The sequence below is a fragment of the Camponotus floridanus genome, unplaced genomic scaffold (genome assembly GCF_003227725.1).
Source record: "Camponotus floridanus strain SB8 unplaced genomic scaffold, Cflo_v7.5 scaffold2, whole genome shotgun sequence".
Classification (NCBI taxonomy): domain Eukaryota; kingdom Metazoa; phylum Arthropoda; class Insecta; order Hymenoptera; family Formicidae; genus Camponotus; species Camponotus floridanus.
In genome coordinates, this window is record NW_020229325.1 from 6,847,389 (window position 1) to 6,991,567 (window position 144,179).

Sequence of the window (144,179 nt, forward strand, 5' to 3'; positions counted from 1 at the left end):
TTTACAAGAGACTAGATAGATACGCTACTGTGTTGTATCGGCTTTCTTCAATTTTCAATCAAGTCGTATACGTGCACTGTCTGAAACTTTTGAATCAGAAAATAATATGTGAATGATGTGCGTGTGTGCGTGCGTGCGTGTGTGTGTGTGTGTGTGTGTATGATGACACGTAAGCTATAATAACGATTTATCAAAACTATCGCTGTACGCAATGTACATACAATAGATGGAGAAAATAAACGAGTCATTGTGAACATTTGTCATCACGAATTACAGTACTGATGTAATTTCATATTTCCTTAATGCAACGTGCGAATTTTCATCCTCGGATTCATGTTAACATATTACAAGGGATCGCAAAAAATCAGAATTATAAAAATACGATTCGGATAATGCGACGATGGTGTAAGAGAGAGTGAAAGGGGAAAAAAATCAAGCCATCGCATTTCAGGAAATTTTTATAGTAGTCGACATTTCGTTCGCCGATATATATAGATATATGTGAAGTGCGGGCAGCGCGCGTGCATTGTCTGGACGAGGTTAAGAGGGTTAGACCGAGTTAGGGGATGTCATGGGGAGGGGTTGAGGAGGTAGGTGGGTATCGGTGTAATGAAGAGCGACAGTGGCGCCCCCAACCATCGCTAATTTGCCGCTAAGTGCCCGGCTTTGTTTCCGTACGCTGATCCCATCGTTCGCAATATCCTGGATCCAAGGCGACGTTCCACGGTGTTTAAGAGAGAAAGCCAAATAACCTGCGGTATTACCCGGCAATCCAGTATAGATCGGGCTCGGATGGAAAAGAGACGACAAATCGACGAAGCAAACATTCGAGAGAGAGAAAGAGAGAGAGAGAGAGAGAGAGAGAGAGAGAGAGAGAAAATATAAAAAACAAAAAAAACTATACTTTTTTTAATATAAACTCGATAGTACAGTTGCTAAGAAATGTCATTTAAAATGTAATTATATTCTAGATGCTTTAATTCAACGGTCTTTAATGAAGAAATAGACAACTAATCAATGGAGATATATATATATATATATATATATATATATATATATATATATATACATTATTTGATACTATCCAAGACTATTGTGTGTGTTTCAATAGATCACACGTAGTAATCAGCACTTCGTAAGATTACATTAATCGAAATTCTTGGAATTGATAAACGCGTATTGTTTTCATTTTAAAATTATTCTTATATTATTATAGGTATATCACAATTGTTATTATACAAGAAAAACAAATACACACTATGCGGTGTGTGATTAATAAGATTATTAAGTTATATTAAGTTGTACATTTATTATTTCTACTTCTTACATGCTTTCCGTCCGAATTTTAAAAACAATTATGTTATTTAATATGACTGTAACACAATTTATTCGCGTCCAGTATATAAAAATAGGAATTGCTAGTAGCTCAAGCATTTCATCTATGCACGCGCGATTCAACGATCAACACAATCGGCATGATTCATCAAAACGTTTCGCCATCATGGATACTTGCATACTGTTGTCAATTTTAAATATTATCGCTATTTATTATTACTTCATTAAAAATTTAAATTTCTTAAAAAAACATGAGATTCTACGTATGACCGTGGCCTGTCATGGGCATTTAAGTTTCTTCGTCAATTATCGATAGCCGAACTTATTCAAAAAATCTACTAGGTGAATCCAGATATCAAATATGTCGATTTCTTCGACAGCATGAATCCAGTAGTGATGATTCGTGATCCAGATCTCATTTATCGCTGTTAAGAATTTTGATTCGTTTACTGATTACCACGGTTTTATCGATGAGGTTAATAATCCTTTACTTGGTAAGAATTTATTTTCGCTTCATGGTGAAAAATGGCGAGATATATATGTGAAAAATTTATTAAATCTCGCTTTTACGTCTAGTAAAATGAAAGCTGTGTTTAAGCTAATGTCCGATTGTGCTGCCAATTTTACCGAGTTTCTTTCCAAGTTGTCTCTTCCGACAAAAGTGTTATGGAAATGAAAGATTGCTTCAGCAGGTACACGAATGACGTAATCTGCGCCTTCGGGATTAGCATTTATTCTATGAGAAATCCTACCAACGAATTTTACGTTTATGGAAAAGATGCTACAACCTTTATCACTTTACGCACTATAAAATTTTATTTAGTCAAAAGTATGTCTACTATCACCAAAATGTTGGGTATTAAATTCATTGGTAATCGAACAGGTTTTTCAGGGATTTCGTGAGAAACACATAGATAGAAGAGACGAACAGAATATCGTACGACCAGATATGTTGCAACTGATGATGGAAAGCAAAGGAAAAAGAGAGGAAAAGAATTAATTATTGAAGATATGACTGCGCAGGCTTTTTTTTTCGCGGCTTCGATATCGTTTTCAGCTTAATATGTTTCACTGTTCACGAAATTGCCATTAATCCATTCGGATAAAACTACGCAACGAGATAGATGAGGTTCTGAAGGAAACAAATGGGGAATTGACCTATGAAGCTTTGAACGGAATGCAATATCTGGATGCTATCATTAATGAGGCTCTTAGGTTCTGGCCTGTGGCGATTTTTCAAGACAGATTATGTGTGCAAATTTTCGAATTACTGTTTCACTTTCTGGAGATAAGCCCTTTGTCGTGAAAAAAGGATCCGCCGTTTGGTTTTCTGTTTATGATCTTCATCGAGATTCCAAGTATTTCGAGAAACCGAATGAATTCTATTCCAAAACATTTTCTGGACGAGAAGAAATTAAATATTAACGCATATTTATCGTTCGAAATCGGTTCGAGGATAGGCAATAGATTTGCATTATTAGAAATTAAGCTTATGGTATTCTATTTATTAGCTTGTTCGCTTGTGCGCGAAGACTTTTCATCCTTCACAATTGAGCAAACGAAATTCACCATGACGGCAGAAGGGGAGGGGGGGGGAGGGTGTGATTGAATATTCAAGCGAAAACTGATGTTCATACTATTCAGCGTGTTATTCAATAAGCGTTGCTACTGTGACTAATAATAGTCATATTTAAATCCACATGCTAACAAAATGTATGAATATAAAATGTCTGATTCGATTCTATTTATAATTACTTAAGAGAAACGATTTGAAATATTGATGTATGTAATGAAAATGTAATGAAAATGTGTAACATAATTTTATTATTCTTTTTTACTCTTCAGATGGCTGTAAAATAATAATGCTTGCTTATAATAATTTATTATAAGAAACATAAATTGAGATATACAACATATAACACGTTCCAGTCTGTTGCTTTCTCCTTTCTATCTCTTTTTTTTCTCTTTCTCTCTTTTTATTCACATGTGGTAATTATTCATAAATAATAAAACTAGAAAAGTAATGAGAGAATTAATAGGAAAATTCATTTTTTTTCTATATTCATACATTCAACGAAATTTTGAGATATTAAAATGTAAAAAATAAGATAAATAAGATAAATTTTAAACTTAAGATATTACTAGAAATATAAAAATATAAGCAACAGATACACATATTCTGAAATTGAAATAAACTGATGTATAAAAGTAACTATTGTTTTCAATTTGCGAGAAGTGCATTATTAAATTATCGAATTAAATGAATGACGTTAGAGTGATGTAATCAACTCTACAGTATGATGTAAGCCAAAGATAAAATAATTATATCGAAAGGTTAAAAAAAATTACACAATAAACAAAATGCATTTAAGGTATTTAAAAAAAAAGTATATTGCGAAATCATCGCGTTATTACTAATAGCAAAAATAAAATGAAGTACTAATAGTAACAGTATAAGTACATGTGCTTATTAATAACATATAATATTGTAATGACAAAAATATTATTAAGAGATAACACTTAGCAATTCAATTTTGTTTCCATTTTGAGGAAACAGACAAAGAGAGAAAGAGAGAGAGAGAGAGAAAATATAAATACCGAAAAGACGAAGTATACCTTTTTAAATACAGGGTGTCCATTTTAATGCCCACCCAAATAACTTTCTTATTTTTAATTTTAGAAAAAGATGTTTCAGACAAAAGTTGTATGGTTTCGAGGGGACATAAGATGGTACCATTAATTTGATCTTGAAGAGTCACATGAAGGTTACGTGAAGATCATTTTCAATTTCTTAAATGGAACACCTAATATTTTGATATTCTGTAGCTTTCTCGAAGCTTTCCAAAACATATAATAAACATTTTTTCATCAATTTTTCGGTATGAGTTGAAATCATTCTTAATTTTACATAAACCATAAATATCTTGAAAATATTCATTTTGATTATTATTAATATTTATATAATAATAATGAGAGAAATCAATTGGTGTAAAGAAAACATACAGTTGTTTTTAAGAAAAAAATATGGAATTGTTAATTGCAAATTATGTCATTTATTATATCTATTTTGCACATTCGTTTTCCATTAGAATTGAAGCAATCATGATATTTTATTTAATATGACTGTAACGCAATCTATTCGCGTCCAGTATATAAAGAGAGGAATTGCTAGCAGCTCAAGCAGTTATCTGAGCACGCGCGACTCAACGACATCGGCAATCGGCGTGATATATTAAACGCTTCGCCATCATGGATACTTGGATATTGTTGTCAATTTTGACAAGTACCATCGCTGTTTATTATTATTTCTTTAAAAATTTAAACTTCTTCAAAAAACATGGGATTCTGCATATACCACCATGGCCTGTCTTGGGTAACATGGCACCAGTGTTCCTTCGTCAATTATCGGTAGCCGAACTTATTCTGAAAATTTACAAGCTAAATCCAGATGCCAAATATGTCGGATTCTTCGACAGCATGAGTCCAGTAGTGGTAATTCGTGATCCAGAGCTCATCAAGTCTATCGCTATCAAAAACTTCGATTCGTTTACTGATCATCGCGGTTTTATCGATGAAGTTAGCGATCCTCTATTTGGCAAAAATTTGGTTTCGCTTCGTGGTGAAAAATGGCGAGATGTGAGAAATTTATTAAGTCCCGCTTTTACATCTAGCAAAATGAAAGCTATGTTCAAGCTAATGTCCGATTGTGCTGCCAATTTTACCGAGTTCCTTTCCAAGTTACCTTCTGATAAAAGTGTTATGGAAATGAAAGACTGCTTCACCAGGTACACGAATGACGTAATCGCAACCTGCGCCTTTGGAATTAGCGTTGACTCTATGAGAAATCCTACCAACGAATTCTATGTTTATGGAAAAGTTGCTACAACTTTTGACACTTTACGCACTATAAAATTTTATCTCATCAGAAGTATGCCCCGTATCAGCAAAATGTTGGGAATTAAACTCATTGATAATCGAATCGGACAGTTTTTCAAGGATCTCGTGAGAAATACGATAGACGCGAGAGACAAGCAGAATATCGTACGGCCAGATATGCTGCAATTGATGATGGAAAGCAGAGGAAAAAGAGGGCCCGGCAAAGAATTAACTATCGAGGATATGACAGCGCAGGCATTTATTTTCTTTTTCGGCGGCTTTGATACTGTTTCCACATTGATGTGCTTCGCTGTGCATGAAATTGCCGTTAATCCAACTATTCAGACAAAATTACGCAACGAGGTAGACGACGTTTTGAAGAAAACGAACGGGGAATTGACCTATGAAGCTTTGAATGGAATGGAATATTTGGACGCTGTCATTAACGAGGCTCTTAGGTTCTGGCCTGTGGCATTTTTTCAAGACAGATTGTGTGTGCAAGATTTCGAATTACCACCAGCACTTCCCGGAGATAAGCCTTTTATTGTGAAAAAAGGATCACTCGTTTGGTTTCCTGTTTATGGTCTTCATCGGGATTCTAAGTATTTCGAGAAACCGGACGAGTTCTATCCCGAACGTTTTCTGGACGAGAATAAGAAAAATTTAAATGTTAATGCATATTTACCGTTCGGATTCGGACCGAGAATGTGCATAGGTAACAGATTTGCATTATTAGAAGCTAAGGTCGTGATATTCTACTTATTAGCTCGTTGCGAATTAAAACCATGTGCGAAGACTTGCCATCCTTTACGATTGAGCAAAAAAAATTTCGCCTTGCTAGCAGAGGGAGGGTTTTGGCTGCAGGTTCAAGCGAGAAACGATGTTCATACTAGCGTATTAACAAGCGTTAATGGTACTGCGACTAATGGCCATATTTAAATTCACATAATTGCTAACAATGTATGAATAAATGTCTGGTTCGATTATATTTATATGACTTTATTATGACTTAAGAGAAACGATTTGAAATATGTAATGAAAATGTGCGCGTGTAAAATAATTTTCTTGTTCTTTTGTATTCTTTAGATAACTGTAATAATAATGTAATAATTACTTATAATTTAATCTTTTATTTAGTTTTGCTCATAAGAATTTAAGGAAATTCAATATTATTTTCTGATGATATCTTGTGATATATATTTTTGGAAAATAATGTTTAGCGAAAGAAATAATAATTTTATTATTAGGTATAATATATTTGTTAAAATTTTCTCTTTTTAAAATTATTTCTTATAAACATATTAATTCTTATGAAAATGGAATAAAATTAAATATGTTAATGCAATAGGAATTTTATACATAAAGACAAAGTGTATTCTTTTATATTTAGACAAAAAGAAAATTATATTTTGAAGTATACGGAAAAAACATATTATCTGAAAATGTTATATAATGCACATATAGAAGTCGTATAAAATTGCTGATACACTAAAGTTTAAATTGTATATATAAATTTAGCAATACAAAATATGGGATAATATTTTTCAATTAAAAATTAGTATATTGCATGTACATGTATAATTTATTATAAGAAACATGAAGTGAGATATACAATATATAATACATAGTCTGTTACTTTCTCCTCTCTATCTCCTTTTCCTCTTTTTCTTTCTGTTCACATGTGATAATTATTTAAATAATAAAACTAGAAAAGTAATAAGAGAATTAATAGGGGAATTTATTTTTTTTATATTTATACATTCAACGAAATTTTGAGATATTAAAATGTAAAAAATAAGATGTAAATTTACATATACAAATTCTAAACTTAAGATATTAGAAATATACTACTATAAATATAAACAACAGATATACATATTCTGAAATTGAAATAACTGACGTGTAAAAGTAACTATTGTTCTCAATTTGCGAAAAGTGCATTATTAATTATCCAATTAAATGAGTCACATTAGAGCGACGTATTCAACTCTACAGTATTATGTTATCCAAGGATAAAATAATTATATCGAAAGGTAACAGAAAATTACAATAAACAAAACGAATTTAAGGCATTTACAAAATAGTATCTTGTGCAATCATCGCGTTATTATGCTAATAGCAAAAATAAAATACAGTACTAATAATAACAGTATGAGTATATAATTATTAATAATATATGATTATTAATAACATGTATAATATTATAATGACAGAAGTATGATTAAAAGATAACACTTAGCAATTCAATTTTGTTTCCATTTTGAGGAGACCGACAAAGAGAGAGGGGGGAGAGGGGGGCGGAGAGAGAGAGAGAGAGAGAGAGAGAGAGAGAGAGAGAGAGAGAGAGAGAGAGAGAGAGAGAGAGAGAGAGAATATAAAAATCGAAAAGACGAAGTTCTTTTAAATATAAACTTTCAAGAGCTAAATTGATAAGAAAAGTCATTTAAAATGTAACTGCGCTGGATGTTTCAATTCAATGCTCTTTGATGAAGAAATAGACATATAATCTGATATGTTTAAGAATAAATGAAAGATAAATGTACGATAAGATTACATAATAAGAATCTATGATAAGAATACATGAAAAATTTTGATAACTCTGAAGAATTTGCGCACATAACTATTATAAGTTGAATATTTTTTTCATAATTTCTCGCTATTGTATTTTTAGATATGTACAAGGTAAAAATTTTTAACAATAAATAATTTTTCTAAAAATACAAATTGCACATACATATATATATCAGAAAATAGCATTTATACATATATATATATATATATATATATATATATATATATATCAATTTATATATCATTTATATATATATATATATATATATATATATATATATAAATGCATTTATATATATCAACTTCAAGAATTTAGATTAACGTAATTTTATGAAATGCTCACTCATCACTCGTGTAATTTATTAAATAATAAGATTTCATAATATGAATGTCAAAGAATAATTTTATTAAATAGTCTACATACGTGTATATTGATTATTTAAAAAATTATTATTCGATATTATCTGAGACTTGCTCAACAGATTATAGGAATAATCATTACTTCATAAAAATACGTCAATCGAAATTCTTCGAATTGATAAACACATATTATTTTCATTTTTATATTATTCTATATTACTATTATTATTATACAAGAAAAACATATTCCTATGTGATGTGTGATTAATAATTAAATTATGTCATCTATTATTTTCCACATTTGTTTTCCACTAGAAAATGATGAAATAATATCTTATTTGAACGCGCAATCTATCCGTCCAGTATATAAAGACAGGAATTGCCAATAGCTCAAGCAGTTATCTGTGCACGCGCGATTCAACGACATCGTATCAAGACAATCGGCGTGATTTATTAAACGTTTCGCCATTATGGATACTTGGATACTGTTGTCAATTTTAACTAGTACCATCGCTATTTATTATTACTTCTTTAAAAATTTAAATTTCTTCAAAAAACATGGGATTCTACATATTCCACCGTGGCCTGTCATGGGTAACATGGCACCAGTGTTTCTTCGTCAATTATCGATAGCTGAACTTATTCAAAAAATCTACAAGGTGAATCCAGATGCGAAATATGTCGGTTTTTTCGACAGCATGAATCCAGTAGTGATGATTCGTGATCCAGATCTCATCAAGTCTATCGCCATCAAGAACTTCGATTCATTTACCGATCATCGCAGTTTTATCGATGAAGTTAGCGATCCTCTATTTGGCAAAAATTTATTTTCGCTTCGTGGTGAAAAATGGCGAGATGTGAGAAATTTATTAAGTCCCGCTTTTACATCTAGTAAAATGAAAGCTATGTTTAAGCTAATGGCTAATTGTGCTGCCAATTTTACCGAGTTTCTTTCCACGTTACCTTCTGACAAAAGTGTTATGGAAATGAAAGACTGCTTCACCAGGTACACGAATGACGTAATCGCAACCTGCGCCTTCGGAATTAGCGTTGACTCTATGAGAAATCCTACCAACGAATTCTATGTTTATGGTAAAGTTGCTACAACTTTTGACACTTTACGCACTATAAAATTTTATCTCATTAGAAGTATGCCTCGTATCAGCAAAATGTTGGGTATTAAACTCCTTGATAATCGAATAAGTCAATTTTTCAAAAATCTCGTGAGAAACACGATAGACATCAGAGACAAACAGAATATTGTACGGCCAGATATGCTGCAACTGATGATGGAAAGTAGAGGAAAAAGAGGGTCCGGCAAAGAATTAACTATCGAGGATATGACTGCGCAGGCATTTATTTTCTTTTTCGGCGGCTTTGATACCGTTTCCACATTGATGTGCTTCGCTGTTCACGAAATTGCCGTTAATCCAAGCATTCAGACAAAATTACGCAACGAGGTAGACGACGTTTTGAAGAAAACAAATGGGGAATTGACCTATGAAGCTTTGAATGGAATGGAATATTTAGATGCTGTCGTTAATGAAGCTCTTAGGTTTTGGCCTGTGGCAGTTTTCCAAGACAGATTATGTGTGCAGGATTTCGAATTACCACCAGCACTTCCCGGAGATAAGCCTTTCATCGTGAAAAAAGGATCAGTCGTTTGGTTTCCTGTTTATGGTCTTCATCGAGATTCCAAGTATTTCGAGAAACCGGACGAGTTCTATCCCGAACGTTTTCTGGACGAGAATAAGAAAAATTTAAATGTTAATGCATATTTACCGTTCGGAATTGGACCGAGAATGTGCATAGGTAACAGATTTGCATTATTAGAAGCTAAGGTTGTGATATTCTACTTATTAGCTCGTTGCGAATTAAAACCATGCGCGAAGACTTGCCATCCTTTACGATTGAGCAAAAAAAATTTTGCCATGCTAGCAGAAGGAGGGTTTTGGCTGAAAGTTCAAGCGAGAAACGATGTTCATACTAGCGTATTAACAAGCGTTAATGGTACTGCGACTAATGGCCATATTTAAATTCACATAATTGCTAACAATGTATATGAATAAATGTCTGGTTCTATTACATTTATATGACTTTATTATGACTTAAGAGAAACGATTTGTAATATTGATATATGTAATGAAAATGTGCGCGTGTAAAATAATTTTATTATTCTTTTGTATTCTTTAGATAACTGTAAAAATAATGCTTACTTATAATTTAATCTTTTATTTAGTTCTGCTCATAAGAATTTAAGAAAATCAATATTATTTTCTGATTATATCTTGTGACATATATATTTTTGAATAATAATGTTCAGCGAAAGGAATAATAATTTGGTATAATTAGGTATAATATATTTGTTAAAATTCTTTTTCAAATTATTTCTTATAAACATATTAATTCTTATGAAAATGGAATAAAATTAAATATATTAATGCAATAGGAATTTTATACATAAAGACAAACTGTATTCTTTTATATTTAGACAAAAGAAAATTATATTTCGAAGTATACGAAAGAAATATATTATCTGAAAATGTTCTTATATCTATTATTATATATCTTATATCTATTATATCTATTATTTTCCACATTTGTTTTCCATTAGAAAATGATGAAATAATATCTTATCTGATTATTATCTTATTTCTGCAACGCGCAATCTATTCGTCCAGTATATAATGACAGGAATTGCCAATACCTCAAGCAGTTATCTGTGCACGCGCGATTCAACAACATCAAGACAATCGGCGTGATTTATTAAACGTTTCGCCATTATGGATACTTGGATACTGTTGTCAATTTTAACTAGTACCATCGCTATTTATTATTACTTCTTTAAAAATTTAAATTTCTTCAAAAAACATGGTATTCTACATATTCCACCGTGGCCTGTCATGGGTAACATGGCACCAGTGTTTCTTCGTCAATTATCGATAGCCGAACTTATTCAAAAAATCTACAAGGTGAATCCAGATGCGAAATATGTCGGTTTCTTCGACAACATGAATCCAGTAGTGATGATTCGTGATCCAGATCTCATCAAGTCTATCGCCATCAAGAACTTCGATTCATTTACCGATCATCGCGGTTTTATCGACGAAGTTAGCGATCCTCTATTTGGCAAAAATTTATTTTCGCTTCGGGGTGAAAAATGGCGAGATGTGAGAAATTTATTAAGTCCCGCTTTTACATCTAGTAAAATGAAAGTTATGTTTAAGCTAATGGCTGATTGTGCTGCCAATTTCACCGAGTTTCTTTCCACGTTACCTTCTGACAAAAGTGTTATGGAAATGAAAGACTGCTTCACCAGGTACACGAATGACGTAATCGCAACCTGCGCCTTCGGGATTAGCGTTGACTCTATGAGAAATCCTACCAACGAATTCTATGTTTATGGAAAAGTTGCTACAACTTTTGACATTTTACGCATTATAAAATTTTTTTTCATCAGAAGTATGCCTCGTGTCTGCAAAATGTTGGGTATTAAACTCATTGATAATCGAATAAGTCAATTTTTCAAAAATCTCGTGAGCAACACGATAGACACCAGAGACAAGCAGAATATCGTAAGGCCAGATATGCTGCAACTGATGATGGATAGTAGAGGAAAAAGAGGGCCTGGCAAAGAATTAACTATCGAGGATATGACTGCGCAGGCATTTATTTTCTTTTTCGGCGGCTTTGATACGTTTCCACGTTGATGTGCTTCGCTGTTCACGAAATTGCCGTTAATCCAAGCATTCAGACAAAATTACGCAACGAGGTAGATGACGTTTTGAAGAAAACAAATGGAGAATTGACCTATGAAGCTTTGAATGGAATGGAATATTTAGACGCTGTCGTTAATGAAGCTCTTAGGTTTTGGCCTGTGGCAGTTTTGCAAGACAGATTATGTGTGCAGGATTTTGAATTACCACCAGCACTTCCCGGAGATAAGCCTTTCATCGTGAAGAAAGGATCAGTCGTTTGGTTTCCTGTTTATGGTCTTCATCGGGATTCCAAGTATTTCGAGAAACCGGACGTGTTCTATCCCGAACGTTTTCTGGACGAGAATAAGAAAAATTTAAATATGAATGCATATTTACCGTTCGGAATTGGACCTAGAATGTGCATAGGTAACAGATTTGCATTATTAGAAGCTAAGGTCGTGATATTCCACTTATTAGCTCGTTGCGAATTAAAACCGTGCGCGAAGACTTGCCATCCTTTACGATTGAGCAAAAAAAATTTTGCCATGCTAGCAGAGGGGGGATTCTGGCTAAAGATTCAAGCGAGAAACGATGTTCATACTAGCGTATCCACAAGCGTTAATGGTACTGTGATTAATGGCCATATTTAAATCTATATAATTGCTGGTAAAATGCTTTTGAATAAATCGATTCTATGACTATTCGATTCTATTTACAATTACTTTCGAAAAACGATTTGAAACATTGTAATATGTATGTAATGAAATATGTAATGGAAATGTGCATGTGTAAAATAATTTTAATCTTAAATATAATGCTTCTCTCTCTCTCTCTGTAATCATCAAGATAGCTATAAAATAATAATGCCTTCTTATAATCTTATCTTTTGTTTAATTTTTCTAATAAGAGAGAAATCAATCATTTATAATCTCTAATTATATTTTTGAATAATATTCAGCGAAAGAAATAATAATTTGACATAATTTGTTAAAATTCTTTTTCAAACTATTTCTTAAAGTATTAATTTTTATATATATAAATAGGATAAAATTATATTAAATTGTTATTGCAATAAAAGTTTTATATAAGAAAAAAGTATTTTGATTATATTTAGACACAAAGAGAATAATATTGCATATATATAGTGCATATATAGAAATTATATATGTTTATATATTAAAAATTGAAATTATATATGTAAATTTAGTAATATAAAATATAGAATATTATTCATTAATAAAGAAAGGTATACTATTATATATACATGTATAGTAATTTATTAGAATATATATAATATATTTAGAATTTATATAATTTTATTATATAACATAAGTTCATAATCTAACTTTTTCCTCTTCTCTCTCTCTTTCTCTCTTTCTCTCTCTGTCTCTGTCTCTGTTTATGCTCAGATAAGATAATTATTCCAATAGGAATAAAAAAAAGTAATAAGATATTCAGAAATAATCATTTCTGCATTCATATCATTTATATATTTTAAGGTAATAAAATATAAAATAAAATTAGGAAATATAAAAATATAAATAACAGATATAAACTGTATAAATAATAAGCGGTATTCTGAAATTAAAACAAATATTGCATAAGTTGTTATTGTTTTCAAAACACTCGCAAAGAGTACACTATTAAACCATTGAGTCAATTGAATGATGTCAGAGATGATTTGTATTCATATATGATAGAGAAACCAAGGTTAAAATAGTTACATTGAATGATCACAGAAAGGTTACATAAGAAAAACATTCAAAGCATACAAAGCATTTACAAAATAATATATTACGAAATCATCGTGGCATTAGCCTAATAGCAAAAATAAAATATTAATAAAATACAAAACATAAAACATTTTAAGTACATATGTTTATTAGTAATATATATATATATATATATATATATATATATATATATATATATATATGCATATGTATATATAAGATATCGGATATAATATTTCTATCATTACAATATTATATATCAAATAATGTAAGTCATATAATGAGAGATTTGTGTGATGTAAATAAAAAAAGGTGAAGAAGTAAGGCTAAGAATCAAAGACGCAGATAAAAGTGCGCAATACTAGTAACTTATATAATTTATTTAAAAAACATAATAATATGAATAATAAATATTTGCAGAGTATAAAGATGCATAAAATGTATAATATAAGATTTGTCGACAGACGTTTCGATCTCCTTCAGATCTTTTTCAATGTTGTAAATATAACATAAATATTAGTAAAAATTAAGAAACAGGTTAAAATAAGTCAAAGTACTGTATCATATGAATATTGAAAAGAATCGTCAAGGACGTACATCGCAAATATAAAATATGTTAATATAAATTGATGTCACGAAAAATGCAATATAAAAGAATTAATTATAGAAATCAACGCACCGCGAAAATTAGAATGTTTACCTTGCACGTGTTCTTTTACTGAACATTCTCGTTCTCTTTTAATAAAATCGTTAACTTTGCTTAGACTGTTGCATGTATAAATTAATTCTCGCTTAAAAGTATTTGTAGACTATAAATCCAGAGAAATGAATGGAAATGTTAATGCTAAAGATGTAAACCGCAGAAATTAATATAATTATATTAATATAATTATATTATTATATATAATTATTATAAATTATTATAAATTATTAATTATTATATTAATATAATTAATATAATAATTTATAATAATTATATATAATAATATAATTCTATTAATATAAATATATAATTATATTGATTAATATAATTTATAAATATATAATTATATATATAATTCTATTGATTATATAAATATTAAATAATATTATTAAATATATAATTATATTGATTAATATAATTTATAAATATATAATTAAATATATAATTATATTGATTAATATAATTTTATATATATATATATATATATATATATATATATATATATGTATATTATTGGAATAAAATAAAAATATTATTGATAAAATTTAACAATTCAATTTTCTTATTATTTTGAGGAGACAGAGAGGGGGAAGGGAGGGAGGGAGGGAGGGGGAGAGAGAGAGAGAGAATATAAAATATGATAATATGATTATATAACACATTAGCATCAATATAATAGTCAAGTCGATAAAATATGTCATTTAAAATCTTTGATCTAGATGCTTTATATCAACACAGTAACAAAGAAAATAGACATTTAATCAATCAGTATAGAACACTTGAAATTTTGATAATTCTGAAAAATTTAGATAACATTATATATGAAACAATTTTTTATAATTTTTCATTATTGTATTTTTATTTATACATATACAATAATAACAAAATAAAAATTCGAACGATAGTATTGTGTAAATAATATTGCTACAAATTTTTTGATCAGACTGTATTGACTTGAACATATCATTTGATTATCCAAGGTTATTAGTCAGGTAAATCATACAACTATCACTTCGTCATGCACAGTAACTGACATTACGTCATTGAAATTTCTCGAATTGATAAACACGTACTGTGTTTTCATATCTTTATTAATCTATTGCTGTTGTTATACGACAAAAACATATTTTTGCAGTGTGTGATTAATTAAGTTATTAATCGTTTATTATATTTCCATTTTCCACATTTGCTTTCTATTAGTATTGAAGCTTCAATGACACATTATCTAAAATGATAAAAACGATTAGCGTCGGGTATATAAGAGAGAAATCGCCAGTAGCACCAGCAGTTATCTGTGCACGCGCGATTCAACAATATTGTATTAAGAGAGCCGGCATGACTCTTTAAAACGTCTCGCCGTCATGGATTCTTGGATACTATTGTCAATTTTGGCCAGTACTATTGCTATTTACTATTACTTTTTTAAAGATTTAAATTTCTTCAAGAAACATGGGATTCTTTATATACCACCGTGGCCTATCGTGGGCAATATGGGACCAATTTTTCTCCGACAGTTATCATTGCCCGACAACATTCAAAGAGTGTATAATTTAAATCCAGACGCCAAATATGTCGGTTTCTTCGACAGCATGAATCCAGTAGTGATGATTCGTGATCTAGATCTCATCAAGTCTATTGCTGTTAAGAACTTTGACTCGTTTGTAGATCATCGCGGTTTTGTCGACGAAATTAACGATCCTCTATTTGGCAAGAATTTATTTTCGCTTCGTGGTGAAAAATGGCGAGATGTGAGAAATTTATTAAGTCCCGCTTTTACGTCTAGTAAAATGAAAGCTATGTTTAAACTAATGGCCGATTGTGCTGTCAACTTTACCGAATTTCTTTCCAAGTTGCCTTCTGACAAAAGTGTTATGGAAATGAAAGACTGCTTCACCAGGTACACGAATGACGTAATCGCAACCTGCGCTTTCGGGATTAGCGTTGATTCTATGAGAAATCCTACCAACGAATTCTACGTTTATGGAAAAAATGCTACAAATTTCACCAGTTCACGCATGATAAAAATATATTTAATCAGAAGTATGCCCACTATCACTAAAATGTTGGGTATTACATTCATTGATAATCATATAAAATATTTTTTCGAAAATCTCGTGAGAAACACGATAGACACCAGAGACAGGCAGAATATCGTACGGCCAGATATGTTGCAACTGATGATGGAAAGCAGAGGAAAAAGGGGACCTGGAAAAGAACTGACTATTGAAGATATGACTGCGCAAGCATTTCTTTTCTTTCTTGGAGGTTTCGATGCTGTTGCCACCATGATGTCCTTCGCTCTTCACGAAATTGCAGTTCATCCAAGTGTTCAGACGAAATTGCGCGATGAGATAGACGAGGTTCTAAAAAAAACGAACGGAGAATTAACTTACGAAGCTTTGAATGGAATGCAATACTTGGACGCTGTCATTAATGAAACTCTTAGGATGTGGCCTGTGCCGTTTCAAGATAGATTATGTGTGCAAGATTTTGAATTACCACCAGCACTTCCCGGAGATAAGCCCTTTGTCGTGAAAAAAGGCTTTAATGTTTGGTTTCCTGTTTATAATATTCATCGGGATTCCAACTACTTCGAAAACCCGGATGAGTTCTATCCCGAACGTTTTCTAAACGAGAATAAAAAAAAATTAAATGTTAACGCATTTTTACCTTTCGGAATCGGTCCAAGAATGTGCATAGGTAACAGATTTGCTTTATTGGAAATCAAGGTCATGATATTCTATTTATTGGCTCGTTGCGAATTAAAACCGTGCGAGAAGACTTCTCATCCTTTACGATTGAAAAAAGGAAGCTTCGCCATGCTGGCAGATGGAGGTTTCTGGTTAAAGATTCAAGCGAGGAGCGATATTGATACTAACGTATCGACAAGCGTTAATGATACTGCGGTTAATGGTCACATTTAAATCCGTATGAATAAAATGCATCTATGAATAAATGTCCGATTCGATTCAATTTATAATTACTTAAGAGAAACTATTTAAAATATTAATATATGTAATGAAAGTGTACGTGTAAAATAACTTTATTTTAAATAATGCCTCTTTTTGTAATCAAGTTAGCTGTATAATGACAATGCTTGTTTTTAATTTTATCTTTTATTTGAAGGATCTTTGAAGGTTGTGAGATTAATCAATACTGTCTTTTGATCTTTGATTATCTGCATTTTTGTATAATGATATTTCGTGTGAGAAATTATAATTTGATATTATTTGAAATAATTTGATAAAATTATATATTGTTTTCCAAATTATTTCTTAAAAACATATAAGTTTTATTTATAAATATAATAAAATTATATTATTGCAATAAAAGTTTTATATAGAATAAAGTATTATTATTTAAACAAAAAGAGAATTATATTAAAATACACGAAACAACATCCGAAAATGCAATGATGCATATGTAATCATATTAAAAATGTTTGTATACTTCAATTAAAATACATATTTTTTAATTATATATATAATTTAATGATATATATATATATATATATATATATATATATATATATATGAATTTTATTATATCACATGTATGTATAGACTGACACTTCTCTTTCTCTCTCTCTCTTTCTCTCTCTTTCTCTCTCTCTCTCTCTCTCTCTCTCTCTCTCTCTTTCTCTCTCTCTCTCTTTGTTCACATAATTATTCAAATAATAGTAAAAGTAATATGATATAAAAAATAATCTATATTTATACATTTCGAAACTTTAAGCTATTAAAAAATAAAATATTGCCAAAAAGTATAAAAATATAATATAAGTGTATATTCTTATATATTCTGAAATAAAAATAAGAGTTACATAAAAATTATTATTCTTCTCACACAACTTACGAGATGTGCAGCATTAAATTGAGTTAATTGAAAGATGTCAAAGTAATGTATGTGTGTATATATTCAGCTCTACAGTATGATTGAATCAAGGTTAAAATGATTATATTAAATAGTCATAACAGAAAGTTTTCAGTAGACAGAATGGTCAAACATTTACAAAATAGTATTACAAAATAATATGCGATGTTATCGGAATAGCAAAAATAAAAAGCTAATAGTAAGTACATTCGTTATTAGTAATATATAATATAACGACAGAAATATATATATATTATTGACAATATTTAGCAATTTAATTTTTTTTCTATTTGGAGTAGACAGAGAATAAGAGAGTGCGGAAGAGAGAGAAAATATAAAAAATGATAATAAAAGATATTCTTATAATATTAGCATCAACTCGATAGAGAGTCAAATATATAAAGAAAGTCATTTATAGAATCTTTTTCCTAGATCTTTTATATTAATATTTTAACAAAGATGTGGACATTTAATAAATTGAAAAATATGTGAAATTTCGATAATTGGAAAAAAATTTATATAAATGATTTTATATATTAAACAATTTTTTATAATTATTTGTTTAATTTTTTATCATTATTCATGTGTGTTATATTTTTATATAATAAAATAAAAATTCTATTTTTAATATTATATAAATAATTTTTTTGAAAAATTTTTTATTAGAATAGGTACATCTGAAGTCGTAATTTGATATTATGCAAGGTTATTGCTTAATAAATTGCACGAATGATAAACACTTTGTCAAACTGCATCCATAGAAATTTTTCGAGTTTACAAACGCATACACTGTTTTTCTTCATTGTTATATCACTATTATTATTATACAAGAAAAATGCACTGCGATGAGTATGTGATTTGTAATTAAATTTTATATAGCTGAAGTCTATCTCACAGTTTTCTTGCTCTTATTTACTTCTTATTCGAATCAAAGCTTTGATATGTTATTTAATAATATACATTCTTTAAGACCACCAGTTTGCATATATAAAGAGAGGAAATATTTCATTAATAGCTCCAGCAGTAGTCTGTGCACGCGCGATTCAAGGACATCGTCTCTATTAATAGATGTAATCTTTACAACATTTCGTCATTATGGACATTTCTTTACGTAATATCGTTATTTGGATACTATTGTCGATTTTAATCGACATCGCTGTTTATTACTACTTTTTTAAGGATTTAAATTTCTTCAAAAAGCATGGGATTCATCTTATAATACCATGGCAACCGTGGGCAACATGGGACCAATTTTTCCACCTTTTCCACCAGTTATCGATGGCCGAAATCATTTAGAAAATCTATAATTTGAACCCAGATGTCAAATATGTCAGATCAGTTCTATCCCGAAAATTTTCTGGACGAAAATAAGAAAAAATTAAATACTGGCGCGTTTTTACCGTTCAGAATCGGCTCGAGGATGTTCTTAAGTAACAGGTTCGCATTATTGAAGATTAGTCATGATATTCTATTTATAAACTCGTTGCGAATTCAAAACATGCACGAAGAATCCTCATCTTTTACGATTGAGCAGAGAAAGTTTTGTCATGTTAGCAGACGGTAGATTTTGATTAAAGATTTAAGCGAGGAGCGATACTTATACTAACGTATCCACAAGTGTTAATGATGCATAATGACCATAATCCATAGAAATGCCGATGAAATATGTATTTGTAAATAAAAAACCGATTTGAATTTATTCACAATTCTACTCACAAGCGAAGAAAAATAATGTTTAAGACATTGATATTATGCGTAAAAAATATATGTGCAAAATAAAAGTATTTTATAAATAATGCTCCTTTTTGTGATCACCAAAGTAAAATACTTACTTACGAGTTTTTCTTTTTTTCAATTTTTATTATTGGTGAAGGAAATACTGTTCTTTGATTTATAATTATATTTTTGAATAATAATATTCGGCGAAAGAAATAATTATTTAATAAAATTTTTTTTTAATTATTGCTTAAAAAGATATTAATTCTTATGTATACGTAAATATGATAAAATTATATTAAATTAATGTCATTGCAATAAGAGTTTCACTTAAGAACAAAAAAATTTTGTTATATTTCTCAACGAAAAGAGAATAATATCAAAATACATAGAAAAATATATTATCCAAAAATGCAATGATGAATATATACAAGTCATACTAAATATGTTTATATATATAAAAATCGAAATTATGTATATAAATTTGGTAATATAAAATATAGAATATTATTCACCAATAGAAAAGTATATATACATATATAGTAATTTATATTCTCGCTCTCTCTACGTTTGTATAACATAATTATTCATAAATAATAAAAATGAGGAAAAGTAATATGATATAAGTAATAAAATATGAGAAATATATATATATATATATATATATATATATATATATATATAATCATTTCTATTCATACATTTACCGAAACTTTAAAATATTAAAAAATAAAATATTATCAAACTACATATTAAATGATAATAAAAAGATTACGCAATAGGTAAAATTAACACAAAGCATTTAAAATAGCGAAATCATCGTGATAATATACTAATAATTAAAATAAAATATTAATAACAGTAAATATATGTTTAATGTACGTTATATGTTTATTAGTAACATATATATGTTATAACATATAATGTTGTAATGATAGAAAAATTACTGATACATTTAACAATTCAATTTGCCTATTATTTTGAGAAGACAGAGAAGGAGAAAGAGAATAAAAGCAATACTTTTTCTAGAAATTTCTTATAATATTTAATTTTAACTCGAGCATTAACTCGAACATTAATTCGAGTCGAAAATAAAAGTCATTTAAAATGTATCTAGACGCTTTATTACAACATTTTAATATAAAAGTGAAATTTAATCAATAAATTTAGTAGTACACGTGAAATTTTAATACTTTCGGAAAATTTACAAGTGATTTTATATTAACAATTATATTAATTTTTCTTACTTTTTCATATTTTTATTCGTGTAAAACGAAAAAATAAAAGTTACAATACTAGTATCGTATAAATATTATAATTTTTCGAAAAATTCTTCTATGCTATTACGTAGACTAACAATTAGTCATCATTCATTATTATCCAAGGCGATTGCTCAATTTACAGTAATAAGCTTCGAAAAACTACGTTAACTAAAGTTTTTCAAGTTTACAAATACTTTGTGTTTTCTAAATTTTATATTGTCACTGTTTCTATTTTATATTCTATTATCACTATTATCATTACGTAATAAACACGCACTGTGCATGTGATTAATAATTAAATTATAACGATAAATTTTATTGTTCATGATTCATCTTTTTTCCCCATTCGCTTTTTATTAGTATCAACACTTTGATATTATATTATCTTATGTACGTTATCACAGAGTTTTGTCCAGTATATAAAGAGATAAATCGCTAATAGCTAGTTATCTGTGCACATGATTCAACGACATATCCAGACAATCGTCATTCTTTAAAATTCTCCATCATGGATAATTTAATACTGTTATTCATATTAGCTGGTATCATTGCTGTTCACTATTTTCTTAAAGATGTAAATTTCTTCAAAATACATGATATTCCTCACATATCAATTATGTGGTCAATTATGGGTACACAAGGGACCAATTTTTCTTCGCCAATTATCAATTGCCGAAATTATTCAAAAAGTTTACTGAATCAAGATGACAAGTATGTCGGTTTTTCGACGGTATGCTTCCAGTAGTGATGATACGAGATCTTATTAAATCCATCGATGTTAAAAACTTCGAGTCGTTTCCTGATCATCGCGTTTTTATCAACAAGGATACTGAGCCTCTACTTGGCAAAAATTTATTTGCGCTTCGTGGCGATAAGTGGCGAGATATAAGAGCTCTATTAAGTCCCGTTTTTATATAGTAAAATGAAAACTATGTTTAAGCTAATGGCCGATTGTGCTGCCAACTTTACGGAGTTTCTTTCCAAATTACCTTCCGACAAAAATATTATGGAAATGAAAGATTGCTTCACTAAATACACGAATGATGTTATTGCAACATGTGCTTTTGGGATTAGCGTTGATTCTATGAAAAATCCTACCAACGAATTCTACGTTTATGGAAAACATATTACGACTTTTACCACTCTGCGCATGATAAAAATATATTTCATCAGAAGTATGCCCACTATCACTAAAATGTTGGGTATTACAATTCTTAGTCGTGTAAGTCAATTTTTTAAAGATCTTGTGAAGAATACGATAGATACAAGAGACAAGCAGAATATTGTACGGCCGGATTTGCTGCAACTGATGATGGATAACAGAGAAAACAAAGGAGCCAGAAGAGAATTGACTATAGAGGATATAACTTTGCAAGCATTTCTCTTTTTTCTTGGCGGTTTTGATACTGTTTCCACGTTGATGTGTTTTGCTATTCACGAAATTACTATTAATCCAAGCTTTCAGACAAAATTACGCAACGAAATAGACGAGGTTTTGAAGAGTACATATGGAGAATTGATCTATGAAGCTTTGAATGGAATGCAATATCTTGTTATTAATGAGACTCTTACAATTAGATTGTGGCCCTCGAAGATTTTTCAGAACAGATTATGCGTGCAATATTTTGAATTACCGCCAGCACTTTCCGGAGAAATAAACCCTTTGTCCTGAAAAAAGGATCAGTCGTTTGGTTTCCTATTTACGGTTTTCATCGGGATTCCAAGTACTTCGAAAAACCGGATGAGTTCCATCCCGATCGTTTTTTAGACGAGAATGAAAAGAAATTAAACATTAGTGTATATATACCATTCGGACTCGGTCCGAGAATGTGCATAGGTAATAGGTTTGCATTATTGGAGACCAAGGTCATATTCTATTTATTAGCTCGATGCAAATTAAAACCGTATGCAAAAACCCCTCATCCTTTACGATTGATCAGAGGAAGCTTGGCCCTGCAAGCAGAGGGGGGGATTTTGGGTAAAGATTCAACCGAGAAGCGATGTTCATGTTAGCGTATCCACAAATATTAATAGTACTGGAACTAATGGTCATGATTTAAATCCGAATGAATACTGATGAAATATGCATTTGTAAATAAATATCCAATTTGCCTCTGCTTACAATTAGCTAAGAGAAATAAAGTTTGATACATTGATATGTGTGTAACAAAAGTATGTATGTAATTTTATCTTAAATAATGCTCCTCTTTATAATCAAAATAACTTTAAAAAACTTGCTCTTTCTAGTATACTATAACTATATCTTTTATTTAGTTTTTATTATTGGAGTTTGAGGGAAATCAATAATGTTTTATGATAATTTACATTTTTGGATAGTAATATTCAGGAAAAGAAATAATAATTTGATATAATTTGAAGTAATTTAATAAAATTCTTTTCCAAATTATTTTTTAAAAACTCTTGTATGCATTTTTTCTTCTATATAAATAAGATGAAATTATATTAATTAAATATATACATACATATTAAAAATATACATTAATTAAAAATTAAATTAATGTATTTTTATGTATTAATTTTTTTACATATAAATGCGATAAAATTATATTTATAGATAATTGTATTTAAGATAAAATTATATTAAATTGTATATAAAATTATATTAAATTAATATATTATAAATTATTATATTAAATTATATTAAATTGTATTTAAGATAAAATTATATTATTATTATTGCGATATGATATATATAAGGAGTTTTATATAACAATAAAATATATTTTTTATATTTAAAAGAGTAATATTTATAATTATAAAAGATTTTTATATTTATATTTAAAAGAGAATTATATTAAAATACATGAAAAAACCCATACTATTCATAAATACAATGGTATATACAAATCATATTAAATGTTTATATACTTAAATAAATTATGCAGTAAATTTAGCAGTATATACAAGATATAGAATATTATTCGCCAACAAAGTAAAATGTATGTGTTATCATATATACATGTATAGTAATTTATTGAAATATACATGAAAATTTTGTTGTATAAAAAACAGTACATACTCTGTACAGTACTCTGTAGCTTTCTCCTCTCTCTCTCTCGTACTCTCTATATATTTACATAAAATAATTATTCATAAATAATAGGAATGATAAATAATGAAAAAGTAAGAAGATATGAGATAATAATCTTTTTTTTCTATATTCATACATTTATTAAACTTTTAAGACACATTAAAAAATAAAATATTATCAAAATATTTACATTGAATGATAATAGGAAGATTACACAGTAGACAAAATAACACAGTTAAGCAAATAACAAAGTTACACAAGATTGCACAAGACAATTTACAAATTAATATATAGTGAAATCATCGTGATAATATCCTAATAGCTAAATTAAAATACTAATAAGAATAAGTATATACGTTTACTAGTGTAACATATATATTATAATGTAATAACAGAAAAATTACTAATACATTTAGCAATTCAATTTTTCTGTTATTTTGAGAAAACAGACAGACAAGAAGAAAGAGAATAAAAGTGATAAAATGATATATCCTTACAATTTTAATATCAAGTATTTGACAGCCGAGTTGATAAAGAAAATCATTTAAGATATATTTAGATGCTTTATTACAATATTTTAACAAAGATGTGATATTTAATCAATAAATATAGAAGAACAGTGGAAATCGCAATACATGTGGAAAATTTGCAACTGACTTTATATATTAAACAATTATATAATTAATATTAATTTTCATAATTTTTCGTTATGTTTTTATTTCTGCATGACAATGAAATAAAAGTTACAACAATAGTACAACAATAGTATCGTATAAATAACTATTTAAAAAAATTCTTTTATCCCGTTGCGTAATCATTATTTGATATTGTTCAAGGCGCGATTGTGCAATATATTGCAAGAATAATAAACACTTCGAAAATCACATCAATTAAAACTGTGTAGCAATGCTTTTTCGAAGTGTTTACTATTACTTTTGCAATATATTGCGCAATCACCTTGGACAATACCGAATGATGATTACGCAGCAGGACAAAAAAATTTTCCAAATAGTCATTTATATAATACTATTGTTATAAATTTTATTTCTTTGTGTTTGTGATTAATAATTAAATTCTATCGTTCATCAATTCTCTTTTTCGCATTCAATTTTCACTAGAATCGAAGCTTCGATATGTTATCTAATATACGTTATCAATTGGGTTGTATCAGTATATAAAGTGAGGAACCGCTAATAGCTCCAATAGTTATCTGTGCGCGTGATTCAACGACATATCAAGATAATTGTCATTCTTTAAAATTCTCCATCATGGATACTTTAATACTGTTATCCATATTAGCTGGCACCATTGCCGTTTATTACTACTTTTTTAAAGATTTAAATTTCTTCAAAAAACATGGTATTCTTCACATATCACCATGGCCAATCGTGGGCAACATGGGACCAATTTTTCTTCGCCAACTATCAATTGCCGACATCATTCAAAAAGTCTACAATCTGAATCAAGACGCCAAGTATGTCGGTTTTTTCGACAGTATGAGTCCAGTAGTGGTGATTCGCGATCCAGATCTTATCAAATCTGTCGGCGTTAAGAACTTCGAATCGTTTCCTGATCACCGCGTTTTTATCGATGAGTATGCTGAGCCTCTACTTGGCAAGAATTTATTTTCGATTCGTGGTGATAAATGGCGAGATGCGAGAACTCTGCTAAGTCCCGCTTTTACATCCAGTAAAATGAAAACTATGTTTAAGCTAATGTCTGATTGTGCTGCCAACTTTACTGAGTTCCTTTCCAAGTTGCCTTCTGACAAACATGTTATAGAAATGAAAGATTGCTTCACTAGATATACAAATGATGTAATTGCAACATGTGCCTTCGGGATTAGTGTTGATTCTATGAGAAATCCTACAAACGAATTTTATGTTTATGGAAAAGATGCTACGACTTTTACCACTCTGCGCACCATAAAGATATATTTCATGAGAAGTATGCCTATTATCACCAAAATATTAGGTATTACTTTTGTTAGCAATCGTATAAGATACTTTTTCAAGGATCTCATGAGGAACACTATAGACACCAGAGACAAGCAGAATATCGTACGGCCAGATATGCTGCAATTGATGATGGAAAGTAGAGGAAAAAGGGGACCCGGAAAAGAACTGACGATCGAAGATATGACTTCGCAAGCATTCATCTTCTTTTTTGGAGGTTTCGATACCGTTTCTACCTTAATGTGCTTTGCTGCTCACGAAATTGCCGTTAATCCAAGCGTTCAGACAAAATTGCGCGACGAGGTAGACGAGGTTTTAAAGAAAACGAACGGAGAATTAACTTATGAAGCTTTGAACGGAATGCAATATCTGGATGCTGTCATTAATGAAGCTCTTAGATTATGGCCTGTGGTGGTTTTTCAGGATAGATTATGTGTGCGAGATTTCGAATTACCGCCAGCGCTTCCTGGAGATAAACCCTTTGTCGTGAAAAAAGGATCCGTCGTTTGGTTTCCTGTTTATGGTCTTCATCGGGACTCCAAATATTTCGAAAAACCGAATGAGTTCTATCCCGAACGTTTTCTGGACGAGAATAAGAAAAAGTTAAATATTGACGCATATTTACCATTCGGAATCGGCCCGAGAATGTGCATAGGTAATAGATTTGCATTATTGGAGACCAAAGTCGTGATGTTCTATTTATTGGCTCGTTGCGAATTGAAACTGTGCGGAAAGACTTCCCATCCTTTACAATTGAACAGAGGAAGCTTCGCCATGCAGGCAAAAGAGGGATTTTGGCTACAAATTAAACCGAGAAGCGATGCTCATGCTAATGTATTCAGAAACGTTAATGATGCTACGACTAATAGCCATGCTTAATCCGTGAATGTCGATAAAATATGCATTTGTAAATAAAAATCCGATTTGTATTTACTTACAATTGGCTAAGAGAAATAAAGTTTGAGACATTGATATATGTAACATAAATATGCTTGTCAAATAATTTTATTTTAAATAATGCTCTTCTTTGTGATCATCAAGATAGCTGTAGTAGGATAATACTTACTTATAATTTGATCTTTTATTTGATTTTTATTATTAGAGTTTGTATGAGGGTAATCAATACTGTTTTCTAATCTATGATTGTCTATATTTTTGAATAATAATATGCGATGATAATAATAATAATAATTAACCAAAAGAAATAATAATTTCAATTAATTTGAAATAATTTGATTAAATTCTTTTTCAAATTATTTCTTAAATATGTATTTACTCTTATGTATAAATACGATAAAGTTATTATATATTAAATATATCTTATGTTGCAATAGAAAATTTATATAAGAACAAAATTTTTATATATTTAACCAAAAGGAGGATTATATTAAAATCTATAAAAAACATATTATCTGGAAGTACAATGATAGATATGTAAAAATAATATTAAATATATTTATATACTTAAATTGAAATTATGTGTATATAGTTTTTGTAACACAAAATATAGAATATTATCCACTAGGAAAAAAGTATATTATTATTATATATTTATTAAATATTTATGTATTTATTAAAATATATACATACATATATGATTTTTGTTATATAATATAGCAAATATTCTGTAACTTTATTTTCTCCTTCTCTTGTCTCTCTCATTTCTCTCTCTCTCTCTCTCTTTCTCTCTCTCTCTCTCTCTCTCGCTCTCTCTCTTTATGTTTACATAAGATAATTATTTATATAATAGAAATGTGAAAGTAATTAGATACATGAAATAATAATTGTTTTCTATATTCATACATTTATCGAAACTTTAAGATATTAAAAAATAAAATATTATCAAGAAATATAAAATGAACAAATTAAATTGTATATTCTAATATATTCTAAAACTAAAATAAATGTATAAAAGTTACTTTTGTTCTCAACTTATGAAGAGTGCAAGTCATTAAATCATTGAATAAATTAGATGATTGTTAAAATGATGTAAGTTCAACTCTACAGTATAATTGAAACCAAGGTTAAAATGGTTACATTGAATAGTTACAATGGAACGCAAAATGGCTATAAGTATTTACAAAATAGATTATTACGAAATAATCCGCATTATTTGAATAGTAAAAATAAAAAGCTGTAACAGTATGAGTACATTTGTTTATTAATAATATATAATATAATAAGACAAAAATATTATTGACAATAATAGACAATTTAATTTTGACTGTTTAGAGCAGATGGATAAAGAGAGAAGTGGGGGGGAAGGAGAGAGATAGAGAAAAAATATAAAAAATCATAATACGAGATATGCTTATAATATTAGCATTAACTTGACAACTGAGTCGATAAAGGAAGTTATTTAAAATCTTTCACATAGCTTTATATTAACATTTTAACAAAGAAATGGACATTTAGTCAATAAGCATAGAAGAACACGTGAAATTTTGTGATACTTCTGAAAAATTTATACAAGTAACTTTAAATATTAAACAATTTTTTATAATTATTCGTATTATATTTTTCTTTATATATGTATAACAAAATAAAAATTCTAACAATAATACTGTAAAAACAACTTTTCTAAAATTTCTTTTATTCTATTGTGTAGACTTACAATTAGTTATGATTCAATGTTCAATCGCTTAATAGATTGTGCAAGTCATAAGCACTTTGACAAACTACGTCCATTAAAGTTTTTCGAGTTTTCGCACCGTTACATACTGGTTACGCATTGTTTTTTTCTTTCCATTGTTTTATCACAATTATCACTAGATATAAAAAAATAATAAGAAAAAAATAAGAAGAAGAAAACCTCACTATTGCGCTTTCTATGTGATTAGTAATTGAATTATCGATAAATTATATCGTCTATCAACTTTTTTTCTTATGTTCACTTTAAATTAGAATCAAAGCTGTGATACGTTATCTGATTTGGATGCAGTATATAAAGAGGGGTTTCAGTTAGTATGGAGAGGTTTCAGTATATAAAGAGAGGACCTTTAGTAACTACAGCAGTTGTAATTCAACGACGTCGTAGATACAATCGTCGTATCTACAATTGTGATTCTTCACAACATCTCGTCATTATGGACACTTGGATACTATTGTCGATTTTAGCAGGCACCATCGCTGTCTATTATTACTGTTTTAAGGATTTAAATTTCTTCAAAAAACATGGGATTATTCACTTAACACCGTGGCCTGTCCTGGGCAACATCGCGCCAACGGTTCTCCGCCAGTTATCGAGGGCCGAAGTTATTAAAAAAATTTACAATCTGAATTCAGATGCCAAATATGTCGGTTTCTTCGACAGCATGAATCCAATAGTGATGATTCGCGATCCGGATCTTATCAAGTCGATCGGCGTTAAAAATTTTGAGTCGTTTCCTGATCATCGCGCTTTCATCGACGAAGTTAATGATCCTCTATTTGGCAAGAATTTATTTTCGCTTCGTGGTGATAAATGGCGAGATGTCAGAACTCTACTAAGTCCCGCTTTTACATCTAGTAAAATGAAAGCTATGTTTAAGCTAATGTCTGACTGTGCTGCCAATTTTACCGAGTTCCTTGCCAAGTTACCTTCTGACAAAAGTGTTATGGAAATGAAAGACTGCTTCACCAGGTACACGAATGACGTAATCGCAACCTGCGCCTTCGGGATTGGCGTTGATTCTATGAGAAATCCTACCAATGAATTTTACGTTTACGGAAAAGATGCCACTACTTTTAACACTCTACGCACTATAAAGTTTTATTTCGTCAGAAGTATGCCTCGTATCACCAAAATGTTGGGTATTAAATTCGTTGATGATCGTGTAGGTAAATTTTTCAAGGATCTCGTGAGGAACACCATAGATACCAGAGACAAGCAGAATATCATACGTCCAGATATGCTGCAACTCATGATGGAAAGTAGAGGGAAAAGAGGACCCGGAAAAGAACTGACGATCGAAGATATGACTTCGCAAGCGTTCATCTTCTTTTTTGGTGGTTTCGATACCGTTTCTACCTTGATGTGCTTTGCTGCTCACGAAATTGCCGTTAATCCAAGCGTTCAGACAAAATTGCGCGACGAGATAGACGAGGTTTTAAAGAAAACGAACGGAGAATTAACTTATGAAGCTTTGAACGGAATGCAATATTTGGATGCTGTGATTAATGAGACTCTTAGGATGTGGTCTGTGGCAGTGGCTATAGATAGATTATGTGTACAAGATTTTGAGCTACCGCCAGCACTTCCCGGAGATAAGCCCTTCGTTGTGAAGAAAGGAATGTACGTTTGGTTACCTATATATGGTATTCATCGGGATCCCAAATATTTCGAAAGACCGGATGAGTTCTATCCCGAACGTTTTCTGGATGAAAATAAGAAAAGGTTAAATATTAATGCATATTTACCATTCGGAATCGGCCCGAGAATGTGCATAGGTAATAGATTTGCATTATTGGAGACCAAAGTCGTGATATTTCATTTATTAGCTCGTTGCGAATTAAAACTGTGCGCAAAGACTTGCCATCCCTTACGATTGAGCAAAACAAGTTTTACCATGTTAGCGGAGGGAGGGTTCTGGCTAAAGATTCAGTTGAGAAGAGATGCTCATATTAATATATCTACAAACATTAATGGTAATGCAGCCAATGGTCATATTTAAATTTGTACGAATGTCGATAAAATACTTTTGTAAATATAAACCCAATGCAATTCTATTTCAATGAGAAATAATACTGGAGAAAAATATACGTATATATGTATTTGTAGTGGAGATGTTTGTATAAATTGTATAAAATAGTCTTATTCTAAAGTAACGACGCAAAATAATATAAGATATTACTTTTCTTTGTATAATCATCAAAACAATGAAACTTATAGAATATTAATCATACAAGCAATAAAATATTAATTTTTTACTTATTTTTATTTATAATTTTATCTTTTATTTGATTTTTAACAATAAAGTTTAAAGAAAATTGTTACTGAATTTTGTGATCATTTATATTTTTTAATAATAGCGACTAAAAAATAATTTGACATAATAAAATTCAGCTTTAAATTATTTTTTACGAAAATGTAGAAATTTTTATATATTAGTATAATAAATTATATTTATACTCTTATATCCAAATTGAATATAAAAAGTTTAACAACGTCAAATAATAAAAGATATTATTTTCAATTAAAAAGAATATTAAAAAGAGTATTAATATATATATATATATATATATATATATATATATATAGTAATTAATAATAAGATTTAAATGTATTATTATATATACATAATTTATAATCTGTAATTCGTAACCCTCCTTTCTCTCTTTTTCTTCCCTCTCTCTCTCTCTCTTTTTTTCTCTCTTACGTTCTCTACATCCAAATAAAATAATTATTTATAAGTAATAAATAAGTAATAAATATAAGAAACATAATGGAATATGAAAGAAATAATTATTATATATGTTTATTGAAACTTTAAGAGGTATTAGGATAATAAATAAAAAATATTATTAACAAATATAGAAATATAAGAAATATACAAATTGTAAAGTTATAAAAGTCATTAGTCTTAACTTGCAAAGAGTATACTGTTAAGATATTGTGTATTTGAATGATTGTCAGAATGATATCATTTATCTCTGCAGTATAATAGGAATCAAGGCCAAAATGATTATATTGTCAAGAGAATCAAAGAATAAATTGATAACATGGGCATGATGCAATCGCAACGATATATTGTGAAATAGTAACGCTAATAATATGAATCAAGAAATACTGATATATAAAATAAATATTATATGTACATTTATTAGTAAACATATATATAATATGCATAATAAAATATTATACTGATAACATCAATCAATTCAATTTTTTAACTAATTTGATAAGAGAAAGATTTCAAATATATTAATAATCATATATCTTTTTGAATTTGCATATTAGTTTTCACATTGTAATATCTTTAATAATTAAACATATATTTCATTTTATTTGTGTAATAAACGTAGACAACTGAAAGGAAAATAGGAAATTTATGTTTCATAAATATATTATATTAAACATTATAAATTTTACAACTCTCTTTGCTGAAAAATATTAATTCAAAATATATCAAAGAATCTACTATTAAAAAGACATAATTATAGTAATCTTTTTATACAAATATTATTTTTTATGTAAAATAGCTACGTGATATAATTTTATTAATATACTGTACATATAATATCAAATAATTGATTGACTTATCCTTCAATATAACAATTACGTAAATTTCATTAGATTTACGAACGGTTTTAGATTACGAACGGTTCTGCAAAATTGCATAATTATTATTCATGATTTGTCATTTCAATATTGATAAATGAGAGTTATAAAAGATAAGAAAGCAAACTTTTTTTATATAATAAATAAAATTGAGTTTATTTTATAATTTTGTCAGATCAGTAAATAATTTATAGTTGTACAAAATAGCAAACTTCATGATATCGTTATTGATTAGTAAAAAACAATATTTAAAAAAAACAATGATAAGGAATGAATTTTACAAACAAACGTAGTTAAAAATATAAATCAGTAAAATAACAAAATGTGCGCATCACGATGTTCTATACAAAATCTTTTTAGTTTATACATTGTTTTAAATATTCAACTAAACTGTATAATTTCTTTTATTTTTTAAATTTAACTGGAATATCCCCAATATTTGTAACTCTCCGATTCCTTCCATTAAATTATTTTCTTAAAATATATCTATAAAATAACTCGTAAAATAATGTCAAAACAAGATACTTTATACAACATTTATTTTTCTTGTCATTCGTCATTATTTTTTATTGAATTTTATCGAATGCTACAAATAAGTCGCACACGCAATATTTTTAAATGAAGTTTTTTATATTTAAAAATAACTTGATAATAACACAAACAGCATTTTAATTACAAAGTATATTATTTTTATATATTGCCAATTAAATATGGCTACTTACATATAAGTAAATTTTTTTTTATACAAAAAAATATGTAATTTTATATCAAAAATATTACAACACGTAATTACAACTCTGGGCATTATATTAATTATACATATATTACATAATACATATCATAATATTTATTACGTAATAATTATTATATATATTACATAAATATAACTAATGAGTAAAGAAAAACTTGAAGTTTATTTACTTATAAGATATCAATGTTTCAGTCAGTAATAATACGTCAGTAATAATAAGTATCAGTTTTACATATGTTAACTCTTATAACCTTTGAACAGAAAAATCTTGATACATAACGAGATACGAAACAGCCTTACGAACAGTTGCCCGCAACGGTTCGTGCTAGCAATATCGCTAGTGTGTTAAATCAAATTTTGCCAGACGTTTTGCAAACAGATTCCAACGAAAATTTGAGATAACATCCGTGTGCCATGGAATACTGGTTGATATTGTTATCAATCGTGATTGGTGCACTTGGCATCCATTATCTGTTTAGAAATTATAATTATTTAGAAAGACACGGTATCATTCACGTACCGCCTGTTCCAATACTGGGCAACATGACATCAGTTATATTTCGTCGAATATCATTGACCGATTTTATCCACAAGCTATACACTTCCAATTCGGATGCAAAATATATTGGATTCTACTTCATGGGAACGCCAACTTTCGTATTTCGTGATCCGGAAATCATTAAATCCGTCCTGGTGAAGAATTTCGAAGCATTTCCCGATCGTTTCGGATTTGACGATTTGAACGAACCTTTGCTTACAAACAATTTGTTTTCTCTTCGTGGACAAAAGTGGCGTGACGTGCGAACACTATTAAGTCCCTCTTTTACATCCAGCAAGATGAAAATGATGTTTACCTTGATGTCGGAATGCGCAGTAGACTTTGCTAGTTATCTATCAACACCTATATCAGCGGATATAGATATGAAAGACGTTTTCACTAAATACACAAATGATATTATTGCCACATGTGCTTTTGGAATCAAAATCAATTCTATGAAGGATCCGACAAATAAGTTCTTTGCTTACGGCAAGGAAGCGACTAGTTTCTTTGGAACACGTCCTATTAAAGTTTTTTTTCTTAGAATGTTTCCGACACTCGGGCGTATTCTCAATGTAAAACTTATAGATAAACACGTGTCGGATTTTTTTAAAGACATTATAAAGACTACTATTGCTACTCGTGATGCCGAGAATATTACACGTCCGGATATGATTCAATTGATGATGGATATTAGAGGCAAAGAAGGTCGAAGAGAGCTTGATGTCGATGACATGATCGCGCAAGCGTACGTCTTTTTTCTCGGTGGTTTCGATACTAGCTCAACCACGATGTGCTTTGCAGCTCATGAACTTGCTGTTAATATAGATATTCAAATCAAATTGCAGCAGGAGATAGACAAGGTTCTCGAGGAGTCCAACGGGAAAGTGACATATGAAACTATTAACGGGCTCGAATATTTAGATTTGGTGATAAATGAAGTTCTCAGGTTATATCCACCAGTTCCGATAGAAAGGCTATGCAACAAAGATTATGAATTGCCACCTGCATTACCAGACAAGAAATCTTTCATTATGAAGAAGGGAATGAATTTTTGGATTCCGGTTTTTAGCATTCATCGAGATAAAAAATATTACGATGATCCAGAAAAATTTCGTCCGGAAAGATTTTTAGACAACAAAACGTATCATAACTCATCGTATTATATGCCATTTGGATTAGGACCGAGAATGTGTATAGCCAACAGATTTGCCATGTTAGAGATTAAAATCTTATTGTTTCATCTATTAGCATGTTGTGAACTGAAACCATGCGCGAAAACTATATTGCCATTGAAATTCAATAAAAAAAGTTTGACAATAATGCCGGAAGGTGGATTCTGGTTGAATGTTCAGCGTAGAAGCGATATACATCCTGTGATGGGATCTATGCTGTTTAACGGAGATACTAATTCTTAGAAAATACATATTTTAAATAAAAATAACAGAAAATCTTTTTCTACTGAACAATGATATACGTGATGATAAAAATAACGTTCTTATAATCTTAACACAATCATCATGACAATATAACTTGTTTAAATTGGCGCTATTACATGTTATATATATATATATATATATATATATATATATATATATATATTGTAAGAATTCATAAAGAATCGATTTTCTTTTTTTATAATTTTTATCATAAATAATTGTAGAAACGTCTGTTTGAATAAACAGAGAATTAATAATTACTTAGTTTGTCATCATTAATTGCTTAGTTTGATATTAAATATTCATTATATTTTTAAACGTTATATATATATATATATATATATATATATAATATACTATTGTTAAGTATCTTGTATTATCGAATTTTTCGATTGAGCCAACTGGATTTTTATAATAGAGATTTAAAAGTTTCGCGATTTTTGCATATATTAATGTATTTAATAGCTCAGACAACTGTTTGCCAAAAAATTCAATTTAAAATTTGTTACGAAACTTATCGTTAAAAATTTATAATTACTTATAGTATTAGCATCTTTTTTATAAAAATATCTATATATTTCATAATTTTGTTAACATATGTATAGCGATATATTCCTCATTTGATTGTGAATTGAGTTAGCTGAATGTTTATGTTTCGATATAATATTTATGTAAACTTCATTAGATTTACTTATAATTGCGCAAAATTGCATAATCATTATTCACAGTTTCTTATTTCAATATTAACAAATAAATATCAAAATATAAAATATATTGCAATTTTGTATATCTAGAATCGTGAATAATCTGCTGCGCAAAATGATTATACGTAAAATGTAATATCACTACAATCGTAATCAGCGTATCACAATAGTATTAGCAAAAAAAAAAAACAGTTTTTAATCGAAGAGTGATAACAAACTAAAATAACGAAATATTTTTATTATCATTCTGTAAGATAGATTTAGATTTGTACAAGATGTATTTAGTTTTTATAGAATTAAACTGTTCATCTATTCTATTATTTCTTATTTATCAAACTCAAATAAAATATCTCTAATAATACTGATAATTTTCCCTCTGAAAATAATTTTCTTCCGAGCATTTATACATATGTATAGTAATCTCAAGAAAATCTAATCTGTATAAAAAAAAATTATCTTTATTTATTATTTACTTTTGTTGCCACTTCTCACTTCTCTTCTTTTCTGCTACAAATAAATCTCTCATATATACTTAATATATAGAAATTACTGTTTTTAAAAAGATTTCGATAATTACACATACCATAACTTAATTTTAATGCAAAGTACATTATTTTATATATTGCAAATAGTTACTTTTACGCAAATAAAATTATTATTATGCAGAGATTGGACAAATAATTTGTACGATTCTGATATCAAAAGAATGACTATATGTAGTTATATCTTTCGGTATTCATATAATAATTATCATGTAAGTATTGTATAAATATCATCAATAGATAAAGAAATATTTATGATACATTGAGCAAAGTAAGTCACTGTTTCGCCAGTATCATACATTCACCTTATCAATTTAAAAACTCTTGCATCAGGAAAATCCGCGTATATATTACGAGATATGTAATTCTCAAGCGAGCAGTTGTCCGTAGCGACTTGTAGTAATAGCGCGCTAATCAAGTTTCGATCGGCATTTTGCAAATAAATTGCAACAGCAATTTGGAATAACAATGGAATATTGGTCGATATTGTTATCAATCATGATTAGTGTACTTGGTATTCATTACCTGTTTAGAAATTACAATTTCTTCAAAAGACATGATGTGATTCACATACCATCTGTTCCAATACTGGGCAACATGACATCGGTTATATTTCGCAGAATATCTTTCGTCGATTTTACTCGCAAGATATATAACTTCAATCCAGATGCAAAATATTTAGGATTCTACGCTACGACTAATCCAATGTTTTTGCTTCGTGATCCAGAAATAATTAAGTCTATTCTTCTGAAGAATTTCGATGCGTTTCCTAACCGTCGCGGTTTCAATAATTTGAACGAACCCTTGTTTTCAAACAATCTGTTTTCTCTTCATGGACAAAAGTGGCGGGATGTGCGAACTCTATTAAGTCCCTCTTTTACATCTAGCAAAATGAAAATGATGTTTACCTTGATGTCGGAATGCGCTGTGGATTTTGCTAATTTTCTTTCCACATCGATACCAGGAGAAAAAAGCGACATGGATATGAAAGACGTCTTCACTAAATATACAAATGATGTCATCGCTACGTGTGCTTTTGGGATCAAAATCAATTCTATGCAGGATCCAACGAATAAGTTTTATGTTTATGGTAAAAAGCTGGTCTACTTCTCTGGAATTCGCAACATCAAATTTTTTTTTCTTAGAACTTTTCCAACGCTCGGGCGTATTCTCAATGTAAAACTTATAGACAGTCACGTGTCAGATTTCTTCAAAGACATTATAAGAACCACTATTGCCACTCGTGATGCCGAGAACATTATTCGTTCGGATATGATTCAATTAATGATGGATATCAAAGGTAAAGAAGATCGAAGAGAGCTTAATATCGACGATATGATCGCACAAGCTTTTATTTTTTTCTTCGCTGGTTTCGATACCAGTTCAACTGCAATGTCCTTTGTGGCTTATGAACTTGCGGCTAATCCAGATGTTCAGATCAAGTTGCGGCAAGAAATCGACAAAGCGTTGGAAGAATCAAATGGCAAAGTGACATATGAAACTATTAACCAGCTTCAATATTTAGATTTGGTGATAAATGAGACTCTTAGATTATGTCCACCGGTTATCTTTTTAGAAAGAATGTGCGACAAGGCTTATGAATTACCACCCGCTTTACCTGGCGAAAAACCTTTCATTATGAAGAAGGGTATGACTTTTCGGATTCCGGTTTTCGCGATTCATCATGATGCCAAATACTATGATGATCCGGAAAAATTTTGTCCTGAAAGATTTTTAGATAACAAGATGTATCACAACTCTTCATGCTATATGCCATTTGGATTAGGGCCGAGAATGTGTATAGCCAACAGATTTGCCAAGCTAGAAGTGAAAGTCGTGTTGTTTCATCTATTAGCACGATGTGAGCTAAAACCTTGTGCGAAAATAACAATGCCATTAAAATTCAGTAAAAAAAGTTTAATAATAAAGCCGGAAGGTGGATTTTGGTTGAATGTTCAACGTAGAAGCGATGTGAATCCTATGCTTGAATCCTCGTTGATTAACGGCGTTACTAATTCTTAGAAAATATTTTAAATAATAAAAATAATAAATATATATATATATATATTTATTATTTCATATTTTTTATACAATACTATATATATATAGTATTGTATTTTTAAAAATCCGTTTTCTATTATATATATATATATAATTGTATTATTACTTCACTATTATTATATATACTATTATTATATATATATTATATATAGTATATATAGTATTTTTAAAAAACCGTTTTTTTTCTTTTCTTTGATAATTTTTATTATAAGCAGCAAAAATGCAAAACTGCCTGTTTGAGTTAATATTAAGAATTAATAATTGCTTGTTAGAATTTATTAATATTAAATATTTAAACGTTAAATACTTAGACATTAAATGTCATTTATGTGCATATGTCATTACATAGCATACTATATATCGCATAACACAGCGAAGAGAGATTGATACACATTAATGTATTAATAGAGCGAGCCTCACAGTTGAGAGAGTATTTTGTATTATCAAATTTTTTAATAATGATTAGGCTAGCCAAGTTTTTAATAGAGATTTATAAATTTGACTTTTATAGATATTAATAGGCTAATCAAATTATTTGTTGAAAAATTCAATTCAAAATATGTCAAAGAATCTACCATTAAAAAGATATAATTATAATTATTATAATTATCTTTTTATACAATTGTTGTTTTTTATGTAAACAAGTTATGTATAATATTATATAATTTTTAACATACTATACGCTTGTATAATATCAAGTAATTGACTTATTCCTCGATATAACATTTAAATTTTATTAGATTCATTTTTTATTCTTAATTCGTCATTTTAATATCGATAAATGAGAGTTGTAAACGGTACGAAAACAAATTTCTTTATATATCAAAATAAAGTTTATTTTATAATTTTGTTCAGATTAATAAATAACCTACAGTTGTACAAAATAGCAAACTTCAAGATGTTATTATATTAATTATTATATTGATGTCAGTATAAAAAAACAGTGATAAGAAATGAACTTTACAAACAAACGTAGATAAAAATATAAATCAGTTAAAATAACAAAATGTGTGTATCGCGATGTTTTATACAAAATCGTTTTAGTTTATACAATGTGTAACTATTAAACTATTAAACTATAATTTTATTTATTTTTTAAATTCAAATAGAATGTCTCCAGCAAATCACATGATTCTTTACGCTTTTCACTCTTAATTGAATTGAATTGAATTTAATTGATAATTTTGGAAGAAACAATAATTTTAAGTATTTTCGTACATTTTTCCTTATTCTTGTCATTTTTAAAACTGATTTTCAAGTAGACTCAGAGTTTTGATAATATTCATTTATTATCTGACAAATTAAGTATAATATTTAATGTTTACTAGGGAACACTGGAATTACAGTCACTACAACATGATTCTATACATTTTTTCCATTAAATTATTTTCTTAAAATATAACTTTCCTAACTCCCTAAAATAATAACTCGTACAATAATGTCAAAATATGATACTTTATACAAAAATTATTTTTCTCGTTATTTCTCATTATTTTTTATTGAATTTTATATCGAATGCTATAAATAAGTACACACAATATTTTTAAATGAGGTTATTTATGTTCAAAAATAACTCGATGTATTTAAAATAAATACACAAACAACATTTTAATGACAAATCATTATTTTTAGATATTAATTGTCACATATATATTACGTAAATATAATTAGTAAATAAAGAAATAATTGAAGTTTGTTGACTTATAAAATATCAATGTTTTATCAGTAATAATACATTAAAGATGTTTTGTATCTATTTTCAAAATATTGAGAATTTAATGAAAATTGTACAGATTGTCCTTACATATGTTTCTTCAGTACAATTTTTAAATCGATTCACTAAAGCGTTCACAAGTTATAAGGATTTTAATTTACACCGAATTAACATGTGTTCTTATAGGAAACTCATAACCACGTCGATTCAAATGACAAAAACACATGGAAATAATATTCAGAATTTGTTTATAATTTGCAAAAGTTTAGATAAGTTTAGAGGAAATATCTGGTCAAATAATATACAAGTACTAACTGGTTAAAAAGATATTAAATATAATTCAATGAAGTTAGTATCTGTCACAAGGCGAAATTCACTGCCAAAAGTTAATCATTTCGATTAACAAAATTCGGAATATTTCAGTAAAAACGCAATAAATATTAAAAAATACATCTCTGCAGCTAAGATCAAATTGTAATATTCCACACAACTTCTCACACTCAAAATACACCAAAAGTGGATATTCGTCAATATTGATTTTCAGCTACTTTTTGCTGGGATTGTACATACACAAAATCCTTAATCTTATACATGCATAGATATAGTAAGTATAGACCGAGCATCCATCGTATAAGCGTTAAGCATACGAAAAGAAAGACAAAAGATGTAAGATGAGTTTCTTTCTCTTTTTAATACCGAAGAAGTGGGGAGCATTTCTCCTCACCTCCTCGCCCCTCCATGACGAACCGGCGCGAGAAGATGTGGAAAAGTGCTCCCCACTTCTCCGGCATTGAAAAGAGAAAGAAAATCATCTTACATCTTTTGTCTTTCTTTCGTATGCTTAACGCTTATGCAATGCTCGGTCTATACTTACTATGTCTATGCATACATGTTAGCTCTTAATCTTTGAATAGAATAATCTTGATACGAGTTGCGAAACAGCCTTACGAACAGTTGCCTGCAACGATTCGTGCTAGCAATATCGCTAGTGTGTTAAATCAAATTTTGTCAGACGTTTTGCAAACAGATTCCAACGAAAATTTGAGATAACATCCATGTGCCATGGAATACTGGTTGATTTTGTTATCAATAGTGATTGGTGCACTTGGCATACATTATTTGTTTAGAAGTTATAATTTTTTCAAAAGACACGATATCATTCACGTACCGCCTGTTCCAATACTGGGCAACATGACATCAGTTATATTTCGTCGAATATCATTGACCGATTTTATCCACAAGCTATACACTTACAATCCGGATGCAAAATATATTGGATTCTACTTAATGGGAACGCCAACTTTCCTATTTCGTGATACGGAAATCATTAAATCCGTCCTTGTGAAGAATTTCGAAGCATTTCCCGATCATTACGGTTTCAATGATTTGAACGAGCCATTGCTTGCGAACAATCTGTTTTCTCTTCGTGGACAAAAGTGGCGTGACGTGCGAACTTTATTAAGTCCTTTTTTTACATCCAGCAAGATAAAAATGATGTTTACCTTGATGTCGGAATGCGCAGTGGACTTTGCTAATTATCTATCAACTGTACCAGCGGATAAAGGAAATATAGATATGAAAGACGTATTCGCTAAATACACAAATGATATTATTGCCTCATGTGCTTTTGGAATCAAAATCAATTCTATGAAGGATCCAACAAATAAATTCTTTGTTTACGGCAAGGAGGCGACTAATTTCTTTGCAACTCGTCCTATTAAATTTTTTTTTCTCAGAATGTTTCCGACACTCGGGCGTATTCTCAATGTAAAACTTATAGATAAACACGTGTCGGATTTTTTTAAAGACATTATAAGGACTACTATTGCCTCTCGGGATGCCGAGAATATTACGCGTCCGGATATGATTCAATTGATGATGGACATTAGAGGCAAAGATGACCGTAGAGAGCTTGATGTCGATGACATGATCGCGCAAGCGTTCATTTTTTTTTTTGGTGGTTTCGATACTAGTTCAACCACAATGTGCTTTGCAGCTCATGAACTTGCAGTTAATACAGATATTCAAATCAAATTGCGACAGGAAATAGATAAGGTTCTCGAGGAATCAAACGGGAAAGTGACATACGAAGCTATTAACCGTCTTGAATATTTAGATCTGGTGATAAATGAGGTTCTCAGATTATATCCACCAGTTCTCATAGACAGACTATGCAACAAAGATTATGAATTACCACCTGCATTACCAGGCAAGAAACCTTTCACTATAAAGAAGGGTATGAATTTTTGGATTGTGAATTTTGAGATTCATCGAGATAAAAAATATTACGATGATCCGGAAAAATTTTGTCCGGAAAGATTTTTAGACAAAAACAAAATGTATCATAACTCACCGTACTATATGCCATTTGGATTAGGACCGAGAATGTGTATAGCCAATAGGTTTGCCATGCTAGAAGTGAAAGTCGTGCTGTTTCATCTATTAGCACGATGTGAGCTAAAACCTTGTACGAAAACTACTTTGCCATTAAAATTCAGCAAAAAAAGTTTGACAATAATACCGGAAGGTGGATTCTGGTTGAATGTTCACCGTAGGAACGATATGCATCCTGTTCTTGAATCTATCCTGTTTGACAGTGTTACTAATTCTTAGAAAATATTTTAAGTAAAAATAACAGAAAATCTTTTTCTACTGAACAATGATATACGTGATGATAAAAATAACGTTATTGTAACACAATCATCATGACAATATAACTTACTTAAATTGGCAATATTATATGTTACAATTAATATTGTACAAATTAATATTGTACAATATTATATTGTACAATATTATATGTTATATATACAATACTACAATATTATATGTTATATATTGTACGAACTTATAAAGAATCGTTTTCCTTTTTTATAATTTTTATTATAAATAATTATTGAAGCGTATGTTTGAATAAATAGAGAATTAATAATTGCTTAATTTCTTATCAATAAATGCTTAGTTTGATATTAAGTATTCATTAAATTTTTAAACATTAAATATCAATGGGGCGCATGCATTATCACACACTATATCTCGCGTACCACCAGCGAAGAAGATCCGTGTACTTATATACGAGCCATTATTGTTAAAAATATCTTGTATTATCGAATTTTTCGATTGAGCTAATCATATTTTTATAAAAGAAATTTAAAAGTTTCGCGATTTTTACATATATTAATGTATTTAATTAGTTCAAACAATTGTTTCCCAAAAAATTCAATTCAAAATTTGTTAAGAAACTTATCGTTAAAAATTTATAATTACTTACAGTATAAGCATCCTTTTATAAAAATAACTATATATTACATAATCTTGTTAAGATATGTATAGCGATACATTCCTCATTTGATTATCAATTGAGTTAGCTGAATGTTCATGTTTTGATATAATATTTAGGTAAACTTCATTAGATTTACTTATAATGTCGCAAAATTGCATAATCATTATTCACAGTTTCTTATTTCAATATTGAAAAATAAGTATCAAAATAAAAAATATATTGTAATTTTTATATCTAGAATCTTTATATCTGAATAATCTGCGCAAAATGATTATGCATAAAATGTGGTATCATTACAGTCGTAATCAGCATATCATGTTAGTAACAGCAAAAAACAATAGTGATACGAAATTAATTTAATCGAAAAGTGATAACAAATTAATGTTATCTAAAATAACGAAATATTAAATAGCATTCTGCAAGATAGATTTTGATTTGTACAAGATATATTTAGTTTTTACAGAATTAAATTGTTCATCTATTCTTATTTATCAAACTCAAATAAAATATCTCTAATAATACTGATAATTTTCCCTCACAAAATAATTTTCCTCCGAGCATTTATACATAGTAATGTATAGTAATCTCAAGAAAACTAATCTGTATAAAAACAAAATTATTTTTATTTATTATTTACTTTTGTTGCCACTTCTCACTCCTCTTTTTTTCGGCTACAAATAAATTTCTCATATATACTTAATATAAGAAATTACTGTTTTTAAAAAGATTTCGATAATCACACATACCATAACTTAGTTTTAATGCAAAGTACATTATTTTATATATTGCAAATAGTTACTTTTACGGAAATAAAATTATTATTATACAGAGATTGGACAAATAATTTGTACAATTCTGATATCAAAAGAATAACTATATGTAGTTATATCTTTCGGTATTCATATATTAATTATTATGTAAGTATTGTATAAATATCATCAGTAGATAAAGAAATATTTATGATACATTGAGCAAAGTACGTCACTGTCTCGCGTCAGTATCATACATTCACCTTATCAATTTAAAAACTCTTGCATCAGAAAAATCCGCGGATATATTACGAGATATGTAATTCTCAAGCGAGCAGTTGTCCGTAGCGACTTGTAGTAATAGCGCGCTAATCAAGTTTCGATCGGCATTTTGCAAATAAATTGCAACAGCAATTTGGAATAACAATGGAATATTGGTCGATATTGTTATCAATCGTGATTAGTGTACTTGGTATTCATTACCTGTTTAGAAATTACAATTTCTTCAAAAGACATGATGTGATTCACATACCATCTGTTCCAATACTGGGCAACATGACATCGGTTATATTTCGCAGAATATCTTTCGTCGATTTTACTCGCAAGATATATAACTTCAATCCAGATGCAAAATATTTAGGATTCTACGCTACGACTAATCCAATGTTTTTGCTTCGTGATCCAGAAATAATTAAGTCTATTCTTCTGAAGAATTTCGATGCGTTTCCTAACCGTCGCGGTTTCAATAATTTGAACGAACCCTTATTTTCAAACAATCTGTTTTCTCTTCATGGACAAAAGTGGCGGGATGTGCGAACTCTATTAAGTCCCTCTTTTACATCTAGCAAAATGAAAATGATGTTTACCTTGATGTCGAAATGCGCTGTGGATTTTGCTAATTTTCTTTCCACATCGATACCAAGAGAAAAAAGCGACATGGATATGAAAGACGTCTTCGCTAAATATACAAATGATGTCATCGCTACGTGTGCTTTTGGGATCAAAATCAATTCTATGAAGGATCCAACGAACAAGTTTTATGTTTATGGTAAAGAGCTGGTCAACTCCTTCTCTGGAATTCGCAGCATTAAATTTCTTTTTCTTAGAACTTTTCCAATGCTCGGGCGTATTCTCAATGTAAAACTTATAGACAGTCACGTGTCAGATTTCTTCAAAGACATTATAAGAACCACTATTGCCACTCGTGATGCCGAGAACATTATTCGTTCGGATATGATTCAATTAATGATGGATATCAGAGGTAAAGAAGGTCGGAGAGAGCTTAATATCGACGATATGGTTGCTCAAGCTTTTGTTTTTTTCTTCGCTGGTTTCGATACCAGTTCAACTGCAATGTCCTTTGTGGCTTATGAACTTGCGGCTAATCCAGATGTTCAGATCAAGTTGCGGCAAGAAATCGACAAAGCGTTGGAAGAATCAAATAGCAAAGTGACATATGAAACTATTAACCAGCTTCAATATTTAGATTTGGTGATAAATGAGACTCTTAGATTATATCCACCGATTATTTTTTTAGAAAGAATGTGCGACAAGGCTTATGAATTACCACCCGCTTTACCTGGCGAAAAACCTTTCACTATGAAGAAGGGTATGACTTTTTGGATTCCGGTTTTCGCGATTCATCATGATGCCAAATACTATGATGATCCGGAAAAATTTCGTCCTGAAAGATTTTTAGATAACAAGATATATCACAACTCTACATGCTATATGCCATTTGGATTAGGGCCGAGAATGTGTATAGCCAACAGATTTGCCATGCTAGAAGTGAAAGTCGTGCTGTTTCATCTTTTAGCACGATGTGAGCTAAAACCTTGTGCGAAAACAATAATGCCATTAAAATTCAGCAAAAAAAGTTTTATAATAAATCCGGAAGGTGGATTTTGGTTGAATGTTCAACGTAGAAGCGATATGAATCTTATGCTTGAATCCTCGTTGATTAACGGTGTTACTAATTCTTAGAAAATATTTTAAGTAAAAATAACAGAAAATCTTTTTCTATTAAATAATGATATACGTGATGATAAAAATAATAACATTCTTGTAATACGATCATCGTATATATATATAACTTGCTTAAATTGGCACTATTATATGTTATATATTGTTCGAACTTAGAAAGAATCGTTTTTCTTTTTTATAATTTTTGTTATCGAATCTATCGTTAAAAATTTATAATTATTTATAGTATTAGCATCTTTTTTATAAAAATATCTATATATTTCATAACCTTGTTAATATATATATAGCGATACACTCCTCATTCGATTGTCAATTGATTTAGCTGAAAGTTAGCTGAATGTTTATGTTTTGATGTAATATTTACGTAAACTTTATTAGATTTACTTATAATGCGCAAAATTACACAATCATTATTCACAGTTTCTTATTTCAATATTGAAAAATAAGTATCAAAATAAAAAATATATTGTAATTTTTATATCTAGAATCTTTATATCTGAATAATCTGCGCAAAATGATTATGTATAAAATGTGATATCATTACAGTCGTAATCAACGTATCGTAATACTATTAGCAAAAAAACAGATAAGAAATGTATTTAATCGTGTTTAAAGTGTGATAACAAATTAAAATTCAGCGAAGAAAGTTTAATTGCATAATCATTATTCACAGTTTCTTATTTCAATATTGAAAAATAGTAGTATCAAAATAAAAAAGTATCAAAATAAAAAATATATTATTTTTAATCTAGAATCTAGAATTTTTATATCTAGAATCTTTATATCTGAATAATCTCCGCAAAATGATTATGCATAAAATGTGGTACCATTACAGTCGTAATCAGCGTATCATAATAGTAATAGCAAAAAACAACAGTGATACGAAATGAATTTAATCGAAAAGTGATAACAAATTAAAATTCAGCAAAAAAAGTTTAATAATAAAGCCGGAAGGTGGGGTTTGGTTGAATGTTCAACGTAGAAGCGATATAAATATTATTTTTGAATTTTCGTTGATTAACGGTTGATTACTAATTCATAGAGAATATTTTTAAAAAAATAAGAAAATTTTTTTTTTTCGAATAATGATACATCTTATGATAAAATCATAACATTTTTGTAACACAATGGCAATCGTAATAATAATGTAATTTGTTTACGTCGTTATATGTTACTTCACATATTATAAACATTTGTAAAAAATCGTTTTTGTTTCCTTTTTTTGATAATTTTTATTATAAGTTATTATAAAAATGTAAACATTTGTGTAATATGGTTCTGCATATGGATAAATATTAAGACTTAATAATTATTTAGGTTCTTGGAGTTTGATATTAAATATTTATTGAATATTGAAACGTCAATTGCGTCAATTGTGTTCCTCTGTCATTATATAGCATACTATATCGCATGATTTATAAGTTTGATTTTTATAGATATTAATAGGCTAAAAAAATTATTTGCTGAAAAATTCAATTCAAAATCTGTCATTAAAATTTTATAATTAAAAGTTTATACTAACATCATAACTTTTTATGTGAAGACATCTGCATATCATATAATCTTCTTAACACACGTGCACAGCGATACATTCCTTATTCGAATGATAATCGATATAAATAAGCTTTGATATAACATTGGCAATTTCATTAGATTTACATATAAATGCGCAAAACTGCACAATCATTATTCATTATTAGTTATTTCAATATCGACAAATACATGCTGGTAATAAATGATAGAAGAGTATGTATATACAGGGCGTCCAAGTTATCTTCCGTCATCTTTCAAGGACAGATTCCTTATTAAAATAAAGTTTATGTTGCAATTTTTTATATACAAATTGTGAATAATTTGTTGCGCAAAATCATTATACATAAATTGTGATATCGTTATAGTCGTGATAGTATCAATATATCGTAATAGTATGAGCTAACAAACAGCGATAAGAAATAAATTTAACAGAAAAATGCAAATAATAAAGTAAATTACTTAAAATAACGAAATATCTTTATATACCGTTATTTTATATTTAGTTCATACAATTAAATTGTATAAATGTCCTTACTTGTCAAATTCAAATAAAATATCTTCAGTAATCCTGACAATTTCCTTTCTAATAAAACAATTTTATCTTCGAGTATCTATATGTAAAATAATTTCAAGTAAAATAATTTATATGAAAGTGAAGTACTTTGATATATTATTTACTTTTGTTTTTATTTTTCATTCCTTTTTTTCTCGAATATTATAAATAAATCTCTTACATATACATATACATAATATATAATTTTTTATAATTTTAAAAATAATTCGAAAAATATTGACACATACAACAATTTCATTTCATTGGAAAGCACATTATTTTTTATATGGAAAATAGTATTTATAGAGAAATAAAAAATATTATTATGTAAAAAGTGCAAAAATAAATTGCATAATTCTGATATAAAAAATATAACATACAGTCATATACAATCTGTACAATTGTCGTTGCAATTTGTCTGCAAAATGTCTCACGAAAATTGATTCAGCGCATTAGCGATGTTGTTACTATGAATCGCTGCAGACAACTACAGTTCGTAATGACAGTTTCATATCTCGTAATATACCCGCGGATTTTTCTGATGCAAAAGTTTTTAAACGGGGACTATATGAGATGATTTTTTTAAATGATGCATAGTGATGAGATATTAATATTTTATTTGATATGAATTTTTCTTATGAAATTCCTATGAAATTTTTTTTTCATATGAATTCATATGAAATTTTTTTTTTCATATGAATTCATATGAAATTTTCTTATCTAGTTATAATATTTATGTAATACTCACATGATAATTAATATCAATTAAGAGTACCAAGAATGAAAAAGTAAGAGTAAAAAATATAATTACATATTAGATTTTTCCCTGTGCTCGTATAAAAACTTGTGTATCAGGAAAATTCGCAGGTATATTACGAGATATGAAATTTTCAAGCGAGCAGTTGTCTGTAGCGACTTGTGGTAACAACAGCGCGTTAATCAAGTTTCGATTAGCATTTTGCAAAATAAATTGCAACAGAAATTTGGAATAACAATGGAATATTGGTCGATATTGTTATCAATCGCGATTAGTGCACTTGGCATTCATTATCTGTTTAGAAATTACAATTTCTTCAAAAGACACGATATGATTCACGTACCATCTGTTCCAATACTGGGCAACATGACATCGGTTATATTTCGCCGAATATCAATGGTTAATTTTATTTGCAAAATATATAATTTCAATCCAGACGCAAAATATATTGGATTCTATGACACGACAAATCCGATTTTTCTACTTCGTGATCCAGAAATAATTAAGTCCGTCTTTGTGAAGAATTTCGAAACGTTTTCTGATCGTCGCAGTTTCAACGATCTCAACGACCCTTTGCTTGCGAACAATCTGTTTTCTCTTCGTGGACAAAAGTGGCGGGATGTGCGAACTCTATTAACTCCCTCTTTTACATCCAATAAGATGAAAATGATGTTTACCTTGATGTCGGAATGCGCTGTGGACTTTACTAATTTTTTTTCTACATCGATACCAATGGAAAAAAATGACATGAATATGAAAGACGTCTTCGCGAAATATACGAACGATGTCATCGCTTCGAGTGTTTTTGGAGTCAAAATTGATTCTATGAAAGATCCAACGAACAAATTTTTTGTTTGCGGTAAAGGAGCCATCAACCTCCCCACTATGAAAATTATTTTTCTTACGACTTTTCGAACGTTCGGTCGAATTTTCAATGTAAACATTATAAGCAATCACGTATCGGATTTCTTTAAAGATATTATAAAAACTACTATCGCTACACGTGATGCTGAAAATATTATTCGTCCGCATATGATCCAATTGATGATGGATATCAAAGGTAAAAGAGAACGTAAAGAACTTGACATGGCTGCGCAAGTATTTATTTTTTTCTTCGCTGGCCTTGAAACTACTTCAACCACAATATCTTTTGTTGCTCATGAAATTGCAACTAATCCAGACGTTCAAGTGAAATTGCGGCAAGAAATTGATCAAATACTAGAAGAATCGAATGGACAAGTGACTTTTGAAATTATTAATCAGTTTCAATACTTAGATGCAATAATATAAAGGAAACTCTTAGATTATATCCAGCCATTATCTTAGAAAGAGTATGTGACGAGACTTATGAATTACCACCCGCGTTACCAGGCGAGAAGCCCTTCATTATGAAGAAAGGTATGACTTTTTGGATTCCGGTTTATGCGATCCATCATGATGCAAAGTATTATGATGATCCGGAAAAATTTCGTCCTGAAAGATTTTTAGACAATAAGATGTATGACAACTCTCCATGCTATATGCCATTTGGTTTAGGACCCAGGATGTGTATAGCCAACAGATTTGCTACGTTAGAGATGAAAGTCTTGTTGTTTCATTTACTAGCACGATGTGAGCTGAAGCCTTGTGCGAAAACTACGTTGCCATTGAAATTCAGCAAGAAAGGTGTAATGATGCCGGAAAATGGATTTTGGTTGAAGGTTCAACGTAGAAACAATATGCATCCTGTGCTTGAATCTATGTTAAGCACTATTAATCCTTAAAAAATATTTTATAAATAAAAATAATAAAATTTTGTTTATTTAACAATCATATACCTGATAAAAATCACGAATTCTTGTAGTACAATATATAGTCGTAATATAATCTGTTTAAATTTACACTGTTTAAATTATCACATGTTACTTCACATATTGTAAATATTTGTAAAAATCATTTTATTTCTTTTCCTTTGACAATTTTTATTATAAGCAGCTGTAAAAACGTCTATTATTAGTATTAATAATTAATAATTGTTTAGTTTGTTAGAATTTGATATTAAATATTTATCTAAAATCAGAGGCGGCACTACGGTCTCGCTCCAGGTCTGGATAACAATCAATCGGGAGGGGGAGGGGGGTAGGATTTAATTTTTGAAAATAATTTTTTTTACCGCTTTAATTCATGCAAGAAAAGTTTAAATAAATAACCATGGTTCAAAGAAAATGACACAATATATTAATTTATTTTTTATATCACAGCAAATGTATGCATTCTAATGTTATGTTTCTTTATAAATTCATTTATCTTTACCTCTTCATTATTTATATCAGTCATTTCATGATAAATATTTAACATTGAAATGTCATTTAACCGATCTTGAGATATTGTCCGTTGTCTTGTCATTATCCGTTTATGATTGTCAGATCTGGATTTCCATACCTACTCATGAGTGAGGTCTGGATTTATCCAGACCATCCTTAATGGTAGTGCCGCCCCTGTCTAAGATTTCAATAGTATTTGTCAATTGTATGTGCACATGTCATTATATATATTATGTATACTGTATCTCACATATCGACAGTGAGTAAGATCCATATATTTATATGTAAGCGACATAATGAAAGTATCTTGTATTATGGAATTTTTCAATAACGATTGGGCCAATCGAATTTTCACAGATTCATTCGATTTTTATATATATTAATAGATTTAAACAATTGTTTGTTGAAAAATTCAATTGAAAAGTTGTTAACAAATCTATTAAAAAATCGTTAAAAATCATAAAAATTTATATTTTTAATAATAGCATTCTTTTTTATAAAAAATCTATATATTACATCTTATTAACACATACATAGATATATTCCTCATTCGAATAAGTAATTGACATGTTTGTACTTTAATATATATAATATTTACGTAAATTTCATTAAATTTACACATAATTACGCACAAAACATCATTATTCACAGGTGGTCATTTCAATATTAACTAAATATCGACAATAAATGATGGGAGATAATAATTGTTATTAAAAAAAGTTTATTTTTTTTATATTCAGAATCGCAAATAATCAGAAATATTTTACGCATAAATTGTGATATCGTTATAGTCGTGATAGTATCAGCATATAATTATATAAATATCAGCAAATAAACATTGATAATAAATGAATTTAACAGAAAAACGCAGATAAAAAATTGAACTAAAATTATAAAATGTTTTTATATAACATTATATTTTACACAATATATATTTAGATCATATACAATTAAACTGTATAACATTCGTTAATTGTCATATTCAAGTGAAATATCTCTAGCGATGCATTTCTCTTTTTAAATACAATAATTTTGTCCCGGAATATATATATGTACATAAAGTAATCTTAGTAAGTAAAATAATCTGTATGAAAAAATATATATATTATTTATTTCTGTTATCATTTATCATTCCTTTTATTGTTCATTCTCAAATGCTGTAAATAAATTTTTCACATATACGTAACATATACAGAGAGAATTTTCTATAATTTAGAATTAATTCAATAACAATAAAACAAAAATTTAATTTTAATGCAAAGCATATTATATTTATATTAAAAATAGTTATTTGTATGTAAATAAAAATCTCATATTGCAAACCTTATTTTGTATAAATAAATTGCACAATTATTGACATTAAAAATATGACAATGTATAATTATAATCTTAAATATATGTTTATTATAGTTATAATCTTTTAGTATTCATTCATTAATAATATAATATATAAATATATATTAACAATATGTAGACATTCTTATATACATATCATCAGTGCATAAAGAAATATTCACGATTCATTAATCAAGCAAAGTATCAATGTCGCGCCAGTAATCATTAACCTTATATAACATCAGTATAAAAGCTTACGCACCGGAAAGGCGGGTATTACGTGATGTGAAACTGTCATACAAACAGTTGTCTACTGCGACTCGTGGTAACAATATCGCTAGTGCGCTGAAGCAAGTTTAATCAAGCATTTTGCAGACAAGTTGAAATAATTTAACAATTTGCAATAACAATGGAATATTGGTTAATACTGTTATCAATCGTGATTGGTGCACTAAGCATTCATTATCTGTTTAAAAATTACAATTTTTTTAAAAGACACAATATCATTCACATTCCGTGTGTTCCAATGCTGGGCAACATGACGTCGATTGTATTTCGTCGAATATCACTGGCCGATTTTATTTGCAAGATATATAATTTCAATCCAGATGCAAAATATTTTGGATGTTACGCTATGACGATGCCGATTTTTTTGCTTCGCGATCCAGAAATAATTAAATCCGTCTTTGTGAAGAATTTCGAAGCGTTTCCTGATCGTCTCGGTTTCAGTGATCTCAACGAACCTTTGCTTGTGAACAATCTGTTTTCTCTTCACGGACAAAAGTGGCGGGATGTGCGAACTCTATTAAGTCCCTCTTTTACATCCAGTAAGATGAAAATGATGTTTGCCTTGATGTCGGAATGCGCTATGGACTTTGCTAATTTTCTTTCCACGATACCAGTGGAAAAAAGCGATATGGACATGAAAGATGCTTTCACTAAATATACGACTGACGTCATCGCTACATGTGCTTATGGAATCAAGATCAATTCCATGAAAGATCCAACGAACAAGTTTTATGTTTATGGTAAAGAAGCGACCAACATCTTTGGTTTCAAATTTCTTTTTCTTAGGACATTCCCAACGCTTGGGCGAATTTTTAATGTAAAACTTATAAATAATCACGTGTCGGATTTCTTCAAAGACATTATAAGAAATACTATCGCCACTCGTGATGCCGAGAACATTACTCGTTCGGATATGATACAATTGATGATGGATATTAGAGGTAAAGAAGGTCGGAGAGAACTTGATATCGATGACATGACTGCGCAAGCGTTTATTTTTTTCTTCGGTGGGTTTGATACTACTTCAACCGCAATGTGCTTCGCAGCTCACGAACTTGCGGTTAACCCAGACATTCAGAACAAATTGCGACAAGAAATCGACAAGATACTGGATGAGTCAAACGGAGAAGTGACATATGAAATTATTAACCGGTTCGAATATTTAGATCTAGTGATAAATGAGACCCTCAGATTATATCCACCGATCGGCGTTTTAGAAAGATTATGCGACAAGTCTTATGAATTGCCACCTGCATTACCAGGCGAGAAACCTTTCACTATGGAGAAGGGTATGACTGTTTGGATTCCGGTTTATGCGATTCATCATGATGCAAAGTATTATGATGATCCCGAAAAGTTTTGTCCTGAGAGATTTTTAGACAATAAGATGTATCACAACTCTCCTTGCTATTTGCCATTTGGATTAGGGCCGAGAATGTGTATAGCCAATAGATTTGCTATGCTAGAGGTAAAAGTTTTACTTTTTCATCTATTAGCACGATGTGAGCTGAAACCTTGTGCGAAAACTATGTTGCCAATAAAATTCACCAAGAAAGGTACAATAATGCCGGAAAATGGATTTTGGTTGAATGTTCAGCGTAGAAGCTCTGAATCCTGTCCTTGAATCTACTTTGATTAATAGCATTACTAATTTTTAGAAAATATTTTTAAAAAATAATAAATTTTTTTACCGAATCATTATATTATATTACTAATAATAATTATAACATTTTTATAATATAATTGCTATTGTAGTGTAATATAACTTTGCGCTATTACAGATTATTTCATATACTGTTAGCATTTGTAAAAAATTGTTTTTGTTTTGTTTTTTTTTTTCGTTAATTTGTGCTATAAACATCTACAAAAATATTTGTTTGGATAAATATTAATAACTAATATATAATTGTTTAATTTGTTAGAATTTGATACTAAAAATTTATTTAGTTTAAATATCAATTATATGTGCATATATCATTCTATATATATTATACTGTATCTTGCGTACCAATAGCGGAGAAATCCATATATTTATATATGCAAACACAATTGAGAGTATTTTGTGTTTTGTATTATCAAATTTTTCGATAACGATTGAACTCACTTTTTAGAGATTTATAACGACTTTAATTATTAATTTAGAGATTTATTCGACTTTAATATATATTAATATATATATTTATAAGTTTAACAATTGTTTGCTACAAAATTCAGTTTATAATCTGTTAAGAAATCTATTATTAAAAATTTATACTTATAGTAATAGCATATATTTTATAGAAATATCTACATATTACATAATCTTGTTAACACACACACACACACACACGTGTGTGTGTGTGCACAGCGATAAACCATTTCTCGTTCAAATAAGTGTTGATATGTTTATATTTTGATGTAATATTTTATGTATGATGTAAATTTTAGTAGATTTACATATAATTACGCAAAACTGCACAATCATTATTTACAATGTGTTATTTCAATATTGATTAAGTGCTGACAATAAATAACAGGACAGTATTAATTTTTATTAAAATAAAGTTTACGTTGCAATTTTTTATATTCAGAATCGTAAATAATCTGCTGCGTAAATAATTACACTTGAATTTCTTTTGTGATATTGTTATAATCACAATATTATCAGCACATCGTAATAATATCAGTAAATAAATAAGATATGATAAGAAGTGAATTTAATAGATAAATACAGAAAAAAAATTAAAGTTAACTAAAATAATAAAATGTTTTTATATAGCGATATTTTATACAAGACATACTTAGATCGCATATAATTAAATTGTATATTATTTTTTATTTGTTATATTCAAGGAACATATCTTAGGAAAATATCTAATAATATTCAGTAATAATGGATGCATTTTCATTTGATCAAATAATTTTCTGCGATATATATATATATATATATATATATATATATATATATATAGTCTAAGAAAATTATTATATACACAGACACACAAAGTAATAATAAGTAAAATTATCTGTATGAAAACAAAACATTTTTATAGTTATTTACTTCTATTGTCATTCTCATTCTTGTTTTTTCGACTGTTGTAAATAAATTTCTCACATATACGTAGCATATAAGAGTTTTCTATAATTTAGAATTAATTCAATAATAATAAAACAAAAAGTTAATTTTATATTATAAAGCATATTATACTTACATTGAAAATAGTTATTTGTATATAAATAAAAATCTTATATTGCAGATCTTATTTTGTATAAATAAATTGCACAATTCTGATTTTAAAAATGACAATGTATAGCTATAATCTTAAATATATACAGTTATAATTTTAATACGTATATACAATAGTTATAAATTTTTTTAGATTTCATATATTAATAATAATATTTAGATACATATTAACAATATGTAAACGCATTATATACATATCATCAGTTCATAAAGAAATATTCACGACTTATTGTTCGAATAAAGTATCAGTGTCTCGCCAGTACTAATCATTAATCTTATATGACGTCAGTATAAAAGCTTACGCAGCAGAAAACGGACATATTATGTTATATAAAACTGTCATACAAACAGTTATCTACTGCGACTCGTAGTAACCATATCACTAGTGCGCTAAATCAAGTTTCGACAGGCATTTTGCAGACAAATTGCAACAACAATTTGCAATAATAATGGAATATTGGTTAATACTGTTATCAATCGTGATTGGTACACTAAGTATTCATTATCTGTTTAAAAATTACAATTTTTTTAAAAGACACAATGTCATTCACATACCGTCTGTTCCAATATTGGGTAGTATGACGTCAGTTATATTTCGCCGAATATCAATGGTCGATTTTATTTGCAAGCTATATAATTTCAATCCAGACGCAAAATATTTTGGATGTTACGCTACGACGATGCCGATTTTTTTGCTTCGTGATCCAGAAATAATTAAGTCCATTCTTGTGAAGAATTTCGAAGCGTTTCCTGATCGTCGCGGTTTCAGTGATCTCAACGATCCTTTGCTTGTCGACAATTTGTTTTCTCTTCACGGACAAAAGTGGCGGGATGTGCGAGCTCTATTAAGTCCCTCTTTTACATCCAGTAAGATGAAAATGATGTTTACCTTGATGTCAGAATGCGCTATGGACTTTGCTAATTTTCTTTCCACGATATCAGTGGAAAAAAATGACATGGACATGAAAGACGCCTTCACTAAATATACGACTGACGTCATTGCTACATGTGCTTTTGGAATCAAGATCAATTCTATGAAGGATCCAAAGAACAAATTTTATGTTTATGGTAAAGAGGCGACCAACATCTTTGGTATCAAATCTCTTTTTCTCATGATTTTCCCAACGCTCGGGCGAATTTTTAATGTAAAACTTATAAGCAGTTACGTAAATTTTATTAGATTAACATAATAATAACTAATGCAAAACTGTACAATCATTATTTACAATATGTTATTTCAATATTGACTAATATCAGCATAATCGTAATAATATCAACGAACAAACGATAAGAATTGATAAGAAGTGAATTTAACAGAAAAATGCAGATAAAAAATTAAATTTAACTAAAATAATAAAATATCTTTATATAGCGCTATTTTACAAGATATATGTATATAGATCGCATATAATTAAACTCTATAATATTTCTTATTTGTTATATTCAAGGAAAATATGGAAAATTTCTATTAATATTTAATAAATATCTGTTAATAATTAGTAATGTTGATGCATTTTCTTTTGATAAATATATACGAACGAAACATTCACGCACACACATAAAGTAATCTTAAGTAAAATAATTTGTATAAAACAAAAAATTTTTATATACGAGTATTTTTTACTCCTGTTGTCATTTCTAATTCTTTTTTTCTCGATTGTTGTAAATAAATCTCTCATATTTGTAACATATAGAGAGTTTTCTACACTTTAGAATTAATTCCATAATATAATAGCATCAACAAAAATTTAATTCCATTGCAAAACATATTATAATTTTTATATTGAAAATAATTATTTGTATGTAAATAAAAATCTTATTTTACAGAGATAAATAAATTGTACAATTTTGACATCAAAAATATATCAATATTTAATTATATCTTGTAGTACTCATATGTTAATTATCAAGTAAGTATTATATTAATATCACCAGTAGACTAGTAGACTAAGAAAATGTTTATGATCCATTGCAAAATTTTAATCATTTAATTCTATAGTAATTTTATCAATCAATACTCTTAAATAATGTCAGTTGCAGAACACTTGCATCAGAAAGATCTGACAAGGAGAGGTCGCGATCTTGGGGACACCGATTTGAATAAAATTTTAAGTGCGTGTAGTACTCGACCAAAGAAGTTTTTGAGGAAAGTGAGAGGACGCAACGCTTTCCTAAAATAAAAATAAAATAAAAACAAAAAAATTAAATTATTTATTTAATTTTTTTCATTTAAAAAAATATTGTAGGTTTCGCGTAAAAAAATAAGAAACTATCACAGTTCTGGATCGAACCTGTGACCAGCAGTATAATAGCCTCGGGCTTTACTGCCCGAGCTACGCCGCTTACATCACGATCAATCTAAACTGGTATTACAAGACTTACTGGTATTACAAGATACGGCCTCTATTTTTCACTTGGTTTTTTTTTAAAACGGCTGAGCGTCCTCTCACTTTCCTCAAAAACTTGTTTAGTCGAGTACTTTACGCACTTAAAATTTTATTCAAACCGGTGTCCCCAAGGTCGATCTTTCCTTGTAAGATTATATTAGGTGGTATAAAACTATCATACTAACAGTTATCCGCAGCGATTCGTAGTAACAATCTCGCTAGTGTGTTAAATCAAATTTCAGCAGGTATTTTGCAAACAAATTGCAACGACAATTTGAAATAACAATGGAATATTGATCGATATTGTTATCAATCGTGGTTAATGCACTTGGCATTCATTATCTGTTTAGAAATTACAATTTTTTCAAAAGACACGATGTGATTCACGTACCATCTGTTCCAATACTGGGCAACATGACATCGGATATATATTTCGCCGAATATGGCTGATTTTATTTGCAAGATATATAATTTCAATCCGGACGCAAAATACTTTGGATTCTACGCCATGACAAATCCGATTTTTCTACTTCGCGATCCAGAAATAATTAAATCTATTCTTGTGAAGAATTTCGAAGCATTTCCTAATCGTCGCAGTTTGAGGGTTTTGAACGAACTCTTGTTTGCGAATAATCTGCTTTTTCTTCATGGACAAAAGTGGCGGGATGTGCGAACTCTATTAAGTCCCTCTTTTACATCTAGCAAGATGAAAATGATGTTTACCTTGATGTCGAAATGCGCTGTGGATTTTGCTAATTTTCTTTCCACATCGATACCAGGAGAAAAAAAGCGACATGAATATGAAAGACGTCTTCACTAAATATACGAACGATGTCATCGCTACGTGTGCTTTTGGAATCAAGATCAATTCTATGAAGGATCCAACGAACAAGTTTTATGTTTACGGGAAAGAAGCGACCAACTTCCCCATTATGAAAATTATTTTTCTTTTGACTTTTCGAACGTTCGGTCGAATTTTCAATGTAAAAATTATAAGCAGTCACGTATCGAATTTCTTTAAAGATATTATAAGAACTACTATCGCTACACGTGATGCTGAAAACATTATTCGTCCGGATATGATCCAATTGATGATGGATATCAGAGGTAAAAGAGAACGTAAAGAGCTTGACATCGATGACATGGCTGCGCAAGCATTTATTTTTTCCTTCGCTAGCCTTGAAACTACTTCAACCACAATATCTTTCGTTGCTCACGAAATTGCAACTAATCCAGACGTTCAAGTGAAATTACGGCAGGAAATTGATCAAATATTAGAAGAATCGAATGGACAAGTGACTTTTGAAATTATTAATCAGTTTCAATACTTAGATGCAATAATAAAGGAAACTCTTAGATTATATCCAGCCATTATCTTAGAAAGAGTATGTGATGAGACTTATGAATTACCACCCGCGTTACCAGACGAGAAGCCTTTCACTATGAAGAAAGGTATGACTGTTTGGATTCCGGCTTATGCGATCCATCATGATGCAAAGTATTATGATGATCCAGAAAAGTTTCGTCCTGAAAGATTTTTAGACAGTAAGATGTATCACAACTCTCCATGCTATATGCCGTTTGGATTAGGACCGAGGATGTGCATAGCCAACAGATTTGCCATGCTAGAGGTGAAAGTCTTACTTTTTCATCTATTAGCACGATGTGAGCTAAAACCTTGTGCGAAAACTATGTTTCCAATAAAATTCAGCAAAACTAGTAGAATGACGCCGGAAAATGGATTTTGGTTGAATGTTCAGCGTAGAAGCGATATGAATCCTGTCTTTGAATCTACTTTGATTAAAGGCATTATTAATTCTTAGAAAATATTTCTAAAAAATTACAAATTTTTTTACTAAATCATTATATTATATTACTAATGATAATCATAACATATTTATAATACAATTGCCATCGTAGTATAATATAACTTTTGTGCGCCATTACAGGTTATTTAATATATTGTTAGCATTTGTAAAAAATTGTTCTTGTTTTGTTTTTTTTTCGTTAATTCGTGTTATAAACACTTGCAAAAACATCTGTTTGGATAAATATTAATAATGAATAATTGTTTAGTTTGTTAGAATTTTATATTAAAACTTTATTTAGTTTAATTGTTAAATGTCAATTGTATGTGCACATATCGTTCTATACATATTATATTATATCTTGTGTACCAACAATGAGGAATTTTATATATTTATATGCGAACACAGTTGAAAGGGATATGTTCGACTTGCATATATATTAAGCAATTGAAGAATTGTTTGTTAAAATATACAATTCAAAATCTGTTAAGAAATTTATTATTAAAAATTTGTTTATTTATAGTAATAGCATTTATTTTATAGAAACATATACATATTACATAATTACATAATCTTGTTCACACACACACACACACACACACACACACACACACACATACATTCCTTATTCAAATAATAGTTGACGTGTTTATGCTTTGATGTTACATTTTGTGACAAAATTTTATTAGAATAACATAATAATAACTAATGTAAAACTGTACAATCATTATTCACAATATGTTATTTCAATATTGATTAATATTAGCATATCATAATAATATCAACAAACAGATGATAAGAATTGATAAGAAGTGAATTTAACAGAAAAATGCACATAAAAAATTAAAGTTAACTAAAATAATGAAATGTCTTTATATAGTGCTATTTTACAAGATATATGTATTTAGATCTCACATAATTAAACTGTGTAATATTTCTTATTTTTATATATTCAAGGAAAATATGGAAAATATCTATTAATATTTAATAAATATCTGTTAATAATTAGTAATGTTGATACATTTTCTTTTGATAAATATATACATACAAAGGAAACACTCACGCATACACATAAAGTAATCTTAAGTAAAATAATTTGTATAAAACAAAAAATTTTTATATACGAGTATTTTTTACTCCTGTTGTCATTTCTAATTCTTTTTTTCTCGATTGTTGTAAATAAATCTCTCATATTTGTAACATATAGAGAGTGTTCTAAACTTTAAAATTAATTCTATAATATAATAGCATCAACAGAAATTTAATTCCATTGCAAAACATATTATAATTTTTATATTGAAAATAATTATTTGTATGTAAATAAAAATATTATTTTAAAGAGATAAATAAATTGTACAATTTTGACATCAAAAATATATCAATATTTAATTATATCTTGTAGTACTCATATGTTAATTATCAAGTAAGTATTATATTAATATCACCAGTAGACTAGTAGACTAAGAAAATGTTTATGATCCATTGCAAAATTTTAATCATTTAATTCTATAGTAATTTTATCAATCAATACTCTTAAATAATGTCAGTTGCAGAACACTTGCATCAGAAAGATCTGACAAGGAGAGGTCGCGATCTTGGGGACACCGATTTGAATAAAATTTTAAGTGCGTGTAGTACTCGACCAAAGAAGTTTTTGAGGAAAGTGAGAGGACGCAACGCTTTCCTAAAATAAAAATAAAATAAAAACAAAAAAATTAAATTATTTATTTAATTTTTTTCATTTAAAAAAATATTGTAGGTTTCGCGTAAAAAAATAAGAAACTATCACAGTTCTGGATCGAACCTGTGACCAGCAGTATAATAGCCTCGGGCTTTACTGCCCGAGCTACGCCGCTTACATCACGATCAATCTAAACTGGTATTACAAGACTTACTGGTATTACAAGATACGGCCTCTATTTTTCACTTGGTTTTTTTTTAAAACGGCTGAGCGTCCTCTCACTTTCCTCAAAAACTTGTTTAGTCGAGTACTTTACGCACTTAAAATTTTATTCAAACCGGTGTCCCCAAGGTCGATCTTTCCTTGTAAGATTATATTAGGTGGTATAAAACTATCATACTAACAGTTATCCGCAGCGATTCGTAGTAACAATCTCGCTAGTGTGTTAAATCAAATTTCAGCAGGTATTTTGCAAACAAATTGCAACGACAATTTGAAATAACAATGGAATATTGATCGATATTGTTATCAATCGTGGTTAATGCACTTGGCATTCATTATCTGTTTAGAAATTACAATTTTTTCAAAAGACACGATGTGATTCACGTACCATCTGTTCCAATACTGGGCAACATGACATCGGATATATATTTCGCCGAATATGGCTGATTTTATTTGCAAGATATATAATTTCAATCCGGACGCAAAATACTTTGGATTCTACGCCATGACAAATCCGATTTTTCTACTTCGCGATCCAGAAATAATTAAATCTATTCTTGTGAAGAATTTCGAAGCATTTCCTAATCGTCGCAGTTTGAGGGTTTTGAACGAACTCTTGTTTGCGAATAATCTGCTTTTTCTTCATGGACAAAAGTGGCGGGATGTGCGAACTCTATTAAGTCCCTCTTTTACATCTAGCAAGATGAAAATGATGTTTACCTTGATGTCGAAATGCGCTGTGGATTTTGCTAATTTTCTTTCCACATCGATACCAGGAGAAAAAAAGCGACATGAATATGAAAGACGTCTTCACTAAATATACGAACGATGTCATCGCTACGTGTGCTTTTGGAATCAAGATCAATTCTATGAAGGATCCAACGAACAAGTTTTATGTTTACGGGAAAGAAGCGACCAACTTCCCCATTATGAAAATTATTTTTCTTTTGACTTTTCGAACGTTCGGTCGAATTTTCAATGTAAAAATTATAAGCAGTCACGTATCGAATTTCTTTAAAGATATTATAAGAACTACTATCGCTACACGTGATGCTGAAAACATTATTCGTCCGGATATGATCCAATTGATGATGGATATCAGAGGTAAAAGAGAACGTAAAGAGCTTGACATCGATGACATGGCTGCGCAAGCATTTATTTTTTCCTTCGCTAGCCTTGAAACTACTTCAACCACAATATCTTTCGTTGCTCACGAAATTGCAACTAATCCAGACGTTCAAGTGAAATTACGGCAGGAAATTGATCAAATATTAGAAGAATCGAATGGACAAGTGACTTTTGAAATTATTAATCAGTTTCAATACTTAGATGCAATAATAAAGGAAACTCTTAGATTATATCCAGCCATTATCTTAGAAAGAGTATGTGATGAGACTTATGAATTACCACCCGCGTTACCAGGCGAGAAGCCCTTCATTATGAAGAAAGGTATGACTGTTTGGATTCCGGCTTATGCGATCCATCATGATGCAAAGTATTATGATGATCCAGAAAAGTTTCGTCCTGAAAGATTTTTAGACAATAAGATGTATCACAACTCTCCATGCTATATACCGTTTGGATTAGGGCCGAGAATGTGTATAGCGAATAGATTTGCTATGCTAGAGGTAAAAGTCTTACTTTTTCATCTATTAGCACGATGTGAGCTAAAACCTTGTGTAAAAACAACAATGCCATTAAAATTCAGCAAAAAAACTTTAATGCTAAAGCCGGAAGGTGGATTTTGGTTAAATGTTCAACGCAGAAGCGATATGCATCCTGTGCTTTAATCAACAATCGTTGATTAATCAACGATTGTTGATTAAAGCACAGGATGCATATCGCTTCTGCGTTGAACATTTAACCAAAATCCACCTTCCGGCTTTAGCATTAAAGTTTTTTTGCTGAATTTTAATGGCATTGTTGTTTTTACACAAGGTTTTAGCTCACATCGTGCTAATAGATGAAAAAGTAAGACTTTTACCTCTAGCATAGCAAATCTATTCGCTATACACATTCTCGGCCCTAATCCAAACGGTATATAGCATGGAGAGTTGTGATACATCTTATTGTCTAAAAATCTTTCAGGACGAAACTTTTCTGGATCATCATAATACTTTGCATCATGATGGATCGCATAAGCCGGAATCCAAACAGTCATACCTTTCTTCATAATGAAGGGCTTCTCGCCTGGTAACGCGGGTGGTAATTCATAAGTCTCATCACATACTCTTTCTAAGATAATGGCTGGATATAATCTAAGAGTTTCCTTTATTATTGCATCTAAGTATTGAAACTGATTAATAATTTCAAAAGTCACTTGTCCATTCGATTCTTCTAATATTTGATCAATTTCCTGCCGTAATTTCACTTGAACGTCTGGATTAGTTGCAATTTCGTGAGCAACGAAAGATATTGTGGGTGTTGCAAAATCTTAAAAAACATTTTAGTAATATTAATAAGAAGTAATATTAATAAGAAAGTTTTCTCCAAACTTGTTTGTTTATAATATTTGATGATATAAAAAAGTGATATAGGTTCCAACATATTAAAATTGTTTCATAAGCAGTGTAAGATCATTAATTTGTTACTGTTTGTTTGATAAAATTCGTGTCGTAAATAATGATAAAAACTGTTTTTAATTTTTTTTTTACAAATTCGGCAATTATTAATAATTAGTAATTACATAATTGTTTTAAAAACTCGATAATATGAAATATTGTAATACCAATTGCAAATGTCATAAATTATAAATACATTTATTATAATAATTATGTAAGTCAAGACATTATTTTTTTATTGCAATATAGGGTCAAGCTTTTATGTATTAAATTTTTTTTAGTTGACTTTAAATTTTAGTAGTCTTTTTTATAGATATATACATATCTAAATATGTATAATATGTTATGCATATATTTTTATTTTAATATTTTATTTGATAAGATACATATATTTTAAAGATTTTTTATAGTGATTAAAATATATAATGTATATATACATAATTAATATATAATGTATATATACATCGAATAATCATATATATTGAACTTTATTAAATATAATAATTTTAGTATTGAAACAATATAACAAAATAATTATATTATATAACGTACATAATATTTTTAGTGTACAATTTGATGCAAATTTCTAACGTTATACTTTTTATAAAAAATTAATATTTAAGCAATAAAATAATATTTCTTTGAGCTACAATTATTTTACATGGGCGCTCTTTGACTTATTTTTTAAAGTAATTTTTTAAACAATTAATATATCAACTACAAATCAATAGAGTGAGAAAGAGAGAGAGAGAGAGAGAGAGGGACAGAGAGGGAGAGAAAGAGAGAGGATGAAGAAATATTACTGTAAGCCGAAAGCAGAATTAATTAGTTAAAATAGCAAGTAGGAAAAATTGGCGTGTGTGTATGAGTTAAGTAGGATAAGTAGAGATGCAATTAGATTTAAGGAATTAATAGTATAAGTTGTAAATGTAAATTAATAAATAAGTTGCGAACGCTAATGTATTTGTATATGTTGCGAGGGGACGCATTAAATTTTCGTATTGATGATATTGATGACACGATCATATTGATAATTGATTTTTAATATGCATGTATGTGTGTGTGTGTATGTATGTGTGTGCATAATTATGAGCATGAACATAAAAGAGAAGAGAAAGTATATAATATCATATATATAATATATGTAATATCATTAAAAAACTATAACTTTATTCATAACTTTGAAATTATTGCGAAACATAGCAATACATTTAAAATTTCTGTTTCTACATATAATTAATTTGGAATATGCTATTAAAAATTAATCATACAATACTTTACCGAAACATTTATACAATATGTAACTGTAACATTCTATATAAGGTACAATCACAATTATGGATACACTTTCATTACTACTATATATAATGTTATATTATGAAAATAGAAATGCGGTGTTAGATATTTTAAAATTTTCGAAATATTAGTGAAAATATAATTACAATAAATTATAATTACAATTAATATAATTACAATAAATTTTACATAACTCGATGGCATAAATTTGCACCTATTATTATACTTATTATTATACTAAAAATTATATAATAAATATAAATATATATTTATAAAGAAAATAATACTTTTTTTTAATATATTGTAAAAATATATTTCATTCTCCCATACATGAACCAGAAATAATTGTCATACTGATAGTGTGTGTGTGTGTGTGTGTGTATGCATTATTATTATATTCTCTAGCTTATGGTCATTCTTTTAAATTACAAGTTAAATATAATTATATTTACACATTGCGGAAATTTCATTTTTCTTTGCTGTACAGCTTATCTTGTTACAAATGCATCTGATTTATAATATAAATATACAATATGTCATGCATACATTTATTACACCAAGTAATTATCTTTAGATATTTACACACATTTTCTTTCTCCCTATATTTTCTGAAAAATTTAATTTAAGAAATTATTATTTTATATGCATAATATTTTAAGTTTCTTGATTTTTTATCTCTTATTAAATGTTAAAAAGACATCCAGATTTTTTCTCACAAATAAATTTTATGTCAAAATAAATTTGTCGAAATAATTACATCCATCCTTATCGATTAACAAAGAGTGATGGCGTATACAAAAAATAATTTATTACGTTATCTTTTACAAGAAAATAATTTCTACATAATTTCTTGTTTACATATTCTCATTAACAACATAATTCGATATGATAAAAAAGGATATTTTTTAATGTGGAAACAATTTTTAAATTATTGCGTTGTAAATTATTTTTTGATTATTTTAATCATAAAACATATATCATGTATTAGAAAAATAAAATTTAAAGGACAATTTTCATGATAAATTTAGCAATAATAATTTTAATTGCAATCTTTTTTCAGTCTTGATATTTACTTCGGTGTATAATTCGGTTGCAAAATATCTCATGCATTCATAAATATGCATATTATAATAGTAATGAATAGTAATGAAACGGAATGACGAACATTTTTTATATTAGAATTAATAACTATAAATTTAATAATATTATGGTTAACATAAATATACTAAAATAAGATTCAATAAAATTAAACTTAAATTAATGAGAAATATTTTTTTCATTTCAGATAAATCAAGTACAAATCAAGTTTGTCGAACGTTTTTGAATTTGGGAAACTCTCACCTAATATATCTACAATGTAAGTTTACGACTTTATTTATCTTAGTCGTAATTGTAATTGCACGAATTTTTTACTTCGTAATATATAATAATGCTAAAATTGAAATTTCGAATCATGAAAGGAATATTTTTTAATGGAAACAATTTTTAAGAAAGTTATTATATTATTATATAATTATAAATTACTTTTTTGATAATTTTAATCAGAAAACATATATTAGAAAAATAAAATTCAAACGACGCTTTTCACGCTAAATTTAACAATTTTAATCGCCGTCTTTTTAGTTTTAATATTTACTTCGCATATATTTTGTAATTACATATATACGAAAGGAGAATAAGGCAAAAAACTCAAAAAATAATTATAAGAATGTTTTTGCCACACACCCTGCTCAATTTCTTCGTAGCGAGACAATGCATCGTTTCGAGCCACCCTTATGATCCCTACTTCATCAATTCCTAGCCCTTCTCCAACATGCGGTCCCTTTCCAGCGGTGGTAAGTGAATTAGATTAGAGAAGGGGTACTTTTATCGAGTCAGGATACTTGCTCGGACATACACCTCGGGGAGTTGAAAATGGCCATTTTTACCAGTGATATAGTTTCGCAAGAATACATATATATATATATATATATATATATATATATATATATATATATATATACACTATACAAATTATTTAATATATACAGGCTATACGAACTATTTATATCTATACAATATTAAATTTTATTGAATTTACAAAATGCTCTTTTGTTAAAAGATTTTACGAGTCTATTTACTAGATAGACTATGAATATCAATAGTCTTTTGTCAATTACTTATTTTTTCTTTATTTAATATTATAATTTTGTGGGAAAAAAATAGTTGATAGTTACTAATATCTGAGTATATATTATGAGATTATGAGTAAATATAAAAACTAGTTGTCGCAGTCATCGATCGTTACAATACATTAAGCGCATGGAGAACTTGGCCGATGATTATCATTCGACCGCTAATTATCTAAATTACAAGGATCTCTCGTAGCATCGAAGGATAACCGTATCTAATGACCAAGTGGATCAAATGCAACAAAGTGTCCAGTTGGCTTGCTATAGCGAGTACTATGGCAAGCGTCACGCGAACGCCTTATTTAATACAAGTCGGTTTGTGTCCGTCGAGAGGTCCGTCGCGCGCGCGATTCCTTTGGAAGGGCCGAGCGACCGCCGCGCTGGGGAAAGCGAGCACGCTTCCGACCGCTCATTAAAGTGGCATTCACAAGCTCGTATCGCGTCTCTGGAAACGCCCAATCACGTAGCCGAATATATTATACGGCTGTTATCCACCGTGCAACTGCGCGCGAGAACGTGCAACCAATGCAGATCCTCCTTGGTCAATGCGAGAGAGAGACCTCTCCGCTCTCGACGCACAGAATCCCGTCTATTATACAGCCAGATCGGGAAACTCCCTGTCATGAAATGGATCTAGTACTTGCAAAGGGAAAATCTTATAATTCCGTAGTTTTCCAGGGCAAATTTATAATTCTGTATAATTGTGGCTATTGTTATTGTTACAATAATATTTATAACAATAGTTATTTTTAATCTTTTTTTAATGCTCGCCTGTAAACATTTGACAATTACAATTTTTGTTAGTTATATACAGTACTAATTAAAATATTGCACTATTTGTAAAAAACAAAAAAATTGTTTTAATGAACAAAAAAAAATATATATTACTAAATTATATTTTATTTCTATTATTTTATGCTTTAAAAATTTTATAAACATGAGCAAAATAACTAAAAGAAAAAAAAGAGAAAAAATTACTTATTTGTTTGAATTTTCTGTATTTTTGAAGGTTGATGCAATAATTTAGAACAGTAATCTGTAACTGATTACTTAAGGTCAGTTTTCATTTATATAAAAAGTTCTGATATTCTTAATAATTACATTTAATTTTTGATAATAAAAATGATCTATCTTTTTATAAAATTATTAACAGTCTTATAATTGTAATTATATTATACCTTTATTATCACAAATGATAAATTATAAAAATAATTTCTATAAAATATCTACAATAGAATGAATAAAAAAATACAGATGTTTATCACAATATTTGTGCAGTTATTATCTATATGAGATAAAAAGTAATAAGCGAAAGTGATAAAGTTACAAGTTGATAATCATGATAACACAATACGAGATAACAATAACAAATATGATAACAAATATCACTCGATCTTTAATTTTCTTCGTACTGTCTTATCTTTTCATGTTTTTATTACTTTCAATACACAAAAGATAATATATAATAGCTTTATTTTTAACGCATAAAAAATGTATCGAATATTTAATTATTATAGACAAAACTTACATCATATAACACTATATTTATGATTAATAGTATATACCTCTGTTTCGTTAGTTGCATTGTTCAATTTACATTATATTTACCAAGAATTTCTGGATAAGGACTCCGATCATTCAATCGATTTATCTCCATTACTCGCTTAAAGTAAATTAGTAAATAGCTGCTTATCGAAAAGTCAAGAGATAAATGTTTGGCTTCAACTTGATCCTTAGTTGCTTTTTCACATATGTTTTATCTGAAAAAGATATAAATAAAATACAAGTATAGCTATATATTTCAAATGATCTCTTTATTCTAACATCGAAGTTCTTGTTTCTTGTACACAAATGATTAATATTTGAAGTACGAAAGTTTAAGATTTTTTGAAAATTATGAATTCTAAGAGACTAAAAATAGAAATAAGTGAAAACATGTTTTACTTTTTGTTAAAAAATTAATATATTACATTATTAATTACAACAAAATAACAGCAAATAATTTTTTATGCATTTTTCAATTATAAATTTCGATAAGCCAATTAAATTAACGAAATTTACTTACAATTTGCCATTTGCGACATTGACTGCAATAGTATGATGTGGATTTTTTCTTGGTGATATATTCAGCCAGAAATCTCCCTCGGGCTTCAAAGTAAAGCCACCTTTAGAAAGCTTGAGCGGCATCGATGTCCTTTCGCAAGGCTCGAAATCGCAACGTGCCAATAGATGAAAGAGCAGAACCTTCGTTTCCAGCAATGCGAATCTGTTACCTATACACATTCTAGGACCTAGACCAAAGGGAAGATAGGCTCCGCAATTGAGACTCTCTTTTTTTCTCTCACCAAGAAAACGTTCGGGATCGAATTTTCCTGGTTCTTTAAAGTATTGAGGATCGTGATGAAGTCCATAAATCGGTATCCATATGGCGTGTCCTTTTTTTAGAGTAAAGGATTTCATTCCTGGTAATGTCGGCGGTAACTCGAAATCTTTTAAGCATAATCTATCCAACGCTAAACCAGCCGGATACATCCTGAGGGCCTCGTTAATCACAGCATCTAAATACTCCATGCTATTAATTGCTTCGTATGATCCTTGTCCATTTGTTTTTTCTAAAACCTCATCGATCTCATTGTGAAGTCTTTTTTGTATGTCCTGATTTACAGCGATTTCATGAGCGGCAAAACACATTAATACAGAACTGCTCTCGAAGCCGCCCAAGAAAAAAATGAACGCCTGGGCTACCATATCATCGATAGTCAATTCTGTCCTATTATCCTTATCTCTATTCTCCATCATCAGCTGTAACATGTCTGGTCGAACAATACCATTCTCATCTCTAGTTTTTATTGTGGTTTTTATGAGATCTCGGAAAAAATTCGTTATTTTTTCAGGAAATAATTTCAATCTCATTATTTGTGCCAACCAAGGCAAGCTTCTAAATATATAAAACTTCAGTAAGGCAACAGTATTGAAAACGGTTGCCTCTCTTCCGTATACGTAGAATTCATTCTTCGGGTTTCTCATGGAATCAACACTGACGCCAAAGGCACAAGTAGCTATTACGTCATTCGTGTACCTCGTAAATGCTTCTTTTATTTCCATTATCCTCTTCTCTGCTGGCATTTCCGCCAAGTAATTACTAAATTTGCCGGCGCAATCCGACATCAGCTTGAACATATTTTTCATTTTACTGGACGTGAAAGCGGGGCTCAATATAGATCTTACTTCGCGCCATCTTTCTCCACGAAGAGCAGAAAGATTCTTACCCAAAAGTGGATCTTGGCTTTCCTCGATAAAAGAGCGACGATCCATAAACATGTCGAAATGTTTCAACGTGACGGATTTAATAAGCTCGGGATCGCGGAGTACTATGAGTGGCCTAGTCAAGTCGTACATGCCGACATATTTGGCGTTAGGAGATAAATCATATATCGATTTAATTAATTCAGCTACCGATTCGCGACGAAAGAATGTCGATCCCATGTTCCCCAGTAATGGGAGAGGTTTCTTATACGGTATCCCATGTTTCTTAAAAAAGTTCAAATCTTTAAAAAGATAATAATATATGCCTAAAGCACCCACGATCACCGATAACACGATTATATATATCATGCTGATTTTTATTCACACCATAGAATTGAAATTGTGAAAAAAATGATAATGCGCGATTATTATGCGAACTGTCACTTGAGAGAAAATATTTATACGTATATGTCGTTATTAAAATTAGAGCAATGCGAGAGACGTTACGCCTCGGAATACGGTGCTCAACTGCTGCTGCCGTGAGTAATATTCTTCTTTTATATTCACGCAGACAGATATGGCGTCATGTGAGTCATTTATTGCGTAGTATGCGTATATAATCATGTGCGCCACAGGTAAATTTCACATCCAAACTCTATTCCCAATCACATGATAAGGCATTTTTGATGAGAAAATATGTTGTAAAATTTAATAAAATATTTCAAATAAATATATTTAGCTTCTTATCTTTTTTCTACTTCTATATATACATAATAAAAGAAAGTTTCTCTTTTGGAAAATGTATATAAAATGTAGATTTCATCTTTCAGAAAGCTTATGTATATATTGTATATTATGTATAAAGTCCCTAAACACTTATTGAATCACTTTTTATTTATGGATTATTTTTCGTTTAATTTCTATTCAATATTTCCTGAACATTATTTGAGGATTCATGGTTTCTACATTACGAGCAATTATGTATTAATAAATAAGTTTTCTGAAATTAAATTTTATATCTGCAAACGAATAATAAAATTTTTTTTTTCATTTTCATTTAATTTTAAATAAATTTTTATTCGAATAATAGTTGACATGTTTATGCTTTGAGATAACATTTATGTAAACATTTGTATGTACCTCATTAGGCTTATATATAGTTGCGCAAACTGCATAATCATTCACAGATTGTTATTTTCATATTGAGGAAGTGCTATAATAAATGATAAAAGAGTAATAATTTTTTATTAAATAAACTACACGTTGTAATTTTTTATACTCAGAATCTGAATAATTTGCTGCGCAAATAATTACGCATTAAATGTGATGTTATATCATAATTCTAATAATATTATATTATAGTATATCGTTATAATATCAGTTAAACAGCGTTCGAATTTAGAATGAATTTAACAGAGAAATGCACGTTTTATCTCAAAGATATCAATAAAGTACATATATAATTGTATATATTTTCTTCATACAATCTTCTAACATCGAAGTTTTTGTTTCATACAAGTAATTAATATTTGGAATACTAAAGTTTCAGATTTTATAAAAGTTATAAATTGCAAGAGATAAAAAATAAAATCATATATGAAAAATTTTATTCTTTGTTAAAATATTATATTACATTATTATAGGACAACAGCAAATAACATTTTATGCATTTTATGCATTTTCTAAATATAGATTTCGATGATTCTATTAAATTAATAAAATTTGCTTACAACATTTGCTTTTGTCATTCGAAACATTAACTGCAATAATATGATGTGAATATTTTCTTGGAGATACATTCAGCCAGAAACCTCCTTCGGGCATCAAATTAAAGATGTTTTTAGAAAATTTGAACGGTATTGATGTCTTCTCGCAAGGTTCGAGATCACAACGTGCCAGTAGATGAAAGAGCAGAACCTTTGTTTCTAGCAATGCGAATCTGCTTCCTATACACATTCTAGGACCTAGACCAAAGGGAAGATAGGCTCCGCAATTGAGACTCTCTTTTTTCCGATCACCAAGGAAACGTTCAGGATCGAATCTTCCTGGCTCTTTAAAGTATTGAGGATCGTGATGAAGTCCATAAACCGGTATCCATATGCCGTGTCCTTTTTTTACAGTAAAGGGTTTTACTCCAGGTAATGTTGGCGGTAACTCGAAATCTTTCAAGCATAATCTATCTAACATCGCACCAATCGGATACATTCTGAGGGTCTCGTTAATCACAGCGTCTAAGTATTCCATGCTATTAATTGCTTCGTATGATCCTTGTCCATTTGTTTTTTCTAAAACTTCATCGATCTCATTGTGAAGTCTGTCTTGTACGTCCTGATTTATCGCGATTTCATGAGCGGCGAAACACATTAATGAAGAACTGCTGTCGAAACCGCCAAAAAAGAAAATAAACACCTGGGCAACTATATCGTCGATAGTCAGTTCTATTTTATCATCTTTATCTCGCTTCTCCATCATCAGCTGTAACATGTCTGGTCGAACGATACCATTCTCATCTCTAGTTTTTATTGTGACTTTTACGAGATCTCGGAAAAAATTCGCTATTTCATCACGAACAAATTTCAGTCTTATTAATCGTGCCAGCCAAGGCAACTGTATAAATATGAAAAATTTCAGTAAGACGACAGTATCTAAAACGGTCGCTTCTTTGCCATACACATAGAATTCGTTCTTCGGGTTTCTCATGGAATCAACACTGACGCCAAAAGCACAAGAAGCTATTACGTCATTCGTGTACCTCGTAAATACTTCTTTCATTTCCATTGTCTTCTTCTCCGTTGGTAATTGCATCAAATAATTGGCAAAATCGATAGCGCAATTTGACATCAACTTGAACATATTTTTCATTTTACTGGACGTGAAAGCCGGGCTCAATATAGCTCTTACTTCGCGCCATCTTTCTCCACGAAGAGCGGTGATATTCTTGCTAAGAAGTGGATCTTGTATTTCGTCGAGAAAGGCGCGACGATCCATAAACATGTCGAAATGTTTCAATGTGATGGATTTAATAAGCTCGGGATCGCGGATTACTATTGGTGGCCTGGTAAATTCATACATGCCGACATACTTGGCATCAGGAGATAAGTCGTATAACGATTTAACGAATTCAGCTGTCGATTGGCGACGGAAAAAAGTCGATCCCATATTTCCCAGTAACGGGAGAGGTGTCTTATGTGGTATTTCATGATTTTTGAAAAAGTTCAAATCTTTAAAGAGATAATAATATATGCCTAAAGCACCCACGATCACTGACAACACGATTATATATACCATGCTGATTTTTATTCACACGATGGAATTTAAATTGCGAAAATAATAATGCGCGATCATTACATGAACTGTTATTGGAATATTTATGCACATATATTATTAAAGTCTCAACGATGCGAAGGACTTTACGTATCAGAGTACAACGGACAACTGCTAATGCCATGAGTTCGTCATTTATATACTCGCAGATAGATATGTCATGTGAGTCATTTATTATGTAATATATGTATATATTTGTGCGCGTGCGTAGAATCTACATTCAACTTCGATTATCAAACATCTAAATAAAGAGGCATTTTTGGTAAGAAAATATGTTGTAAAATTTGTTGAAATATTTCAAATAAATACATAGCTTTTTTATCTCTTTCCTACTTCGAAATTTTTTTTGGGAAGAAAAATGTATATAAAAAATAGAAAATATTTCATATACAGAAAGTTTATGTATATATCGTACATTATGTATAAAGTCCCTAAACACTTACTGAATTATTTTTATTGATTATTCTTTTCGTTTGATATCGTTTCAATATTTCTTGAAACATTGAGGATTAATGGTTTCTACATTACAAACAATTACGTACAATTGGAAAAATTTCCTAAAATTAAACTTCATATGTGCAAACGAATAAGAAAATTTTATTTTTTATTTAATTTTAATTAAATTTTTGTTCCGAATTATAGTTGACATGTTTATGCTTTGATGTGATATTTATGTAGATTTCATTAAGTTTATATAATTGCGCAAAACTGCATAATTTTTTTCACAGTTTGTTATTTCAATATTAAAGTGCTGATAATAAATGATAGAAGAGTAACGATTTTTACTAAAATAAACTTTACTTTGCAATTTTGTATATTCAGAATTTTAAATCTGCTGCACAAACAATAACATAAAACATAAATTGTGATATCATATCATAGTCCTGATAGTATCAGCATATCGTAATGATATCAGCCAATAAGCAGTGATAAGAATGAATTTGACGGAGAAAAGTACGTTTTATCTGAAAGATATAAATGAAATACATATATAGCTATTTTTTCAAATGAATTCTTCTTATTCTAACATCGCAATTTTATGTGTTTCATATAAATTATTAATATTTAGAATATAAAAGTTTAAGATTTTTTGAAAATTATAAATTCTAAAAAATTAAATAGGATTATAAGGGAAAAATTTTTATTTTTTGTTAAAACATAAATATATTATATTATTAATTCTAACAAAATGGCAGCAAACAACTTTTTATGCACTTGTCAATTGTATATTTTTCGAAGATCTAATTAATTAAATTAATGATATTTGCTTACAATTTGTTATTTGCGATATTGGCTGCAATAGTATGATGTGGATTTTTTCTTGGCGATACATTCAGCCAGAAACCTCCCTCGGGCTTCAAATTAAAACCTTTAGAAAATTTGAGCGGTATCGAGGTCTTCTCGCAAGGTTCGAAATCGCAACGTGTCAGCAGATGAAAAAACAGAACCTTCGTTTCCAGCAATGCGAATCTGTTTCCTAAACACATTCTAGGACCTAAACCAAAGGGAAGATAGGCTCCGCAGTTGAGACTCTCTTTTTTCCGCTCGCCAAGAAATCGTTCGGGATCGAACTTTTCCGGCTCTTTAAAGTATTGAGGATCGTGATGAAGTCCATAAATCGGTATCCATATGCCATGTCCTTTTTTTAGAGTAAAGGGTTTTACTCCTGGTAATGTCGGTGGTAACTCGAAATCTTTCAAACATAGTCTATCTAACATTAAATTAACCGGATACATTCTAAGGACCTCGTTAATCACAGCGTCCAAGTATTCCATGCTATTAATTGCTTCGTATGATACTTGTCCATTTGTTTTTTCTAAAATCTCATCGATCTCATTGTGAAGTCTTTCTTGTATATCCTGATTTGCCGCGAGTTCATGAGCGATGAAACACATTAATGAAGAACTGCTATCGAAGCCGCCAAAGAAAAAAATAAACGCGTGGGCAACCATATCGTCTATAGTCAATTCTATTTTATCGTCTTTATCTCTATTCTCCATCATCAGCTGTAACATGTCTGGTCGAACGATACCGTTCTCATCTCTAATTTTTATTGTGACTTTTACGAGATCTCGGAAAAAATTCGCTATTTCACGAACAAATTTCAATCTCATTATTCGTGCCAGCCAAGGCAAGCTTCTATATATAAAGAACTTTATTATAGCAATAGTATTGAATCAGTCACCTCTCTGCCATACACATAGAATTCATTTTTGGGGTTTCTCATGGAATCAACACTGATACCAAAGGCGCACGTAGCTATTACGTCATTCGTGTACCTCGTGAAGACTTCTTTCATTTCCATTATCCTCTTCTCCGCTGGCAATTGCATCAAATAATTGACAAAGTCGATACCGCAATCTGACATTAGCTTGAACATATTTTTCATTTTACTGGACGTGAAAGCCGGGCTCAATATAGATCTCACTTCGCGCCATTTCTCTCCGCGAAGAGCGGATACATTCTTACCAAAAAATGGATCTTGAGTTTCCTCGATAACGATGCAACGATCCATAAACATGTCGAAATGTTTTAACGTGATGGATTTAATAAGCTCGGGATCGCGGAGTGCTATGAGTGGCTTGGTCGAGTCGTAAACACCGACGTACTTGGCGTCAGGAGATAAATCGTATATTGATTTAATTAATTCAGCTAACGATTGGCGACGAAATAATATCGATCCCATGTTCCCAAGTAATGGGGAAGGTTTCTTATACGGTATTCCATGTTTCTTGAAAAAGTCCAAATCTTTAAAAAGATAATAATAAATACCTAAAGCACCCACGACAATCGATAACACGATGATGTATACCATGCTGATCTTTATTCACACGATGGAATTCAAGTTGCGAAAAAAATGACAATGCGCGATTATTATACGAACTGTCACTTGAGAGAAAATATTTATACGTATATGTCGTTATTAAAATTAGAGCAATGCGAGAGGCGTTACGCCTCGGGAATACGGTGCTCAACTGCTGCTGTCGTGAATAATATTCTTCTTTTATACACGCAGATAGATATGACGTCATGTGAGCCATTTATTGCACAGCATGTGTATGTATTTGTGTGCGCAAGAAGATTCCACATCCAACGAGTCTCAATCATATCTAGATAATAAAACAGTTTTGATGAGATAATATGTTGTAAAATTTTTTTGAAATATTTCAAATAAATACAGTTAATTTTTTTTTATCTCTTTTCTACTCCGATATATATACAGAATAAAAGAAAGTTTTTCTATGGAAAAAATGTATATAAAATACAATTTTCATATACAGAAAGATTATATATATATATATATATATATATATATATATATATATATATATATATATATATATTAAAGTAAAGTTTATGTTACAATTTCTTATATTCAGAATCATAAATAATCTGCCGAGAAGTAATTACATATAAATTGTGATATATCATATTCCTGATAGTATAGTATCAGCATATCGTAATAATATCAGTCAATAAACAGCAATAATAATGAATTTAAAGGAGAAAAAAGCACTTCACTTCAGTGTTTCACCTGAAAGATATAAATACAATATATATATATATATATATATATATATATATATATATATATATAGCTTTTTTCGAATAATCTTTATATTTTAACATCGAAGTTTTTGTTTCGTTACAAATTATTGATATTTAGAATATTATAAAGTTTAAGATTTTTTAAAAATTACGAATTTTAAGAGATTAAAAACAGAATTATAAATGTGAAATTTTTACTCTTTGTTAAAAAATTAATATTTTACATAATTAATTATAACAAAATGACAATAAATAATTTGTTATGTATTTTTCAATTATACATTTGCGATGATTCAATTAAATTAACGAAATTTGCTTACAGTTTGTTATTCGAGACATTAATTGCAATAGTATGATGTGGATTTTTTCTTGGTGATATATTTAACCAAAAACCTTTTTCAGACTTCAAAGTAAAGCTATCTTTAGAAAACTTGAGCGGTATCGATGTCTTCTCGCAAGGTTTAAAATCGCAACGTGCCAACAGGTGAAAGAGCAGAACCTTCGTTTTCAACAATGCGAATCTGTGACCTATACACATTCTAGGACCTAGACCGAAGGGAATATAGACTCCACAATTGAGACTCTCTTTTTTCCGTTTGCCAAGAAATTGTTCGGGATCGAACTTTTCCGGCTCTTTAAAGTATTGAGGATCGTGATGAAGTCCATAATAGGTATCCATATGCCGTGTCCTTTTCTTACAGTAAAGGGTTTTCTTCCTGGTAATGTCGGAGGTAACTCGAAATCTTTCAAGCATAATCTATCCAACGTCAAAGCAACTGGATACATTCTAAGAGCTTCGTTAATCACAGCATCTAAATATTCCATGCTATTAATTGCTTCGTATGATGCTTGTCCATTTGTTCCTTCTAAAACCTCATCGATTTCATTGTGAAGTCTTTCTTGTATGTCTTGATTTTTCGCAATTTCGTAAACGGCAAAACACATTAATACAGAACTGTTCTCAAAACCGCCAAAGAAAAAAATAAATGCCTGGGCTATCATATCATCGATAGTGAATTCTATCTTACCATCCTTGCCTCTGTTCTCCATCATCAGCTGTAACATGTCTGGTCGAACAATATCGTTCTCATCTCTTGTCTTTATTGTGATTTTTACGAGATCTCGGAAAAAATTCACTATTTTTTCGCGAATAAATTTCAGTCGCATTATTCGTGCTAGCCAAGGCAAGCTTCTATGAATATAGAACTTCACTAAGGCAGTGATATTAAAAGCGATCGCCTCTCTCCCGTACAAATAGAATTCGTTCTCCGGATTTCTCATGGAATCAACATTGATACCAAAGGCGCAAGTAGCTGTTACGTCAGACGTATATCTCGTAAACATTTCATTCATTTCCATTATCTCTTTCTCTACTGATATTTGCGCCAAGTAATTGCTAAATTTGGCGGCGCAATCCGATATTAGTATAAACATATTTTTCATTTTGCTGGATGTGAAAGCCGGGCTCAATATAGATCTTACTTCGCGCCACTTCTCTCCACGAAGAGTGCCGATATTCTTGCCTAATAGTGGATCTTGAGTTTCGTCGATAGAATTCATACGATCCATAAACATGTCGAAATGTTTCAAGGTGATCGATTTAATAAGTTTAGGATCGCGGAGTCCTATGACTGGCCTCATCAAGTCATACATGCCGACGTATTTCGCGTCAGGAGATAAATCGTACAATGATTTAACTAATTCAACTATTGATTGGCGATGGCAAAGAGTCGATCCCATATTACCCAGTAATGGGAAAGGCGTTTTATGCGGTATTCCATGTTTTTTGAAAAAATTTAAATTGTTAAAAAGATAATAATATATGCCTAAAGCACCCACGATCACCGACAACATTATGTATACCATGCTGATTATTTACATGATATTTATTTACACAATGAAATTCAAATTGCGAAAAAAATATTAATACGCGATTACACGAACTGTTAGTTGAATGTTTTACATGAATATATTGTTATATTAAATTCTGAATCCGAAAAACGTGTCCGAGTCAAGGCGGATGACTGCTGCTGGTATGAATAACGTTCTTCTTTTATATGCACGTAGATATGGTATCACGTGAACCATTTATTGTGTAGTATATATGTATATGTATTTATATGCGCACGTAGATTCCACACATCCAACTTTAATTCCCAAACATTAAATAATGAGACATTTTTAATGAGATACTGAGACATGTTGTAAAATTTGATATATTTCAAATGAATAATATTTTGCTTTTTTATCTCTTTTCTGATATATATATATATATATATATATATATATATATATATATAATTACAAAAAGTTTTTTCTTAATGTAGATTTCATATACAGAAATCTTGTGTATATATAGTATTGTGTATATATAGTATATTATTGCAAAGTTTCCAAATTGAATTGGATCGCTTTTTATTTATGGATTTTTTTTCGTTTGATTTCTATTCAATATTTCCTGGAAATGGAGGATTGATAGTTTTTACATTAGAGGCAATTATGTATAATTGAAGAGACTTTCTGAAATTAAACTTGAGATTAACAAACGCATCTTATTTTTTATTTAATTTTAAATTTTATTTTGGATTTGCAGATTGCTTACATAGATATTTTTTAAATATAAATTTTTTAAATATAATTATTAATAATTTATGACAAAAATAATTTCCTTGAAATTTTTATTAAAAAATACTAAACTTTAAAAATTAATCTTATAAACTATAAGAACTTAATTTAAAAGCTTATAGATTAAAGACAATATTTTTTTAAAAGTAGAAAAAAAATGAAATTTTACGGATTCCATATTATTCGTTCTCTTAAAGATAAATAAATCTGCCTCTATGCGGGATAAATTTCTAGGAAATTTATATAAAAAAATAATAAAAAATAAAGAGAGACGGAAAGAGAAATTAAACTTGATAGAATATATGCATACAAAAAATACTTTATGTGGGAATATATTTTATATGGGAAATTTATTCTAGTTATTATGCACATATAACAGAAAGATTATAATACTGAAGCGCCCATGAATGACATCAACATATTGCATGTCGAATTGCGATGGTCAACTTCCTCTCTCTCTCCCTTTTTTTATCTCTCCTTTACTCCTTCTCTGTTATATATTTATCATGCGGAGGAGTTATATATTTATCTGCTACGCAGTTTGACGTAATAAGCTGAACTATTTTCAAATGTGATGGAATGTAAGTCGAGCAGAGTAGATATAGTAAAAAACATGCATATTTCTCAGTTATTTCACAGTTTATAAAACATACATTATAATCGACATTATAAAAATACATCACGATTTATATTTATTACAAAAAATTTTACAATATGATATTCAACATAATAGTAAAAAAAAATAATATAATGTATAAATAATATACTATATCGTGTTATTTTATAATTTCATTTTATTCAACTTTGTTTCTCTAATGTTTCTACATTTCTTATATGTAACAATACACAATTCTTATTTATTATCATAGTAATATAATGATTAATTTTCACTATTTTGATTAATTCTTTCACTTGTGTGTGTGTGTGTGTGTGTGTGTGTGTGTGTATCATATATCTCTCTTAATTCTAACATAATAAATTACAAAAACAACTAACTTACTAGGTTCATCAAATTCAATCTAGTGAAAAAATGCAAGTGTTTATTCAGATAGCAATGATGACATGCATTATTATAAATGCATTATTATAAATGTATAGTAGTATATTAGAAAAAAGCATCATTTGCATCATAATTACAAGTTTATTGATGATCACGATACGAGAAAAAAACAGCATCCGGTTTTTAATTATTTTCATATTTTTTTTCTTTGATCTTTAATCCTTCATTTTTATCATTTTCTCAGGAATACAACAATTTTGTTACACAACAAGTGATTGTTACACAACAATTGATGCACCGCAAGTTCGAGAGAAGCAAAATACATTAAGTTCGATATACTATCGAAACCGCCAAAAAAAAAAAATGAATGCTTGAGATACCACATCCTCGATAGATAGTTCTGGTTTACTTTCTTTACCTCTAGACTCCATCATCAGTTGCAGCATGTCTGGACGAACGATACCTTTCTCATCTATAGTTTTTATAGTACTATCTAAGAGATTTTGAAAGAAATCCGCTTTTTTTTGACGTACCATTATTAATTTAAGTATTTTTGCCACCCAAGGCAGGGTTCTAAATATGAAGAATTTTATTACGCTGAGATTATTGAAAGTAGTCGCCTCCCTGCCGTAAACATAGAATTCGTTGTTCGGGTTTCTCATAGAATCGACGCTAATACCAAAAGCGCAAGTAACTATTATGTCATTTGTGTATCTCGCAAATGCTCTTTTATATCCATTATCTTCTTTTCTGCTGGCATTTGCACCAAATAATTGCTAAATTTTACGGCGCAATCCGACATCAGTATAAACATACTTTTCATTTTGCTAGATGTAAAAGCTGGACTCAGTAAAGGCCGTACTTACCTCCATCTTTCACCTTTGAGGGAAAACAGGTTTTTACCGTATAATGGCTCTTGATCTTCTTCAACGAAACTGCGATGATCCGAGAACAGTTCGAAATTTTTCAACGCGATAGATTTAATAAGTTCTGGATCGCGAAGCACTATAACTGGATTTGTCATATCAAACATGCCAACGTACTTGGCTTCGGGATGTAATTTGTAAAGATTGTTAACGAAATCAACTATTGAATCTCGACGTAAAAACAATTCTACCATATTTCCAAATATGGGAAAAGGTGTTTTATATGGTATGCCATGTTTCTTGAAAAAGTTTAAATCTTTTAAGATATAATAATAGATGCCTAAAGCACCGACGATCACTGACAATACAATTATATATATCATGTTGATATTTACTCACACGTTGGAATTCAAATTGTGAAGAAAATAATAATGCGCGATTATTACATGAACGTTATTCGAATATTTGTATGTATATATTATTAAAGTGTGAACGCGAAGGACGTTACACATCAGAGTACAACAGAGGGCAACTGCTAATACAGTAAGCATAGACTTATAGATTAGACTGGCCCCTACCGTAAAGCCCTTTGCTAGGCAACAGGCAATAGAAATAAGGAATAGAAACTATTCACAATAAATACGCGAAACAGAAAATATTCGCCAATAGGAGCAAAGAATAAATATTATTTCTGTTCTTAATGCCTGTTGCCTAGCATTGTGCAAAGGGCTTAAGAGGCAGCGTTGAAAGATCTAAAGGATAGAGAGATGAGTCCGGGTATCTCTATCCTTCTCTTTTGTGTCGTGGGGGACACTGATGGGGACACTGATGGGATGAGTGAAAACGAAGCGAGCATGCAAACTGCTTTCCCCTGAACTCCTACAGTGTCCTCACCACGAAATAAAAGAGAAGGACAGAGATACCCCAAATCATCTCTCTGTCCTTTAGATCTTTCAACGTTGCCTCTTATAGTAGGGGCCAGTCTATTCTATAAGTCTATGCAGTAAGTAATGCTCTTCTTTTATATACACGTGGATACGCGGATAGATATGTGACGTCATGTGAACCGTTTATTGCACAGTATATGCGCGTATAATTGTATGTGCGTGTGCACACTCAATTTCGATTCCTAATCACATTTTATAATGAAGCATTTTTGATGAGATAATTTATTGTGAAGTTTGAGGAAATATTTTAAATATAAATTATATAAATTATATAAATTATAGTACATTTAGCTTTTAAATCTCTCTTTGCTGCTCCGATAACATATATATATATATATATATATATATATATATATATATGTTATCGGAACATATATATGTAGGAAGCAAGTATGAAAAAGACTTCCTGAAATTAAATTCAGATGTGTAAACGAATAACATTTTATTTTTTATTTAATTTTAAATAAATCTCACTTTGGATTTTTGTAAATTTGAAAATTACTTACATAGATATTATTATAAATACTGTTTATTTGTGAAAAAATAATATGATTTGCTTGAGAATTTTGTTAAAAAAAGTAAACTTTAAAAAAATTAATCTTTTAAAAGCTTAACTTAGAAACTTATAGATTAAAAAAGATATTTTTTAAATTACAGAAAAAATGCAATTTTGCACGCTCTATTATCTTCTTAAAAATAAATAAATCTAACTCTATACGGAATAAATTTTTAGGAAATTACAAAAAAAAAGAGTAAAGAGAGAAAGAAAGAGAAACTGTTAGTAGAATATACACATGCAGAATAGCATACTTTATGAAAAATTTATTCTAGTTATTATGCATGTATAACAGAAAGATTATAATACTGAAGTGCTTGTGAATGACATCAACATATTACATGTCGAATTACGATGATCAATTTTTTCTTTCCTTCTTTCCTTCTTTTTCTTTTTCGCTCTTATATCTCCATACCGGATCTCCATGCGGAATCTGCTACGCAGTTTGTTGTGTAATAGGCCGAGCTATTTTCAAATGTTGATAGTATGTGTAACCTAGCAAAGTAGACGCAGCATTCAAACATATATCTATATTTCACTTAATTTATATTATAAGATATATATATATATTATCGATATTATAAACGTATATATTTCCCAATTTATATATGAGTTAAAAAATGTTTACAATATTCTACATAATGATAGATAAAATGCTATAATAATGTAAATGTTATAATCTATAAATAATATACTATAATTTTATTATTTATTATTATTTTGTAGTTTTGTGTCAATTTTGTTCATCTAATGTTTCTTTTTTGTAAGAATGCACGATTCTTATTTTTCACAATCAACATAATCATTAATTTTAATTAATACTTATATCTGTATTATATATCTTTCTTAATCTAACATAATAAATTATAAAAACAACCAGCTTATTAATCAAATTCATAATGAAAAAATAATGTGCTTATTAAGACAACATTGATGAAATATGTGTTATAAGTGTATACTGGTATGTTAGAAAAAAAAGTATTTGCATTATAATTGTATATTTATTACGTAGGATGATTACGATACAAGAAAAACAGTACTCGGTATTTAATTTTATATTTCTTTCCTTTGATCTTTAATCCTTTTTTTATTATTTTCTTAGCAATATAACAACAACTTTGTTTTTAACACATATTAATAAGAAGTACATTTGTGAAAGAATACAAAATATTACAAGAGAATCAAATCTTTCCAAATTAATAAAAAAATAAGATTATAAGTATTAAAGAATCAAATGATAAAGTGATAAAGATATTAAATATGATAATATTAAATGATATGATAATATTAAATGATAATATTAAATGATAATATTATTAAATGATATATAATGATATATTTTTATCAATATTATAGATAAGAGTAAATAAACATTTTTATCTATTTTTTTATTAACAAGAGAAAATAAAATTATACAATTTTTATATTTCTCTTAAGAATAAACACAGCATATCAGTTTTGTAAAATCTCTTTAAAAAGTTATAAAAAAGAGGTGTAAGTAGACACTGATTTTAATAAGATAAAAAAGCAAATAGTGAAATGGAAAACGCTATTATATATGTATATTGATATCCTAATTGAAAGAAATTAACGAATGATCAAAAAAAAAAATAAATATAATAATATCAAGCCATGATCATCAACTTTTTCATTCTATTTCTTTTTTCTTTCTTTCTTATATATATCATATGGAGTCATTCGTTTCATGGAACATGCCAAGGTGTTTCGAAACGTTAATTCAAATGGAATCAAGTATATGTAGTATTTAAAATTTTAAAACTATCGTTGTAATATATTTTAACAAACTGTTGAGATACATATTATATATATAATATATATTTATATAAATTTTTTAGCTTATTTATTAATGTACATTAATTTTTTCATGTATAAAATATTTTTTATATATGTATAGTAATGATACATTTTGATCATATTATGTATATTAAAGAGTTAATAATACTTTAACTATTTTTAATAATATATTCTTATCAATATAATATATTTTCATTTTAATATATAATATATAACAAGTTGAAAAAATTTGTACACAATATAACAGAATGTTGTGAAAAAATGCAGATAATTTTTTACGACAGTAATAATCACGTTAAAGTCTGTAAAAATTGGTTCTCATATAGATTGACCTAATCTAATTAATAATAATTACGATGCAAGATAAAAAATAGCGTTCGAATTTTTTTTATACCCGTTCTTTTATCATTTTCTTAATAATGTGAGAAAAGTTAAAATATTCTTACCATGTCAGAAATATTTCTAATGCAATAAAATGATATTATTTTAAATGCAACAATATGATTAAATTTGTAGCTTGTAATATAAGTTTTCTTATATCATAAAAAATAAGGGAGAAATATTCTTTATGTTTATCTTGGTTTTGGTGTTTTCTTCATTTCACCTGAAAATTAATTAAAAATGTACAGAATTACTTCTAAAATCATTTTATTCTTATATCTATGTATTATTTTATTTTATAATCATATATTAAATCTCTAAAGTTATCTTAAGAATATTGACGATTATTTTCTCGAGAAATCTATGATATTTCTAAAATTATTTTATTATTTCATAGTACCAATATTAAATTATTCATAATCAAAAATATATTTAAATATTTAATTTTTATATCTTAAGCCTATTAATCATATACACATATTATATATATTTTATCCGAAAATATTATTATTTATATAAAAATAATAAATAAATATTTTTTTTAAACTAATACTGTGCAGTCATTATCACGATTAACAAAATAACAAGAAATATTTTTTTATATTAAAATGTTATTCATTTAAAAATTTTTAAGATATAATAAAAAATTTTTTCTTACAGCTGATGTGTCCCATTGACAGCAATAGTATGATGAATATTTTTTCTCGGTGATACATTCAACCAGAAACCGCCTTCAGGTTTTACATTGAAGCCATCCTTAGCAATCTTGATTGGTACCCGTGTTTTTTCGCAAGGTTTCAAATCGCAACGTGCCAATAGATGAAACAGCAAAACTTTCGTTTCCATTAAAGCGAATCTATTACCTATGCACATTCTGGGACCCATCCCAAACGGAAGATATGCTCCGCTATTGAAAATCTCCTTTTTTCGTTCACCAAGAAACCGGTCAGGATTAAATTTTTCCGGATCCTCAAAATACTGGGGATCATGATGAAGTCCATAAACCGGTATCCATACGGCTTTTCCTTTTTTTATAGTAAAAGGCTTTCTCCCTGGCAATGTCGGCGGTAACTCGAAATCTTGCATGCATACTCTGTCTAATGCTGGAGCATTAATCGGATATCTTCTGAGAGCTTCGTTAATCACGGCATCCATATATTCCATGTTATTAAGTATTTCGTATGGTGCTTTTCCGTTTGACTCTTCCAAAACTTGATCAATCTCATCTTGAAGTTTTTTTTGTACGTCTTGATGCACCGCAAGTTCGAGAGAAGCAAAACACATTAAGTTCGACGTGCTATCGAAACCGCCAAAGAAGAAAATGAATGCTTGAGACATCATATCCTCAATAGACAGTTCTGCTTTGCCTTCCTTATTTCTAGTCTCCATCATCAATTGTAGCATGTCTGGACGAACGATACCCTTCTCATCTCTGGTTTTTATAGTGGTCTCTATGGTCTCTTGAAAGAAGTCCGCTATTTTTTGGCGAATAAGTCTTAATTTAAGAATTTTTGCCACCCAAGGCAAGCTTCTAAATAAGTAGAATTTTATTAAAGCGACAGAGTCGAAATTAGTCGCCTCCTTGCCGTAAACGTAGAATTCGTTGTTTGGGTTTCTCATAGAATCGACACTAATGCCAAATGCGCAAGTAGCTATCACATCATTTGTGTATCTCGTAAATGCCTCTTTTATTTCCATTACTCTTTTCTCTGCTGGCATTTGTGCAATATAATTGCTAAATTTAACGGCGCAATCGGACATCAATATAAACATACTTTTCATTTTGCTGGATGTAAAAGCTGGACTCAGTAAAGGTCGCATTTGCCGCCACCTGTCCCCTTTGAGGGCAAATAAATTTTTGCCAAACAATGGATCTTGATCTTCCTCGATAAAACTTATATGATCTGGGAATAAATCGAAATTTTTCAATCCGATAGATTTAATAAGTTCGAGATCGCGAATCACTATAATTGAATTTGTCAAATCAAACATCCCGACATACTTGGCTTCGGGATGTAATTTGTAAAGATTGTTAACGAAATTAACTATTGAGTCTCGACGTAAAAACAATCCTAACATATTTCCAAATAGGGGAAGAGGCGTTTTATACGGTATGCCATGTTTCTTGAAAATGTTTAAATCTTTAAAGAAATAATAATATATGCCTAAAGCACCAACGATCACTGACAACACAATTATATATACCATGCTGATATTTATTCACACGATAAAATTCAAATTACGAAAAAAATGATGCACGATTATTACATGAATTGTCACTTGAATATTTATATGTATTTGTCGTTATTAAAGTCTGAACAAGACACAGAACGTTACGCATCAGAGTACGAGAGTCAACTGCTGCTACCGTGAGTAATGTTCTTCTTTTATATACACGCAGATAGATATGACGTTACGTAAGTCATTTATTGCATATGTGTGCAGTTGTTTACGCACGTAGATTCCACATCCAATTTCGCAATTATATCTGAATGATGAGACATTTTTATGAGATAACATATTGTAGAAATGGATTATTTTTCTTTTGATTTCTACTCAATATTTCCTGAAACATCGAACATTTTAATGATTCTACATTACAAGCAATTACGTATAATTGAAAAAAACGTCGTGAAATTAAACTTCAGATATGCAAAGGAATAATAAAATCTTATTTTTGATTTAATTTTAAATAAACTTTATTTTGGACTTGAAGATTACTTACGTATATATTTTTTAAATATAGATTATTGATAATTTGTAACAAAAATAATGATTTGTTTGAAATTTTTATTAGAAAAAAATAAACTTTAAAAATTAATCTTTTAAGAACTTAACTTAATTTTATAAGAACTTAACTTGAAACTTTATAGATTAAAGGAGATATTTTTTAAGATTAGAGAGAAAATGGAATTTCGCACCCTTTACCTTTTATTTATTCTCTTGAAATAAATATATCTTTTTTTATACAGAATAAATTTCTAGGAAATATTAAAAGAAAAAAAAGAAAGACAGAAGAAATGAGGAACTTAACATGATAGAATATACATATACAGAATGATGTACTTTATATGGAAAAATTATTCCAATTATATCGCATTTTATAATAGAAAGATTATAATACTGAAGTGCCTAACGACAATGTTGCACACCGAATTACAATGATTAATTCTTCCTCTCATCTTCTCTTTATCTCTCCTTCACTTCTTCTCTCTTATATTGCATCTATCATGCGGAGGAATCTGCTACGCAGTTTGAAATAAGTGGTACTATTTTCGAATGTTGATGTAATGTTGATTAGAGTAGATTTCCAAATGTGTGTATATTTCATATAGTTTATAATATGAGATATATGTACATTAAAATTAACATTATAAATATATTTCGCAATTTATATGTAGTTTAAAAACATTTTTACATTATGAATCGTATTATATAATATTCTACATAATAATAGAAAAAATATATAGTAATATAATGTACAAATAATATACTATATCGGGTTATTTTTTTATGCCAAATTTATCCATCTAATATTTTTACATATGTAATAATACTCCCACTTAGTTCTTATTTTTCATCATAGTAATATATTTATTACTATGATGAATTAAATTATTAATTATTAATTTTCACTACTTTAATTAATTCTTTTACTTGTATCATATATCTCTCTTAATTCTAACATAATAAACTACAAAAATAATTAGATTACTAGCTTCATCAAATTCAACGTAGTGAATAAATGCATGTGCTTATTAAGATAGTAGTAATACAATGCACTATTATAAATGTATACTAGTATATAAGAAAAAAGCTTCATTTGCATTATAATTACAAGTTCATCGATGATCAGAATATGAGAAAAAACAGTACCTGATCTTTAATTATTTTCATATTTCTTTCCTTGAATCTTTAATTCTTCCCTTTTTTTATCATTTTCTTAGCAATACAACAACAATTTTGTTTTCAACATGTATTAATATAAAGTACAACAGTATTACAAAAATAATATTATAAGAGAATAAAATTTTCTCAATTAATCAAAAAGCTTATAAATGATAAAGATATATCATTATCGATTTTATAAATAAAAATAAGTAAATAGACTAAATAAATAAAATAGATATTTTTTATATATGTATAGTAATAATATATTTCAATCATACTATGCTAATTAGCCATTAATTTTAGTTATTTTTAATAACACTTGTCTGTATAAAATATCTTTATTTTAATGTATAATATATAACAAATTGCGAAAAAAATTTGTTTATAATATAACAGAGTATTCTAAAAACATGTAGTTAATTATGACAGTAATAATGACGTCCATCTGTAAAAAATGATTCTCATTATACATTGATATATAATTATGATGCAAGATAAAAAAAAGCGTTCGTTTTTTTTAAGCATTTATCTTTTTATGCTCGCTCTCCTTTTTTAGCAATTAGAAATATAAATAATTCTGTTTTTTAGGATATCAAAAATATTTCTAATACAATAATATAATATTTTTTTCCAAAATTGCAGCAACATGCTTCTTCTTCTAAAGAAGACAAGTCCTTTATGTCCATTACGATATTGGTGTTTTCTCCATTTTACCTGAAAATTGATTAAAAATGTATAGAGATACATCTAAAATCTTTTTATTCGTATATCTATTAAAATTATTTTATTTTATATATAATATCACTATTAAATTATTTTAAGATTATTTTAAGAATATTGATGATTACAAATGTTTGATATATCTCTATTTTAGACCGTTTTATTTCATAATATCAATATTAAAATATTTATAATATATTCAATCAGAAATAAATACAATTCAGAAATATATTCAAATACCTAATTTTTATACCTTAAGATTCCAAATCACTTATATATATACATCATAAAAACAAAAATTTTTAAAAAGTAACAAATAAATATTTTTAATTAATACAATGACAATTATCCTGATTAACAAGAAATACTATTTTATATTGAAAAGTTATTCATTTAAATTTTCAAGATGAAATGAAAAGTATACATGAAATTTTCTTACAGTCGACGTGTCCCATTGACAGCATTAGTAGCAATACTGTGATGAATATTTTTCCTTGGTGATATATTCAACCAGAAGCCACCTTCGGGTTTCACATTGAAGCCATCTTTAGCGATCTTGAGCGGTAACCGTGTTTTCTCGCAAGTTTTCAAATCGCAACGTGACAATAGATGAAACAGCAAAACTTTCGTTTCCATTATAGCGAATCTATTACCAATACACATTCTTGGACCCAGCCCGAATGGGACATAAGCTCCGCAATTGAGGCTCTCTTTTTTCCGCTCACCAATAAATCGTTCAGGATCAAACATTTCCGGATTTTCAAAATACTGAGGATCATGATGAAGTCCATAAACTGGTATCCATATGCCTTGTTCTTTTCTTATAGTAAAAGGCTTTATTCCTGGCAATGTCGGTGGTAATTCAAAATCCTTCACGCATACTCTGTCTAATGCTGGTGCAACCGGATATCTTCTGAGAGCTTCATTAATTACGGCATCCATATATTCCATGTTATTAACTATTTCGTAGGGTGCTTTTCCATTTGATTCTTCCAAAACTTGATCAATTTCATCTTGAAGTTTCTTTTGTACGTCTTGATTCACCGCAATTTCGTGAGCGGCAAAGCACATTAACGTCGATGTGCTCTCGAAACCACCAAAAAAGAAAATGAATGCTTGAGATACCATATCTTCGATAGACAATTCTGCTTTGCTCTCCTTACCTCTAGATTCCATCATCAGTTGCAGCATGTCTGGGCGAACGATACCATTTTCATCCCTAGTTTTTATGGTGGTCTCTACGAGATCTTGAAAAAAATCTGCTATTTTTTGACGAACCATTCTTATTTTAAGTATTTTTGCCACCCAAGGCAAGCTTCTAAATAAGTAGAATTTTAGTACGGCGACAGTGCCGAAAGTAGTCGCCTCCCTGCCGTAAACGTAGAATTCGTTGTTCGGGTTTCTCATAGAATCGACGCTGATACCAAAAGCGCAAGTAGCTATTATGTCATTTGTGTATCTCGTAAATGCCTCTTTTATATCCATTATCTTCTTTTCTGCTGGCATTTGCACCAAATAATTGCTAAATTTGACGGCGCAATCCGACATCAGTATAAACATACTTTTCATTTTGCTAGATGTAAAAGCTGGACTCAGTAAAGGTCGTACTTGTCGCCATCTCTCCCCTTTGAGAGCAAACAGATTTTTGCCGAATAATGGATCTTGATCTTCCTCGATGAAACTGCGATGATGCGGAAACATTTCAAAATTTTTTAACGCGATAGATTTAATAAGTTCGGGATCCCGAAGTACTACAATTGGACTTGTCATATCAAACATGCCGACATATTTGGCTTCCGGATGTAACTTATAAATATTATTGACAAAATCAAGTACCGTTTCTCGACGTAAGAACAATTCTATCGTATTTCCAAATAATGGAAAAGGTGTTCTACACGGTATCTTATGTTTCTTGAAAAAGTCCAAATCTTTAAAAATGTAATAGAGACCTAGAGCGCACGCTATTACAGTCAAAATGATTATGTATAACATGATGAAAAAACAAATTGCTGCATTTATCACTAAATATACATATATTACGTAGTATTAAATATAAATCAACTTTTGCATTTTATTCCAAATATTCTTTTTTTTTATGCAATCAATAGCAAAGATGGTACACGAAGACAACTTTACGCGTCGAGATTCGACGAACGACTGCTGCTGCATCGGAATGATCCTTCTTATATGTATGATCACGTGTCATTATTGCTTACGCAATAGATGTTAACAACAACATCTCGACAATTTAATAGTATCTTCATCGCGTTATCAATTTGATAAAATTAAGATAAAATATATTGCATTGACTTATATTATCTTTCACATTTTTAAATATATTTTTGCTTTTTGCACATTGTTAAGGCTAACGTGAATCTCCGATTAATAGTCATTAAAAAGATAACAAGAAGAAAAAAGACAACAATGCTTGTAGAAGATTATTCCGATAATCTTAAACACATTAATCATAATAATAAGGCAAATAAAAGATTTTTTTTATAATCAAGACTGCGACATTACAATGATCTGCAAAATTATAATGCCCTATAATCTCGTCATCTTTCATTTCTATTAAATTTCTTTATTATTTTTAGATCTTTATAAATTTGTATATAATATATTATTTATTGCTATGATATAAAATATGATCGTAGTTATTTTCCTAGATTTTTAATATTTATGTATCAGTAAAAATGATTATCTTACAAATGAAATATTTAATTAATATTACATAGAATACTGATTCTCTCTCGGCACAACGCTCATCCAGAAACCGCCTTCGGCTCGCATTGCGAATCCACCTTTTTGTAATTTTAACGGCATCGGAGTTTTTTCACACGGCTTCAAGTCACAACGAGCCAGCAGATGAAACAGCATTACCTTTGTCTCCAGCAAAGCGAATCTGTTGCCGATGCACATTCTTGGGCCTAATCCGAATGGATAATAAGCATTAAGATTGCACTTGTTCTCTCTGTTTTCATCCAAGAATCTCTCAGGCCTGAATTTTTCCGGTTCCGGAAAGTATTTGGGATCATGCTGAAGGCCGTAAAAAGGGATCCAGATTTGCGTTCCCGCTTTCACAACATATGGTTTCGCACCTGGCAATGTGGGCGGCAATTCAAAGTCTTTCGTGCACAGCCTATCCGTGAGTGCTTGCACCGGATGCATTCTAAGAGTCTCGTTAATAGTAGCATTCAGATATACCATCTCGTTGATTGCCTCATAGGATAGCTGACCGTTTGTATCTTCCAGAACCTTATCAATTTCATTTTGCAGTTTCTCTTGGATGTGTGGGTTGACAGCAATCTCGTATGCTAAGAAACTCATCAGAGTCGAGCTACTGTCGAAACCACCGAGGAGAAAGATGAACGCCTGCGATGTCATGTCTACAATGGTTAGTTCCTTCCCCTCTCTTTTCCCTCTACTATCCATCATCAGCTGGATCATGTCCGGCCGAATAATATTTTTCTCGTCTCTGATCTTTATAGTATCAGCTATCAAATTTATAAAGAATGCGTTGGTACATTCGTTTATCATTTTAAGATTTAACAGACGCATGAGCCACGGCATGTGTTGGGACAGCAAAATTTTTATAAGAGCGATCGTGTCAAAATTTGTTACTTTTGCGCCAAACGTGTAGAAATCGTTGTCCGGGTCTTTCATCGAATCCACGCTAATGCCAAAGGCACACGTGGCGATCACGTCGGTAGTGTATCTCGTGAAGATGTCCCTCATTTCTACAATTTGCTTGTCAGTCGGCGCTTTAATTAGATATTCTGAAAAGTTCACGGCGCACTCGGACATCAATTGAAACATAGCTCTCATTTTGCTAGACGTGAAAGAAGGACTTAGAAGCGTCCTAATGTCTCGCCACTGATCTCCGCGAAGTGCAACCAGATTTTTCCCGAAAAGCGGATCTCGATTGGTCGATTCGCTGCCGAAAAATAAGTGATCTTGAAACGAATCGAAATTTTTAATGCCGATAGACTTGATCAATTCGAGATCACGCATCACGACGACCAGTTTCGAGAAATTAAAGAGACCGGTATACTTAGCATCGGGATAAAAATTGTATAGTTCTTGAATTGACGTGGCAAAACTCTTTGGACGTACGAAAAGCTGCCAAAGAGTTTGCACGAACTGCGGCCTTATATATGGAATTCCATGCTGCTCCAAATCGTTGGACCGTTTACAAGATGAAAAATAATAATAAATGACAAGTGTACCGGCTAATATCGATAAGATTATCGTCCAGTACTCCATAGCTTAATCGAGATACTCGATTGTTCTTTTCGTCCCGAATTAAAGTCAAATATCATGTGTCGTAGAATGAAAGTTTGTGTCAATATCGATGCTCACGATTACATACGTCCTCAGGTTATAAGCCAATGCGATATGTGCAGTGCGATTATTCTGCCGAGTCAAAGCGATCTGTCCGCTTGGAATTCTCGCGCATGACTGCTCGTACCGAGATATCCGCTGAGAGATAAATGCTTCATTGTAGCTTCGTGATGTCATGCAATTTTACGTCATATTTTATATCTTCATATTTGATAATGTACTGATAATGTATAATTAATAATATGTGTACAATATACATATACATACATACATACATATGCAGGGTGTTTCATTTAACTCTTACACCTTAAATAACTCCGTTATTTTTACATACACAAAAAATGATAAATAAAGAAGTTGTATGAATGGAAGGGAGACATAAGATGGCGACAATTATTTTATTTTGAACAGTTTTTTGAAAATCACATGAAGATGACCTCCAAATTCTTAAATGAAAACCCTCATTTTTCAATATTGCGTATTCTTGTAGCTTACCAAGAAAGCTTTTCAAAGCACTATAATAAAATATTTTTTCATTGAGTACTTTTCGAGTTATGATGCTCGAAATAATTTCTTAATTTTACATAAATCATAAAATATCTAGTAAAATATTCATTTTTCGGTCATCTTTTCTCGATACTTTTATGCATAAAAAAATGAGAGGAATTAATTAGTGTAAAAATAACTATGTATTTTTTTTAGAAATTAGTTCAAACCTCTAAATTCGATAAGTACTGAATGAAAAAATATTTTATTACAGTGTTTTGAAAAGTTCTCTAGGTAAGCTACAAGAATATGCAATAAAAATTGGGATTTCATTTAAAAAAAACTATTCAAAGTCAAATAATTGTCACCATCTTATGTCCCCCCTTTCATTCATATAACTTCTTTTTTTACTTATTTTTTTGCATATGTAAAAATATAACGGAGTTGAAGTGTGAGAGTTAAATGAAACACATATAATAAAGTTTTTCTTTAGAAAAAAGTTGTACATAAAATGTAGATTTCAAATATAGAATTATGTATATATTGTGGTATATTATATATAAAAAGTCTTCAGATTTACTGAATCACTTTTTATTTATAAGTTATTTTTCATTTGATTTCTATTCAATATTTCTTGAAACATTGAGGATTGATAGCTTCTACAATAATAAACTTTTCCTCTTTTTTTCTCTTTATTTATCCTTCACTCCTTCTCTCTTCTATATCTATCATGCGGAGGAATTTGCTACGTAGTTCGAAATAAGAGCGACTATTTTCGAATGTTGATAGGATGTAATCGGGCAGAGTAGATTTACAATCGTGTATGTATTTTATGTAGTTTATAATATAAGACATACATACATATACATTATAATTGACATTATAAATATATTTTGCAATTTATATGTAGCTTAAAAAAATTTTACATCATGAATCGTATTATTTAAAATTCTACATAATAATAGAAAAAATATATAATAATATAATGTAACATACTATATCGTACTATAATGTAACATCTAAATAACATACTATATCGCGTTATTTTGTTAGATCGTTTGTTTCGCGTTTCGTGTCAAATTTATCCATCTAATATTTCTACATAATAATACATAGTTCTTATTTTTCATCATAGTAATATAGTCCTTAATCGTCACTAATTTAATTAATTCATTTGTATCATATATTTCTGTTAATTCTAATATAATAAAACACAAAAAATTAGCTTATCAGCTTCAAATTCAACGTAGTGAAAAAATGCATGTCTTTATTCAGATAGTAATGATGAAATGCATTATTGTAAACTAGTATATTAGAAGAAAGAATCATTTGCATTACAATTACAAGTTCATCGATGATTACACAATACGAGAAGAAACCGATAACCACCTGATCTTTAATTATTTTCTTTCCTTGGATCTTTAATTCTCCCCCCTTTTTATCATTTTCTTAGCAATACAACAACAATTTTGTTTTTAACATGTATTAATATGAAATACAAGAGTATTACAAAATTAATATTATAAGAGAATCAAGTTTTCTCAAATTAATCAAAAAGCTTATAAATGATATCGATAAGATCTTTATCGATATTATAAATAGAAATAAGTAAATAGACTAAATAAGTAAAATAGATATCTTTTATATAGTATATATAGTAACGACACATTTTGATCATATTGTGTATGTTAAATAACTATTAATTTCAACTATTTTTAATAATATCTGTCTGTATAAAATTTTCTATTTTAATATATCATATATAATAAATTGCGAAAAGAAATTGTTTACAATATAACAAAATATTCTGAAAACATGATCATTATTATGACAGTAATAATCACGCCAATGTCTGTAAAAAATGATTCTCATTACACAAATTGATATATAATTATGGTGCAAGATAAACAGTAGCGTTCGTTTTTTTTTAAGCATTCATCTTTTTATGATCGCTCTCCTTTTTTTAGCAATTAAAAATAGAAATAATTCTGTTTTTAGGATATCAAAAATATTTATAATACAATAATATAATATTTTTTTCCAAATTTGCAGCAACATGCTTTTTCTTATTTCATAAATAAGGAAGACAAGTCCTTTATGTCCATTACGATATTGGTGTTCTCTCCATTTTACCTGAAAATTGATTAAAAATGTATAGAGATACATCTAAAATCTTTTTATTCGTATATCTATTAAAATTATTTTATTTTATATATAATACCATTATTAAATTATTATAAGAATATTTTAAGAATATTCATGATTATTTTATCAATGTTTAATATATCTCTATTTTAGACTGTTTTTACTTCATAATATCAATATTAAAATATTTATAATATATTCAAACAGAAATAAATACAATTCAGAAATATATTCAAATACATAACTATTATATTTTAAGATTGCAAATCACTTATATATATTTTATAAAAACAAAAATTTTTAAAAAGTAGCAAATAAATTTTTTTAATTAATATCACAATTATCCTGATTAACAAGAAATACTTTTTTATATTAAAAAGTTATTCATTTAAATTTTCAAGATGAAATGAAAAGTATTGATGAAATTTTCTTACAGTTGACATGTCCCATTGACAGCATTGGTAGCAATACTATGATGAATATTTTTCCTTGGTGATATATTCAACCAGAAGCCACCTTCGGGTTTCAAATTGAAGCCGTCCTTAGCGATCTTGAGCGGTAACCGTGTTTTCTCGCAAGTTTTCAAATCGCAACGTGCCAATAGATGAAACAGCAAAACTTTCGTTTCCATTATAGCGAATCTATTACCAATACACATTCTTGGACCCAGCCCGAATGGGACATAAGCTCCGCAATTGAGGCTCTCTTTTTTCCGCTCACCAATAAATCGTTCAGGATCAAACATTTCCGGATTTTCAAAATACTGAGGATCATGATGAAGTCCATAAACTGGTATCCATATGCCTTGTTCTTTTCTTATAGTAAAAGGCTTTATTCCTGGCAATGTCGGTGGTAATTCAAAATCCTTCACGCATACTCTGTCTAATATTGCCGCAACTGGATATCTTCTGAGAGATTCATTAATCACGGCATCCATATATTCCATGTTATTAACTATTTCATATGGTGCTTTTCCATTTGCCTCTTCCAAAACTTGATCAATCTCATCTTGAAGTTTTTTTTGTACGTCTTGATTCACCGCAATTTCGTGAGCGGCAAAGCACATTAACGTCGAAGTGCTCTCGAAACCACCAAAAAAGAAACTGAATGCTTGAGATACCATATCTTCGATAGACAGTTCTGCATTGCCTTTCTTCCCTCTAGTCTCCATCATCAATTGTAGCATGTCTGGACGAACGATACCATTTTCATCCCTGGTTTTTATGGTGGTCTCTACGAGATCTCGAAAGAAATCCGCTATTTTTTGGCGAACCAATCTTATTTTAAGTATTTTTGTCACCCAAGGCAAGATTCTAAATAAGTAGAATTTTAGTACGACGACAGTGCCAAAAGTAGTCGCCTCCCTGCCGTAAATGTAGAATTCGTTGTTCGGATTTCTCATAGAATCGACACTAATACCAAAAGCGCAAGTAGCTATTATGTCATTTGTGTATCTCGTAAATGAATCTTTTATATCCGTTATCTTCTTCTCTGCTGGCAGTTGTGCCAAATAATTGCTAAATTTTACGGCGCAATCCGACATCAGTATAAACATACTTTTCATTTTGCTAGATGTAAAAGCTGGACTCAGTAAAGACCGTACTTGTCGCCACTTCTCCCCTTTGAGGGAAAACAGAATATTGCCGAATAACGGATCTTGATCTTCCTCGACGAAACTGCGATGATGCGGAAACAGATCAAAGTTTTTTGACGCGATAGATTTAATAAGTTCGGGATCTCGAAGTACTAGAATTGGAATTGTCATTTCAAACATGCCGACATATTTGGCATCGGGATGTAACTTGTAAATATTATTGATATAATCAAGTATCGTTTCTCGACGAAAGAACAATTTGATCGTATTTCCAAATAATGGTAAAGGCGTTCTACACGGTATGTTATGTTTCTTGAAAAAGTTCAAATCTTTAAAAATGTAATAGAGACCTAGAGCGCCCGCTATTACCGTCAAAATGATTATGTATAACATGTTGAAAAGAGAAATTGCTGTATTAAACACTAAATATACACATATTACATAGTGCTAAATATAAATCAACTTTTACACTTTATTCGAAATATTCTTTTTCTTCTCATGCAATTAATAGCAAAGATGGTGCACGAAGACAACTTTACGCGTCGAGATTCGACGAACGACTGCTGCTGCATCGGATTGATCCTTCTTATATGTATGGTCACGTGATATTATTGCTTACGTAATAGAAGTTAGCAACAACTTCTCGACAATTTAATAGTATCTTCAACGTGTTATCAATTTGATAAAATTAAGATAAAATATATTGGATTGACTTTATGTATTAGCTTTCATATTTTTAAACATATTTGTGCTTTTTGCACATTGTTAATATTTAACATAATTTACCTCGAGCAACAGTTATTCTATAATAGAAAGTTGACAATTGCTTGTTAGAGTGGCTATTCCATTAATCTTGAATACATTAATAATTAATGATAGAGCGAATAAAAAATTTTTGTATAATTGAAACTACTGCGACATTACAATGATTTGCAAAATTATAATGCCGTGTAATCTCGTTACCTTTCATTTCTATTACATTTCTCTATTATTTTTACATCCTTATAATTTTGTACGTATATAATACATTATTTATTGCTATGATATAAAATATACCCGTGGCTATTTTCGTAGATTTTTAATATTTATGTATCAGTAAGAATGATTATCTTACAGATGGAGCGCTTAATTTATGTAGAATACCGATTCTCTCTCGGCACAACGCTCAACCAGAAACCGCCTTCGGCCCCCATCGAGAATCCACCCTTTTTTAATTTTAACGGTATCGAAGTTTTTTTACACGGCTTTAGGTCACAACGAGCCAGCAGATGAAACAACATAACCTTCGTCTCCAGCAAGGCGAATCTGTTGCCAATGCACATTCTCGGGCCTAATCCGAATGGATAATAAGCATTGAGATTGCACTCGTTCTCTCTGTTTTCAGCCAGGAATCTCTCAGGCCTGAATTTTTCCGGTTCCGGAAAGTATTTGGGATCATGCTGAAGTCCGTAAAAAAGGATCCAGATTACTGTTCCCGCTTTCACAATATATGGTTTCGCACCTGGCAACGTGGGCGGCAATTCAAAATCTTTCGTGCACAGCCTATCCGTCATCGCTTGCGCCGGATGCATTCTGAGAGTCTCGTTAATCGTAGCATTTAGATACACCATCCCATTGATTGCCTCATAGGATGGCTGACCGTTTGTATCTTTCAGAATCTTATCGATTTCATTTTGCAATTTCTTCTGGATGTGTGGATTGACGGCAATTTCGTATGCTGAAAAACTCATCAAGGTCGAGGTACTGTCGAAGCCACCGAGGAAAAAGATGAACGCCTGCGATGTCATGTCCACAATGGTGAGTTCCTTCCCAGGTTCTCTTTTCCCTCTGCTATCCATCATCAGCTGGAGCATATCCGGCCGAATAATATTTCTCTCGTCTCTGGTCTTTATAGTATCAGCTATTAAATTTATGAAGAATGCATTGGTACGTTCGTTTATCATTTTAAGATTTAACAAACGCGTGAGCCACGGCATGTGTTGGGACAGCAAAATTTTTATAAGAGCGATCGTGTTAAAATTCATCGTTTTTGCGCCAAACATATAGAAATCGTTGTCCGGGTCTCTCATCGAATCCACGCTAATGCCAAAGGCACACGTGGCGATCACGTCGGTAGTGTATCTCGTGAAGATGTCCCTCATTTCTACAATCCGTTTGTCAGTCGGCGCTTTAACTAGATACTCTGAAAAGTTCACGGCGCACTCAGACATCAATTGAAACATAGCTCTCATTTTGCTAGACGTGAAAGAAGGACTCAGAAGCGTCCTAATGTCTCGCCACTGATCTCCGCGAAGTGCAATCAGATTTTTCATGAAAAGCGGATCTTTACTGCTGCTGAAAAATATGTGATCTTGAAACGAATCAAAATTTTTGATGCCGATAGATTTGATTAATTCGAGGTCACGCATCACGACAACCAATTGCGAGAAATTAAAGAGACCGGTATACTTAGCGTCGGGATAAAAATTGTATAGTTCTTGAATTGCCGCTGCAAAACTCTTTGGATGTACGAAAAGCTGCCAAAGAATTTTTACGATCGGCGGCTTTTGATATGGAATTCCATGCTGCTGAAAGTCGTTCGACCGTTTACCAGATGAGGAATAATAATAAATGACAAGTATACCGATTAATATCGATAAAATTATCGTCCAGTACTCCATAGCTTAATCGGGATACTCGATTGTTCTTTTCACTCCGGATTAAAGTCAAATATCAGTGTTGTGGAATGAAAGTTGTGTTAATGTCAATGCTCACAATTATACGAGACGCCCTCAGGTTATAAGCCAATGCGATATGTGCAGTGCGATTATTCTGCCGAGTCAAAGCGATCTGACCGCTTGGAATTCTCGCGCACGACTGCTCGAAATATCCGCTGAGAGATAAATGCTACACTGTAGCTTCGTGATGTTATGTAAGAATTTGACGTCAGACTTCAGATCTTCATATTTTATAATGTACAATATGTATACAATATACACATACATACATTCATTCATACATATATACAAGTTGTTTCATTTAACTCTTACACTTCAAATAACTCCGTTATTTTTACATGCACAAAAAAATGGAAAATAAAGATGTTGTATGAATAGAGAGAAGGGCGACATAAGATGGCAATAATCATTTAACCCTTGAACAGTCTGTTGAAAGTCACATGAAGATCACCTAAAAATTTTTTAATGGAAACTCCTATTTTTCATTACGTATTCTTGTAGCTTACGTCGAGAGCTTTTCAAAACTCTATAATAAAGTATTTTTTCTTTGAGTACTTTTCGATTTATGATGCTTGGAATGATTTCCTAATTTTACATAAACCGTAAAATATCTAATAAAATATTCATTTTTCGATTATCTTATCTCGATACTTTTATACACAAAATAATGTGAGAAATCGATACTTTTATACACAAAATAATGTGAGAAATCAATTGATGTAAAAATAATTATATGTTTTTTTCAGAAATTATTTCAAACATCATAGTTGGAGTTATTTGATATAAGAGTTAAATGAAACACATATATATAATAATAGTTTTCTTTTGAAAAAAAAACTGTACATAAAATGTAAACTTCTAATATCAAATTATGTATATATTGTAGTATATATTATGTGTAAAAAGTCTCGAGATTTATTGAATCACTTTTTATTTATGGATTTATTTATGGATTATTTTTCATTTGATATCTACTCAATATTTCTTGAAACATTGATAGCTTCTACATTACAATGGTCAAATCTTCCTCTCTTCTTCTCTTTATCTATCCTTCACGTTTTCTTCCTTTATATCTATCATGCGGAGGAATCTGCTACACAATTTGAAATAAGTGGGACTATTTTAGTATGTTTATGGGATGTAATCGGGCAGATTAGATTTACAAACGTGTATATATGTCATGTAGTTTATAATATAAGACATACATATATATTATATTCAACATTATAAATATATTTCACAATTTATATACAGTTTAAAAAAATGTTTACATTATGAATCGTATTATTTAATATTCTACATAATAATAGAAAAAATATGTAATAATATAAGGTATAAATTATATACTACATCGCGTTATTTTGTAGTTTCCCGTTTCATGTCAATTTTATCCAACTAATTTTTGCACATATGTAATAATACATAGTTCTTATTTTTCATCATAGTAATATAGTTATTAATCGTCACTATTTTAATTAATTCATTTGTATTATATATTTCTCTTAATTCTAATATAATAAATTACAAAAAGTTAGCTTACTGCTTAGCTACCTAGCTTCATCAAATTCAACGTAGTGAAAAAATGCATGTCTTTATTCATATAGTAATGATAAAATGCATGATTGTAAATGTTTACTAGTATATTAGAAGAAAGCATCAATTGCATTATAATTACAAGTTCATTAATAATCACGAGAAAAAAACCGATAAACAAACGATCTTTAATTATTTTCATATTTCTTTCCTCGTATCTTTAATTTTTCCCTTTTTTATCATTTTCATAGCAATACAACAATAATTTTGTTTTCAGCATGTATTAATATATGAAGTACAAGCGTATTACAAATTAATGTTAGAAGAGAATCACATTTTCTCAAATTATTCAAAAAGCTTATAAATGATACAGATATTTCTATATCGATATTATAAACATAAAATAAAAATAAGTAAACAGACTAGATAAAATAGATATTTTTTATATAGTATATATAGTAAGATATTTTGATCACATTGTATACGTTAAATAGCCATTAATTTTAGCTATTTTTAATAATACTTGTCTGTATAAAATATTTTTATTTTAATATATAATATATAACAAATTGCGAAAAAAATTGGCTTATAATATAACAGAATATTTTGAAAATATGTAGATAATTAATATGACGGTGATAATCACGCCAATATCTGTAAAAAATGATTCTTACTACACAGGTACAAGATAAAAAGTATTGTCCTTTAGGCATTCATCTTAGGCATTTACCTTTTATGTTTGCTCTTCCCTTTTCAGCAATAAGAAATAGAAATAATTCTGCTTTTAGCATATCAAAAATATTTCTAATGCAAGTATATAATATTATTTTATAAATTAGCAGCAACATGAGTCTTCTTTTTTTATAAATAAGGTCGGCATATCCTTTATGTTTCATTACGATTTCGGTATTCTTTCCATTTCATCTAAAAATTAATTAAAAATGTACAGAATTACTTCTAAAATCTTTTTATTTTTATACATATGAAAATTATTTTACATTATATAATAATTAAATCTCTAAAGTTATCTTAAGAAAATTGATTATCTTCTCGAGAAATCTATTATATCTGTAAAATCTATGATATCTCCATTTTATTATTTTATAATATCAATATTAAATTATTTATATTCAAAAATATATTTGAATACCTAAATTTTACATCTCGAGATTGTTAATTATATATATATATATATATATATATATATATATATATAAAATATATATATATATAAAATATATAAAATATATATATAAAAAATATATAAAAAAAAAATATATATATATATATATATTTTAAAAACGATATATTTCAAAAAAGTAATAAATAAATTTTTTTTAACTAATATTATAGTTATCCCAATTAACAAAATAGCAGGAAATGTTTTTTTATATTGTAAAGTTATTCATTTAAATTTTTAAGATGAATTGAAAACTATAGATAAAATTTTCTTACAGCTGACGTGTCCCATTGACAGCATTGGTAGCAATACTGTGATGAATATTTTTTCTTGGTGATATATTCAACCAGAAGCCACCTTCGGGTATCATATTGATGCCGCCCTTAGCGATCTTGAGCGGTAACCGTGTTTTCTCGCAAGTTTTCAAATCGCAACGTGCCAATAGATGAAACAGCAAAACTTTCGTTTCCATTATAGCGAATCTATTACCTATGCACATTCTGGGACCCAATCCGAACGGAAGATAGGCTCCGCAATTGAGACTCTCTTTTTTTCGCTCACCAATAAATCGTTCGGGATCGAACTTTTCCGGGTTTTCAAAATACTGAGGATCATGATGAAGTCCATAAACCGGTATCCATATGACTTGTCCTTTTCTTGTAGTAAAAGGCTTTATCCCTGGTAATGTCGGCGGTAATTCGAAATCTTTCACGCATACTCTGTCTAATGCTGCCGCAACCGGATATCTTCTGAGAGCTTCATTAATTACGGCATCCATATATTCCATGTTATTAACTATTTCGTATGGTGCTTTACCATTTGAATCCTCCAAAACTTGATCAATCTCATCTTGAAGTTTTTTTTGTACGTCTTGATTCACCGCAATTTCGTGAGCGGCAAAGCACATTAACGTCGATGTGCTCTCGAAACCACCAAAAAAGAAACCGAATGCATGAGATACCATGTCTTCGATAGACAGTTCTGCTTTACCTTCCTTCCCTCTAGTCTCCATCATCAATTGTAGCATGTCTGGACGAACGATACCATTTTCATCCCTAGTTTTTATGGTGGTCTCTACGAGATCTCGAAAGAAATCCGCTATTTTTTGGCGAATGATTCTTATTTTAAGAATTTTTGCCACCCAAGGCAAGCTTCTATATAAGTATAATTTTAGTACGGCGACTCTGTCGAAAGCAGTCGCCTCCCTGCCGTAAATGTAAAATTCGTTGTTCGGATTTCTCATAGAATCGACACTAATGCCAAAAGCGCAAGTAGCTATTATGTCATTTGTGTATCTCGTAAATGCCTCTTTTATATCCATTATTTTCTTCTCTGCTGGCATTTGCACCAAGTAATTGCTAAATTTGACGGCGCACTCCGACATTAGTATAAACATATTTTTCATTTTGCTAGATGTAAAAGCTGGACTTAGTAAAGGTCGTACTTGCCGCCATCTCTCCCCTTTGAGAGCAAACAGATTTTTGCCGAATAACGGATCTTGATCTTCGTCGATGAAACTGCTATGATCTGGGAATAAGTCGAAATTTTTCAGCCCGATAGATTTAATAAGTTCGAGATCGCGAATCACTATAATTGGATTTGTCTTATCAAACAAGCCGACATATTTGGCTTCGGAATGTAACTTGTAAATATTATTGACATAATCAAGTATCGTTTCTCGACGAAAGTACAATTTGATCGTATTTCCAAATAATGGTAAAGGCGTTCTACACGGTATGTTATGTTTCTTGAAAAAGTTCAAATCTTTAAAAATGTAATAGAGACCTAGAGCGCCCGCTATTACCGTCAAAATGATTATGTATAACATGTTGAAAAAAGAAATTGCTGTATTAAACACTAAATATACTTATATTACGTAATACTAAATATAAATCAACTTTTGCACTTTATTTTAAACATTCTTTTTTTTCTGATGCAATTAATAACAAAGATGGTGCACGAAGGCAACTTTACGTATCGAGATTCGGTGAACGACTGCTGCTGCATCGGAAATATCCTTCTTATATGTATGATCACGTAACATTATTACTTACGCATTAGAAGTTAACAACATTTCGACAATATCATAGTATCTCCGTCATGTTATCAATTTGATAAAATTGAGATAAAACATATTGGATTGATTTATCTTATTTTTCACATTTTTAAATATATTTTTGCTCTTTGCACATTGTTAAGGTTAACGTGATTCACTCCGATTAACAGTTATTCATTAAAAAGATGACAAGAAGAAAAAAGGCAACGATTGCTTGTAGAATGATTATTCCGATAATCTTAAACACATTAATCATAATGATAAAGCAAATAAAAGATTTTTTTTTAATTGAGCTACTGCGACATTACAATGATTTGCAAAATTATAATGCCGTAAAATATCGTCATTTTCTATTTCCATTATATTTCTCTATTATTTTTACATTTTTATAAATTTATACGTATGTAATATATTATTTATTGCTGTGATATAAAATATGCTCGTGACTATTTTCGTAGATTTTTAATATTTATGTATCAGTAAAAATGATTATCTTACAGATGAAGCGTTTAATTTATCTTATGTAGAACACTGATTCTCTCTCGGCACAACGCTCAACCAGAAACCGCCTTCGGCCCGCATCGAGAATCCACCTTTTTGAAATTTTAACGGTATCGTAGTTTTTTCACATGGCTTCAGATCACAACGAGCCAGCAGATGAAACAGCATAATCTTCGTCTCCAGCAAGGCGAATCTGTTGCCGATACACATTCTCGGGCCTATTCCGAATGGATAATAAGCATTGAGATTGCACTCGTTCTCTCTGTTTTCATCCAGGAATCTCTCAGGCCTGAATTTTTCCGGTTCCGGAAAGTATTTGGGATCATGCTGAAGGCCGTAAAAAAGGATCCAGATTAGCGTTCCCGCTTTCACAACATATGATTTCGCACCCGGCAATGTGGGCGGCAATTCAAAGTCTTTCGTGCACAGCCTATCCGTCATCGCTTGCACCGGATACATTCTGAGAGTCTCGTTAATCGTAGCATTTAGATACACCATCCCGTTGATTGCCTCATAGGATGGCTGACCGTTTGCATCTTCCAGAATCTTATCGATTTCATTTTGCAATTTCTTCTGGATGTGTGGATTGACGGCAATCTCGTATGCTAAGAAACTCATCAAGGTCGAGGTACTGTCGAAGCCACCGAGGAAAAAGATGAACGCCTGCGATGTCATGTCCAGAATGCTTAGTTCTTTCCCCTCTCTTTTCCCTCTGCTATCCATCATCAGCTGGAGCATGTCCGGCCGAATGATATTTCTCTCGTCTCTGGTTTTTATAGTATCGGCTATCAAATTGATAAAGAATGTGTTGGTACGTTCGCTTACAATTTTAAGTTTTAACAGACGCATGAGCCACGGCATGTGTTGGTACAGCAGAATCTTTATAAGAATGATCGTATTAAAATTCGCCGCTTTTGCTCCAAACGTGTAGAAATCGTTGTCCGGGTCTCTCATCGAATCCACGCTAATGCCAAAGGCACACGTGGCGATCACGTCGGTAGTGTATCTCGAGAAGATGTTCCTCATTTCCATAATTCGTTTGTCAGACGGTGCTTTAACTAGATACTCTGAAAATTTCACGGCGCACTCGGACATCAATTGAAACATAGCTCTCATTTTGCTGGACGTGAAAGAAGGACTTAGAAGCGTCCTAATGTCTCGCCACTGATCTCCGCGGAGTGCAAGTAGATTTTTCCCGAAAAGCGGATCTTCACTGCTGCTGAAAAATATGTGATCTTGAAACGAATCAAAATTTTTAATGCCGACAGATTTGATCAATTCGAGATCACGCACTACGACGACCGATTGCGAGAAATTAAAGAAACCGATATACTTAGCGTCGGGATAAAAATTGTATAGTTCTTGAATTACCGCGGCAAAACTCTTTGGACGTATGAAAACCTGCCACAGTCTTTTTACGACCTGTGGGTTTTGATATGGAATCCCATGCTGCTGAAAGTCATTCGTCCGTTTACAAGATGAGGAATAATAATAAATGACAAGTATACCGGCTAATATCGATAAGATTATCGTCCAGTACTCCATAGCTTAATCGGGATACTCGATTGTTCCTTTCGCTCCGGATTAAAGTCAAATATCAGCGTCGTGGAATGAAAGTTTGTGTCAATGCTCACAAGACATCCTCAGGTTATAAGCGATATGTGCAGTGCAATTATTCTGCCGAGTCAAAGCGATCTGTCCGCTTGGAATTCTCACGCACGACTGCTCGTACCGAGATACCCGCTAAATGGTTCATTACAGCCTCGTGATGTCATGTCAGAATTTTACGTCAGACTTAATATCTTCATATTTTATAATATAACAATATGCGTACAATATACATACACGTATTGTTTTAAATAAGATGCGTTTGCATACGTTTATTTCCATTTATAATAGATGAGAATGTATCATTAAAAGAGGTTATTTACGCCAATATAAATAATTAAAAATATAAGATAATTGATGAGTGAACATGAATATCAATTTAATTTGAGTCCAAAGTTTATATGTCTAATCTGTAGTAACAATGTGTGCGGACAACGATGTTTTTCTATTACGCAACAGCCTTGAGCTCCGTCATCAACGAGCAATTCTCGGAGCGATACGCACTGCGTGATGATTCATGAGCCAGAACAAGGTTGCAAATACTGCGCAGAAACCAATTCAAGTAGCTTCGCTGATATACAACTGGCAAACCGATCGAGTAATTGTCTGCTATCACCTAATATCCAAGTGACGATAAAAAATTTCTTTGCACGTAACAAAAAAAAAGATGCTCGTTTACACTATAATTCGCTTGACTTTTAATATTGACATTCATGAATCTATTTCGTGCATATCTGCGAATTAATTCTGATTATGTTCCAACATATATTGAAATAATATTATCCGTACGGTCGGAGATTATAAATTTATTCTCACATGGTATATGCGCGTCATACGTAACGAAATGCCTTTGATGCGAAACTGAACTTTACACGTTTATACATATGGACAGATTTATATACAAAACTGTGTGTTATTCGTGAGCTTATTTCAACTCCCAGTAAGCAATCGAAATATTCACAGATAAATATTTCACTGTAAATTTTTTAAAGATCGGAGAATAAGCGTTAAAAGAAATAAAGGAAATTACGTAATCTCGTGCCTCTCCGCGAATTTGTCGGATATTTTTTGCACGATGGAAAAAATGAAACGTGTACTTGAGTTAAACGTCTCTCTCTTCGTGGGAAATTTACGAGTGGAGAAATTTTCTTACTTGCTCTCTTGACTGAACCACACGTGAAATTTGCGTTTCATTTCCGTAGAAATTAAAACGCAACTGAAAAGAATAGTTTTTTATTTTTCGTAAAAGATTCGCACACGGTATTAATTTCCTATCGACATAATACAATTTTAATTTTCTAAAACTTTTCTAGTTTTCTGATCACTAATCTAAATTGAAATGTGATGTAAATGTGAATTTCGTAATTGGATTATAAATAGAGACAGATAAAATGATCATTACTTAATATAGCACGTATGACGAAAATCACTTCCATCATTTGAGACATTTAACGCGAAAAAGTCGCGAAAAGGCGAGAGATGTCTGTCTGTCTGTTTCGAAATCCGACTTGCAACCTGGCGGGAAACAAGATTTCGACTGAAAGTTTCGTCTATCGCGCAGGAGTAAGAAAGAGAGTAAGAGGAACATGGAATGGGAATGAGAGAGGATGCAAGGGGTTAGAAGGGAAAAGAACAGAGAGAGAAAGAGAGAGAGAGAGAGAAGAGAGGGGGGGGACCGGCGGAACAAAATTCATTTGGCCAAATTAAACAGAGTTTAGCAATTTGCGCTTAATCCATTTGTCGGGGATCTGCCGTCCGTCAGTCCGTCCGTTTGCCTTTACTTCAACCCTCTCTCTTTCCCTCCTCCCTTCCTTATCCTTTTCTGCGACCCCTATCGCGCACCCCCTTCTTCCGGCTGTTCGTTCTATGTATTTTACCGGTACCTCGATCTCTTCGCCTTTTGAAGCCTCTCGCGGTTTTATCTTATTTTTTTATTTCCATTATTTCCAGGACTCTCTTAACCTTAACTTTTAAATTTTTCATTTTTCATCTAATGGCAGTATTTTATTGCGTTATTAACATAAACATGTGCCTAGATTTTACATGTACACACGTACAAGCATATATTAATTAATATGTTGTACGAGGCATTGCGATAAAAAAGCAGCGAGCTGAAACACGTTGCGCTCTGCTCGTTTATATATGCGAGACACGACGTCATCTGTTTCCTTTTATTCGCTTAGTATTCAAGCCGTCTTTTTTTGCGCACATGTTGAACGCATACATCTTATACGCGGAGAGAAAGATCTCAAATTTTACATCATCCTGAACTCCGTCGAATCGTAAATAACTTCTAACGCGGATAGAAAAATAGTAATTTTTCTTCAACACAGTGATATATTCTCTTTTTTGACTATCTGAAAAACTGGACACTTAACCTTTGATGAAAAACAAAAAGTATTACTAGCGGAATTAAATTAGTCGCAAAAAATTAATAGTTTATTTGATTGATTAATCATTTATAAGTCCGAAATTTATTCAATCTCGAATTATGCGCGAGAAATATGACACGAGAGATATGATCCCGGTTGAACTTTTCCGATTTATACAGTTATTGCGCGCAACATCTCATTTGCGGAAACGCCTACCTTCTCTCTCTTTCTCTCTCTCTCTCTCTCTCTCTCTCTCTCTCTCTCTCTCTCTCTCTCTCTCTCTCTCTTTCTCTTTCCTCAATTATTACACCCTAGCATTACGCCGTTCGCTACCGCCTTTCGCCTTACACGCTCTCTTCGGCACTTGGATCTTATTATCACGGAATTGTTTCCGTCCCCCGAGCTCCGACCTCGCCGTCGAGCTTTCCGCTTCTCCTCCTCGCATCCAACAAGAACAGCGAATCCGACCTAAGTGTATTGGCAGTTGTGTCCACGTTTTATTTCCATTCAATCGGGTGAGCACCTTTAAGATCACTTTCCTGTAAACCGCTAGAGTGCTCCCTGCTAGGATATTCCTGATCCCTGGGAAGTGCCTGCTCCCGGTCCGCGACAACCGCTCGTGGATCAGCGTTTAACGTTCATGTCTAGCAGTCGCATCAATCGGCAGCGCTGGTCGTTGCTCTCAACGTTCTCACCTTGACATTCTCTCCTTCCGCTAACATTCTTTGAATATTGTCAATAGTCAGAATCTCGTTGAATAAACCTATTAATTGTCGTGGCAATATTGATTTTAAAGTTGCATTATATCGCTCGCTCGTGACATCATCTATAATAAAGCACGTTTCGCAAGATCTCTAAATTGCTAAGAAAGAGAGAGAGAGAGAGAGAGAGAGAGAGAGAGAGAGAGAGAGAGAGACTGAATCGAGTTGACGAATCGCGCTCTAATGCCGTTACGCGTAACACCTACTAATTTCCAAGCTCCTCTGGAAATGAACCACTTCCCTCCTTCAGATAGGCAAAGGTTAATATAGTTTACGAACCAAATACAGAGTAATCATATTTGCCTTTATATACGCGGATGGCAGACGTTCACGCAGTGGTTAACCGTCCCACGCCGTCGAATTCACCGCTAAGCACCGTCTCTCTTTTCATCATTTCCACACTCCCTAGTTTCGCTCTTCGGTCAGAGATGAAACTCTTGCGTTTACATACCACGTGGGCAACTTGGACGAGGTGTACAGGCTTTTTACAGATTCCCAAACCTGCGTTTATCGGACAGGAGCGAGTTGACGTGTCGTCTGTTGGCTGATACCTGGCGGGCTAAGATTCTCTTTGCTTTAGTATCTTGATCGCGATCAAATTTGGGTCGCGTCTCGCGGATGGCAGACGTTCACGCAATCATTAATCGTCGAATTCACCGCTAAGCACCGTCTCTCTTTTCATCATTTCCACACTCCCTAGTTTCGCTCTTCGGTCAGAGATGAAACTCTTGCGTTTACATACCACGTGGGCAACTTGGACGAGGTGTACAGGCTTTTTACAGATTCCCAAACCTGCGTTTATCGGACAGGAGCGAGTTGACGTGTCGTCTGTTGGCTGATACCTGGCGGGCTAAGATTCTCTTTGCTTTAGTACCTCGATCGCGATCAAATCTGGGTCGCGTCTCGCGGATGGCAAGTAATAAAGAGCGCAGGAATAAAATAATAGAGTCGTGTCGTTCAATTTATTGCCTCGTACACCTAAGACAGTTTCGGGGTACCGGATACTTTCCTTTTCCCTCTCCGTCAGTGCGTATAAACCTCGATGGGTCTCGCGCGTAAAACTAATGGAATATGGGTGTAAGTCGCAAAGTCGCACGGAATGAACTCGCATACACTCGAAGATCATTGCGTACGATCGCATGACGCACTACTCACACGTAGCGCGAATTTAAGTATCCGTGAGGAAATGGATACTAAAACAGGCGGATATACTATACACAAGCGGCAGACGAGGTGAATATTATTGCCGACTTCCGGACCTCCTCGTAATACTTTGCTTCCCAAGCTTAAAATCTGCCGCCGCGATACAGCTCGCTCTCGCTCTTTCTCTCTCTCTCTCTCTTTCCTCGTGATTTATTTCATCGAGAGTTATTTAATCGCGCATTCATCGCGCATCAATGCCCTCACCTCACGTACACGTTCGCTTAAATCCCTTTTTTCTGTGACATCCATAATTCCTCGCATAATTCCTAGATTACTACTACATATTCTTTTGCGTGGAACGCGTTGGTATCTAAAGTATCAAAAATATTCAGATAGGTCGCAAAGCGGATTACAGACACGACGGATTGATGTTAGACATTTTTTGCGATAAACATGCGTGCGTACGTGTATTTATTCCAATAACGATGCGCCAATCTCAAGTATCATCGATTCTCATCCGTACCATCGAGCCCTGAAGAAAGAAGACGACGGAGGAGCTTCTTCGTAGGTCAGGTTGGCGACGCGTATTCTTGGGGAATTAACACACATTTGCGATGTTATTGCTTGAGAATACACGTATTTGGCCTGGCCGGTCACATCACGCAAGACAACGATCATTCGTCCAGTTTAGATTCCGCGCAACATTGTCAACATTGAAAACATTCCCTACTGTGAGCGAACGATGAAAACAAATTATATATTCAGCGTATAATATAGATACGTCGTACGACATGTTAATATCATCATGAAGGTAAAATGATTATTAAAAAGGCCAATTCAGTCTTTTTAAAACTGAAGCTTACGTTAATTAAATATTTATATAAGATTTCTTCGATTATGAGTACGCTAAGATGTATTGCGCGTAAATGAGTTTTGGAATTTAATGTAAACGATTTTACATCTCAACGAGACTGTTTTCCATATCGCAGATTTTTAAAATGTTGCGATAGATGCTGAAAACAATTTGCGCAAGACTTCCTTGCTTTCGAGAGTCAAGGATACATTTCTTAGCTCTTGCGAAAGTGATTCATAAAGCTAGATATGATTTATCAGAGACTCTAAAAAGGTACCGATAAATCCAGTGTAGAAAATTATTGTAGAAAAAATGTATAATTTCATATATATTGAAGCTTTTTTATGTACGTACATAAGTGTATTATATTCTAATGAAATAAAGGAATGAAATAAAGGAATGAAAAATTGAGAAGTAAGGCGTTAATAATTTGTCTCTAGCAAAATAGAACGGCGTAATCTTTTGTATGAAAATCGCTCATCCGTGATTGCTTGTCAGTATGTCGCCAAAGATTAACGTTATTAACGACAATTTGTCGTTCTTTGTGCCACGTCATCAAATTAGATTTGTTTGACAAAAACGGTTCCACTCTTTCTCTCCCTTTTTTTCCCCCGGGTTTTGTCCACTTTTCGGAAAGCGAAAAAAAAAATCTATCCATGGTAACATGTAAATTTTCAACAATATGCCAATTAAATTGTATTGAATCTTTTACCGAAAATACCTTTTGCGCGACTACATTTTCAACGGAACGAAGCTGTACATAGTTGCGTGCAATATATTTTCCAGCATTCTTCACTGTTATACCTTACAAAACAAATAATGGGTGCAATGTACCCATATTTACATTTCATAGAATGGGAATACGAAGAATGCAAGAGAGGCCGATTGATTTTTCGTATACGCGATTGTAGTATGTACGTACGCTTGTATTATTTTTCTATATTCTTAAAACTATGCAAATATTGTGCAATATTTCAATCACCGATATATTAGCGGAGAGAGAGAATACATTAATTTTATTATACAATTTCGACCTTTTGGAAATGTGAAAATTAAATGGCATTTTTTATTATATTCACGCACTGGTTTAATCAAGGTTGCTCATTTCCAATTCGTCCTCCGATTTTGCCTCGAGAGCTCGCGATCCTTACATTGGCTTGCTCGAAATCGCGAGCTGACAAGGTACAAGATTCGCGGTAGAAGCAAGAAGGAAGCTGAAGGGGAAATTTACCCCAGGCGTGTAAATCACTCTTTAGCGCGGGCTTCGTTGAAAACTTAACAGGCCGAGTAATGAGCAGGCTGTTTTCCCGCCTCGCGGGCTACTACATCGGCGCCTCAGGAGTGCTTTTACTTAATGCTTTCGAGTTGTTCTCGAGGAACCTGCGTCGAGTATCCGATGTACATGCATCTGAAGGCGCCGTGCTGGTTACATGGGAGACGGAAATTATGTCGTCTCGCGTAAATCGGAAATGCGGCGTCCCGCTCTGCAATAACCGGATTCAAATCTCTCCCTCCCACTCTTTTTAATCTTGACATTGTTAGAAAAAAAATGCGTATGCTTCGTGCACATGAGGCATTTGAAGATTAAATCAAAATTTAATTTTACGTATATTATTACAGACAATAATTTATTGCAACTCTAAGTGAAAAAGAAATCAAATTTAATGAAGAAAAAGTTATGCAAAAATTTTGATATTTTCTTTGACAAATGAAAGCAATTTTGTTCAAGTATCGTTGTCACATTTTTTAACTTTTTTTTTCTTTTAAAAAAGGCAATTAACAACGATACGATTTTCTTCAAGTTGTTTTCTTCGACGTAGTGAATGAAATGAAAAAAAATATTTTTCTGCTACAATCGATGACTTTTATGATTTTCCGATGAAAAGTGTTCGGGATCTGATGAATTTCGAATAAGGCAAAAACAACTAGAATCTAGGAAAGTAATGCCAGAGTTTCTTCGATTGCGAATTTTACATTGCCTGCTAAACCATCTTCGAAACATCCTTTAAATCATTTTTACGAGGCGTATTCGAACGCTTACCGCTGAAAGTCAAAAACAAAGAAGTAAGCGGGAAAAGTAGAAATCTTTGACAATCAATCTTTAATTTTCGCTCATGCTTCAAAACGTTTACAACTTTGCTTTCATCATTCATCAATGTTCTACTAATTACTTCATGTTTTTCAAAAAAAAAAGGTTTGACCCTCACTTTAAATTCAAACAATTGCAGCTTATTTATATTTTATTAATCAATTAATTGTTTTAATTTCAAATGAACAAGACATGTCATGAAACTTTGCTATTAAAACACTATGACTTTGACGCAACCATAAAATGATATTTATATCTCTGAATCGATTTGATGTAGTGCGTTCAAGTTTACGCAAGGATATTGGTACATCATGGCAAAATGATAGAAATAATCTTGGCCACAGGGCGAAATTATAGTAGCGGCCTCTGTTGATCGTCGATGGTTTCGCGCAGCTGGCAAATCTCACGGATATACTCTCCTCAATAGGATCAAACGTACATATTAGAGAATACTGTGCAGTTAATGAGGAGTGATACATACCTGGAGCGTTCCACAAACTGCCTTCAAAGAGACACAAACATAAAGCATACATAATTGACATATCTGTTGTATATATATATATATATATATATATATATATATATATATATATTCATGCATATCTGTAAAACGTGAAATACATATTACGGTCGAATTCTGTTGTTAAGATTCAGTTGACTATTTGTCGGCTGTCCATTGGCATTTTAAAAACACGAAATGTTACAGTAAAATACGACAAACCTAATAAAAATGAAGGATTATTTGTTGGATATGTTGTTAAATATATACATGAAAAGGATGTGAGAGGATTAGATTTTTCTCACAACATCAGTCCTGGCGATGTGACGTATTAAGGATGTTTTGTACCTATTTTCATAATATTGAGAATTTAATAAAAATTGTACAGAATATCCTTTACATATGTTTAGAATCTTCAGTACAATTTTTAAATCGATTCACTAAAACGTTCACAAGTTATAAGGATTTTAATTTGCACCGAATTAACATGTGTTCTTATGGGAAACGTATAACCACGTCGATTCAAATGACAAAAACACATGGAAATAATATTCAAAATTTGTTTAAAATTTGCAAAAGTTTAGATATAGAAGAAATTTGGTCAAATAATATTATACAAGTACTGACTGGTTAAAAAGATATTAAATATAATTTAATAAAGTTAGCCATGTATCTGTCACAAGGCGAAATTCTCTGCCAAAAGTTAATCATTTCGATTAACAAAATTCGGAATATTTCATCAGTAAAAACGCAATAAATATTAAAAAATACATCTCTGCACTGTAGCCAAGATCAAAATTGTAATATTCCACGCAATTTCTCATACTCAAAATACACTAAAAGTGGATATTCGTCAATATTAATTTTCAGCTATTTTTTGCTGGGATTGTACATACAAAACATCTTTAAACGCGAGTCTTAAAGTCTACGAAACGGTTAATTATATTCGACTGGAGATATTAGACTAAATGTCGCGATGTGCGTCGGAACACCGAGAGAGATACAGTCTCCAAGAGCCGTACAGTCGAGGAGAGCGCACGTGTGCGTGCGCACGTAGATGTTATAGGGATAGATCTTATTAGACACCCTCTAGTCCAAATCATCAAAGGGATCTAGGAGTAAGGCCCGATTAGCTTTGGCATCCTGTAGCACCGTAGGTAGGATATGGAGTTGATGTAGATGTTGTCGCGAGAGAGCAATTCATAAGCGCGCAAGTGGTCCATGTTGCGTATGCGCGTGATATCGAATAATACTATATATAGTATGGGTCAAAAGTATCGCCGTACTTATAGAAACAGAAAAATCGTTCCTGTAATGGAAATAAGAAACATATACGACTATTATCAAAACAAGAAACGTATATGAATATGATCGACTCTTATATTTTATTTTTGTTGTTTTACACTTTAATATCGCAACAATTAAAAGTGATAACAAACGATAACAGAAATATTAAATTTCTGATTCTTCAAATATCTTTCCCGGCTCTCTCAATCACCGGATCTCAATCCGATAAAAACTATCGCGGAATGAACTTGATAGAAGTATTCGAAAAATGAGATCTATTAACAAAAAAAAAACAACCGTGGGGGAGTATTTGCAAATATGCTTTAATCGAATATATCAATAGTAACAATTTAAAAAAAACTGTTGTCAAAAATGCCAAACGTACGTGCTGCAATATTGAAAGCAAAGGGTGAAGCCATTTTTGAAGAATCAAAAATTAAATATTTCTGTTATTATTTGTTATTTTTAATTTTTAAGCGTAAAATATAGTAAAATAGAATATTGATATTTATATGCGTTATTCATTAATGTAACGACTTTTCCGTTTTTACAAGTGACGCGATACTTTTGATCGATACTGTATATTACGTCTCCGTCTTTTAACTTTGTTTCTCCACGTGTACGAAAGCTCTCACAGAAGAGATTACAGGATTTAACGATATTGACGGATTTCGAAAATTTTAATCGCGAAACTTGTGCCGCTAACAATAATATACATCTCCCTATAAATCTAAAATTTATCACCTTAAGAAGAAAAGCAAATAGCGGATATAAAGCGGATATACGCATTTTACGGCGACAACTTTCGAGTCGATCGCATTCGATTAAGAAAGGCGGGCATGAAAGCTCTTATGTTTTATGTCTCTTGAACTGTCTGCTATCGTTCATATCAGATAATTCATTTTAAAAGCCTATACCGTCAGGTCATTCGTATGCACTTTTCCAAGTAATACGACGTTTACCAGATACACTTCGGGGGACGCTTGTGTGTACACTTCGTAAAGCGTCTTTTACATATTTATTACTTCACCTATACTGCTGCATGTCCCGCGGGACGCATAGCGCTTTAAACGGCCGATCTTCTTTATACCTCTCATATTTATCTAGCAAACGGCGGGATAGATCGGTTATAATACGAAATATACCGCAGCGAATTTTAAAACAATTATCCCCGGGCGAAAAGTGAAAAATGAAAATAACGAAAGCGAAAATCGCTTCATTACAAATATATTTTTTACGCAATTTCAACCGTGGAACATTTTATTCGAAATATTCGAAATTGTCTCTTCTTCTTTCTTCGAAAAAGATGAGATACACTGTACAATATTTTCGATCTATACTATGTCTATTTGAAAATTATGGGACACCCACGCACCCCCACGCACGCGCGCACACATATACATCTAGTCAATCTTGCCGCTGATCGTACGCGAGCGCATACCTTGGCGGAAATATAATTTTATACTAATATCACTCCGGCACATTGATCTCGCCCAACCTTGGCTCCGGGCAAGACGGTACATTACTCCTATTACTGCGGTACGCAATAATGTCGGTACATACGAGTTGCCGCCGCCTCATTTAATAAGAGCAAGAAGTTCGTACGCGCGTACAAAGCAGGCTGTTTACGCCGGCGCCGCAGTGCAATTATAATTATAATGCCATTGTCGTTGCATTGCGGTGGTAAAAGGTGGGGTAGCCGCGGTATGTAGGGGAGGTAGGAGGGGAACAACGGCGGTGAAAGCCGATGTCAAATTAGCAAATCAAATTTCGCCCGAAATTATTTCAGTACGAGCTGCTAAACATCCCGCGGCGAAACGAGAGACGACGACGACGACGACGACGACGACGATGACGACGATGTAGATATGCGTATAACAAAGAAGGTAGCGAATTAATTCCCATTCGTCTGGAAAGAAAATAAAGATCAGCTGGGCGGTGGCAGCGCGCGCGCGCGCGCGCGCGATCTTCTTCGTACCTTCATTACGGTAAATTTACTCTAAGTCGCTTAATGAAGAGCTGTCGTGCTATATAAGCTATCCACTACGTATCGAATCCCACCGATCTCTTATCAATTCCGAGGATCTCTCTCCGAGGTCGCTTAATCGCGGATATTTCTGGACCGATCGATTCTTTTTTCTATCCAAGATATTTTACGAAAAAAAAAAAGGTTTCTCAATTTCTCGTCTATTTTTGTCGCGCTTTAATTACGATTCAAGTCGGCGCGAATCGCTCTATCGAAAATGCAGGCCTATTTACTTTCTGACACGTGAGATTACGCCAGACCCGTATTACGTCGATTACAAAGACGTTCATGAATATTTAAATAGGGTAGTGCAGTTCAATATTCTCTCACGCCGGTAGCCTGATGCGTCTGAATAGCTAATGCGCCTACAATTTTCGAACCGTCCACCTGGGCGATCGTAAAGTTTCCACGATTTCATACAGGTTCTCGTTTTTCTTCGTGCATTCCGAAGTGAATCATTTTCGCGTGAGAAACCATGCGTTTATGTCGACGCAAGTATCGATCCTTTCGAGATATGACTCTTTTAGAGTCAATTAATTATCTTAACCATCTTTAATTACACTGATAATTATTAATTATTATCGATCATTAAACGGCAATCGAGTATCTTGATATTATATGCGTGCGTCGATTATTTCTTAAAAAAAAACGCAAATAGCAGACAATTTTTTCATCGTTGAAATACGCTTCTCTTGTCACAAAGTACAGGTATTTGTCTGGAAATCGATATAGTTTGCCAATTCATCGCATTCATAATTCAAGGACGCAAGTTCCATTCCAAAACCGAGGTTGCGAATTCTTCGCAAGTATCAATTTAAACGCGGTCGTATCCAGCAGACGAGGTATTCAGAAAATCTAACGAATTTGGCCCTATTATGATATAGATGTAGCGTGCACGTGTCAAGAATGACATCGCATTTGTAGCAATCGTTGCGTGATAAATGTTCGATTCTTGCAACTGAGCACCATCCTTCAAAACATATATTCCGAATCATTGCAAATGCTCGTAAACCAGTCATTATGGTCATAAATTTTCGCGATTCTCCATTATCAAAATGACGTAATAACAGCATTTTTTTTACAAAAAATATGGTCTTTTTTCAAATATTTATATCAATTATATTTGAGTTTGGCAATGCTTAACAATGACGCAAACCTACTCATTGTAATTATTGTAATCAATCAAATCTATTCATTCTAATAATTTATAATTGAATTTTTATTACGTCAAATACGAAATATTTTCTTCTTTCTCTCTCATTCTCTTTCTTTTAATTATAATATTTACATGTCTGTAAATAATATATTAATTTATTATTACAACAAGATCCTAATGAGTCAAAAATTATTTTGTAATAGCGAAACAATATACAGATTGATTTGTAAATAAATAAATAAATAGATCGATACGTCGACAGGTAAATAGATAGATTTTCCGGCAAATAGAGAGAAGTGGAGCTATACTTGAAATTATCTTCCCTGAGGGACAAGACAATCGTCGCTATACCAACTCCCAAGATAAACTCTTGGCACGTCTTCATTAGAGTTTTCTAGTCTATTTACGGGAAACTGAACTTCTCTTTATTGACGGGTCAGAAACAACACACGCACAACTCTAACGTGGCAGTCCTTTCCGGCTATATTTAAGGGTATTAGTGTCATTTGACTCTATTGAGATGGTTTTGTTACGTTTCTACTCTCCAGTCTAAATTAGAAAAAAAGAAACGTTTACTTTGCACATCCTTATTTTCTGTGCTAAATTTTTATAACAATTATGTCTCGATTTTCTAGCACACCTATTTAATATTCAAATTCTATGTTGCACTCTCTATAATGTTTTCGTCATCACATTTCAATTAAGCTTGCGTTTAATAGATACATTTATTAAATTAATAAAAACTAGTCGACTCCTTTAAATAATAGGTCACGATTCTCTAATAACTTTCCACATTTGCAGAAATAATTGCGTCGATGTCGTTCCGTTTTTTCTCTCCCTTCTTACCTTTTTCTAGCAATCTTATATTAAAATTTTATAAAGCGCATCTTTTACTCGCATGTATAAAAATTTTTTTAAAATAAATAATTAAAATTCAATTTAATAATATTTCTGACTGATACCTTCTTATTTCAAAAACCTTACAACCAAGGAAAATCAAACTTGCTCGATTGTTGCGATATAATATCCATGCGCATTAAGCGGACAGTAATTTCTGGTAAAAGTAAAGATATGTGCGGTTACGTAATTTTCTTCGCAATAAGAACTGGTTTACTTCATGACATTATATCCTACATTACCTCGCCTGGGGGTTGAAGTAATATGAAGCTACGCGATGTTGCGCGTAATTAACAATGTTGGCCTATCCCTGGCCACCAACATTCCGTTATACGTGCTCTTCCGTGCTCGCAATAAAGATTCTCTAGGAACAGTCGGCTAAAATTAATAATCTACATCCTCATATTTTACATTATTTTTCAATTATGTTGATTATTTTATACGTTACTGAATACAACTATAATACAACAATCGTGTGAGAGGATGCGTATGAGGAGCCAAATTTTTTTTCGTCTTTTTGTAGCAACAGAAAATTTCTAAAGTAATATTCAGAGATGTTATATTTGTTTTTTATATTTTTATAATTTCTGCGTGATTTATTGATTACATGTTGATATTGTTATGCGTAAAGTATAAACAAGGTTCTCACCAAGATTAATCATTCGGGGATTATTGTCGAATCTTGTCGAAAGGGGGATCGTTTATAATTTTTACCCGAAAGACAAAGATCAGAACTTGGGGTACGAGTAAAATGTGACGTAGGACGGAGAACAGGGGAGATGCGTGGGTGGAGGAGAAATTGAACAAGAAAAATACTTCCTAGAAGGGAAATTTCAATATCCTGGCTTGTGCTTTGCCTGTCTATCTACCCCTACTTTCGCGGGAAGGGAAACGAGTAGCAGCGGGGACTTTCTTAACACTCTCGAGAGGTTCCTCGACGTTCGTGACTCCGATAGACATTGGGGGATCACTTCTTCCTTTTTGCCAGGCTCCACGGGACAATTCCACGGGTACCGACTGTAATTTAATTGTTAAACCGGCTATAGGACCGACGAGAGTATGACGAGAAAAAGACAATAGGGACGTATTGCGGAGGACGCAGAACACGCTTTTCTTTGGATTTGCGTTTCGACCGAGATAGGTATTCGTTTGTTACTCGCCAATATCGTATTTCCGATGGCTATCTATCAGAAAGCTTTTATCACTTAGCGTTTTATAAAGAGAAGTTATGATAAAAAATGATTCGAGACAGACTAATCGATTTCACATAATGCCGGATAAAATAATATTACTAGAGTTTTATAATTAAAAGTAATAAAGATATGCATTCAAAAAATTACAATTTTCGGAGGATTAAATTTCATTTTTTCCTCAACAAGATCAAATATATCACGATTAATAAAAAAAAAATGAATATAAAGAAATATTAGAAAATAACAAATGAACGAAATAGGAATAGAGTCATTTGCAATTTCTCCTCATCCTTTATTCATCTTTTAAAAATCTAACAATTAAAATTAATTAAAGAAATTTTATACGAAAAACGAATTTCGTGTGTAAAATATATATCGAATAAAAGATACTTGTGCCAGTCTATAAACTTATCGCTGTCATTCTTTGACACACTTTGGTTCGACGAAACTCCCAGTAGTATCAAGTTTGGCAAGCAAAGGTTCTAAAATATTTGGATCTTCTTCCGAAAGAAACTTTAATTAAATTTATTGGTTGGGTAAGAAAGAAAAGCAAGATTCTACACATTGATTTTCAATCATTTTATCAAAATGTTGAAGATTTCAATCGCTGAGTATATTTTAGAGATTATCGCAGTCGAAATTTATGTATAAATACAAGATATATTTTGCTGGAATTATATTTAGTTTACTGACGAAATATGGGAAACATTAATCCAATGTAATTTACCAATAGGAAATAATGCGACAATTATTAAAGTCAAATTTAAGAACAAAAATATCGACTTGATAATTAATGAATTTTGCTGCAAGGATAAAAATAAGCGACGCATTTATCACGAGCAAACTTGAAAGTAACACGGCAGTGAACGTAACCACGCGTCGCGTAAACGCGTTAGACTGCGAAAATGAATTATTTTACCCGCCTTTTAAGCTGCCTGCTGAGAAAACCGGAACGGCTGAGGAAAGGGACGAAAAGACATTCTCTAACGACATTGCGGACACGGACCGACCATGCGTCTTCTCCGTAAATATTATTAGAGCGCGAAAATTACAATAGGGAGGGAAAAATCATGATAAAAAACTTACATTTATAATTTCAAGTAAAACTATTCAACACATTACGCGATCGAAATCCATTCGAGGATACCATTATACCTTCGTTCTCGCTTTATATTCCCAGCTCGCAAAAAATAGAGCGGAACAGTAATTGTACGGTAAAAAAAAAATTTAAATTAATACGACTCTTAACAAATGTTACAACGTTAAAAATGTCGCGGGAGAGAAGCGGAATGTTCAAGTACAAATATTTTACGTCCTTCATCGGAGCGAAATCGGATCGGATGGCGCTGTCGCACATTTTGATACGATTGGAGAAATATTGGAACTGAAGGATTACGGAGAGAAAGGTCAAGATGTGATTTTAATAAATTCGAAAATGCGTTTTTTTCACCCAGAGTCGCCTAGTTGACTCGACGGAGGATAATCGATCGCGCGAACGCGACGCCGCGAGGGGACGGGGGGGAGGGGGGGAGGCAGCAGGATATCGGTAGACGCGAGCGCTCATTGTCTTGTATCTCATAAAACGTGTCCCGCGCTTTGCGGTGGTTGGACGACGCGGACAACGGGCCCCTTAACAAAGGCGACATACGTTACGTAAAGTGGCCTCTTACGTGGCCGCACGGTCGGCCATTCTTTACCGCGACTTCGATACAAAGGGCACAGGCATCCCCCGCGTATCCAACGATCCGCCATCTCCCTCATCCCCCCCCTTCCCTTCACCCCCCTGGTCGCTCCGTGCATCACACGCGTGGAGAGATGGAAAAGAATGGTGGAGCGGGAGGCGGGGAAGGGGACGAGGGAGATCGGGACGGAGTCATCGGTATACACGTGTGTAGGGGGGTGTAATGCGCGTAACGAATGTTATTGATGTGCGACGCGCGGTACAACGCGGAGCCCCGAGAAGATGACACGCCCTTATTGTCATTTTATACGATACCTACTTCTATTTCTGGCCACAAATATCCGATAACGGCGCGGCTACGGGGAGAAACGCGCGTCCTTTTTCGGGACGACGTATGGACGACGACGGCTATTGAGCTTTGAGGTCTGACGTACGTACACGACGGCAAATTGGACGGCGAAGCGCGTCGACATCGGCGTCGACGTCGACCTCGGCGTCGGCCTCGGCGTCGGCGTCGGCGTCGGCGTCGGTATCGGACGCAAGGAAATTTATTCGTCATCGGAAAGTATCAATTCCATAACGGAAAAGAAATTGATAACGCGTGTAATTGACGTGCAATAATATAGCTATGCCATCATCGTCAAACTTTAATTCCCTTCTTCGGTCGCAAAGCTATCTTTCTTCTTTTTCTAAGTCCCTTTCGTACCTCCGGGACATATATGTCCGATCTACGAAAAAATTCATAACTTTTAAACAAATAATCCTATCGACTTCTACCTTGGTTTGTTTTGAAGAAGAAGGTTCAAGCTATATGTAGAAAAATCGCGCAGATTGAAATGTAATGTTTACAGTATAATATAATTATCTAAACTTTGCAAAAAAATCAAACGTTTAGAGAATGAAGATTAACCGCATATTAATTGAAAAATCATAAAATTTATGCGATAATTAAACTTAAAGTTTTATTTGAATGTGATTACAACTTTATTATGATAAATATTATAATAATTTATATGTGTAATCAAAGTAAGACGACGCGTGCAACGGACATCCAAGTCTCGCGATAGATGCGCGACTTGCAAAAAAATGTATAACAACGCTGTGAGTCGAACGTGTTTGTGTATATTTAGGAAAAAACATAATATATATTTAAAAAAAATCAAAATAAAATCAAAGCTCATATTTTAAATATATTGATATTTAAGCTTTTCATTGTCATCTTGAATCTGCCATTTTGAATTTAAATTTTGATGGTAAATTTGGAATCAGCATCCTCAAAAACCTGTAAAATGGTCTTCATATGAAACACATTTCTTTTGGCAAAGCCGGAGATACGAAAGAGTTAAAAAAAAAACAATTGTGTTTTCCCTGCGGATAACCTTCCCAAATGGAGATGATCGTACGTTCTAATTTTCCAATCTTCGATGCATACAATAATTATCGATCTTTGACAATCCATGTGTTATTTGCAACATCAATGTACGCGCTAGACTATGTATTTGCGATACGATGCATCCTTTAGCGGTGGCAAACATATGATTCGCTCTCTATGCTGCAAAAAATACTGTTATCATGATTGTTCCGCATGTAGTTAATAAAACGGCGTCCGATTTGCAAGAGCTCCTGTTTTCTCCAGCAAATACGCAAACGGCACGTTTCCTGGCATGTACAAATTGTACGATTCTGCCGGAACTCGCTGCGACTGCCGAAGAATTGCGATTGATCGCGGGGATTTTTTATCCTTTTTTTTTTAGCAAATTGCTCGACCGCATCAAATATTTCGCCGAATATTTCATAGTTTGAACGATGCGGAAATATACATACACGACCGTTTACATTGAGCGAAAATTCGACGGAGCTGGTATGAAAAGTTAAAATAAATATTGAATTCTACACTATACACATCTAGATAGATTTGCTCCTCTCGACGTTCAATCGATATGATTATCGATTAAGTCTAATTATAGGTATATTCGGAGGGCAAATATTTTATTTTTATTATGAAATCCAGGCCTCTCTCTCTCTCTCTTTCTCTCTCTTTCTCTCTATTATATTTATTCGCCAATCTCAGCAGTTTTTTCTTTGTCCCTTTCTTTTCCGTGAAAATTCTTGGCTTCCCGAATGAGAAAACCATTCAGGTACCGTGCGACGAATATCCAGCATCGGCACGTCCAGAATATTTTCTTAACACGACCCAATGGCAAAGACTCGCAATGTTACGACGGATATGGCTTCCTCATTTCCATATACTGAATATTATAAAAGAGGGCTTCAACAAGGCGAAAATACCTACGAAAACATGGCATACTTTAGCAATTAAAAAATGTATAATAATTATAAAATATTAATTTATATACATCTCGAAACTATTATTTTGTTTCAAAATGATTGTTCTTTATTTATGATTATAAAAATTATAAATCCACTAATCATATATAATATAAAGTTATTTTATATAATTTCTTTAAAAATTTCTCTTTAGATAAAATTGAAAAAAAAATTATTTATTACTCCATGAAAAAGTAATTTTCGACAATTGACAAGTATTAAAATATATTTTCATAACGATAACATTATTGTTATAAAAATATTATATTTTCTCATTACAATGTTAAAAATTTGAAGCTCGACATTCTTGGTGTATCGTCTTTAAATAAATTATTTTTTCAATCATTGATAGTCGGATTTCCAAATACTTAGTTGAGAGCCTCTGGCAATATGCGAAGAATGTAGAGCTGACCATGGAATCTCTCATCCTCTCATCCGATTCTTGGTGGCTCCTCTTTCTTCTCCAACCGCAAGGTTGATTAACTCGACGGCATACTTATCCTAACAATACCAGGACCCAAACGGAATCCACAGAAAAAACTTCTTTCCTTCACAGTGAATACAATCCAACGTTGCATGTTCTTTTCTTTATTTTCGGTGAACAGTGATCATCGTTTCACATATAGCAAATATACATAGGATATATATAGTTATATTCCCAAAAAACAATACGTGACAAAATTCTATTTATAGTTGAAAAAGTTTGACTGACCACTCTCCGAAGAGACAATTATTTATTGATTGATCAGTAATGTAGTTTCTTAATAATAACAGTGTAATTATCCAATATCGAGTAATTATAAATATACACAAAATTATTACAATATATTAACGCAACATGATAAATATATATTACACTAGCCTACAGAGAAATCAAATGAAAAATCAGAAAAATTAATAATAATTCGTAGATTATTACGCTTTGCGTTTTACATGAATTCACGATATACGGTGAATTTTTATTCATACATTAATTGTCAATTTGTTACAGTATCTCGCAGTCAAATTGATTATTGAGAATTCAGATTGGCTCACATTTTTTTTACCATGCAGTACAATTATTCGTTTGATATATAATATCGTATTGCATAGTTTTGAACGTTTCCTATATATTCTGTACAGCTCCGAAAATTGCCGTTTCAAAACCAAGGATGACTAATAGCAAGAACTTTTCAAGCATTCTTAGGGAAATTACGGCATTTTTTTCAGCGCTATCTGCCGAAATTATTATCTAGGGTAAAACTGCGAAACGGATATAGCGTCGACATATCACCCATCCAGAAGATTCCTTCACGAAGAATCCTTGATGCGAGATCGTACTAGAGAGTTTCGAAGAGGATTATGAAAACGATTCTCTATATGAATTCTGCGCTATTCTCCAGCGTTAGTGAAAAGTACTTATACGTATAAAGGTAGCGGAATTCGCATTCCGAGCATATCTTGAATATTTACCTTATACAATATGCATTACGAACATTTTCTTATAAGCTAGAGCAATAGTATAATATTCATTTTTCACAGAGTATTTCTAAAATATGCGAAAAAAATTAGGGAAATGATTCCTTGGATGATTTCCGAAGAAAAGTTCACAATCATCAATATTTTAAGTAGGATAGTTTTCGAAAAAATTTTTAAAATATCGAGTTGAAACATCCATTCGCAGAATTGAATTACCTAAATTTTTTCTTTGAGATTATTAAAATTTTGTATTCATTAAATTTAAATTTTGTATTCATCGAGTAATCATCAATGAAATGAGAACAGATTCATGCATCATGTTTACAGGTAGTCACTTCCAACAATTTTTATAATTTTCTCCGTCAAAATATATTTTTTTAAATATCACTTTTTATCCTTAAACGCTCTAAAACGTGAAAAATATATCGTTTAGGGTGTACATAAACGTTTCTTCAAGAAATCACCCAAGGAATCAATCCCCAAAATTTTTCGTAAATGCTCAGGAACACTCTGCGTCTTTCAACCTCTTTAAAGCCACAATGGATGAATCTGGACAACGCGAATCGCTCGAAAACGCATCGTATCGCGATATAGACGAGTATATATTGATATTAAGTCTACATATATATTGACTTAAATCATAAAGCTTATCCCAAGATAGCTACGCGGTTGAGTGGATTGCAAATATTGCATGCCCAGATCCACTTTTCTCTCTGCGCGTCCTCCCGTATCAATTCCCCGGTATCCGCGCGCACGGTATTTTCGTCTTCGATTCTCTTTCGAGAGGATATATACGGTTATACGCTGAGAGAGCGTTTCCCGTTTTCCGTTTTTCGTCCTCGTCTTCGACACACTTTATTTCGCGGCGCGTACGAACGATAAAACTGCGTTTGCTTGATGCGGCCGATCCTTGGAGCATCAAATATTTACTCACGAAGGCGACACCACCCCCGCCCACCCTCGGAAGGAAAAGGGAGTCGGGCGCGTTTACGGATTTGTTACGAAATAAACCGACTATTACGGGAGATTTTGACTGGCAAATGGATGCGTCGTACGAATCCACGATGCGAGGAAACGTTTATTTGCGCACATGACACGAAAGAAAGGTCTATATTTCTCAATTGATATCGTGAACAACTTTCGCGAGAGGGGAAAATTGGGCAGCGCCGTGCAAGAAAACGCTTCGTCGAGGAAATTGCAGATAAAATCCTGCACAAAAATATATGTATATACGTGGAAAAATATTTTCTTTCATCACTTAGGTATTTGACAGAGATATAAACGCGATAATCGAAATTATTAATCGAATCCCTCGTCGAGGGAGCGATTGATGCAATTTGACTGTTTTACGAATCATTTTCTCTATTTATATCCGTACAAGATATACTCTTCTTTTTATAAGAACCATAAATGACATTGCGACACGAGCTTCCTTAACATCGGCTTTAAAACAGATAGTTAAGCTAAAAAGAATAAACGTTTATAGATCGTAACGTATTCTATTAAAGATGCATAAAAGTTGTCGTAATTTACGATTTAAGAGCACTCACAATCTTGTCCCCTAACTATCAAAAAAAGTCTAACTGGCCTAATTTATCGTTATAGATACTATGCATAAGATTAATATTTTCCGCAATTTTTATTTTAACCAAAACAGGTATAATAAACGCAAAATAATGTATTTATATTTTTGTTAATATGCTCAAAAAAGCATCTAAATCAATTTTAACGGAGAACAACGCCTTGCACTATGTATTATAACAACAACAATATAACTAAGAAAAAACTTTCATGTTTAGTCATAAGCGTAAATTATTCGTATAAGTCGTTAGTATAAATTATATAACTGATAAAAAATTCAAATGTTCCGCTCGAAAGCTTTAATTGGGATTTAAAGCTTCCAAACAAGTTGAAGCGCGTATATTAAATATGCATCGCACTATCATCGAGAAGGAAGTCGCCCTTTCGTTAATAACAAACTGATGTAGCTCGAATCGGAATCGGTTCAACGAGTCGGATCCGTATAGCGGAAAGAATCTCTGCAGCTTTATCCGTGAGTGCATCGTAAAAGTTTAACGCAAAACCGAGAGTACTTTCGCGTGTGCAGCCCTCCGCCTTTAATTTCTTCGTTAAGAGTCGCTCTTTCTGTCTTTCTGAAAAAAAAAAAACAAAGACCGGAAGTCGAAGGAGGAGCATTGCTGCGAGGAAAAAGACGCGCTAGTTTCTGGTTCCTTTATGGAAGAGTCTTCAATCTTGTCGGGAATAAAACATACGCTCGAAGAAAAATGCATACAATCGGATAAGCGTAGGTGTCGACACATTATCATGTTTTATACGAGCTGGATATTTTACAAAAAAATGCATATAATTTGTTTTGTTTTCGCATCTTACTAAAATCCTAGTTTTATCGATTATTTTTACGGTCTTTTAATTATTACGCGAGCTTGTGTCACGGCTCCAAATATCCCGATTTAAACGCCTTAACGTGAAAAATTACACGGGTGCCAGATGTCGAGGAAGCTCAGGTGGAGAACAAAGGATAATCCGGAAATAGAAGAAAGCAAAAGGAGGATAGCGAAAGGACGGAAGAGAGATAAGATTCGTAACAGAAGCGAGGAGATGAGTCGCCTATGGTAAACGGAAGCCGTACAGCCTCGTGTAGTTTCATCTATTATTCCATCCTCGTGTATATATAAATATAACGCGCACGACTATGCGTCGCTTCGGCTTTCAGTTCTACATCCTAGAAATAGCAACTATATTTCGTCTTTTATGTACGAGTTATGTCATTAAATTCCTCCGTAGCAGCTGTATAATGCACGGTGATAACGCTTTTTATTCTCGCGCATCGACTTTCTTTTCTTCGGCTCTGTATTTTCTTCGATTTGTGTCTCTGCCGAGGCTGAAGCTTCTTCCACGAACGTTCAAAACTGTCGCTTCAGTGATTTCGGATAAGAGACAAAATCCTTCCATTTTAATTTTAATATGACACATCTTTTAATCGATATAATTTCTCGATAATCTTTGATTAAAATAATAAACTTTAAACGAGTTGCCTCTTATAAAATATTTAATTAAAAAATATAAAATTCTTACAATTTTACACGCCTCTCAAACTAAAGTAAACGTGCCGCGATTAATTTATATACGTCGAATCGCTGTAATTATCATCGAAGGAAAGAGCGCGCCGCAAGATACATCTTCTCGGCGGTTGAACGCGAAACGGATTGTTTTACGTTTCGCTTACTTGCGTGGTTTCCTGCCAAGTGGCAACATATTGGCACCTACGCTTGCTGAATAGATTGTCCAATCGATCACAAAGTTCGCACTCGATCGACCGGCGAGATATTTGTTCGGATGACAAAATACATTGCACTACGGATGCTTGACGTCCACGGCCGATCGATCATCGAATGGCACGTGATCGATTCGCCCGGCGTCCGCTGAAACGAGGTTCATCGCTTCGGATGCGTCATTCGATTACACGTGAATTTGTACATGGCATATTGTAGAAAAAACATTTCTCGACACCGCCGCTGACGCGCGATTTAATTTTTATTACATTTCATTTAATTTCTTTTTCATATTAAATTATTTCTATTATCGCGCAAACGCCGTATTTTTTCAGGAAAAGACGCGATGCAATTTATATGCCAATAATATATACAATATTATTCGATGTTTATTGTCGACAGAGAGAAAGGCAAGAAACAAAATACATTAGCAAAATTTGAATATCTTTGATCTTTTAATACACTTATATTTATCGCACATGATTTTATTATTTTACCGTGAAACTGTTAAGGATGTTTTGTGTCTATTTTCAAAATATTGAGAATTTAATGAAAATTGTACAGAATGTCCTTACATTTGTTTAGAATCTTCAGTACAATTTTTAAATCGATTCACTAAAGCGTTATAAAGTTATAAGGATTTTAATTTGCACCGAATTAATATGTGTTCTTATGGGAAACGTATAACCACGTCGATTCAAATGACAAAAACACATGGAAATAATTATCAGAATTTGTTTAAAATTTGCAAAAGTTTAGATACAGAGAAAATATTTGGTCAAATAATATTATATTAACTGGTTAAAAAGATATTAAATATAATTTAATGAAGTTAGCCATGTATCTGTCACAAGACGAAATTCTCTGCCAAAAGTTAATCATTTCGATTAACAAAATTCGGAATATTTCAGTAAAAACGCAATAAATATTAAAAAATACATCTCTGCACTGTAGCTAAAATCAAATTATAATATTCCACACAATTTCTCATATTCAAAATACATTAAAAGTGGATATTCGTCAATATTGATTTTCAGCTACTTTTTGCTGGGATTGTACATATAAAACATCCTTAATTTACTTTCGAAAAATGCTACAATTCCATTATATATATATATAAAACGAAAACATTATTATATTATATATATCGTGAGAGATATCAGTTTTATTATCGACACCTTCCAGGTCGGCGCGACTTAATGCGGAGGTAGGCAATATCTTTACTCCGGTATATCGCACATTGTGCGCGGAAAGACAATAGATACTCCTAGTAACCCCCTGTATGACAATCTTGGCTCCCATGGCAGCGCGCGTACAGCGTGCATCCATCCCGCGTGTTGGAGGGTTGGTTCCACGACCGCCGACCAAGATATAGTCCATGCGAAATCCCACCCTAATGAAAACCCCCGCGCTCAATCCCCATGTCCGCCCCATATATGTATGTCGACCCAGCTGACTGGATTGCGGCGGTGAGACAGTCATGACGTCGCACCCCAATTGCATAGGAATTGTCAGATATAATTTCGGAGACCCGTACATGCGTACGCACCCACGCACATGCATACACACGCATATACATACATACATGATCGTTTGATTTGATCCTCAAATCGACCGTCCCGTCGAACGATATGTCAAAATCGATTTGCTCGCATTCTCGCGCGCCATACGATTGAAAAGAGCGAGCGAATAATGGAGAAATGTATCGCGCTTAATATATTTTTTAAAGTAAAGATAACTTAATATTTTTGTGTAAAAATAATCGGTTTTACACTTAGCAATTATTTGCAATACGTTTGTCCAATTTGTTCAATTACTCGTTGGATTAAAGTGAATATTCTCTCGAATACTATTAGAGATTAATATAGCACGCTACACTAGCACGTTACACTAGATTTTACTTTTATTAATCAAGTTGTACGCCAAGCGTCACGCTTTGCTAGTGCTAAGCAAGGATCCTTGCAGCCTTTTCTTTTTTCGTCGTTTGCGCCTCGTCCTCGATGTAATTGGTTGTCAGAAGGTCGTCGGATGGGTCAGGCTAGGTGCCTCGAAGCAAATTACGAGGGGCTGATTCTGTCCATTGCAATTCGCTTCCAATATATTATCTTATCCTCGCAGCTTACCCGCCGGCCCGTGGACTTTCTTAAAATTACTTTTATCAGCACTTTGTTTCACACCAATTACTGGAATTTTCATCTTTTTCATGACCGATTGAATGCGTATTGCCACCTTCATGATAAAAATGAAGACAGCACTGATTCGACGCGAATAGTCCTCTCGAGCTGTGCTATCGTGATTATCAAGACTATCACGTTAAAAATGGCACTTTTATTTGATATTATGCAGATGAGAAAATTTGAAAATTTCTAGTTGAGACTCCTCTAGATTGCGATCTCTATTAAAAAAATTATATAATTCGTACTTATTGTTTGTTATTAATATTTTAGAGTTGGAATGATTACTTGATTATTTCACGAGTGTGATGATAATTACCGGAAAACTTGTTGCTAATTTTTAAATAAATAAGTCAATTTCGAAATTCGGAAATTATCATTGATAGCTAAAGGTAGGGATCGGTCGCACGTGTAAGAACGTGAAACATAATGCGAACGTAATCCGGAAATACCAGGGGTTACTATGATACAACGTGTTACCCGCAACGATTCTATTCCGTCTAGCGAAATAACAAAAGTTACATCATTAAATCCACACTTAGCTCCCGTAAACGAGGATAGGATTAACATGACATCGGCACATACACAGGACCGGCGCGAGGACCCTTATTTTAAGTGCCGAGCAGTGTCCGACAACGTACAATCGAGACCAAGTCCTCGCAATTAGCAGTGCCACGTCGAGTTGCGCCATCGAGTTTCCTAGGGGGACGAGCATGATGATAATTATAATTAGTACATAACAGCGAGCCCGTTGCAGCGACGAAACACTGACTTCCGAGACCGAGACCTGGAGCAGGATTTTCGCTTGAATGGGACGCGGATATAGCGAAACGTAATCATTAAGCCGGGCTCTATTCACTAGACGCGGACAATCCTTGTCCACCAAAGACTTCCCTATACTAATTCTAAGTCATTGATGCAAAGTGTTGGCGATGGAGACACTCTCGCTCGGTCATTTTCTCGCGATTAATAGAACTTACACACAATGAATGCCAGATGAAATTGGCGTGCGAACAAGTATTTAGACTTGTTGCCCAAAATTTTCCCAATTCGACGTTCAACTTCACTTTTAGTTTAAAATAAAATTGCAACGATACGTTATTAAAATGTCCAGATGGATCAAGTTTTTTAATTTTCACCCTCATCAAAAATACTTCCTTTACTAGCGATTTTCTCTGGAACCGGTTCATCTGGAAATTTGCATATTTGCAATCCCGTCATAAAGTTTGCTTTAAGCAAAATAAAGTCCAATCTCGAGAAAATTGAGAAAATTTTGGATAACAAAATTTTGCCCGCATTCCTTCTCTTAATTCGGTAAGACTTGTTAAAATAGTACCTCCGGTATCTCGAGCTTTCACTACAGATTCGCAAAGTGTCGAGGGATTTTTTCTCTCCCCGATAGTATTCCTCTCTGCCGACATGCAGAATCGGTCGCGGTATTCCGACTGAACGTTGGTATCGCTCTGACTGTCTGCTTCGGTTCACAATAAAACAGAAGCACAGCGGGAAAAGAGAGCAAAAGACAACGGTGGTGAGAATTGGAGGGATGGGCGAGCGCGCGGATTCCGGCCTTTTAGGGCGCAACTTTTCCGACTTATTGGCACCGCCTGAATAAATTTAATTCCGCCATTCTCGACGGGCGGCGCTTTCCTATTCTCACGGCCCCGCTCTAAGAATTTCATCCTCGTGTCCTTGCCCGTGCCCCTTTGACGTCGCTATCCCTTTCTCGAGGGAGACAGTGTCGTCTAAAATAGACCTTGCGATAGACGCGCGAGTTGATGAAAATTAATCAATCACGTGCCTCGCCATGTGTACAAAGATGTAGAAATTGGAGAGTTAATTTGATATATTTAATTCATTATTTTTTTACATTAAGAAATTATGATACAAGATAAAAAAATTAAACAACATTAATTTGTAAAAGTTTTCGTAAAATTATATTTTTCGTAAAATTAACTCGATATAAATTTGCACGATTAATCAACTTTCTCCAAAGTCCGCTATTCAATTATGATGTATAATAGTTGTTAAAAATCAATCAAAATACTTTTTGTTTTGCATAAATGGAGAACTACAGAAGATTAAATTCTACCCTTTTGTAGGCTTTAGCTTTTTAATCGAGTGACAATAATCAGAATTTACTTTTGAATATCCGCATTCTCTCGTCATACATTTAATTGGAAATGCTCGCGCGAAATGCGAATAGTGAATAGGAATACATAGCATTCGATATGTCAATAAAAAGAAAGGTAATAATACGGAAGATTCGATAAAAAATTGCATTTTATTCGACGCGAGATATCGCAGAAATCTGTTGTATTCACGTTCAATCATCCGTAAGAAGGACGCGAGGAAGCTGTCCTTGTATACGCGGTATTAAAATTCATAGAGATTCCGTCCATTTATTAGATTCGACATCGCGCGTTCGTTTTTGTCTATGTATCTTCCGTCCGTTCTGAATAAAATTCAAAATTCGCTCGCGCTTTATCATTACGCATATTTCAATGCACCACGTATATATTCGTACAATCGAGATACCTTTAATAACGATCGAAAAGTTGTCGGCGATTATCGCTCTCGAAATATTCGCGCACACGCTCTTTCCACGTGACTTTAACAATTTAAAAAATAGAAATATCTAAATAATTAAAAAATAAATATTTAAATAAATAATTTAAAAAGTAATTCTAAATATTTAAAAAATATCCACGTAAAATACACACATACGACGAAGCTTGTGGGGAGCGGTGGGCGCACGTATCGATAATTCTCGTATGAAAGACGTACTTACGTACGCGTAAACACGTCACGTACGCACGCATGTACGCACGCATCACTTATGCAGTGATACTCGGGAGCGTGCCAGGCATGTGCGCGCGTCTGTGTGAGAATGCACCCGCACACAGATACGCACGGTCTACTTACGCGATGGACACCTTTGCTACATTGCCGTCGCCGCGATGTCGCGTGTATATATTATATATGTATGCGGACGGGCACGCGTGAATACACAGGCCGTACGCGCGATATACGAACTGTTCGCGCGGCTTAACGCGATCGGCCACGGCAGTTTCGCGAAAGGAAGAGAAGGGACGGTCGCTGTTATAAATAAAGCGCCGTACCACCTGCTACACACTGATAAACCCGAAAGGCCAGTCATGCGCGAAACAAAGGTTAACTTCGACGGGCACTACCCCTATGCGACACACTCTGCGCTACGAGAGAGAAAGAGTACCGTCATCGTATACCGGATGTATACCTCTCGATAAGTATTATAGACGCTTCCGCCCGACGCCATTAATCCGTGTGCAATCGCTGATGTAACGCGTCGGATTTACTTACATCTTGTATCTATCAATCGCTTATGAGTGTAATGATTTGCGTTTCTCGTTAGAATACGCTTGTTATTCATAGAGGGAGAGCGCCAGAAGACGCCCGTCGATATACAGGGTGTCGGGGCAATCTCTTTCCCAAAAAAAGTTCTTGTAGCTTATTACCTCGAAAGCTCTTCCAGACACTTTAATTAAATATTTTTAATAAAGTATTTTTTCATTGAGTTTTCATTAACAATTATATATATATTTTTTTCGAAACAATTATGTATTTCCTTTACACCAATTGATTCTTGTCATTATTTTCTGCATAAAAGTATTAGGGTAAGATAATCGAAAAATGATATGATTTATGTAAAAATTAAGAAATTATTTCAAAAATAAAATTATTTCATTTTATTATAATTTTGAAAAACTCTCGAGGTAAGCTACAAGAGCTCTTTTTTGAGAAGAGATTGCCCTGACACCTTGTACATCGTTTTGCTTCTCGAGTCTATCTCGAAGCTCGAAATAAAAATTTATATCCATAGATACTTATCGGAGGGCTTTACACACCATGTCAGAATTTTGATAATATTATTTTGAGTTTTTCCGCGCAAATTATTTTGTTCTAAAAAAAAATCACTTGTAAAATCCTATTTCTCTATCTTATTTTTCAGCAATATACCTAGCTCCCGATAGACTATTTCGTCATCTTGAAGAATAAATATTAATAATCACTCTTATATACAATTCATATTATTATTATTTATATATATTATTGCCGTTTTATTCGATGGTGTCTCCTGGTCCCTCTCCTCCCGCTGACCTGCATCTTCCGTTTGCATAAAACTCGACAATGCATTACAGGTTGGCGCGGCGTGATTTTTCGTGACGCGACCACTCACGGGTTAAAGCATTTTCCGAAGTGCCCATCGCGCCCATCGCGCCCATCTCGCCGACTCTATCGATGAATCCATCCGCGCACTCGCGTGACGTAATTTTTGCGCGAGGAGCATGCGAGAGCGGAACGAGATGGAGGCCGATCACTAGGGCCCGGAGTGATCGATGGACGGCAAAGTGAATGCGGACTTGGTTTTTCGTTGCGAAGAATCGACGAAGAAAAAAGGAGAGCCGCGTCTCGCGCGTAGAGTTAAGAAGTGGAACTCGAAACGACACGCTCCCTCGTCGTTTTGCCCGGACGACGATATTTTCCGCCCCGACGTGCGAGCTTTCGATACGCACGACGATGCGTCTGTCACACGTGACTGCTTGATTTAGCGCGAGTCTATGCGGGAAAACATTATAAATCGGGAATTTAATGCAACGCCGCTCGACATTTATGCGCAAATAGAATAAATTTGCGGGGAATCGATGGACACGAGAATCGACGAGAGAAAACACCCGCGCAAACCTCCGTCCGTACACTGGCAAAATCCAAAAGCCATATTGAAAATGAAAATTTTATGATAAATTCGAGCAGTTTCGAGCTCGATAAGCGGGGTTTTAAATTATTTTTCTATGCGCGATGTATTCCCTCGTATTTTTTTACATGCGCCAAAACGAAATCTCTCGATAGCTCTTTCGACATCCGTGTAATCCGGTATTAATTTATATTCCACGCCAACGCGCGTGATATATATATATATATTTATAACATTTTTTTAACCGCGCTCGATTAACGAAGCACGCGGATCGAGTGTCCCGCATACCTTTCGTCGACGATCCAAGACAATCGATTGCGCCGAGCGTTGAAGAGTACAACTAAATGCATCATGGATCTCGTGGTTTGGATGCAGCATGGCACACATAATCATATTGGCATTCTATTAGGGGGCGTCTTCTCCCTGCCGGCTTCCTCCGCTTCCTCCCTGCCATCTAACACTCACCCTCCCTCGTTCCATACCAGGCCGCCGAGCAACCCTCCGACATACGTCAATCGATAGTACAACGTGATTATAATATCTCGCTCGTACATCAAAATGAGACCGATTGCCCGGCGTTTCGGACGCCAATTAACGAATTAGCATACGTACGAAAGAACAATATTTCGCATTATTGAATTAACGATCGAAGCAGCGGCCAAATATTTTATTTCGATATTTTGATCGTCCTTTGTCTAGATCGAGATCGACACGATCCGATATTCCCATCTCTATAATATTACAAATTCAAGTGTTAGTTTATTTATTTAATTTGTTGAAGCCGGGATCGCGTCTCGATTTGTAAAACGATAAAATGATATTCATTATCAAAAGTCTAATATAGATTCAAAGTAGTTCATCAATGAAATACGCGTATAATTATTGAAAATAAGTCTAAATTTGTCTATTTACCGTCGCGATACGAATCGACATGTATGAAAGGGAAGAATCAACTGAAATCAAATAGCAATAGAGTGTGTAAATAGTAGAGTAGGAATTTTATCCTTCGCTTAATAATATGTATTTTAATCGTGCGTTTCCTTGCTCCAAAGCGTGAATCAACGTTCAAGCGGAATCATTAGGCAACGTGAATGAGAGTGTTAACCTACCGGACGTATAGACTATTAACACGGCTTACATGATTTACAGCTAATAGCTAATAACCACGTACTATATAACGACGTTGATGTGGTTGCTGCCTGCTATTTTGGTCCTGATTGCCGTCTATGCACTCTCGCGACCGATTCCGAGGTATGATCGTCGATAAATAACAGTTATATATCGCAAGATAATTAAATATAAGGCAGTTGTGCAACGACCATTACTTAACTTTGGAAAACAAACTTTGTTTTTCGACACGCGTCAACCTTGGACGAGTCTAACGAGAGAATATCTGAAAATTCTGATTTTGATGAACCTTTGCACACGTGTAAGAAGAGAATAAATGAACTTACAAATTTTCAGTTGCTGTCCAAAAATGATTTTAAAGATGAAACCATCCCTCATGTATGAGCGACCTTTTATTTCTCGATATATCTAAAAAATTATTCGAGATATCGAAAAATGTTTTATATAAAAATTTGATTAAAATAACCCCTATTTAACTATATTAATAAGATTTTAATAAAATTTTTAAAAATAATTTTTTCAAATTTTTAAACAATTTGGTTTCTTTATTTTTATTAATGTTAAATAGACATGTTTTACTATATAAAATTTTTCGATATTTTAAATAATCGAGATACACCGAGAAAAATAAAAAGTCGTTCTATGAAGGTTTCATCCCTTAAAATTTGGTTTTTGGACACCAATTGAAAATTTTTAAGTTAATCTATTTATCTCCTCTACATTCTCTAAAATTTCAAAATTTCCGGATTCGCGAGGTTCCCTTGTAAGTCGAGATTTACGCAATTACGAAACATATTGTGTGACTCTTACTTAATTTACCTCACCATCCCATCTCTCGCTCGTGTAAACTACCGAAACCTAAACTGCCTAAACGAAACGAACGGATAACGTAAAATTATCATACTCGAAATGCAGTAGGTTCCAGTTCTCTAAAATCGCCTTTGACGCGAACGGCACGAGTCGGGCAAGCAAAGCTTACGCAAATAAAAGCAGTAAACATTCATCGACAAATGGAATTGACGGGTTAGAAGCTTGTAGACGATAGGAAATTTATGAACGCGGCTATTCCGTAAGATACACACATTCTCCACGTTTGCGCCGTACAATTTAGCGCAAATATGTGCAAGGCAGAGATCAAAAGTCAGAAATATGTAATCCGTAGTGAGCAAAATCGCGGAGATGATTAACGGTCGAGTTAATATGATTCCACAGATATAAATTATTCTTTCATCGCACAATTTCGCGCGGTGAACGCGTAAGGTGAAATCTGCTTTCGTTGAAAAAAAGATGCACCGAATCAACTTTTATCCATCATCATTTGTGAGATTCCGCGTTACGTAAATACGCATATTTTTCATTTAAAAAAATCGAAGGACCTCGCAGTCTCGATTATACAACGATTTACTTGTGGGATAAGACGAAGAATTGGATTCATCGAACGTGCAATATATATTACCTATCTTAAACGTAATTGTCGAATGCATTATAAGAGAGGGGAAGGAGAAACTGACAAGAGCAAGAGAATATACAAGGGTTAAACGGAGTGTAACATGCGTGGGTGGGATTCGATAGAGAGTTAAAGAAAAACGAGAGAGAGAGAGAGAGAGAGAGAGGGAGAAAGAGAGAGAGAGAAAGAGAGAGAAGAGGGGGATACGGAGAATAGAGAGCGAATTCATACGATCGACTGTGCGTAAAATTATTCCAAAACTTATTACTCCTGCTGGCTATGACCGTAGCTATGGTAACGAGACGCGGATATGAAAATTAATACGCACTGGGAAAACAGAAAGTTTTCAGAATGTTTTCCCATTACCGCGCGCGGCAGCGCTCGCGATGTTCGTGCCGATTCACCTCTGACTGGCAACTAATTCGTTCGTAGTCGTGTAATTAGCTGTATTTTTATAACAACGTTCGTATCGTCGATTCTTCTCTTTTTTCCGAAAGAATACGTCGCCCATTTATTCGAGTTAAAAGTCTAAACTATCGTGACGCTTTTAAATCTTAACTTGGAATCTTCGATTGTCATTTAACAAACGTGCATATATATATATATATATATATATATATATATATATATATATTTAATCATACATGCTTTCGATAAAAAGAAACTCATCAAAATCTATTCGGATAAATTATCTATTCGGCTAATAATCAGTCAACGCGGATATATGGGAGAAAATTACATTATTGCTGGAATCATTTTCGATCGGCTTTGTAACAAACCCATCGTACACAGACTGAAAATTTAATTCGCCCGAATCGTGAAATGCAATACTTTTTTATCAATGTGTAATAAATCTACGTGATTACATACAAATATAATTCGGCGCATACAGAGCTATACCGTTAATTAGCAATTTTATTCTCTTAATTGCACCGATGTGCAAATACAAAGGTTTTATATTCCGTTAAAGTGATAGAGAATATTTGACAATTTTAACTTTTACAAAACAGACCTCGCGCACGGACACACACATGAGTGAGTTAACAGTTTAAAAATGTCCGAAAAAATTGCAAGTTTCTTTTCTTGTCTCTACAAATGAAAATAATACTTTTTTAATTATAGACGTCATTTGATGCGATCTGCGATATAAAAGATCTTTAATTTTTTCTAATTATTTATAGATATCATTTCTTATGCAGGGTGTCAAGGCAATCTCTTCCCAAAAAAAAGCTCTTGTAGCTTATCTCGAGAGCTTTTCAAAATACTATAATAAAGTATTTTTTCATCGAGTATTTTTCGAGTTATGAGGCTTGAAATAATTTCTTAATTTTTACGTAAACCATAAAATATCTAGTAAAATATTGATTAATTTTTAATTGCAAATTACCTATTTTTTCTTCGAAACAATTATGTATTTTCTTTACACCAATTGATTCCTCTCATTTTGTACATAAAGGTATTAAAGTAAGATAATCGAAAAATGAATATTTTACTAGATTTTATGGTTTATACAAAATTAAAAGATTATTTCAAGCCTCATAACTCGAAAAATACTCTATGAAAAAATATATTTATTATATTATAAATATATTTATTATTATTACTATATGTTTTGAAAAGCTCTCGTAAGCTACAAGAGCTTTTTTCGGAAGAGATTGCCTCGACACTCTGTATATAAATAAGAAATTTCTCTATAAAGTAAAACCTCTATATGTCTCTAAAATGAAAGATAAGAAGCTGTTCAACAGCGTGATATTTCGTGCGTGTCAGTTGAATATTTTAATCGCGAAGAACGTTCGAAAATTTATAAATGTGGACTGCGATCTCGAAGCCTCCTCATGTACACGTCTCTGCTACGCCTTCGAAAATACAAAAATTTGTCGTATAATTTTTAACATAACGCGCCAGCGACACAGTGGCGGCACCGAACAACGAGAACGAACTAAAGTGACATGAATCGATAATCGAACGCTGAGGGGGTGAAGCACGTAGAAATTATATTATCTTTTTCTTGTCGCGTACCACGTCGAACCTAATAGCCTGACGTCATCGATGGGAATTTATAGTCTCTCATAACAGGAGATTTATTTTTAAAAATTATACATTCCATACATATTGCGAATAATCCAAAGATTAATATAATTCTTTCTTACTTATTTATAATATGCACATTTCTCTCATAATGTTCAAACAAGTTTATCGCTTTTGTAACACAAGATAAACAGTTGTAGAAAATATATCAATAATTGTATAGTATGTGCATCTTAATTCGCATGTGTAGACTTGTATAAGAAAGCCGA

At 31.5% G+C, this 144,179-nt stretch overlaps 23 protein-coding genes and 4 pseudogenes across 26 annotated transcripts; 15 read left to right on the forward strand and 12 right to left on the reverse strand.

The window, feature by feature from the left end:
• Nucleotides 1-1,706: 1,706 nt before the first annotated feature.
• LOC112637750 (cytochrome P450 9e2-like) lies at nucleotides 1,707-10,319 on the forward strand. Of its 2 annotated transcripts, XM_025408119.1 has the most exons (2): nucleotides 1,707-1,747; nucleotides 8,872-10,319. In XM_025408119.1, exons 1-2 carry the CDS (start codon nucleotides 1,717-1,719, stop codon nucleotides 10,176-10,178), a joined length of 1,338 nt encoding a protein of 445 aa, XP_025263904.1. In that variant the 5' UTR covers nucleotides 1,707-1,716; the 3' UTR covers nucleotides 10,179-10,319. The 2 variants fall into 2 exon arrangements, with proteins under 2 accessions (XP_025263904.1, XP_025263903.1); XM_025408118.1 differs by lacking the exon at nucleotides 1,707-1,747 and having other exon boundaries at nucleotides 8,526-10,319.
• Nucleotides 4,524-6,286, forward strand: LOC105257791 (cytochrome P450 9e2). Its single transcript, XM_025408117.1, has one exon. It carries the CDS (start codon nucleotides 4,585-4,587, stop codon nucleotides 6,148-6,150), a length of 1,566 nt encoding a protein of 521 aa, XP_025263902.1. The 5' UTR covers nucleotides 4,524-4,584; the 3' UTR covers nucleotides 6,151-6,286.
• Nucleotides 10,320-10,748: 429 nt separating the features above from the next.
• On the forward strand, nucleotides 10,749-12,541 carry LOC105257792 (annotated as a pseudogene).
• Nucleotides 12,542-15,461: 2,920 nt separating this feature from the next.
• Nucleotides 15,462-17,491, forward strand: LOC105257793 (cytochrome P450 9e2). The gene has a single exon (XM_011268663.3). The coding sequence runs from the start codon at nucleotides 15,638-15,640 to the stop codon at nucleotides 17,198-17,200; it is 1,563 nt and encodes a 520-aa protein (XP_011266965.2). The 5' UTR covers nucleotides 15,462-15,637; the 3' UTR covers nucleotides 17,201-17,491.
• A 3,697-nt stretch (nucleotides 17,492-21,188) lies between these two features.
• On the forward strand, nucleotides 21,189-23,407 carry LOC105257794 (annotated as a pseudogene).
• A 1,811-nt stretch (nucleotides 23,408-25,218) lies between these two features.
• LOC105257795 (cytochrome P450 9e2-like) lies at nucleotides 25,219-27,232 on the forward strand. Its single transcript, XM_025408121.1, has one exon. It carries the CDS (start codon nucleotides 25,448-25,450, stop codon nucleotides 27,011-27,013), a length of 1,566 nt encoding a protein of 521 aa, XP_025263906.1. The 5' UTR covers nucleotides 25,219-25,447; the 3' UTR covers nucleotides 27,014-27,232.
• A 1,834-nt stretch (nucleotides 27,233-29,066) lies between these two features.
• On the forward strand, nucleotides 29,067-31,020 carry LOC105257798 (cytochrome P450 9e2-like). Its single transcript, XM_025408116.1, has one exon. The coding sequence runs from the start codon at nucleotides 29,101-29,103 to the stop codon at nucleotides 30,784-30,786; it is 1,686 nt and encodes a 561-aa protein (XP_025263901.1). The 5' UTR covers nucleotides 29,067-29,100; the 3' UTR covers nucleotides 30,787-31,020.
• Nucleotides 31,021-33,355: 2,335 nt separating this feature from the next.
• Nucleotides 33,356-35,225, forward strand: LOC105257799 (cytochrome P450 9e2). Its single transcript, XM_011268666.3, has one exon. The coding sequence runs from the start codon at nucleotides 33,559-33,561 to the stop codon at nucleotides 35,098-35,100; it is 1,542 nt and encodes a 513-aa protein (XP_011266968.2). The 5' UTR covers nucleotides 33,356-33,558; the 3' UTR covers nucleotides 35,101-35,225.
• A 1,388-nt stretch (nucleotides 35,226-36,613) lies between these two features.
• On the forward strand, nucleotides 36,614-38,389 carry LOC105257800 (cytochrome P450 9e2-like). Its single transcript, XM_025407994.1, has one exon. It carries the CDS (start codon nucleotides 36,836-36,838, stop codon nucleotides 38,387-38,389), a length of 1,554 nt encoding a protein of 517 aa, XP_025263779.1. The 5' UTR covers nucleotides 36,614-36,835.
• A 2,702-nt stretch (nucleotides 38,390-41,091) lies between these two features.
• On the forward strand, nucleotides 41,092-42,882 carry LOC112637752 (cytochrome P450 9e2-like). Its single transcript, XM_025408123.1, has one exon. The coding sequence runs from the start codon at nucleotides 41,205-41,207 to the stop codon at nucleotides 42,753-42,755; it is 1,551 nt and encodes a 516-aa protein (XP_025263908.1). The 5' UTR covers nucleotides 41,092-41,204; the 3' UTR covers nucleotides 42,756-42,882.
• A 1,446-nt stretch (nucleotides 42,883-44,328) lies between these two features.
• LOC112637751 (cytochrome P450 9e2-like) lies at nucleotides 44,329-46,196 on the forward strand. The gene has a single exon (XM_025408122.1). It carries the CDS (start codon nucleotides 44,601-44,603, stop codon nucleotides 46,155-46,157), a length of 1,557 nt encoding a protein of 518 aa, XP_025263907.1. The 5' UTR covers nucleotides 44,329-44,600; the 3' UTR covers nucleotides 46,158-46,196.
• A 2,954-nt stretch (nucleotides 46,197-49,150) lies between these two features.
• Nucleotides 49,151-50,834, forward strand: LOC105257810 (annotated as a pseudogene).
• Nucleotides 50,835-52,931: 2,097 nt separating this feature from the next.
• Nucleotides 52,932-54,609, forward strand: LOC112637753 (cytochrome P450 9e2-like). Its single transcript, XM_025408124.1, has one exon. The coding sequence runs from the start codon at nucleotides 53,048-53,050 to the stop codon at nucleotides 54,548-54,550; it is 1,503 nt and encodes a 500-aa protein (XP_025263909.1). The 5' UTR covers nucleotides 52,932-53,047; the 3' UTR covers nucleotides 54,551-54,609.
• Nucleotides 54,610-56,367: 1,758 nt separating this feature from the next.
• LOC112637754 (cytochrome P450 9e2-like) lies at nucleotides 56,368-60,364 on the forward strand. 2 transcript variants are annotated; one of them, XM_025408126.1, is made up of 2 exons: nucleotides 56,368-57,322; nucleotides 59,548-60,364. In XM_025408126.1, exons 1-2 carry the CDS (start codon nucleotides 56,602-56,604, stop codon nucleotides 60,360-60,362), a joined length of 1,536 nt encoding a protein of 511 aa, XP_025263911.1. In that variant the 5' UTR covers nucleotides 56,368-56,601; the 3' UTR covers nucleotides 60,363-60,364. The 2 variants fall into 2 exon arrangements, with proteins under 2 accessions (XP_025263911.1, XP_025263910.1); XM_025408125.1 differs by lacking the exon at nucleotides 56,368-57,322 and adding an exon at nucleotides 58,676-58,784 and having other exon boundaries at nucleotides 58,890-60,364.
• Nucleotides 60,365-62,379: 2,015 nt separating this feature from the next.
• Nucleotides 62,380-64,077, forward strand: LOC112637755 (cytochrome P450 9e2-like). The gene is made up of 2 exons (XM_025408128.1): nucleotides 62,380-62,492; nucleotides 62,598-64,077. Exon 2 carries the CDS (start codon nucleotides 63,042-63,044, stop codon nucleotides 64,038-64,040), a length of 999 nt encoding a protein of 332 aa, XP_025263913.1. The 5' UTR covers nucleotides 62,380-62,492; nucleotides 62,598-63,041; the 3' UTR covers nucleotides 64,041-64,077.
• On the reverse strand, nucleotides 64,036-69,935 carry LOC112637735 (cytochrome P450 9e2-like). Its single transcript, XM_025407995.1, has 2 exons — nucleotides 69,887-69,935; nucleotides 64,036-64,683 (listed from the first exon to the last, which is right to left on the reverse strand). The coding sequence occupies exons 1-2, from the start codon at nucleotides 69,933-69,935 to the stop codon at nucleotides 64,073-64,075; spliced, it is 660 nt and encodes a 219-aa protein (XP_025263780.1). The 3' UTR covers nucleotides 64,036-64,072.
• Nucleotides 69,936-70,025: 90 nt separating this feature from the next.
• LOC105255534 (cytochrome P450 9e2) lies at nucleotides 70,026-72,218 on the reverse strand. The gene is made up of 2 exons (XM_011264848.3): nucleotides 70,344-72,218; nucleotides 70,026-70,038 (listed from the first exon to the last, which is right to left on the reverse strand). Exons 1-2 carry the CDS (start codon nucleotides 71,891-71,893, stop codon nucleotides 70,035-70,037), a joined length of 1,554 nt encoding a protein of 517 aa, XP_011263150.2. The 5' UTR covers nucleotides 71,894-72,218; the 3' UTR covers nucleotides 70,026-70,034.
• Nucleotides 72,219-73,203: 985 nt separating this feature from the next.
• On the reverse strand, nucleotides 73,204-75,156 carry LOC105255533 (cytochrome P450 9e2). Its single transcript, XM_011264847.3, has one exon. The coding sequence runs from the start codon at nucleotides 74,810-74,812 to the stop codon at nucleotides 73,232-73,234; it is 1,581 nt and encodes a 526-aa protein (XP_011263149.2). The 5' UTR covers nucleotides 74,813-75,156; the 3' UTR covers nucleotides 73,204-73,231.
• Nucleotides 75,157-75,645: 489 nt separating this feature from the next.
• Nucleotides 75,646-77,837, reverse strand: LOC105255532 (cytochrome P450 9e2). Its single transcript, XM_011264846.3, is given in 3 exon segments — nucleotides 75,646-75,813; nucleotides 76,121-77,027; nucleotides 77,030-77,837. Coding segments are annotated over 3 exon segments (1,545 nt in total). The 5' UTR covers nucleotides 77,664-77,837; the 3' UTR covers nucleotides 75,646-75,809.
• An 876-nt stretch (nucleotides 77,838-78,713) lies between these two features.
• Nucleotides 78,714-83,271, reverse strand: LOC105255547 (annotated as a pseudogene).
• Nucleotides 83,272-86,792: 3,521 nt separating this feature from the next.
• LOC105255539 (cytochrome P450 9e2) lies at nucleotides 86,793-88,960 on the reverse strand. Its single transcript, XM_011264853.3, has 2 exons — nucleotides 87,246-88,960; nucleotides 86,793-86,810 (listed from the first exon to the last, which is right to left on the reverse strand). Exons 1-2 carry the CDS (start codon nucleotides 88,793-88,795, stop codon nucleotides 86,807-86,809), a joined length of 1,554 nt encoding a protein of 517 aa, XP_011263155.2. The 5' UTR covers nucleotides 88,796-88,960; the 3' UTR covers nucleotides 86,793-86,806.
• Nucleotides 88,961-90,859: 1,899 nt separating this feature from the next.
• Nucleotides 90,860-93,478, reverse strand: LOC105255537 (cytochrome P450 9e2). The gene is made up of 2 exons (XM_011264852.3): nucleotides 91,638-93,478; nucleotides 90,860-91,192 (listed from the first exon to the last, which is right to left on the reverse strand). Exons 1-2 carry the CDS (start codon nucleotides 93,188-93,190, stop codon nucleotides 91,189-91,191), a joined length of 1,557 nt encoding a protein of 518 aa, XP_011263154.1. The 5' UTR covers nucleotides 93,191-93,478; the 3' UTR covers nucleotides 90,860-91,188.
• A 434-nt stretch (nucleotides 93,479-93,912) lies between these two features.
• LOC109610325 (cytochrome P450 9e2-like) lies at nucleotides 93,913-95,696 on the reverse strand. Its single transcript, XM_020028872.2, has one exon. The coding sequence runs from the start codon at nucleotides 95,459-95,461 to the stop codon at nucleotides 93,926-93,928; it is 1,536 nt and encodes a 511-aa protein (XP_019884431.2). The 5' UTR covers nucleotides 95,462-95,696; the 3' UTR covers nucleotides 93,913-93,925.
• Nucleotides 95,697-97,807: 2,111 nt separating this feature from the next.
• On the reverse strand, nucleotides 97,808-100,343 carry LOC112637747 (cytochrome P450 9e2-like). Its single transcript, XM_025408087.1, has 2 exons — nucleotides 98,605-100,343; nucleotides 97,808-98,158 (listed from the first exon to the last, which is right to left on the reverse strand). The coding sequence occupies exons 1-2, from the start codon at nucleotides 100,155-100,157 to the stop codon at nucleotides 98,155-98,157; spliced, it is 1,557 nt and encodes a 518-aa protein (XP_025263872.1). The 5' UTR covers nucleotides 100,158-100,343; the 3' UTR covers nucleotides 97,808-98,154.
• Nucleotides 100,266-102,672, reverse strand: LOC105255536 (cytochrome P450 9e2-like). The gene has a single exon (XM_011264850.3). It carries the CDS (start codon nucleotides 102,422-102,424, stop codon nucleotides 100,895-100,897), a length of 1,530 nt encoding a protein of 509 aa, XP_011263152.2. The 5' UTR covers nucleotides 102,425-102,672; the 3' UTR covers nucleotides 100,266-100,894.
• A 1,911-nt stretch (nucleotides 102,673-104,583) lies between these two features.
• LOC105255548 (cytochrome P450 9e2) lies at nucleotides 104,584-107,482 on the reverse strand. Of its 2 annotated transcripts, XR_003122692.1 has the most exons (3): nucleotides 105,470-107,482; nucleotides 104,745-104,938; nucleotides 104,584-104,668 (listed from the first exon to the last, which is right to left on the reverse strand). XR_003122692.1 is itself a non-coding variant. In XM_020028871.2 (2 exons), exons 1-2 carry the CDS (start codon nucleotides 107,020-107,022, stop codon nucleotides 104,935-104,937), a joined length of 1,557 nt encoding a protein of 518 aa, XP_019884430.2. In that variant the 5' UTR covers nucleotides 107,023-107,482; the 3' UTR covers nucleotides 104,594-104,934. The 2 variants fall into 2 exon arrangements, 1 of the variants encoding a protein (XP_019884430.2); XM_020028871.2 differs by having other exon boundaries at nucleotides 104,594-104,938.
• Nucleotides 107,483-107,578: 96 nt separating this feature from the next.
• LOC105255535 (cytochrome P450 9e2) lies at nucleotides 107,579-109,491 on the reverse strand. The gene has a single exon (XM_025408079.1). The coding sequence runs from the start codon at nucleotides 109,294-109,296 to the stop codon at nucleotides 107,770-107,772; it is 1,527 nt and encodes a 508-aa protein (XP_025263864.1). The 5' UTR covers nucleotides 109,297-109,491; the 3' UTR covers nucleotides 107,579-107,769.
• Nucleotides 109,492-144,179: the final 34,688 nt, after the last annotated feature.

What these genes read in the sequence shown, in the direction of transcription:
- LOC112637747 (XM_025408087.1), bottom strand. Translation starts at nt 100,157, where the DNA reads ATGTTATACATAATCATTTTGACGGTAATAGCGGGCGCTCTAGGTCTC.
- LOC112637750 (XM_025408118.1), top strand. Translation starts at nt 8,613, where the DNA reads ATGGATACTTGGATACTGTTGTCAATTTTAACTAGTACCATCGCTATT.
- LOC105257791 (XM_025408117.1), top strand. Translation starts at nt 4,585, where the DNA reads ATGGATACTTGGATATTGTTGTCAATTTTGACAAGTACCATCGCTGTT.
- LOC112637753 (XM_025408124.1), top strand. Translation starts at nt 53,048, where the DNA reads ATGGAATATTGGTTAATACTGTTATCAATCGTGATTGGTGCACTAAGC.
- LOC105255536 (XM_011264850.3), bottom strand. Translation starts at nt 102,424, where the DNA reads ATGGAGTACTGGACGATAATTTTATCGATATTAATCGGTATACTTGTC.
- LOC112637751 (XM_025408122.1), top strand. Translation starts at nt 44,601, where the DNA reads ATGGAATATTGGTCGATATTGTTATCAATCGTGATTAGTGTACTTGGT.
- LOC105255539 (XM_011264853.3), bottom strand. Translation starts at nt 88,795, where the DNA reads ATGGTATATATAATTGTGTTGTCAGTGATCGTTGGTGCTTTAGGCATA.
- LOC105257795 (XM_025408121.1), top strand. Translation starts at nt 25,448, where the DNA reads ATGGATACTTTAATACTGTTATCCATATTAGCTGGCACCATTGCCGTT.
- LOC105255533 (XM_011264847.3), bottom strand. Translation starts at nt 74,812, where the DNA reads ATGGTATATATAATCGTGTTGTCAGTGATCGTGGGTGCTTTAGGCATA.
- LOC112637755 (XM_025408128.1), top strand. Translation starts at nt 63,042, where the DNA reads ATGAATATGAAAGACGTCTTCACTAAATATACGAACGATGTCATCGCT.
- LOC105255537 (XM_011264852.3), bottom strand. Translation starts at nt 93,190, where the DNA reads ATGTTATACATAATCATTTTGACTGTAATAGCGTGCGCTCTAGGTCTC.
- LOC105255535 (XM_025408079.1), bottom strand. Translation starts at nt 109,296, where the DNA reads ATGGAGTACTGGACGATAATCTTATCGATATTAGCCGGTATACTTGTC.
- LOC105255548 (XM_020028871.2), bottom strand. Translation starts at nt 107,022, where the DNA reads ATGTTATACATAATCATTTTGACGGTAATAGCGGGCGCTCTAGGTCTC.
- LOC105257798 (XM_025408116.1), top strand. Translation starts at nt 29,101, where the DNA reads ATGGAGAGGTTTCAGTATATAAAGAGAGGACCTTTAGTAACTACAGCA.
- LOC105257800 (XM_025407994.1), top strand. Translation starts at nt 36,836, where the DNA reads ATGGAATATTGGTCGATATTGTTATCAATCATGATTAGTGTACTTGGT.
- LOC105257793 (XM_011268663.3), top strand. Translation starts at nt 15,638, where the DNA reads ATGGATTCTTGGATACTATTGTCAATTTTGGCCAGTACTATTGCTATT.
- LOC105257799 (XM_011268666.3), top strand. Translation starts at nt 33,559, where the DNA reads ATGGAATACTGGTTGATATTGTTATCAATCGTGATTGGTGCACTTGGC.
- LOC112637752 (XM_025408123.1), top strand. Translation starts at nt 41,205, where the DNA reads ATGGAATACTGGTTGATTTTGTTATCAATAGTGATTGGTGCACTTGGC.
- LOC105255534 (XM_011264848.3), bottom strand. Translation starts at nt 71,893, where the DNA reads ATGATATATATAATCGTGTTATCGGTGATCGTGGGTGCTTTAGGCATA.
- LOC112637735 (XM_025407995.1), bottom strand. Translation starts at nt 69,935, where the DNA reads ATGGAGATAAATCGATTGAATGATCGGAGTCCTTATCCAGAAATTCTT. An exon ending in TCCTTATCCAGAAATTCTTG is followed by an intron (nt 64,684 to 69,886) that starts GTAAATATAATG and finishes ATGTTTTTTAAG; the next exon opens with ATTTTGCAACACCCACAATA.
- LOC112637754 (XM_025408126.1), top strand. Translation starts at nt 56,602, where the DNA reads ATGGAATATTGGTTAATACTGTTATCAATCGTGATTGGTACACTAAGT. An exon ending in ACTTATAAGCAGTTACGTAA is followed by an intron (nt 57,323 to 59,547) that starts ATTTTATTAGAT and finishes GCAGTCACGTAT; the next exon opens with CGAATTTCTTTAAAGATATT.
- LOC109610325 (XM_020028872.2), bottom strand. Translation starts at nt 95,461, where the DNA reads ATGGAGTACTGGACGATAATCTTATCGATATTAGCCGGTACACTTGTC.